At 41.8% G+C, this 144,179-nt stretch overlaps 2 protein-coding genes across 2 annotated transcripts; one reads left to right on the top strand and one right to left on the bottom strand.

The window, feature by feature from the left end:
• The first annotated feature begins 24,224 nt into the window (after window positions 1–24,224).
• Window positions 24,225–79,992, top strand: ggt5b (gamma-glutamyltransferase 5b). The gene is made up of 13 exons (XM_060909183.1): window positions 24,225–24,435; window positions 54,716–54,843; window positions 60,894–60,992; window positions 64,269–64,464; window positions 66,537–66,697; window positions 66,832–66,869; window positions 66,962–67,070; window positions 67,201–67,316; window positions 70,840–71,021; window positions 71,117–71,208; window positions 73,695–73,807; window positions 74,608–74,718; window positions 77,867–79,992. Exons 1-13 carry the CDS (start codon window positions 24,254–24,256, stop codon window positions 78,011–78,013), a joined length of 1,674 nt encoding a protein of 557 aa, XP_060765166.1. The 5' UTR covers window positions 24,225–24,253; the 3' UTR covers window positions 78,014–79,992.
• A 4,758-nt stretch (window positions 79,993–84,750) lies between these two features.
• ggt1b (gamma-glutamyltransferase 1b) lies at window positions 84,751–119,874 on the bottom strand. The gene is made up of 12 exons (XM_060908350.1): window positions 119,702–119,874; window positions 119,066–119,196; window positions 106,040–106,129; window positions 100,522–100,714; window positions 95,290–95,450; window positions 94,819–94,968; window positions 89,113–89,249; window positions 88,612–88,799; window positions 88,326–88,453; window positions 88,078–88,190; window positions 86,822–86,935; window positions 84,751–84,897 (listed from the first exon to the last, which is right to left on the bottom strand). Exons 1-12 carry the CDS (start codon window positions 119,872–119,874, stop codon window positions 84,751–84,753), a joined length of 1,725 nt encoding a protein of 574 aa, XP_060764333.1.
• Between the last annotated feature and the right edge of the window lie 24,305 nt (window positions 119,875–144,179).

Raw genomic sequence — 144,179 nt, forward strand, 5'->3', positions numbered from 1 at the left:
CGAGCTCCGGCGTCGGGTGTCTGTCCCAGTCTGTGTGCTCTATCAACCTCTATCGGGGTGGGGAAGTGAGCAGGACCCAGCAGATCACGCAAAAAGTTGGCAAAAAAGTCCACAGGGTTGTTACCCTCAGCTCTTTCTGGCAAGCCCACCACTTTTATATTCTGGCGCCGGGAGTGTGCCCCGAGGTCGATGATCTTGTGCTGGAGTAATTTGTGACTCTCCTCTAACTGCAGCCATTGTTGTTTTAGCTGAGTCAGCCTGACATCATGGTCACTGCTTGCCGCCTCCATAGTAGAAATCCGAGCATCGTGTTCGGTCAAGGTGGTCTGCATAACTTGCAGGGATGCCTCCAGGCTGTTGACTTGTTCATCCATCTTTTTACTCATGTCGTTTATAGCCACAAGGATGACGGATGTCTCAGCGTTTGCCTTAGCTGCTGACAGAGTTAGCTCTGGAGCATCATCCTTACCCTCAATACTAGCGCAAGCGTTGGCCTCTCACACTGGGTTTGCAGAGGGTGCTTTCTTGGCATTAGTCTGCTGTTTCTGTTCCCTTCTGGTAGCCATAAGTGCACAAATGAAAAGTGAGCATAATGCCCAACCTTCTAGTGGGTACAAGCAGTTGAGAAATGTTATATTGCTTGAATATTAAAGGTCCCATGGCATGAAATTTTCACTTTCTGAGGTTTTTTAACGTTAAAATGAGTTCCTCTGACCTTCTTAAGTCACCCCAGTGGCTAGAAATTTCATAATGTGTAAACCAAACTATGCCCAACATTTGAGAATGGCGCGTCAAAACGGCACGTTGATAAGCTCTTCCCTTTACTACGTCTGCAAGGGAGATGATCCCACGCCCCCCCTCTGGATTCCCACCCACTGTATGGATTGCCCGCCCAGTTGTAGTGAGGAGACCATAGAGGACACAACAACATGGCATCACCTAAGCGAGCGAAACATGGAAATTGCGCTGTACATGGATGTGACAACACAGAAAAGAGTCTGTTTTTACTGCCGACGGGAGAGCCCCTGAAGACGCAGTGGCTTAATTTTATTTACTTCAATAATATGCCGTCGAGTCTACCTAAGACGGTGTATGTTTGTCGGAAGCATTTTCCTGAGGAATGTTTCCACAACTTGGGACAGTACAGGGCAGGTTTTGCACATCAACTGTCACTGAAGCCTGGGTCCGTACCAAGCATCCCTGCCGCATCAGCAACAAACACCAAACAAGTAAGTGTATAACTGGTCGTTTTGCTGTGTTTTAAAATCGGTGTGTTAGCCTAGCAATGGCTACATTAGCTGTGCAGCTAACCGCTTCCTGCAGTTAGCCAGGTAATCTGCGCTACAAAACTAAAGGGCATGCAGCATGCCCTGTTAAACTGAGTTTAGTCTGGAAATTGACTGTAACTTATGAGCTTATGTTTGACTATTGCTCCGCAATGCATGTCTTCTGTTGGATAAGCGATATGTTGCTGTAGTTGTGCTTCTATCCTCTTTGGTTATGGAGTGCGTGTTCAAGCCTAGGGTATTATACATTTGTAAACTACCACTCCGAACACTCTCACTCTCTGTTCTCTGTGTCACATTGAGTTTACGAAAGGAGTCCGAGGGAGAACGGGGTTTTGTCTTAGCAGCGTGGCTACAGGCGCTGATAGCAGCGAGTATGTGTGTGCGCAGCTTGGTCAAGCCCCTCCCCCTCCCCCCATGGCCCGCCCCCACCCTCTACCCTTCCCCGCCTCCTGCTTCTCATTAGCAAAACGATGCACTGGGAAAAGCGCTGAAATGGGGCTTTCTCCCAGGAGGCTATATTTACGTGCCGAGGGTTCATTTCGAGAAAGGCTGCGGATATAACATCTGGAAGCCTCCACGAGCCTGTTTAAAGCATCAACAAACCACCATGCCATGGGACCTTTAATGTATCGGACGGGAGCTCTGAAAAAGTGCACCTACACCATAGTGTGTGCTCTAGCGCTCCCCCCGATGAGGGCCTTTCTGTGTGGAGTTTGCATGTTCTCCCCGTGTCTGCGTGGGTTTCCTCCTGGTGCTCTGGTTTCCCCCAAAGGTATGCAGTTTAGGTTAATTGGTGGCTCTAAAGTGAGTGTGAATGGTTGTTTGTCTCTAGGTGTCAGCCCTGTGATGACCTGGTGAATTGTCTAGGGCAGGGGTTTTCAAAGTGTGGGAGAGTCAGCCCCCCCTCGGAGAGCAAATAAACAACAGCGCCCCCCCCTTACAATTTTTGTTGTTGCTATACTTAATGTTCCATTCGTATTTTTAAAAAATGGTTGTTGTACACATTTTTATTTTTTTCTTTTTCACATTTTAAACATCTGTGCTTTTTAAAACATCTTGTTTTGCACATTTTAAACATCTCATAGCATCGTTAGCTAGCACCTCTTGGCAGACAACACACTGTGGCAGTGGAGCATCTTCAGATCCAGTCCATGAAAATCCAAACTTTAAATAATCGTGGTCATACTTCCTCCTTTTTTCAGTCCCCCCAGGATTCCGCGGGCCTTTTTTGTGATTGTTGCGGGCTAAAATGTCTGATGTTGCGGGGGGTTTTCCAAAAAATTGCGATGAAAGTTGGTGTTTTTTAGGTTTTTGTTGCGATTGCATTGCGGGAGGAAGTGAAAGTTGCGAGGAATTGTTGCGATTTTCTCTTTTTGTGATTAAAATTGAGTAATATGTTAAATATTAAGTTATTACTGAAAAACTATTGATTAAAAAACAAAGACACTGAGAAATGGTCCTATAAACAACTTTACCAATATAAAAGATTACCAGGACTACAAAAATGCAGAAAAATAGGCTTTACTTATCCAAATGCACCTGTTGGTTCAAAAGTTAAAGTGCATAGAACCTCACAGCACAACATGAAGTTACCTTAAAATATAATATAAATGCCTCAGCTTTCATGTAAGAAAAAAAAAACTATTAATACTAGTACTGTGTGCAGGCAGTCTCTCCTGAAGACTAAATTAAACAATAATTATAAACTAATAAAATAAATGGCTCAGGCTTCATAGAAGAAAAAAAAATTGAACAGAATCTCATAGTATGATGCTGAAGCTGCCTAAACAATGGAAAATAAAATACCATTTTGGCAAAAATGTTGGCATCCATTAATTTCTTGTATTAAGTAAAAAAAAAATAATGTAAAGTGCACACAGTCCTTCACTGTAAACATAACACACTTTCAGTAACAGAATTTAAGCCTATATAAACACTGACTCGCACATCATGCAATGTTGCCAGATACTGCTGACGTTTTCCAGTCCAAAATATGTTCAAAACCCGCCAAAATGCACTTGAAACCGCCCAATCTGGCAACACTGCCGCATGCTGCTTCTCTTGAACGTATACACGGAAGTAAGGCGGAAGGTAGTTTGTCGACGTCACCTCAAGATGACGACAACGATTGGTCAAATTTGCGGGAAAGTTGCGGTGATTGGATATAATTGCAACACCCCCCTGAATTCGCGGGGATTGGTTGAATTTGCATTGAAGTTGCAAATCGCAACATCCTGGAGGCTCTGGTTTTTTGCTTGGCCCAGACTCTGTCTCCTCACTCACTGTAGCTGTGGGTACTAAAAATCGATCCATTTTGTCTCTGGAAAAGGCTAGCTGAAGTTCGCTAAATGTCCGCAATAGTAACTTATTCTGGTTTATTTTTCCTCACGTTGCGCCCCCCCCCCCCCCCCCCGAAGAACTCTGGCGCCCCCTAGGGGAGGCACGCCCTGGTCTCGGGTGTACCATGCCTCTTGCCCATAGTCAGCTGGGATAGGCTCCAGCTTGCCTGTGACCATGTACAAGATAAGTGGCTACAGATGATGGATAGCCATGTTGAATTTTTGGGTAAAATTGTACTTCAAGTTATATACAAATATAAGAGATATTCTGCAAGACAGGGTCTGCTGAAACTGTTCTCTACAGTTTTGACTATTTCATTAATTTTACCAGGCTTGTAGTACTCGAGTCTAGGACTCGGACTCGAGTCCGACTCGTGACTTAATTTTAAGGACTCGTGACTTGATTTGGACCTGAGCACTGATGACTTGGACTCAGACTCGGACACGTGCATTAACTGCATTCAGACTCGTAAACTGGAGACGAAGACTCTGATTTTTTCTTTATTTTTTGTAACATGCCATAATAATTTGGCATAAGATATTTATATCTACATTTATTTTTGTACTAATTTCGTGCAAGTGTGTCACACCTGTGCCCCTTGGCACGTCAGCTAGACTCTCAGATGTGCTCCAGACAGCACATGCGCCAAGCAGACTCTCACGCATGTTGTAAACGACTCGCACTTGCACAGGATTAAGGTGCAATCAGCACGCCAATATAAAAACTATGAAAACACACATACTTTGCGAAGTATTGAGTTGCGTTGCTGACACGTTACTGAGCCTTATTTCCTTGTTTGATTTCCTGATCTGGCGGCACGGTGGTGTAGTGGTTAGCACTGTCGCCTCACAGCAAGAAGGTCCTGGGTTCGAGCCCCGGGGCCGGCGAGGGCCTTTCTGTGTGGAGTTTGCATGTTCTCCCCGTGTCCGCGTGGGTTTCCTCCGGGTGCTCCGGTTTCCCCCACAGTCCAAAGACATGCAGGTTAGGCTAACTGGTGACTCTAAATTGACCGTAGGTGTGAGTGTGAATGGTTGTCTGTGTCTGTGTGTCAGCCCTGTGATGACCTGGCGACTTGTCCAGGGTGTACCCCGCCTTTCGCCCGTAGTCAGCTGGGATAGGCTCCAGCTTGCCTGCGACCCTGTAGAAGGATAAAGCGGCTAGAGATAATGAGATGAGATGAGATTTCCTGATCCTTGATTTCCTGTTTCTTGTCTTTGATTCTGCCGAGTCTATGATAGCCTGTTTGTGCCTCACTCGACCTATTACCTATTTCATTATTTTACAATTTTTGCCTGCCGTTCTGGATTGTTCACCTGTCTTCACTTGTATTAATAAATGCACCTTCTGCACTTACATCCGTCTCCCTACCATTTCTGACAGAATACTTCACACTCCCTGACAAAGAGAAGCACATTCACTTATTCATACATCATATTCAGGAACAAACTAATGTTAATGGCACTGAAACAGCCACCGTCAAATGGTGCGGTTGGAGTCTTGTTCTCGGACTAGACTCGGATCAATAGTGGACTCGACTCGAAATTTTTTTTAATTACCTGGACTTGACTCAGACTTGAACACTGGGGACTCGAGACTGGACTCAGACTCAAGGTTTAGTGACTCGAGTACAACACTGATTTTTACACAACCATCAAATCAGTCAAAATGTGGTAATGCCTCACTTTCCAAACTTAGACATAAAAACAGTATGAAGTAAATAGCCTCCATCAGGCCCAACATTCTAAACATATATATTTCATATAAAATGTAAAGATGAATAGATGACAAGAAAATGATTCAACACAGAAAATATTGTAAAACCTTAGTTTAGAACAGGGGGTGACATGGTGGTGTAGTGGTTAGTGCTGTCGCCTCACAGCAAGAAGGTCCGGGTTCGAGCCCCGTGGCCGACGAGGGCCTTTCTGTGTGGAGTTTGCATGTTCTCCCTGTGTCTGCGTGGGTTTCCTCCGGGTGCTCCGGTTTCCCCCACAGTCCAAAGACATGCAGGTTAGGTTAACTGGTGACTCTAAATTGACCGTAGGTGTGAATGTGAGTGTGAATGGTTGTCTGTGTCTATGTGTCAGCCCTGTGATGACCTGGCGACTTGTCCAGGGTGTACCCCGCCTTTCGCCCGTAGTCAGCTGGGATAGGCTCCAGCTTGCCTGTGACCCTGTAGAACAGGATAAAGTGGCTAGAGATAATGAGATGAGATTAGAACAGCACTGTTAAGTTTTCATAAACTGCGAATAGGCTGAATCACTAGTTGTGTTTTATCTTCGATTAAAAAACATGTTTAATTCTGAGAAATGTGCCACATTTAAATGCCTTTAAAAGTGAATTAGAAACATATTAGATAAAAGTGTACAAGCAGCCAGTAAGTTGTATGCCTTCAGGCTTTGCCTTGTATATTTTCCTGGTGTTGCAATCAAGTACACATAAATGTCAGGAAACCCGATTCCTGCCCAAATATCAACATCCATGCACTACTGGGTCTTTAAAAGATTATAAGGATAATGTTTCAGTTCTGTTGACTTTAATTTAAGCAAATAGTCATTTGTTTTGCAATTTCCCTGACTAAGGCAGACATTTGCAGTAGTCTGTGACTGTGTCCAAAACTCTGTACTGGATAGTGTTCATACACTGAGCTTGGTGGAAAAGTAATAAATCGTATGCAGTATAAGATATAAAACTCTGGCAAAAAATTTCCAGTATACAGCCAGAACTCACTTCATCCCATAATTCAATGCAGTGATTTCACAGTAGTGAATTTCTAATCAGGTAGCACTTTTCTCGTCGATATTCATTTGCAAAAGCAGTACTCAAACTCGGGGCGGCACGGTGGTGTAGTGGTTAGCGCTGTTGCCTCACAGCAAGCAGGTCCGGGTTCGAGCCCCGTGGCCAACGAGGGCCTTTCTGTGCGGAGTTTGCATGTTCTCCCCGTGTCCGCGTGGGTTTCCTCCGGGTGCTCCGGTTTCCCCCACAGTCCAAAGACATGCAGGTTAGGTTAACTGGTGACTCTAAATTGACCGTAGGTGTGAATGTGAGTGTGAATGGTTGTCTGTGTCTATGTGTCAGCCCTGTGATGACACACAGACTTGTCTAGGGTGTACCCCGCCTTTCGCCCGTAGTCAGCTGGGATGGGCTCCAGCTTGCCTGCGACCCTGTAGAACAGGATAAAGCGGCTAGAGATAATGAGATGAGATGAGTACTCAAACTCAAGTTCCCAGTTCTCTGAGTGGAGATACACAGAAGAGGGGGCGGCATCATTCTAATGTGCTCTAATGACATAGAAAGTGGAGCAAAAATCCGAACAGCTTGTTGAAGCACATTTTCTGAAATACAGGTCAACAGAAACTGACTGCATTGTCTTATTTCAGGGTGGACGGGTGAGTAGGTACTCTAAATACCCAAATGTATATGCACATCATTAAAAAAAATGAGGGTTTTTTTTAATAATATGCCCCCTTTAATGGGTTCTTCCTTGGCCCACGCTACACCCTTCCACCAAGTTTCATGGAAATCGGGTCAGTAGGTTTTGTACAGTCCTGCTTCGAGTCAGACAAACAAACTGATACATTTTGATTTGTTTGTACAGAAGAAGGTTGAATTGATAAAGTATGAGTGATCTAGAAATATAAGTCCTATGCAACCTAGGAGATTCTGCCTCACGGATCCAGGAGCAACAGTCACTGACACACAGCAGTTCAGAGATGTTTTTCCATTTATTGAAAGACAAACATGAGTATATATCCGCATTCAAGAGTGTGATGTAGTGATATGACTGGAAAATGTAATACCAGGAAGCAGAGTTTCCTGAGTGTGATAGGGTACTTTCAATGGGTGATGGAAAATTACTCACCAAGATAGCATTACGAAAATCTGAGCAAAGTTGTGTTTCATTATTTTTAAGGGGTTTTTTTCTGTTATTGAACAAAGGGAGCTGGCAAGCTGGATGTGGTATGAGTAAGGCCTTTTATTGCTTTCCCTTTTTCCTTTTTCAAAGTGTTGGCACCAAAATGTTGTGGCCAATGATGGGGGTACAAGACCTTAAACATCTTTCTGAAAAGTGCAAATGGCCTGAAAGTAGCTCCAGTCATCTTGACAACTGTTTGAAGCTAAGTTTCTTTGGCAGGCTTAGCATTGCTGAACAGTTAGATGTAAGAAAGGCTGAAAGCACTGGCCTTGTTATCAGTGGAAAAGAGACTGGTGACTGAGATGACTGACTTTAACCAGAAAGTCATTGAGAAATTTGCAGGCCAGAAGGAAAGGAGAGCAAAATTTATGTTCAAGTAGTGCTTGTTTTTAAACCTAAATATTGGCAGCTTCTATGTACTCAATCTGGGGTGGGTTTCCCAAAAGTACCGTAGCACAAAAATAATTGTTAAATGGTAGAGCGAGCATCACAACGAACACTCTCTCTCCTAGGTAAGATGCTCTTAGCGTTAAGAGGCTTTTGGGAAACTCAGGCCTGATCAGTAAGGGTAGTATCTCACTAGGCTGCGACAGCCTGAGACTAGTTAGAGACACAACAATTGCGATAAAACATGCGAATTAGCGACAATTTTCACTTGGAATCACACTGAATTGATATTCGCATATTTTATCGCAGTTGTTGTGTCTCCAACTAGTCGTAGGCTGTCGCAGCCCAGTGAGATACACTCGCACTTCCTGTCTCATGGAAACTGACTTGAGAAGGGTTCATGATGGCTTTGCGACACCAGCGACGCATTTGTGGCTATTTTGAGAGAAATTTTGTCGCACGAATTTTTTGAACATGTTCAAAATTTCAGCGATGAAGGAGCGACACTTTGCGACTCATGCGAGGAAATTGAGAAGCCCCGCGAATGTTTCGAGACACTTTTCAAACTCTCTCGCGAATGACGTTCGCAATTTGTCGCAAGCTGTCGCAGCCCAGTGAGATACTGGCTTAAGCAGTACTCAAGCAAGAATTTACTTGGACTGGGGGTGCTGTGGGAGTGAGGTAGATGTAGGACGTGTTTCGCACAGGCTCCGCTGGAATGTGACTTTTTTTTACACTTTTATATTACACTTATTTGTTTTGCCGGCGTTAAAATCTATTATTGCAGCCTTTCACTTTATGCAAACTTTTTTCGCTTGTGGGCACTCGATGTTGGCAAGCTGTGGGAGAGGTGATGCTACTAAAGCAGGCCGCAGCAAGTCCCGGCTATCACCTCAACCACAATCCCCAGATCAGCCAGATGCTAATGCTACCTTGTTGTTGAACATGAGGGAGATGATGGATGAAATGCGCTCGGACATCCTCAGTAAGTTTGAAACCACCATCTCGGCAGCAGTTAAGAGAGATTGTGGCGGCTTTGGAGCCCTTTGAGAACAGACTCACTTCATACGGCGAAGCGATCACGGACCTTGAGCGCTCGGCGAATGCTAACGACAGGGAGCTATCCGACCTCCGAGCTAATGTTAGCAAGCTAACCACCACTGTTGACTCCCTGTCAAAGAAGTGTGAGGACCTGGAGAGTCCCTCAAGGTGGAATAATGTTTGTCTAGTGGGCCTGCCTGAGGGTACAGAGGGTCCTCGTCCCACCGAGTTCACGGCCCAGCTCCTACAAGACATACTCGGTCTTGACAATAAACCTATGCTGGCTCATCGCACTCTACGTGCCAAGCCTAAGGATGGCGAGCCCCCTCGTCCACTCATTATTCGGGTGAGCCTGTTTCAAGCCTGGAACCAAATTCCACACCGAGCCGGAGAAGCTTCCCGTCTTTCCTACATGGGCAGGAGGATCTCGATCTTCCCCGACTTCACCCCGGCGGTGGCTAAAAAGCAGGCCGCCTTTGCTGCAGTAAAAAAGGAGCTCCATTCCTGCCCGAACATCAGGTTTGGTCTTCTTTACCCGGCAATGCTACGCATCACTGCCCAGCAGACAGACCCACAGGTTTGAGGATCTGACATTGGCGCTGAACTTCATTGAAAAGAATATTAAAAAGGGGGTCACCCCGGACACTATTTAGCTGACATGTTAAATTGATGTTTTGCTGTTATTGCTGCTGGCCTTGAGGACTACATTTGCCCCTCACCAGGGTTGCCTTAGTTTCTTAATGTGTTCAGTGAGCTACAGTTCTGAGGTGACACTGATTTTGTTTTCTTGTTTACTCCTTGCATTCTTGATTCTCCCCAACTTGGCTTATGGTGGCTATTTGATTGGAATACAGGAATACCTCAGGTAAAAACTGTAGCACTGTAGGTGCCATTTTGATTTATCACAATTGATTGTGAGATGCTGCAAGTTTTTTTTTGTGTCTCTTTTCTTCACATTATTGTTCGATAAGATTGTTTTATGTATCGATTTAATAGTCAGCTTTAGCTACCCGGCTTAATTCTTAGTACATTTATTACAGTGTAATTTCATTGACGTAACTTCATGTCACATTTCCAACGCCTAAGTAGTTGTAGTTCATTAGGTGTTTGGTAGAGGCTTTCTTCAGAACTATAAGAAGTGTGACAGATTGGTTGCTCAAGGGGGTACTTTGCGCGCATCTCGTTTGGGGGGATGCTTCTGCTAAAGTTTGTGTGGGTGGGAAGGGAAAGGTATGTGTGTTATGTTTGTTTCTGTTTTTCTTTCTTTCTTTTTGCTTTACATCAGTCAAGTTTTTGCTTTCAAGTTTTGCTTCAGATCATCACTATTACATAATTCTATTTTTTATTTTTTTTATTTAACCCTTGTTTAACCAGGAAAGGTCCCATTGAGCCACAATGGCTCTTCTGCCAGGGAGACCTGGCCAAGAATAGCAGGCAGATATTAATACAAAGACAAAGACAAAAACAAGACACTAAATAAAACTAAAAAAAAAAAACATGGGACGTACACCAAATACACAACTGACAATGCAGCCAGGAATAATTAAAAACAAAAGACAAGAGAAAACAAGACGCACATAGAAGGTAAAAACAAAAACTGAACAGCAATAAAATGATAAAAAGTGAAAACATGGGCACCCTATTTAAAAGCAATGGCAGTGCTCTATAAAAGTTGATTGTAAAAGATTTTTAAAAACACTGACAGAGGGAAGTGTCTCTAGGTGAAGTGTACTCTGTAGTTCATTCCACATATATGATGCATAGTATGAAAATGATGTCTTGCCAAGTTCAGTTCTTATTGAGGGTACAGTCAATAGTAACTTATTTGTTGACCTTGTACTGTATACACTTGTGTGAAAAGAAAGCAGAGTCGAAATGTATTGAGGTAAGTTACCCAGTAACGCTTTTAAAATAAAAATAAGAAAGTGAAATTTCCTTCTAAGAGAAAGAGAAGACCATTGTACCATTTCATGCAACAAGCAATGATGAACTCTATTTCCAGTCCCTGTGATAAAACGCAAGGCAGAATTATATCCAGTTTTTTTAGCAGTACTAATGAGGAATGCATATAAATGATATCACCATAATCTAACACGGATAAGAAAGTACTCTCTACCAACCTTTTTCTTGCTTTGTAAGGAAAACACTTTCTTTGTCTAAAATAAAATCCTAATTTAGGCCTGAGTTTCTTTAAGAGGTTTTCAATATGTGTACTAAAAGACAATTTATCATCTAGTCATATTCCTCAGTATTTATAGGAAGAAACTTTTTCTAACTGCGTTCCATTTGTGGTAATAATAGAGCTATTACAGGGTGTGTGAGCGCGTGTGAAAACCATGAATTTAGTTTTTTTAGCATTTAGAACCAACCTAAGTCCCACAAGATGCGCAGCTTGTGAACAGGCAAGGCAGGCAACTGCTTGGGGCCCCCTGGCCCAGGGGCCCCCGAGAGTCAGGGCCCAAGGGCTTATTTATTTTGTTTTTTATTGTTTTTATTGTTCTTTACCATTGTATTTTCACATTTGGAATTTAAAAAACTTCGGTTTCATAAATTTTTCGTTGGTGTCAGATTATTTATAACAATTGGTGATGAACACTGGTCAGAAGGGCCCCCTGGAAATTTTTGCTTGGGGCCACAACAGACTCTAGAATCGCCTCTGATTCTATTGTTACCTAGCCATGATCCCATCTAATGTAACATCATCATCCAGTGGGTGTGACATTAGATTCACAAGTTTTAACTGCAAAGGGCTCAATAATCCTATAAAACAAAGTAAGATACTGCACCATCTTTACCATCTTGGGGCCCATGTAATTTTTTTGCAAGAGACTCACCTCAAGGTCTCAGACCACTCTAAATTGAGGAGGGGATGGGTAGGGCAGGCTTATCATTCCTCATTTCAAGGCAAATCTAGGGGTGCAGCTATCTTGTTACATAAATCTGTTCCCTTTCTGCATTCAAGTACTATCTCTGACCCTAACGGTAGATTTGTTATAGTTGCTGGTCAGATTCATAACACCCGGGTGGTCTTGGCTAATATTTATGCTCCCAGTTTTGACGATGATGCTTTCTTTAAACACCTTTTTCTAACTCTCCCTGATTTGCCATCACACCACTCAATACTAGGTGGAGACTTTAACTGCTGGCTTGACCCTCAGCTGGACCGTTCCTCCCTCAGAGCTTGTGCTCCATCGAAATCGGCTAAGGTAATCCAGTCCTTTATGGAAGAATTTGCTGTCACCGACGTCTGGCGCTTTTGTAACCCTTCTAAGAGAGAATATTCATTTTTCTCTCATGTCCATCACACTTTCACCCACATTGACTATTTTTTGGTTGATAATAGATTTCTCTCATCGGTATCTAATTGTAAATATGATGCCATTGTTATTTCTATGGATATTTTCTATGGATGCCCCTATTTCTATGGATATTTGCATTAAGAGCTTTAATACGCGTGTGCCATGGTGTCTTAATACACGCCTTCTTTTAAATGAGGATTTTGTTAACTTTGTCTCACAACAAATTGACTTCTTTGTGAGCTTGAATAAAACACCCGATGTTTCTGCCTCAGTACTTTGGGAGGCCTTAAAGGAATACATGGGGGGGGGGGGGGGGGATCTCCTACGCAGGATATTTGATGGTCAATTTCACTGGTAACAGTGACAGTAAAGGGTCCATTCATTTATTCATTCATATGAGAAGAAACTCAGGAGAGAGAAATTAACGAAGCTGACGCAATGCATATCTGAACTCGACAGGTTGTACGCTACTTACAAAATTCCAGAGCTATATAAAGAGCGCTTCTGTCTACAGTCAGAATTCGATGCCCTAACGATACACCGTACCACTGAACTTCTCCAACAAACGAGGTCCCAGTTCTATGAGCATGGAGATAAGGCTAGTAAATTGTTAGCACACCAATTACGTCAGGCATCAACATCTCACCATATCCCTCAAATTCAGACTAATTCGCGTATCACCACTGAACCCACGGAAATTAATAATGTGTTTAAGGAATTTTATATGTCTCTCTATTCATCTGATCAAGATACCACTCCTGATTTTGACAGTTTCTTTGAAAATTTGGACATTCCCTCACTCGATCAACCAGCTGCGGAAGAGTTAGAGAGGCCAATTACTATCGCTGAACTTAATACAGCTGCATCATCTCTGCAAAATGGGAAAAGCCCTGGGCCAGATGGCTTTCCTTCCGAATTTTTCAAAAAGTTTTGGCACAAGCTTGCCCCTTTGTTATTGGATATGTTCAATGAATCGTTTGAATCCGGCTGCCTTCCCTGAACTCTCAATCAAGCCTCCATTTCCCTTCTCCTAAAAAAAAGACAAGGACCTGTTAGCCTGCACCTCTTATCGTCCAATAAGTTTATTGAATGTTGATTTTACATTGTTATCCAAACTATTAGCATTATGTCTGGAATCCATCCTCCCTTCCATCATTTCCTTGGGCCAAACAGGGTTCATTCGAAATAGACACTCCTTCTCTAACCTTAGACATTTGTTCAATGCACTTTACAATGTCTCCTTTTCTGACACCCATGAAGCTATGATATCATTAGACGCCGAAAAGGCATTTGACAGAGTTGAGTGGGATTACCTCTTCTATGTCTTGGAGAAATTTGGTTTTAAGAATAGTTTTATTTCATGGATTAAGTTGCTTTATTCAGCCCCACAAGCTTCAATCAGGACGAATAATATCCAATCAGAATATTTTCACCTATATCGCTCTACTAGACAGGGTTGCCCTTTGAGCCCTCTATTATTCGCAATCGCTATTGAACCTCTCTCGATAGCCCTTTGGTCCAACCACCTTATTACAGGCATATTTAGAAATGATATTCAGCTGAGAGTTTCCCTTTATGCAGATGACCTACTTTTATATGTTTCCAACCTGCCTGTCTCAGTTCCCGCTGCTCTTGCCACTCTTCATTCATTTGGTCAATTTTCTGGATAGAAATTAAATTTAAACAAAAGCGAGATATTTCCCATTAACCCCACTGCTAAGAAGTCTCATCTCATTATCTCTAGCCGCTTTATCCTTCTACAGGGTCGCAGGCAAGCTGGAGCCTATCCCAGCTGACTACGGGCGAAAGGCGGGGTACACCCTGGACAAGTCGCCAGGTCATCACAGGGCTCTGCTAAGAAGTATCCCCTGGAAAACTTTTCCTTTAAAGTTGCTCAAGATAGTTTTGTATATCTTGGTATTCATGTTACGCACAAATTTGAAGACCTCTACAAAGCTAACTTTGCCCCCCTATTGACCCGAATCCAGAAAGACTTTGAACAATGGTCTCTGCTTAATATGTCTTTGATTGCACATGTCATCTCTGTTAAAATGAATGTACTCCCAAGACTCTCCTACCTGTTCCAGTGCGTACCACTCTTCCTCCCTCAGTCTTTTTTCCGTAAACTAGATAGCCTGATCTCTGAATTTACCTGGAACCAGAAGGTTCCTAGGCTGCGCAAACAATATTTGCAAAGGCCGAAGCCACTGGGAGGGCTGGCCCTGCCAAATTTTAGGTTCTATTATTGGGCCACCAATATCAGGATTCTTAAGCACTGGCTTCAATATGAGGCTTTTGATCCTCTCCCAGCATGGCTGGTTATGGAGGCAAGTTCAGCAAAACCAGTGACCTTGAAAGCCCTAGTGCACTCCCCTATCCACTCCTCCACTTTTCCCTACACCAAGAATGTGATTGTTAAGGCCTCACTTAGGATTTGGGTCCAGTTTAAGTGCCATTTTGGTCTACAGACATACTCTATTTATGCACCACTAGCGGCTAACCATGCTTTTCCTCCTTCCCTCATAGACAGTGTTTTCTTAAGGTGGACGAATCTTGGTATTCATAACTTCAAAGACCTGTACGTATATTGATAATGTTTTTGCTTCTTTTCAGCAACTTTTAGTTAAATTCTCACTTCCTAAGCAGCACTTCTTTAGATATTTACAAGTCCGCAGTTTTGTTCAGGGCACATTCCCTAGCTTTCCTAATTTACCATCTGACTCTGCTTTGGATGGCTTCCTGATGCCAATTCCTACTCTTAAAGGCTCTATCTCATATATCTATAATCAAATTAATCTTTTACGTTCAGAGCCCCTAGGCTTAATAAAGTCACTCTGAGAGGAGGACCTGGGGGTGGAGATATCAGAGGAAGTCTGGACAGAGATTTTGAGACGGGTATATAAATCTTCTATTTGCGCTAGATGCAGTCTTATTCAGTGTAAAGTTGTACACTGTACCTATTACACTAAGGCTCGACTGGCTAAAATTTATGATGGTGTAATTCCAATTTGTGATAGGTGTCAATATTCTCCTGCAAACATACATATGTTCTGGCATTGTCCATCTCTACATAATTATTGGGTTGAGATTTTTAATACCCTGTCAGAGGTAGTTGGGGAAAAAATAAAACCAGGTTCTCTGAGTGCACTGTTTGGGGTTGCCCCCCCTTCCCCTTCCAAGTCCAGAAAGGATGTATTTGCTTTTGCTACCTTGCTAGCCAGAAGATTAATTGTAATTAATTGGAAATCAACGATTCCACCCAGTCACGCCCACTGGATTAGAGACACCCTTTATTTTCTGAAGTTGGAGAAAATTAGACTGTCCTTGACAGGCTGCTCCAGTAAATTTGGGAAATTATGGGGCCCATTCTTTCAATTCGTTATGAGGACAGATCTTTCACTCGCCCCTGACCGACTGACACGACTGAAGCAGCTAAGAGAGGTGCCATTCATAGATTTACATAGAAGACTAGATTCCTCACCGCGTATTCCAGAACGTCCGCACAGGGCGGCCATCTTACCACAGACAAGGGGTATGAAGACTTACGCAAGCACAGCCCAGCCCAGCACTCACATTATGATTTACAGGAAATCAAAGTACTGACTTTGATGACAAGATGTGTGTGTCTGTGTGTTTTACAGTAATTGTAGATGTTTATATCGGTATGTTTAGTTTTATTTTAACTGCACATTGGAGCCTAGTCAAATGAAATTTCAATCTTCTGTGCTAACATATATTGACTTTGACATAATAATCAGCTTTGAATGTTCTTTTTGTAAATGTAAAGATATCTTTTTATCCTTGGAAGTATAACCACATGTGATTAATTAAATGCTTTTTTTGTCACAAACTACCGTGAGTCGCTGTCACTGTTTTATACTATTACTTACTCGGGCAGTGCATTTGTTATTATGCTATGATGTGAGTGCATTAGGTTTTTGAGGTGGATGAAGTATTTCTGAAGTTTCAGAAGTGAGTAAGCTGTTTATTTAACTTTAGCTTCCCCTACGGCCCTATCACATGTAAAAATATTTTCACTAAAAATTGGAAATAAATTGTATGGTTATTTGTCCTAAGGCCGCAGTTATCCATAAGTATGCAGTGTTAGGCTTCTCACAGCATAGGAATTTCAGCATGCATCCTGTCTTACAGTCTGTAGTATACTGAAATATTTTCGCCAAGCTATGCGTATTTTTTAAAAACATAAAATGATTATTCATCATTAATATCATAAATACATACTTCCGTTTGTTTTTTTTATATAACAAACCAAACCGTTTGAAATTTGAGGAAGTTACAGTCATCTGAAAAGTACATATCGCTACCAACACAATGTAATGGGTAAGCCAGCTGTCTGAGGTAAGATGGCTGCCATGTGCGGACGTTCGACTTCGTTGACGGGCAACGGGGACAAGGCATCTAGTCTTCTATGTAAATCTATGGTGCCATTACTCTGACTTGGGATGTCTGTTGCTATGTTTATTGCTGTTTACTGTTACCTGACTGATGTGCCTGTCCCTTTTTTTTGCTTTTTCCCCCCTTTTTTTTGTCTAAAAAAGAATGTATACTTAACTCTTTGTAAATGTTTCAGTACAATTGTATACGTCTGCAAAACCTAATAAACAAAGTTAAAAAAAATTACTTGGACTATATTATTGACACTTCACTCTTTATGTTACTTTAATTTGTGCATTTATACTTAATGTCTCGAGGCGAAGTGGCCAAGTGGTCGACCAGTAAGCGAACGGTCCCCGGTTCAAGCCTTGCCTCGGACGGTGATCTGGGGCTTGCCTCCTGTCCACCCAGCAGTGAATGGGGACCTGGTGGAAACACTGGGGAAGTTAAAGGATATGGGACATGGATTTTTACCTGGGCATAATTATGTATAAAGGACATAAGAAATGCCATCTAAATCACTGCAGGGCGTTAAAAATGTGAAAATCATCACATTATTCAAGTTTTTCTATACATCAGCGTAAAACAAGGATTCGTTAATGAGCTAGGTGGTCACGTGACCCGTGACATCACAAACACTTTCCAAGGAGCCAGCGCTTGGGAATCTAATGTAAACAGGTTACCGAAATGGACACCATCGACAGTGACATTCCCGATGTTTCACAGAGATGTGAAGTTAGACCCTATCAATTCGAACCGATAGCTGGAAATTCACATGAACATGGATCTTGTCTTTACTCTGATGGGTCAGATGATTCTGAGAGTGAGAGTTCATTCAATCCCCATGAAACTGAAAGCGGTCGGCTCGATAACACTTCCTGGTAAGTTAAAAACAATTCTGCTCAAAGGCTAATGATCTGTTGAAAGAAGTATTATTTTTGTATCATACATTGAAAGTTCACCATAGATCTAGCTAAAGTCCGTTGCAAGCTAGTTTTTTTTTTTTTGCTGATATTTTTCGAGATTGATTGAGATACAATGCTTCCAGAGTCCGAGATGAAAACATTCAAAATGGCGAAACGAGTCAGAATTATGATAATCAATAATTGATACACCCAAAATTATAATACTAATCCTTACCTCGGCTTTCAGTCACTTAGCGCAGAGGTCTTCAACAGGGGGGTCGCGAAATCGCACCGGATCACAAATATCAACAAAAATATTCCTGCCCTGTCCCCTGGCCTCCGTGCAGGGATGCAAACAACGCGCCTTTCGGCGGATGCCGCCTTTTTCACGGCTGAATCGCGCAGATCCGATTTTTTAAAAAAAATAGCGATGTTGGTTCATGGAGCATGAGGCATGAAGTGTAAGGATGAGAGAGAGGCGGTTTGGGTCAGGAAGCTGCGCGCATTTGTGCAGCCTGGCGCAGGTGTGCGCGGCTTCCCGATTTGAACTGGGTTTTTTTTCTCATCTTTATGCTTCCTGTTTCATGTTTCATGAATTAATATCGCTCAGTACCTGAGTATTAATGTTGAAAGAATCCTCAGTGAAATGGTCCGAATACAGTTTGTGGGAAACAGTAGGTGCAAAGTTTTTTTCAACAGGTGTTCTGTAAAGTTGTCCTACCAAGCCTACTGCGCATGCGCAGGTGAGCCCACACTTTCCTCAGCTTCGGGTCCTTGGGGAATGCAAAAAAACTTACTCCAGGGCATTTCCCATTGGAATTATTGCAACCATAAGCAGCACAATACACCATGATGTCCAATGTATGATGTCCAATGTACTTTAAAGACTATAAAAACAATTTTCTTGTCATCCACTTCTCCATTCATCTACCCGCTTGTGCTGTGCCCGAAAGTTTTTGTGACGTATGATCACGTGACAGCGGCTCTTCCGGTTGCAAAAAATGCATATCGGAAGTCGAGCAGAAATGCCATATAATCATCACGGATATAACGATTTTGCTGAATTTAATAGATGATTTTGTATTTGTTGATGCAATTAATTCATATTTTTAATGGAAAGAAACTGATAAAGCGTGCTTTTATGTTTCATGTCCCATATCCTTTAAAGGTGGCGAGGAAAGGACCTGGCCACCCTACCTCACCATGCCAATGGCCTAGACAGAGTGTGCTCTCTAACAGGCACTCCCCAACGTATGTACGAAAACGTATATGGGACTCTTTGACTTAATGTCTCTCACACTGTTAACTGCTTGTTGGCTGTAGAATGGGACTCCATGCATTCTGTATGCTGCTGTTGTAGTGTTTCTGGACAAAGCTTGGGCAACATTAGTGTCTTGCTTTTTAATTGGTTTGAAGGTGTATAATATTGGACCTTTTAATAAACATTGGTTTTGTAGATCATATTTAACGGCATACATTCTTTCCTCCTACCTTTTTTTGGCTTCTTGAAATAAAGGCTTTCCACATAATGTGAATATCTCTTTACACACACACACACACACACACACACACACACACACACACACACACACACACACACACACACACAAAACTCAACTAAAACTAACTCTTAAATCCTCAAAAATAAAAATCAACATAAAATTGCTTATGCACTCCTAAACTAGACTGAAATGAAAAACCAAACTGAAAGACTCAATCATAAAAACTAATGAAAATTTCAAAACTAAAATAACTCTGCCCCCAATACTACCCCCACCAATTTTTTTTGCCACCAGCCGCGACTAATAATATATACATATTGACTGAGTGGGAGGGCTGGACGGGAAAATATTTGGCTCAAGGTCATGTTATACAGACCAAATGCCCAAGAGCCAAATATTTTCCCATCCGGCCAGACCTAAATCAGTCAATTAGTATTTTATCATATGACCCTTTTTAACTAATACACACAGTGGAAAACAATGAACAATGGTGTGCGTAAATCTTATTGTTGTTGTCAAGGTAGCGTTGAATACTTCACGAAAAGCAAAACAAAGTGTCAGGTTCATAGTCTAAATTTCATTTTTTCTTTGCTTGTACTAGCAGTTATTGCCCGTAGGAGAGAGGAGACGTAGACTCACCCCTAATGGAAGTCTCCGGCAAGGACCCGTACAATCGAAACTCTCAGGTAAGTGGGGGAGGGGATTCCCCATCAAGGCTGTGCACAATGTGCTAGTGTGAGCATGTAGCCTATGGGAAATTAATAGTGTGTTGGATTAGCACTTACCCCATCCATCCATTATCTGTAGCTGCTTATCCTGTACAGGGTTGCAGGCAAGCTGGAGCCTATCCCAGCTGACTATGGGCGAGAGGCGGGGTACACCCTGTACAAGTTGCCAGATCATCGCAGGGTTGACACATAGAGACAAACAACCATTCACACTCACACCTACGGTCAAGTTAGAGCCACCAGTTAGCCTAAGCTGCATGTCTTTGGACTGTGGGGGAAGCCGAAGCACCCGGAGGAAACCCACGCAGACACAGGGAGAACATGCAAACTCCACACAGAAAGGCCCTCGTTGGCCACTGGGCTCGAACCCAGGACCTTCTTGCTGTGAGGCGACAGTGCTAACCACTATACTGCCGTACCACTCAGCACTAATCCTATCCATCCGTTATCTGTAGCTGCTTATCCTGTCCTACAGGGTCGCAGGCAAGCTGGAGCCTAGGCTGACTATGGATGAGAGGCGGGGTACACCCTGGACAAGTCGCCAGGTCATCGCAAGGCTGACACATAGAGACAAACAACCATTCACGCTCACATTCACACCTACGGTCAATTTAGAGCCACCAATTAGCCTAACCTGCATGCCTTTGGACTGTGGGGGAAATCAGAGCACCTGGAGGAAACCCACACAGACACGGGGAGAACTTGCAAACTCCCAGCCCTTGCCTACCACTGGGCTTGAACCCAGGACCTTCTTGCTGTGAGGTGACAGTGCTAACCACGACACCACCGTGCCACCCAACTCTAATCCCATCTTTTGGAAAATCGAAAATGTTGTCTTGTTGGGCGTCACCAATTCATGTGTAAAGTATAGAGTATGTGTGTCCACACTGTAAAATAAAATTAGTCAAGCCAACTTAAAAATGTAACGCAACCTGCTGCCAAAGGATTTTGAGTAAACTCAACTCCGGGCCAAATAGTTGTGCTGACTTGCTCTTTTAAGTCGACACCGATGAGTATTTTATGTTGACCTTACTTTATTTAGCAAGTTCAGTGCATTCAAATTGTGATGTTGAAATAAATTGAAATAATCATTTCAATTAACTTGGAAAAGCAAGTTGGCACAAAAAACATTATCCTAAATTATTCTTTTTTTGGGCCTTCTCCACCTTTATTGGATAGGACAGTGTAGAGACAGGAAATGAGCAGGAGAGATTAGGAAATGACCTTAGGTCAGAATCAAACCCAGGTCCCCAGATTTATGGTATGGGGCCTTATCCACCTGAGCCACAACACCCTAAAGTGTTCTTTTAAGTTCGCATAGAAGAGTATTTTATGTTGAGTTGACTTGCCTTTAGAAGTTCAGGCCAACAAATTGTTTAGTTGAAATAAATTGAAATAATAATGCCAATTAACTTAGAAGAGCAAGTTGGCACATCATGGTTCCAAGTTGAGTTTACTCAAAATCCTTTGGCAGCAGGTTGCGTTACATTTTTAAGTTGGCTTGACTATTTTTTTTACAATGATTTAGTGTGCATTACATTTTTTTAGTTAACACAAACCTCTCAACACTTAAGTTCTACTTCACTTTGCCTATTATTACACAAATAGAAACAAATACCGACATACAAGGAGGGAATTCCCTGGCCTCTGTTGAGGAAAGCTTAGTCTATTGAGGTTTTTCACCCACTTGACCAAGTCATGTGAGGCTGCCATTTTGGACGTCACAGCTCGAATCAGTTTGAATGCGAGGAAGGCGACAAACGAGAAACATAAAAGAAAAAGGAGCGAGATGCAGAAAACACCTTCACTATCCAGCGACGTAGGGCATTTACAGGGCGAGCAGAGGGAGAGGTATTTGCAAAAATTGAGGTTAGCAGGCTTAGAGAACGACGTTTACCTGCTTCCACCAGGATTGTTCACTGACAGCTAAGGTTTGTTCACATTTTCATTTACTTTCGGTCCTCAGGATAAACAAAATGTTATTAAATGTCATTGAAATAACTTCTTAGTCTGTTGAGACATGGCCCGTTATAAGTTTTTCCTTTACTGTATTTACTAGTTTACTGAGCTAGCGCGCTCCGGGGCAGGCTGGCTAGTGCGCTAGCCAGCCTGCCCCAGAGCGCGCTAGCTCAGTAAACTAGTAAATACAGTAAAGGAAAAACTTGAGACTGAAAGGTTTTAACAGTCATCCAAATGACTGAACGTAAACATTGCTACAGTAACATACTAGGTACTATGTTGACATTAGCTAGCTTGACGTTCAAAATGGTGGACACCGGGGCGTCATGTGACCCTGTGACGTCAGGTGAAAAACCTCAATACTCCTATACAACGTCTCGTGTCAGTTTCCATGGACTTCTCACTCCACCCGACCGTTGAAACTTTCGAACTTGTGAAGTGCGCATGCGCAGTGGCATCGGTTAAGGGGCGTCAATCAGCACTTGAATATATAAGTTCACTTTACTTAATTTTCCAATTCCTATGAACTTGTGGCGAAGGAAAGGCGTCTCAACTATTTTTTTTTAGTTACTTGAACAATTAGAAGGGAAATTTGTTCATTCAACTTAGAATCCTTTTTTCACTCAACAATTTTGCAAGTTAAATTTTTTACAGTGCAGCTGTGTTGATTTACATAGGTGAACAGACAGAGAGACAGACACCATTCCTTTAGTAGTATAGATATAGAAACTATATAGCAACCTGTCTAGCTCATTTAAGGGGATGACTGTTATCTCTCTTTCCTCTTTAACTTCAGCAAGAAATCTTTTGAAAACTTTCATGTCGGACTTTTTTTTTTACGGTGTTTTCTTGTTGTTGTCCTTGTATATACACAACAAATGAATTTCTTTGCTCGAAAGTACTTTTTTTCATTTTCTTCGACAATTTCAGCTTGTTCAAATAGATCAGTATCTGATAAATCATCTGGATAATAAAACTCTTTTAAAACAAATGTGTATTTCTGTTGTTGGCGTAAAACTTTGGAATTCTCAACAGAATGATTTAAAGTGTTGCACAGATATTTTTCAGTTTAAAAAAATGTATAAAGAGAGACAAATGAGACAATATGCACATGAAATTTAACTGGATGCTCATTTTATTTGTGATGAGCTCGTAAAATTTGACTTTTATGGGTTATTTTTTGTTTGATGTTGTTGGCATCGAATGTAGATGATCATTTTATTGTTTTGAGCTGATAAATTTCCACTTTTATTTGTTATTTTTTCGGGCGGCACGGTGGTGTAGTGGTTAGCACTGTTGCCTCACAGCAAGAAGGTCCTGGGTTCGAGCCCAGCAGTTGACAGGGGCCTTTCTGTGTGGAGTTTGCATGTTCTCCCCGTGTCCGTGTGGGTTTCTTCCAGGTGCTCTGGTTTCCCCCCCAGTCCAAAGACATGCAGGTTAGGTTAACTGGTGACTCTAAATTGACCGTAGGTGTGAATGGTTGTCTGTGTGTCGGCCCTGTGATGACCTGGCGACTTGTCCAGGGTGTACCCAGCCTCTTGCCCATAGTCAGTTGGGATAGGCTCCAGCTTGCCTGCGACCCTGTAGGACAGGATAAGCGGCTACAGATGGATGGATGGTTATTTTTTTCCTTTAAGTTGTTGGCATATGTAGCTGATGGTGTAGGTAACTGATATGCAGTGTAGGTAATTGGAATTTACAGACCATCTAAGATTCTTTATATTTTACTAAGGGGCAGACAAAAATAAGAATTATATTCTTCTTGCTGCTCCTTTCCAATCATGAAAAGAGTCACTCTGATCTATGTATCTTGAATTATGTTCTAATTCAATACTGTATATTGTGCATTTTCATGAAAGGAATAAATAAAAAAAAAAACTCAGTTTCACTATGCTCAGTTGTGTTGCTCATTTTTCAGAGTAAAAATTCAGAGCAAAATGAAAACTGCAGAAGTAAGGAAAACGGGTCCGGGCCACATAAGGCTTTTTTTTCCGGACCGGATTCAAAATCCCTATCTGTCTGGGCTGGATTGTTATTGGTCTGTGAAACTGGATTATCCTGTGATGCGTTATGATCCTATTATAACCTGTAGATTAGGGACACTGCTCCTTTCACTCTGTATATCTTATCTTACATTACATTATTAGTGTATATTACATAGTATAGTATAGAGTGTACATTATTTCACACTATAACTTTGAGCATAGTTGCGTGTAATTGCATCTAATCGTAAAGTTTATTATCCGTTTTAAACACTAAGCAAATTCTGCACGCGCTTTTCATCAGAATTGAACTTTATAATGACAAGTTTTAAAATGTCGGATGACTAATGTGTTTTTGCGCGCAGTCTCGCGCACAAGTGCGTGCATCACCTTTTGCGTCTCTTTCGGTTTCTTTGCTGGGGAAGGGGAGAGGCTTTAATCCCCCCCCCCTCCCTCCCCCCTTCACTTAAAACTCGCGGATTTCGGCTTGGGCTGCCTTTATTGCTGCGCGTCATGTCGAAGTCGAAGCCCAGATTCGCGTGCATCGTGTTTGCCTGTATCATTGGCACGGCTTCGCTAATCTGCGTGTGCGTCCTGCTGCTCATGCGGCGACGTTCATGCTGCGAGGAGGACGACGGGGTCTTCACGCACGCTTCAGTCGCGGCCGATTCTCAGACTTGTTCGGACATTGGAAGGTAGAAACATATCAAATAATAAATCATTTTATGGACATAATAATAATAATAATAATAATAATAATAATAATAATAATAATAATAATAATTACACTGGGGAACAATTTGAAAAAAAAATCTGTTGAGTTAGATTTTTATGCTGATTAAAACTAAAATTGGCATGCTGATTCCAAAATTGCAGTCAGGTTTTTTCTCCACAGCTTACCGTCCAGATAAGCAAAATTCCACTGTAGTAAGACTATTTGAAGGTTATGGAAGAATGTTATCAGGATAGATGGGATGTACATGGCTATTGTTGGAGCATCAAACGCAATAGTCCTCAAGTTGAACACTCCAGAAAGAGCTCATCTCATCTCATTATCTGTAGCCGCTTTATCCTGTTCTACAGGGTCGCAGGCAAGCTGGAGCCTATCCCAGCTGACTACGGGCGAAAGGCAGGGTACACCCTGGACAAGTCGCCAGGTCATCACAGGGTGACACATAGACACAGACAACCATTCACACTCACATTCACACCTACGGTCAATTTAGATTCACCAGTTAACCTAACCTGCATGTCTTTGGACTGTGGGGAGGAAACCCACGCGGACAACATGCAAACTCCACACAGAAAGGCCCTCGCCGGCCACGGGGCTCGAACCCGGACCTTCTTGCTGTGAAGCGACAGAGCTAACCACTACACCACCGTGCCGCCCCAGGTAGAAACATATTAAGTAATAATAATAATAATTACACTGGGGAACAATTTGAAAAAAAAAATCTGTTGAGTTAGATTTTTATGCTGATTAAAACTAAAATTGGCATGCTGATTCCAAAATTGCAGTCAGTTTTTTTCTAGCACGTCAAGTTTTTTCTCCACAGCTTACCGTCCAGATAAGCAAAATTCCACTGTAGTAAGACTATTTGAAGGTTATGGAAGAATGTTATCAGGATAGATGGGATGTATATATGATGGCTATTGTTGGAGCATCAAACGCAATAGTCCTCAAGTTGAACACTCCAGAAAGAGCTCATCTCATCTCATTATCTGTAGCCGCTTTATCCTGTTCTACAGGGTCGCAGGCAAGCTGGAGCCTATCCCAGCTGACTACGGGCGAAAGGCGGGGTACACCCTGGACAAGTCGCCAGGTCATCACAGGGTGACACATAGACACAGACAACCATTCACACTCACGGTCAATTTAGAGTCACCAGTTAACCTAACCTGCATGTCTTTGGACTGTGGGGAGGAAACCCACGCAGACAACATGCAAACTCCACACAAAAAGGCCCTCGCCGGCCACGGGGCTCGAACCCAGACCTTCTTGCTGTGAGGCGACAGCGCTAACCACTACACCACCGTGCCGCCCTCCAGAAAGAGCTATAAACGTAAATTTTTACCTTAACTACTTGCACAGGCGGCACGGTGGTTAGCACAGTCGCCTCACAGCAACAAGGTTCCGGGTTCGAACCCAGCAGCCGGTGAGGGCCTTTCTGTGTGGAGTTTGCATGTTCTCCCCGTGTCTGTGTGGGTTTCCTCCGGGTGCTCCGGTTTCCCCAAAAACATGCAGTTAGGTTAACATGGGGCGGCCTTGGGCTGAGGTGCCCTCGAGCAAGGTACCTGACCCCTGACTGCTCCCTGGGTGCTCTGGTGTGGCTGCCCACTGCTCTGAGTGTGTGCGTGTGTTCACTGCTTCAGATGGGTTAAATGCAGAGGATGAATTTCACTGTGCTTGAAGTGTGCATGTGACGAATGAAGGTTTCTTCTTCTTGCACACAATTATAATTACAGTAGCCATATCCTTTGTAAAAACATAATAGTGTTAAATAAACATTGCAGTCATGCCTGTTTCTTTCATATTTCATTGTATGTCAATATTTGTAAATTTTTATAAAACAAGCACATATCTGTTAAGTACAGTATTTTTCATATTTTTTAAGAAAACAGGGATCCTATAGTTCAAAAACTTGACGTGATAGAGAAAAACTGAGATCAGTTTTGGATTCCGCACCCAAAAATTAGTGAAAAACAGCTGTCAGACCTAACTCAACAAAAATTGTGTTCCCAGTGTTATAATTATTATTACATATTGAAGGCTACTGGGTTTTGCTGCAAAAATAGGAAGCAAATGCAACAAAGTGTCCAGAAGAACTGTGGCTTGTTCTGCAAGATGCTCAGTAAAACCTACAGCTCATTTCCTTATAAAACTGCATTCATTGTCCCTGAGACTACTGTTTGGGGAAGGGGGACAAGCAGGGTCATCACACCAAATATTGACTTTGTTTATTGCTATTTACTGCTGTTTATAGTATTTTTTAAATGAAGATTTCATTATTTTTGATGTGTGCATTTTGCACAGTACTGTAGTGGTTAGCACTGTTGCCTCACAGCAAGAAGGTCCTGGGTTCGAGCCCTGTGGCCGATGAGGGCCTTTCTGTGCGGAGTTTGCATGTTCTCCCCGTGTCCGTGTGGGTTTCCTCCGGGTGCCCCGGTTTCCCCTACAGTCCAAAGACATGCAGGTTAGGTTAACTGGTGACTCTAAATTGACCGTTGGTATGAATATGAGTGTGATTGGTTGTTTGTCTCTACGTGTCAGCCCTGCAATAACCTAACGACTTGTCCAGGGTGTACCCCGGCTCTCACCCATAGTCAGCTGGGATAGGCTCCAGCTTGCCTGTGACCCTGTAGAACAGGATAAGCGGCTACAGATAATGGTTGGATGGATGGATGCATAGCAGTGGTTCTCAAAGTGTGTGTGTGTTTTGTTTCAGTGCTGAAAAGTACAACATACTCTTAGCAAAGTTGTATATTTATTACTGAGGTCCGATAGTTATTAAGCAGCTTGACTGGCCACTTGAATTGAATTGTCAATTCATGCATCAATAACTTAAACTATTAATAATGTCATCTTGGACCTAATGTGTTCTGTTGGTGGAAATTTCAGGAATAATAACACAAAAAACCTACACATTTAAATAATAAGCCTAATATTTGAATAGCCAGATTATATCTGGAAGAGGTGGCAAAAAGTTTCAGAACCTCTGATTTATAGGCTTTCATAGTCTTATAATTATATCTTTTGGGGCTGTTTTTTTTTCTATTTTTTTTAAATTCGTCATCAAAATGCTCATTTAAAATAAAAGTTGAACTGAATTGAATTTTATCACCTGAACAACAAAGTTCACTTTTCGTGTTCATACACATTAAGCTGGAAAGAACACAACACAGTAGGTGATTTCAGTACTGGGGATTTTGCTTTTGGAAGGAATTTAACTCTTACAGTGCTGAGATATAGAGTAACACCAATTAACCTGTTTTAAAAAATATAGAAAGAAAGGTCCATAGGTCGAACAATTTCATCTCTTATTTTGATCATATCTCCCAACATAGGTATGAAGTGAAAGAACCAGTGATTTTACATTGTGTTTTGCTTCTAACTCTGTGTCTTGCATCATGTCAACATGAACCAGGGCTTACTTAAGTGACAAGTTTTTGACAAATGACAAAACGGCCCCCAGCCCTCTGTCCGACATCAGTCTACAGAACAGTAGGGAGAGAAAAGTCAGGAGAATGCAACACCAAGCTCCCACACACAACCGCTTTTACTTGGCAAAAGCCCGCTGGCACATGCTGTCAAAATGTATTAATGTGCTCATTTACTGTGCCCATGCTTCTTTATTCAGCAGTAGCTAGAGAGAGAACAGCAAAAATCAGGTCTTGAAAATGTGTTGTATTAGGGGGCTAGGCAATGATGAAAAATTTAAATGAAACCATCTTAAAACACTCATTCTTTCATCTTTAGTTAGAGCTTTATCGTAGGCTACGTTTACATTAGACCGTATCTGTCTCGTTTTCTTCGCGGATGCACTGTCCGTTTACATTAAACCGCCTGGAAACACCGGGAAACGGGAATCCGCCAGCGTCCACGTATTCAATCCAGATCGTGTCAGCTCCGGTGCTGTGTAAACATTCAGAATACGCGGATACGCTGTGCTGAGCTCTAGCTGGCGTCTCATTGGACAACGTCACTGTGACATCCACCTTCTTGATTCGCTGGCGTTGGTCATGTGACGCGACTGCTGAAAAACGGCGCGGACTTCCGCCTTGTATCACCTTTCATTAAAGAGTATAAAAGTATGAAAATACTGCAAATACTGATGCAAATACTGCCCATTGTGTAGTTATGATTGTCTTTAGGCTTGCCATCCTTCCACTTGCAAGTAGTAAGTGATATGCGCTGGGATCACACACACAGCGGCTCAGTCCCAAATCGTGGCTTGTGCACTTCACTCGCGCGCTGTGTGAGCTGCGCAGGGCCGGAGTGTGCACCCTCCAGAGGGCACTCGCTGTTCAGGGCGGAATGATTTGGAGCGCAGGATGCCTGCGGAGCCGAGCGTATCCGTGTATTGGCGTTGCTGTGTGCACGCAAATCGTGTATTGGTGTTGCTGTGTGCACACTAATCATTTTAAAAACGTTAATCTGATGATCCGCTGATACGGTCTAATGTAAACATGGGCTTAGTCAGAGTGGGAACGGATCCAGAGTCTATCCTGGAAACAATGGGGAAGTGGGGACACACCCTGAATGGTACATCAGGCCATCACATAGACTTCATAGCTGGGGGCCTTAAGCAAGTACTAGCAACCCCCCGCTCCCCCTGGTCAGGGTTATGACTGAAGACTGGTCTCGGCAGACTGCACAGAGGAGACCACCACTTGGTAGTTCAACAGGTAAGAAAGTGGACCCAGCAAAACATTTGTGGAGCGCGAACAGGGCACAGTGCAACACATAGAACACTGTTGGCCATCCACTGCATCCTGACCTACCGCCAGCCATCTTGATTCTGTCTTGCCCCTGGACTCTCACGAGAGAGTGAGGTAGACGGCTGCACAACTCTCCCTCACTCTAATCCAAGTCACGTGCAAGTCATGACTTCAAATTCAAGTCCTGTGGTGATGGGCAAGTGGCAAAGCAGCAGGTGTGGAAACACTGGAAGCTGTAGTCACAAACCTGCACACAGGTAGCCCAGGACATAGGGTCGCTCTCTGTTGGAACAAAGCCACAGTGGAGTTCGGCAGCACCCTGGTGTCTGAGCAGCCCTGTTTAGAATTCGCTCTGCTCACCTCCATGGAGGAAGGGGCTAGAAAAGGTGCACCAAACATAGCCTGCTTCACCTCACCCTGGCCAGCACACAGCGACTGGCAGGGAACCCCGCTCAGCAGTTGAAATACAACAAAAAGATAGTGAAGGTATTCAACCTTGGCACATGGAACGTCGACATGTGGGTGTACCTTCAAAGCCCGGATTGGCCTCATCAGTCACGTCTGGACCTACAACCATCACCCACCAAATTGAAGTCACAGTCATTTCTGACCCTGAAGGATGAACATCATATATTGATTCAAAGCCAAGTATGCTGATTTTCAGTTAAGACTAAATGAAATGGATTCTATTAAAAGTAATAATAAATTGATTTATGAATTATCATAATTGCAGTAAACAAGTAAAATACAGTAAAGACATTGAGGTTGCTTCCACTGAAATGTTGTTTTCTGCTAAATCACAGGCCTATTCAGAAAGTGTATTATTCCAAATCCAGCATGAGAGCGTTTCCACAACAGCTCCCTTACCGTGAGCTTCCAGCTGATATACAGCACAGAGTGTTCCTCCACCTGCTGGGGGCTAGTTCCATCCAATAGATCCCTGGTACAAAACAGCCCCTGGCCCTCTGTCCGACACATCAGAATAAATAGGAGAGAAAAGTCAGGAGAATGCAAGAGAGAGCCCACACAAAACTGTGTTTATGGACCAGATCTGGTGCTTCATTTTAGTGAGTTCAGTCAGTGGGCTGGTGAAATCCAAAAAATTAGGTACAATTCACTAATAACAGCTAGCCAGCCCCAAGAACTGCCTCACTGCCTTTTTGGTCTTGGGTCTCAAGCAGACGTCAACTGCTGTGATAACATGGATGAGTGCCTCTGCAACACTCAGATGTTGTGCAGAGGCAATGTTTTTGTATATATATCACACTGCATAATCCATCAGGACTAACACTAAGCAATATCTTCACATGTACCTTTTTAATGGCCCAACAGTGATCCATGCCAGTTCTTTCGAAGAGGACTTCGACTAAGGGTAATGGGCACAATGGTGCTTTTGGAGTGGCCAGTGGATTCACGAGCTGACATTTGCGAAATGCCATACACCACCTACGAACATCGCCATGAACGCCTGGCCAATAGAAACAGGTCATGAGACGCTTTAGTGTTTTATCCTCGTCCAAGTGCCTAGACATGGGATTATGATGAGCTGCATCCAACAGAAGTTCCCTATAACTCTTTGGTACCAACAACTGGGTTGTCCTGCATCATTCGAAATAACCTATTCTTAATAATTGAAAAATATGGGTGGGACACGCCTTTCGCCCGTAGTCAGCTGGGATAGGCTCCAGCTTGCCTGCGACCCTGTAGAACAGGATAAAGCGGCGAGAGATAATGAGATGAGATGAGTGGGACAGTGCAACATTATTCTGAAACTGCTGACAATCAATTACTTTTACTTGGCAGAAGGTGTGCTTCAGGGTCTCATTGTGCAACTGCTCCAAAGGAAAATCCCTGAGGGGAATTGCTGCAAAGGGTGGTGTGGCGGCAGTGGTGGTAGTGTGTGTGTGTGTGTGTGTGTGGGGGGGGGGGTGATGACAGAACTCTTCCCACACTCTGTGATGCAGAACTGAATTTGACGGACCATTCACCACCCCCCCAGCCAATGCTGCAGACATTCCACACTGTGCTTTTCTTCTGCAGAACCTGGCCAATTTGTCCCAGGAATTATTGGATGGGTGAGACGAGGACTACCTGCCACCTTTATGATTTTACCCCCAAAATTCAGTAATGACTGACATCAGCGGATACTCTTGAACATCCTGCCTGCTGCATACTGCCTACCATACTGCAGTCATTTGGAGCATCAAGTGCACATCCTCAGAAATTAAAGTTACGTGTCCACATTGTACAATACCAACATACATAGTGAGTGCATAGTGACAAGAACAACAAGACCAAGAAGTCTTTATCAATCATACGTACACTTAAGCACAGACTTAAAGACCTAGAGAACTGTACCCCCTTCCTCCTTGGATAATAATAGTACAAGTCCCAACAATGAAAACTTATAATTGAAACCCATATTTTAAATGTTGGGAACATTCAGAATTTGTCGAGTTTAAAATTCCTACCAAGGGAATCCTGGTACCAATGTCACCATTATTAGCTGGCTTTCGCATGATGGCAGGAGCGTGAGTGGTTTGATCTGCGGTTTTTCCACTTACGTCCACACAGTGTAGCTTTTGTCCGACTCTCTACTAGATTACTTTCATTTTGATGGAAACTTGCAACATAACACAACGTAGAAAGAGAGACAAATCGTTAAACTACAATCTATGACTGTTATGGAGAAGGGGAAGAGAAAAAAAAAGGGAAAGCGCCCGGAAAACGATGTATCGCTGCCGGGTGCGGCAACACAAATGCCATGGAGAGAGTGGTCCTGTTCCTTTTCCTGAAAGATAAAGGTAATCACTAATTAGTCAAGACTTTGCTACAATGAACTGCAAAGCATTTTATTTCCCCTGTAATACTACTAACTTGAGGAATGCATCTTCAACTTCCAGTCATCCAACCCCCCTCACGCATTTACTGGGTGGTCTACTGCCAGCGATAGACTATGCACGGCCACGGAAAAGTTGAACTGAAGACTGTCAGCTGTAGCTGTACTACACTGTAAAAAAAAAATTAGTCAAGCTAACTTAAAAATGTAACGCAACCTGCTGCCACAGGATTTTGAGTAAACTCAACTCCGGGCCAAATAGTTGTGCTGACTTGCTCTTTTAAGTCGACACAGATGAGTATTTTATGTTGACCTTACTTTATTTAGCAAGTTCAGTGCATTCAAATTGTGATGTTGAAATAAATTGAAATAATAATGCCAATTAACTTACAGTGGTGCTTGAAAGTTTGTGAACCCTTTAGAATTTTCTATATTTCTGCATAAATATGACCGAAAACATCATCAGATTTTCACACAAGTCCTAAAAGTAGATAAAGAGAACCCAGTTAAACAAATGAGACAAAAATATTATACTTGGTCATTTATTTATTGAAGAAAATGATCCAATATTACAGATCTGTGAGTGGCAAAAGTATGTGAACCTCTAGGATTAGCAGTTAATTTGAGGGTGAAATTAGAGTCAGGCGTTTTCAATCAATGGGATGACAATCAGGTGTGAGTGGGCACCCTTTTTTATTTAAACAACAGGGATCTATCAAAATCTGATCTTCACAACACATGCTTGTGGAAGTGGATCATGGCACAAACAAAGGAGATTTCTGAGCACCTCAGAAAAAGCGTTGTTGATGCTCATCAGCCTGGAAAAGGTTACAAAACCATCTCAAAAGAGTTTGGACTCCACCAATCCACAGTCAGACAGATTGTGTACAAATGGAGGAAATTCAAGACCATTGTTACCCTCCCCAGGAGTGGTCGAACAACAAAGATCACTCTAACACTCCAGCTGTTCTGTACGGAGGAACGGGCTAAAATTCCTCCAAGCCGGTGTGCAGGACTGATCAACAGTTACTGGAAACATTTAGTTGCAGTTATTGCTGCACAAGGGGGTCACACCAGATACTGAAAGCAAAGGTTCACATACTTTTGCCACTCACAGATATGTAATATTGGATTATTTTCCTCAATAAATAAATGACCAAGGATAATATTTTTGTCTCATTTGTTTAACTGGGTTCTCTTTATCTACTTTTAGGACTTGTGTGAAAATCTGATGATGTTCTCCGTCATATTTATGCAGAAATATAGAAAATTCTAAAGGGTTCACAAACTTTCAAGCACCACTGTACCTAAAGTACCAGTTACCTAAAGTATTGGCATTATTTACATTGAAGCATACACATGACAGAAAGGTTGTGAACTGCTGAATTGTAAGCTTTAGTATTACACCTTATAATAATAGTGTGAGTGTGTGTGTGAGAGAGAGTTTGTGTGTTATTTGTGGGTGTCTGTATGTGTAGAGACATTCTGAGCAGTAATGTAAAGGCATCAGTCTATCTGGCTGTCTTGAATTGAGATCCATTTGCATGCATTCTCTGAAACAGAGTGTTCTCACCATTGCCTGTAATGTAAGTTTGACTCACAACACATTTACTTTAACAATTCTACCATCATAACTGTGGAGTTTTGTCTGACATAAAAGTCAAAACTGAACTGAACTGAGTGTATTGCTCAGCTACCTGAAGTATTGGCATTATTTACATTTCATTATCTTAAATTACATTAGAATGTAGGGCTATTAGTTCTGTGTGAAGACTATGTATTAGAGAGAGTGAGAGTGTATTATTTGTGTGTATGTCTGTATTTGTGTGTCTGTGTGTGAGTGAGTTAGTCTGGTTAACACCAGACCATATCACAAGTGAAATCAGATCGGAACGATTGTGCAAAGCAGCATGGGATTTCCCAGGCTAGAGTGAGTGAGTGAGTGAGAGAGAAAGAGAGAGTTATGTGCGCTCTATAATGCGATGTGACTATTAGCCTACGTTAGGTTAGGTAGGCATATGTGATAGAGCGTAGACTACACCCTGCCTGTTTTATCCAAAACCCAACTTCCCCGGCCGACACTAGTATAGGCTACGTCACGTGACGCTGCGTTAGACACGGCAACGATAGAGATAGAGGCTGAGAGATTTCAGATGACATTAGACGAATGTGAATTTTATTGGGGGGAAATACAGATGACTTGTGGTTGTGGACGCTGCGTTTTACATTGATCACTGCTCGAATTCAGCATAGACCAATTTGAAATTTCTGAAAAAAATACCGAGGACATGACCTCGGTGTCCTCAATGGTAGTTACGGCCATGCTTAGAATCACCATGAAATACCATAGTAGATCCATGGTTACTACCATGGATAAACCATAGTAATACTATGGTTGGTTCATAGTACTGAGAATAACCATGAGATACCATGGTAGAATCATGGTTACTACGTAAAACCCATGGTAAAACCATAGTAAACCATGGTAGATTTTCATAAGGGACAAACAGAAACAAATACTGACATACAAGGAGGGAATTCCCTGGCCTCTGTTGAGGAAAGCTTAGTCTATACTCCTATACAACGTCTCGTGTCAGTTTCCACGGACTTCTCACTCCACCCGACCGTTGAAACTTTCGAACTTGTGAAGTGCGCATGCACAGTGGCATCGGTTAAGGGGCGTCAATCAGCACTTGAATATATAAGTTCACTTAACTTAATTTTCCAATTCCTATGAACTTGTGGCGAAGAAAAGGTGTCTCAACTATTTTTTTTAGTTACTTGAACAATTAGAAGGGAAATTTGTTCATTCAACTTAGAATCCTTTTTTCACTCAATTTTGCAAGTTACATTTTTTACAGTGTAGGCTAGCATATCATCTTAGTCTTTTTTAAAAGTCTATTCTAATTCCAACAACGTTTTGAAAAACTTACCATTCCATATTTGCAAGTCAGTCTTCATGATCGTCCTCGGGTTCATCATTGTCACTGTCTCCACTCTCATCGGACAGTTCTTGCTCGAATCGGTAGGGTTCGATACCTCTCTCTTCTTCCCTATCACTGGCCATTTCTTCTTCCTCTGTCAGTACATCGTCATCAACTTGAACTGATGAAAAACTACTAAAATGTAAAGTTTCTCCTTCACTAAATTCCTGCTCGCTCATGTTGTTGTTCGTGGCTGATCCACACCATGATGTCATGCGGCTCCCGTCTGCTTCTTCTGGGCAATTCTAAGGCCCACTTTACACGGGGACGGTATAAAACAAAAACGCAAAAGTCCGTTTTCGTTCTCACTTTTTTCCGCGTCTACACGACCGTTTTCAAGGAGGAAATCTGCGTCTATACGGTGACGCATAAATGTCTCCGCTATGTCTGCACGCATGCGCAACGTCTTCCGTCTTGTCTGATCTGCACATCTGCGCCGCTGTTCTGTCAAGTTATCCTACCAAGCCTACTACGCATGCGCGAAATCCAGGAGGGTAGGAAAATTCAGCAGTAGTTTTGTCCCACCGATCAGCTGGGCTGATAGAAAATCGGTGAGAATTTCACGCATTTGCCGATTTTTATGTTTTGTGCGTATTGGACGAGTCTTTGGCCGAGTCAAATAATTTGTAATGACTTGTTTTGAATAATAAAACGGTCTGTATGAGAACTTGCTAGGATAACTTTACAGAACACCGGTCCGGCTGAGGTACTGTAGTGCTCGAGGGAGGAGCAGGAGCAAACCGAAACTCTTTTAATCTGCCTTTATTAAGTAACACTCACTCTTGTTTCGGTGAAGAAGAGAAAAGGCAGTGTCCATCTCAGGAAAATAAACCCGTTCGGCTGCTAGTTTTGTTTTCAGTCTCGGGTTTATGGTTTCACGAGCGGCTTGAATAGGCGGCGCGCGCGTGTGTGTGTAACTTGGCGACACCAAACTGAGGAGCTCCAGCTGGGCGGGTGAGCAGGAAAACACATCTACTGCATTAAAACACAGAGCAGCTTGAAGGTCCGTTGGATCGATGTAATCAGACATGCTCTTACTTTTTTACTTACTTTCTTACTTCCCAGGCTGGCATGTGCAGTATATGACACATGTATGACGTAAACGCGTACCCGACGTGAGCAGATCCGAGCGGAGTTTCGCATTTTGGGTAGTTTAGACGGATACGCAACGGGGGCCGTTTTTAAACTTATCCACTTTGGAAGGCGTTTTCAATTTTATCCGTTTTTCAGCCTCGGAAACGCCGTCCTCGTGTAAACGAAAGGCACTTCTGATAAAATATTTAGTCGTTTTTACCCGACAGCGTCCTCGTGTAAACGGGCCCTGATAAAAGGGCTAAATTTATTTGACTTCTATCTGCAAATATATCCGCTACCATGTGGTTTAGAGAATAGTTGCCTCTGTCCAGGGACTAAATAAACCTCACTGAATTTAACTGGTATTCTGTTTTAGTGCAAAAAAATGCATTTCTCTAGGCCTTTAAGCACACAGTGAAATTCCTACTCTGCATTTAACCCATCTGAAGCCGTGAACACACACATGCAAGCAATGAGCACACACACATAGCAGTGGGCAGCTACGCTACAGTGCCTGGGGTAGGTGCCTTGCTGCAGGGTACGTCAGCCCAACCTTCAGGCCATGGCTGAACCTCATTGCATGTCTTTGGACTGTGGGGGAAACCAGAGCACCTGGAGGAAACCCATGCAGACACAGGGAGAACATGCAAACTCCACACAGAAAGGCCCCTGTCGCTCATTGGGCTTGAACCCAGAACCTTCTTGCTGTGAGATGACAGCGCTAACTACTACACCACGTGAGTGCCTTGTAATAGTAGCTTGTGATACTGTGTAGCTGATTAAACAAACTAGCATTGTGTCCCAAATTGCAAGTTTATGCACTGTTCTAAAGAATTATTGGGCACTAACACAAATCGCTTTATTTGTTATGGTTTGTGTTTGAATTTTATAAACCGCTCACGTAGCCTTCAAAGCTACCAAAAGTTTGTCATGCAGACCAAATTTCTGGATCTTCTTAACTACTTTTGAATGGAAGCTCCTGGTTCTTGATTTGAGACTCATCTCATGACAAGAAAAGAGACAGAGCTCATCAGTGTATTTCATATAGCTGTGCATGAAATCACTAAAAATTGTACAGTTTGTCTTGAAAGCCCAACAGACAAGGTGTTTTGGTTCCGATACATCTGATACATACCCAGATATATAAAGTACACAAGCTAAAATGTGAACAACACTGCTCACCAGGGGTGTAGTGGTAAAAAAAAGAGGTGGGTAAACTATAAATTTTGGGATTGGGGGACCACGACGTTGTAAGGGCCAATTCATAGTCGACGCAAGCATGACGCAAGGATGCTACGATGCGTATTGTATGAAACAACTTTTCTGACACATAGGAGTGTGTGTGTGTGTGTGTGTGTGTGTGTGTGCATGACAGTGCATGTGTGTGTGTGTGTGTGTGTATATGACAGAGTGTTTGTGAATGTGCATGTGTGTGTACTTGTGTGTGTGAGTGCATGTATGTATGTGTGTGACAAGGGTTCCCTGAGGTCTCTACTCTATATCATTCATAAAACAAGATACACAATAAGTATGTTTGAGATTTATTAAATCTTAATAAAGAGAAATATAATGTCAGTGTGAAAGAATGGCAAATTACACATACCAACAGTAGGCCATATGAAATCCATAAGCTGACAGATATATCACAGCAGTAGACCTTGCACTAGAAGAATGTTAACTTTTGTATGTGTGTGTATGAAAGTGTTTGTGTGTGTGTGTGTGTGTGTGTGTGTGAGTGTGAATGTGCATGTGTGTTTACTTGTGTGCATGTGTGAGTGAGTCCAAGCATTTGTGTGTGTGTGTGTGTGTGTGTGTGACACCAAGTAGAGTGGTGTTTATGAAATCTAAATAATCAATAAAGAGAGAAAAATAAAGACTGTGTGTAAGAATGGCAAATTACACATACTTTCAGTCCAGATGTGTGGATGGCATCTGATGCTTTCTGATACTGTCTCAGTTTCCTCTGCCTCCATTTCGTCTGTCTCTGCATCTTCTCTGTCTGATTCTCCTCCCTCATTTTCTTTTCCTTCTGTTCCGTCTATTTCTGTTTTTCTTCCCTCATTTTCTCCTCTCTCTGTTTCTCCCTCAGTTTCCTCTATCAAAGTTTCTCTTAAAGGCCTATCTGATTCTCCATCCATTTGCCTTCTCTCTTTTCCTCCCTTTTCTCCTCTTGTAGTTGATCCTGTTTCATCCTCTCTTTGCCCTATTTTCCTCCTCTCACTCTCTCCTCCTTCTGTCTCTCCTCCTGCTGTTTCTCCTGGCCCCGCAACACTGTCTGTCTCTCCACCACTATCTGTAAAATTAAATTAAAACGGCTAAGTACACCAATCATGTGGACAAGTATTTCTGCCCAATCTGAATGCTATAGCCTTCTTTAAAAAATAAACACACACACCCACACACCGAGAAGGGCGGGGAGGAGTGACTTGCCTAACGTTACTTTAGGCTAAGTTCTCTATATTATGTCCGTGACATGAAGCTAGCATGCTGTCATCATGACTTCGAGATTAACATGAAATGACAACTATTTGTCTTACAATGCGCTACAAATACTGAATTTATGTTGATATAATAATTACCAAAAACTTTAGACTGCACTAACAACGTCATTTGTCTGCCAGAAAGGTAGGCTAATTTGTTGGCACAAGTTAACAACCTAACGTTAGTTAGTGGCATGGTTCACAAACCAAAACGATGGGGAGTTTATCCTAAAAACGTGAAGTTCAGGATTCTTTTTGGACTCACTGTGTCGAGACGTTTTGCTGGTATCAGCTGGAAGGGTGATGCTCCGACGCTTCAGAAATCGCCTAATATCCATTTCTTCACACACGTAATCAGTGACTAATGAATCTTGCAGTCTGCTGGCTCCCGCAAGAGGGCGAGCGGTAGACAGACAATTACTACGCGTAGGCTACGCAGTGTTGATAAAACCCACAAGAACTTGTGCAGGATCTACTAGGTGTAGGCAATTGAAAAATAACGGAAAAGCTGTTTTAATATCTGTATAAAACAAGAGACATACGTGCGTAAACTGTATTTAGAGGTGGGTAAACTATGCTTGGACGTGCGTAAACTATATTTAGAGGTTCATAAACGCTATTTCCTAAAATCTGGAGGTGGGTAAACGGCGTTTATGTGCGTTTACGCACCACTACATCCCAGCTGCTCACGTTGTGTTGCTTCTACATGAGCCTAGACAATCTTGTATCAACTATCAACCCTCCAAAGGAGCACACTCAGGTAGTCAACAAAAGAAACTGTATAGTAATCCAAAAAATTGGAGTTGAGAATACAATTCAAGAGAATACAAGCCAAAAATAATGAAAACACAATAGAATATTGTTCAGCAACACTTTTCAAGGTGGCAGGGTGAAACAACTCATTAGCAGTAGTTAATATTCAGGTAAATGTGAACTCTGGTGGACAGGTGGAGTGTTTGGGGTTAACAGTCTGACCATTACCAATGATCCTTTGTCTTGTTACTATTAACACCACCATGTAAGCTGGGGCATACCCAAGTACCCACGCTGAATTTGGTTATTCTGTACTGAAGTCCCAAGCTAGGGCATATTGATCAAGCTAAAAAGGAGTGGACAAGTTTGAATTTACTAATCTTATCAGCGATTGTGGTGAAGGCTTCTAGCTTCATATTCACTTTGCTTGCACCCAACATAGGGGATCACATGGGGATAAGCCATGGCCTAATGGTTAGTGAAGCAACTTTGGGACCAAAAGGTTGCTGGTTTGATTCCCTGGACCATCAGGAATGGCTAAAGTGCCCTTGAACAAGGTCTCTAACCCCCAACTGCTCCTCAGATTGCTCTGGATCTACTTAAAGTATTAGCACACTTGGTTGTCTTTGGGTGTAGCTACTAAAAATGTACTTCTATCTTCACTAAGGATTAAAGTATTGGCACAGTCTTGCAAACGACAGTTTTTCTTTTTTTTATAAGATTTATTTATAAGTTTATCAAAAATCTTATAAATTTTTGCCAGCATTTCTCAGGAGAACCGCATTAATTTTACAGCATGGATAGCGATAACGATAGTCTTCACAGCGAAAGCGAGTTTTACTACCCTGAGGAAGAAGAAATAAAAGAAAACATTTCAGGAGAAAGCTAAAAACCTCTAACTGTTGCTAACGCCGAGCAAAAACATGGCTGAATCCTGAATGACTCAATTTTGTATAAATAGGGGACTACAAAGGTGGCAAAACTTAGTTTTTGTCCTGCCATGGAAGTGCACTTGTATAGAGATCTTGCAGTCACGTGACCGGAAAGTACACAACCGCCATCTTGTCGGTCAAAAACACCGCTGAATAGTGCTGCACTCGTGTACAGAATGGATCAATTTCAACCGACGGACTACATGGCTCATTTTTCTAATGAACAGATAACTAGATATATGTCTAAAATAAACGATCTACAGATTTGTGACCCTTATGGCTTTCCGGACGGAGTTTTCACGACCGGATTTTGAACTGCCAGCGGAATACCCAGACGTGTATGATTACCTCATTAACTTTCCCTCGCTGTTCAGTGGTGAAGCACTGCGTGCTTATAAATCTCTGGACAGTTATCTTTACAGAAATTCAGGATTTGTCAGCGACTCAGATGTGGCATCTTGTAAACAAGAATCCTCACTGGATGGGTAAGTCACTTAAGTATTGAGTATAGCACTGACCAGCCGATTATAGAATAGAATAAGGTAATTCCAAATCGTCCGTCTTGTTTACCTGGCGTTGGAGAGGTAGAGGCTTGGCAGTGGAGATTTGAGTGGCTGTTTTCTGAGCTTAGTCAACAGGCCGGCTCTGCCTGCAGCCTCGCTTTTGCTCCCGGCGCCGCCTCCTTCGCTTTGCTTCCGATAACAATCCACGGAGACCCCGCTGGTCTCGCTATCTCGTCCGGAATGTTTTTTTTTTTCTCATCCGGAATGTTGTGCATGCGATGGAAATCGCTACAAACCGTCATTTTCTGCTGGAAACCAATGTCCAGTAAGTCCATACGGTTGTAGTGGATATTGAAGTCCGGTACAGACGAACAACACGCAAAAATACACACAAAAAACATAAAAAATGTGCACAGGTAGGGAGAGCTTGTAGCCGCAGCCGTTGTAGTAGAATTGTATATAGTAGGGTTTTCCAGAAGAAAAGGTAGAAGTAAAAGCAGAAGTAGAACCAGAAGTAGAAGGCGGAATATGGCGTTTGACCGACACGATGGCGTCTGTCACAATCTGGATCGGCTGTGACGTCACATGCAAGTGCTCCATAATCAGAATCAGCAGTCTCAGAAGAGTTAACCATGCCGTGTTTTGAATCGGGCTGCCATTATTACCCAGGAGTGCAATACACACTCATAACAAACCCTTCACTCTCAATACACACAATTACAAGTGCACAATCTCAACAACAGTACTTCTGTTATCATCTGTGTGTAATCATGAGGTCACTGAGCAGCTTGAGGGTAAAAGCATAACAATAGCGAACACACCTAGATAGTCAAATACGCCCTCAGTAGACAAGGCAAAGCAAGGCAAGTTTATTTATATAGCACATTTCATACACAATGGCAGTTCAATGTGCTTTACAGAAGTAAAAACAAAAACAGTAAACAATAGAGAAATAAAATGACAAAATAATTTTATTTTTATTCTGAAACAATTAATTAAAAGAATTAAAAGAAAATAATAAGAATTAAACAATAGTAGAAATAAAATAATAAAATGAAGTAGTAGTTCAAATAGGAGGAGAAAAAAGAAACCAGCAGAATAGAATAAAGAATAAAATAGAATAAAGTTAAAGTAAATTTAAAACATGCAGAGAAAGTAAAGATTATAAAAAATGTAAAGAAGACAATATTAATTATTTAACAGAAAGCATCTGAAAACAGCTTGGTCTTTAACCTAGATTTGAAGCTGCCAACAGCAGGAGCATTTTTAATGTCCTCTGGCAGTTGGTTCCATAGCTGTACTGCATATTACAGACAAGAACTTCTTGTACTAACAAGAACAAGATGTGAACTGAGCAGCAGCTTTTGATTTTTTTTTTCTCTTGAAGGTTGGGAGATAATTAGAGACTAGTTCCATTAGTTCCAACTGTTAAAAAAAAAAAAAAAAAACCCTGCAGGTCTGGAGTTGAGGGACCTGTGAGATCACTGGATTTTAAAGTGACTTGATCAGCATTGGATAGGATTTTTTGTTTGTTTGTTTGTTTGTTTGTTTGTTTGTTTTTGAAGTAAAGGAGAAATGCCAATACATCAGTGGGAATATATACTTTACTGGCAACTACAGTGGACTAATTAAGAACAACACTAACTTTACTAATGCTCACAAGACTTCTGCTATGCAGCTACATATTTACACTGAACAAAAACAATCAGTGTGTATTTAGGACACTAAAGGATCAGGTGGCAAAGTGTATTCTAAAAGCTAAGTACAGTTCATAACGTTATGGTTGTTACAATATTTTATGTTGCATTTGCTCTTAAAAAGCAGGGCACACCAGCAGGTATAAGTGAAAGTGAATAGGGCTAATAAAATAGGACTAATGCCGCTTTTCCACTACAAACGCGGCTGAGTCGGGCTGAGCTGTGCCGTGCTGAATCGAGCTGAGTGGGGCTATTGGAGTTGCATTTCAACTACAACCGCGCTGAACCGTGCTGGCTGGAAGTGGGTGGACACATTGGGTGGAGTTAGCGAAAGTGGGTGGACGTCACGTGATGTCGTTAGGCGGCGCAAACAGTGACATCAGTGACCTTTTAAGTGGTAGTCTCACGACCCGGATAGTAAACAATAAACATGGAGGACATGGAGTCGTTAGTGTTGCTGGTCTTGGTGCTGTGGCTTGTTGTCACCGACAACGCCAACAGATACTGGCAAGAGCGTATAGATGAGGCGAGGCGCATAAGGCTTCAGAAATTCTCGTAATCCGTAATTCTTCTTCTTCCGGGTTTGCGGTGTTTACAGATCCCAGCGTGCTCGCGGGGCGTGTGTGGGCATGTGAGGACACTCCTCCTCACCAATCAGTGCACAGGGGAGTGTCTGCTCACGCCCCCAGCCTCACTCGACTCGGTTTGGCTCGCTTCAGCCCCACTCCAAAACCGTGCGAGTTTTGGGTGCTAAGCAGGGCTGAAGCGAGCTGAGTCGTGCTGTTCTGAGGTAGTCGAAACGCGAGCCGTGTCGGGCTGAAGTGAGCTGAAAAAGGGTAGTGGAAAAGGGCCATAATACTCTCAATTATTCAAAAAATGCTTGACGACTAAAATAGCTTTGGTGTTGAGTTGTTCAGACCTGTGTTCAGACTGTCAAAGAGATTTAATGGTTACTCACACTGTATGATTCCGTGAGATAAGCTGATTACCATGGCTCATTCCTACCTTTCATCTGGACACATCTGGCAAAACTTCAGATCTTGGTCAGTCACTACTGGTGGGAGGTTATGGCCAGTGATGTCCATTAATTTGCCTTGTCCTGCTCTCGCGGTATTTAGAGATGTTTCATAGGTGTGTATTTTCCGATTGATGACACTTTAATCTGCTTGACCTCCTTTGTGCCTTTGGTTTCTCCATGTATGATATTTGCCTTCCTCTTTTTAAAAAAAATTTTTCAATGTCGTTTTGCCCTTTTTACTCACCCAGTTTAGCAGTTTGTCTTATAGTATGCATCTCAGTCTATAGTTTGTCTCAGCCAGTGTGATTCAGAAATGCAGTTTGCATGATCCTCGACTAAAGGTTATGAGCATCCCGTATTTTGTAAGCTCTATTAGCATTGTAGCTCCAGTACAAATATAAAAAACTAAAACATGACACCAAACATGTCTTGGCTGACTGACTACACTTGGGGTAAAGGAGATATTGTGTACATTTCTTTTTGGCTTGACTGTTTATTTAAGTGGCAGAAAGTTATACAGTAATGAAATTAGGAAGACATGTCTGAAGTTGTTTTGGCATTATTGGGGTTAGTAACGCATGATCACATGCTTAGCATAACCCAATTCAGCCATGATTTCGCCAAGGAGAAACTTAAATTCCAGATTAGCAAAGGAACAATAGTCCGACTGTGCATTACAGAATTCCACTAACAGAGGTCACATGCTTTATCACCTTTCATTTATTTTTTATGTTCCATTTCCTGAATGTGGTGCCAATTGACATTGTGTTTCCTTGACTTTTGGTTAAAGTTTCTCTTGAGACCCATTATCACATTTCATTGTGCGCGCACACACACACACACACACACACACACACACACACACACACACACACACACAGGATGGAAAGGGTCTGAAACATCACCTCTCACCTACTATCAGAGGTATCCTAAAACTTATATCTTGCCAGTGTCAAGATTGACATGACATTAATCCTGAAATCCTCATACATTTTCAGGTTTCTTTTTCTTTTCTTATCTTTTTTTGTAATTAAAGAACAACCCATTCCCAAAAATGTTGGGATGATTTGCAAGCCATGGAACCCTATATTTCAGTGAAAATAGTGCGAAGACAGCATATCAAATGTTGAAACTGAGGAACTCTATTTTTTTTTCTTTTAAATATGTGCTTATTTTGAATTTTGTGCCAGCAACATTTTTAAAAAAAAGTTGGGACAGGGGCCACAAAAGACTGAACACCCCCCCAAACTAATGAGGTTAATTGCCAACATATTAATAACATGATTGGGTATAAAAAAAAGAGCATCCCAGAGAGGCGGAGTCTCTCAGAAGTAAAGATGGGGAGAGGTTCACTGCTCTATGAAAGACTGCATGGGCAAACAGTGCAACAATTTAAGAATAATGTTCCTCAGTGTAAAATTGCAAAGAATTTGGGGATCACATCACATCATCTATGGTCCATAATATCATTAAAAGATTCAGAGAATCTGGAGAAATCTCTGTATGCAAGAGACAAGGCTGAAAACTGATATTGGATGCCTGTGATCTTCAGGCCCTCAGGTGACACTGTATTAAAAGCAGACACATGTCTGTCGTAGAAATCATTGTATGGGCTCAGGAACACGTCAGAAAACCATCATCTGTGAAAACACTCCATTACTGCATCCACAAATACAAGTTAAAACCAGATATAAATTATATCCAGAAACACAGCCACGTTCTCTGGGCCTGAGCTCTTTTACAATGGACTGGGGCGAAATGTAAAATTGTCCCGAGGTCTGACAAATCTCATCTCATCTCATTATCTCTAGCCGCTTTATCCTTCTACAGGGTCGCAGGCAAGCTGGAGCCTATCCCAGCTGACTACGGGCGAAAGGCGGGGTACACCCTGGACAAGTCGCCAGGTCATCACAGGGCTGACACATAGACACAGACAACCATTCACACTCACATTCACACCTACGGTCAATTTTAGAGTCACCAGTTAACCTAACCTGCATGTCTTTGGACTGTGGGGGAAACCGGAGCAAACCTACGCGGACACGGGGAGAACATGCAAACTCCACACAGAAAGGCCCTCGCCGGCCCCGGGGCTCGAACCCAGGACCTTCTTGCTGTGAGGCGACAGCGCTAACCACTACACCACCGTGCCGCCCTCTGACAAATCAGAAGTAGAAATTATTTTTAGAAATCATGGACATCACATTCTCCGGGCTAAAGAGGAGAGGGACCATCCGGCTTGTTATCAGCTTCAACTGCGATGGTATGGGTGTGCATTAATGTATATGGGATGGGTAGCTGGCACATCTGGGAAGGTTCCATTAATGCTGAATGATACATACAGGGTTTGGAGCAACATGATGCCATCCAGACAACATGTTTTTCAGGGAAAGCCTTGCTTATTTCAGCAAGACAACACTAAACCACATTATGCACATACAAAAAGTATTACTACTGCATGGCTCTGTAGTAAAAAAAAAAAGTCCAGGTGCTAAACTGGCCTGCCTGCAGTCCAGAACTGTCACCCACTGGCACCATTTGTTGCATTATGAAGCGCAAAATATGACAAAGGAGAGCCCGAACTGTTGGCCAGTTGAAATCCTGTATCATCAGGCAAGAATGGAACACTTTCAAAACTACAGCAATTGGTCTCTTCAGTTCCCAAACATTTACAGAGTGTTAAAAGTAGAGGTGATGCAACACAGTGGTAAACATGCCCCTGTCCCAACTTTTTTGAAACATATTGCTGGCATGAAATTGAAAACGAGCATATATTTTTCAAGCAACAATAAAATTTCTCAGTTACAACATTTGGTATGTTGTCTATTATTTTCAATTAAATACATGGTTTTAATGATTTGCAAATCATCGCATTCTGTTTCTATTTTACACAACACCAAGTTTTTCAGAAATGGGGATATAGATTTTACACATTTTAAAGCCCCCTATCAACGCATTAGCTTCTGACTGTTGGCTGTATTTTCTGTGGCTGACCACTCACTACAAGATGAATTAATTTCTGTCATTTTTGTGTGACAATTTAATTTGGCTGAGACAATATTTGGTAGAGTTGATATCAAATCTACCGATGTACCAATCAGAATTAGCCATCTGCTCAGGACAGCTCCCCTTTTACCTCAACCTTAGAAAGTACAGCAACTACTTTTCTGCTCTCTCAGCTTCTTTCCTGATCATGAGCACAACTGCTTCTACAGATGTATGCAAAAGTCTTGGCACTCCTGGACAAATGGCATTTTGTTCATTTTTGGAATGAAAAAACACAACCCATGCAGCAAACAATAAAAAAAAATCCCTGCAAATATGAAAGCATAGTTACTTTATATTTGATTGACTAAAAAAAATAGAATAATAGAAAATAGTAATTGTGGCATGTGTGAAAGTATGGACGCTGTCAAGTCAGTATTTAGAAACACAACCTTTGACAGACTTTCCAGTTTGCAAACACTTTTTATAGTCAGGTAGGAGTCTATGTATTGCTGTTTAATGAATTTTCCTTGCAGAATGCTTTTATTTCTGATATGTTATTGGGCTGTCTTGCATGCGCAATATGTTTAAGCTCTACCTACATTTTTAAAGACGACTTTCAAGTCAAGGACTGTGAAGGTCATTCCAAAAGCTTCAGCTTGCATTTCTTGTCATTCATTGTGGAAGTATGAAGATGCTTGGGATCATTTCCCTGTTGTTGAAGCCATTTTCTGATATATTCCCACTGTTTCACTTTACTCTTCAGGTGAGTAAATATGTCTGAACATAGTGGTGATGCTTATATTTTTCAGGATACGTTTCTACTTGCTGTTTTTTTTTGTTTTTTTTTTATTTCTTCACCATGACCCGGACTGGAGAGCAGCTACTGTATATGTTTTATCTAGCTGGTTATGTGTGTGTGTGTGTGTGTGTGTATTTCTTAGAAATGTCATGTTTCTTCATGCAGAACCTGAAGGCAGGAATATCACGCTTGTTAGAAAAAAAATTCCTATTAGTCATTTATTCCGAATAAAAGATGTAGAGTGTAGTATTAAGTAGATTTTTAACTTAATATTATTGACATTTACTGAATTTTCTGGACAATAAGACTGGTCTTCTGGCTGGAGTTGTACTACTGTGAAAGAAAAGAAACAAAAGGAGGATTACTTTATTATGTGGGCTGTGTCTGTGTGTGTGTGTTATTGACCTCTGGGATATTTCACTGTGTCACCAGATCAGACTTGCTCTGCTCTATTATGAAAAACAAACTATAGTACACCTGGAACTGTCTGGCAAAGCGTGTGTATGCATGTGTCTGTGTGTTGCATTTTAACCATTTGATCATTAGCATTATTTCTGCAGGAAAAAAAAAACATTTGTTCAATATATAGCATCAATTTCAGTCTGTGTTCCAATAACACACTGTGAGGATGCAGGCACTTACAGATGTATGTGCAGTGGAAGACAGCTTTCGCAGAGTAAACCAAGCCAAAACAAGGGACTGGAATCATAGTCAGTAGGCTAGCATGGGTCGGGCGATTGGCAAACAACGTAACAAGGACAAGACAAAGAGCGAGAAAATGAGGAAGAGCTAGCGAGGGTCAATAGTCAGAAAAGCAGTCAGAAAGATACAAGGCTTGGTACAAACTGGGAAACTCAGGACAATACTTCGCAATGGTGTGAATGTGACTGGGGTTTATATGGAGGGACAGGTAATTGCGGAACTGCGAGCCAGCTGTGATTCAGTAGGTGGGAGATAGAGGACGCTGTGTGCACTGGGAGTTGTAGTCCGGGTTGTCCATGTTTGTAGTTTGCTCACTCTCAGCTGGTTGACTGACACACATACTTTCACTTACCCTCCCTTTCAATGTCCACTGCCATCTTAAGGGCTATTTAGTTACTATCTACTACTGCTATGTACACGTTGATATTGCCAAAGCTTCTGCAAACCTGGACATTGTAATAGGTTACCTAGTCTTAGGTAAGCTTTTAACAAATCTGGCTAGCTACAGGTAGTTAGATTGATACCTGTAACGGTAGCATTAAAGTGCATATCACGGGTAAATTCAGGAGCAAGATCAATGTAATTCTCCTGTTTTATATTAAACTTTGGTCAAATATCTGTCACATTCTGCATTTTGTGCAATTTTTTTTACCTTGCACAATACCAGAAAAATTCAGTTGAAATCAAGCCATTTGAGGTGAATTCGTCCGCCTCTGAAAAAACTTGCCATTTGGATTTCCTGGCAAACATTGATTTTCGTGACATCACGTGCGGGACGCCTCCCTCTGAATCCTACGTCAGCGCTGGTTTGTTTATGAGAAAACGACCTGGTAGTTTTCTGCAAATTTCTTCAACGTTATTATATAATTATTAAAATGGTTAACAGATGTATCGTAGGAGGGTGTAGCAACACCAATCATGATGGGATTAGTACTCATCGTTTTCCAAAAGACCGGACAATGAGAGAGAAACGGGAGCGCTTTGTGTGAGGCACACCCGGAAGCCGAGGACCAAAGCAGAGCCGAGAAAAAGACCAAGAAAATCGGCGATTCACAAGTCGACTGTTGCCAGGGTAAGAAATAAGAGAGACTATACTCTAAATGAGGTGTTCCTGTGTTTGTGTGGTACACGGATAATGTTATTTATTGACACACACAAAAGTAAACAACACGAAAGCGCTGGGCGATAATACACTTAGATTAGATAGAACTTTATTGATCTCTTTGGGAAGGTTCCCTCAGGGAAATTAAAAAGATACAGTCCACAGCCTGGTAAAAAGCAGCCAAAGAAAAGTCCAAAGTAGCATGTTTAAAGTCCTCAGAAATGATCACAAATGCCTCAGGGTGCTGTGTCTGCAGCCTTGCTGTGACAGAGTGAATCCCCTCACATGCAGCGTCTGCATCTGCCCTCGGAGGGATGTAAACACAGATGATGATGCTAGCAGCTCCAAGTCCGGGCGACATAAGACTATCTTTACGGAGAAATGTCCCGGGTTACACCAGCGGTTGTTCACGTAAATGATGAGTTCCCCACCTTTGCCTTTCCTGCATGCTTTAGTGTCTCTGTCGGCTCCCACAGCAGTGAATCCCTGCAGGTCCACGTTAGCATCTGGTACAAGGTGTGTTAGCCATGTCTCCGTAAAAATAAATAAGCTGCTCTCCTGGTAAATCCGCTGGTTGTTCAGTGCGGATAGCTCGTCGACCTTATTCGGCAGCGAGTTCACATTGTTTGTAGCGCCTCCGGTTGTCCGCTAGCCTAGCCTTTAGCTTAGCCCCGGCTTTGCAGCTCCTGGGTTTCTTCCTCAGCTTGGTCGGGATGGGGTGTCGTATCTCGGCTTGTCCCATTGTTTTCAGGGCCAGCAGCTCTTCTCTCGAATAAGCAAGAAAACTGGCTCCTGGTTGCATGTTAAAGTTAAAAATATCCATGGGATATGAAGAAAAACACACTATGTCTTCGTAAGAAGAACAGAAAAGTAAAAAGGTGGGAAAAAAGAGTTTTAAAGAGCTAAAAACTACAGCGCTACTGGAGAGGCAGCCGTCTCACACAGCGCCCAGGGTCACAATTTCTTTACAATTTACTTCACATGTATCATGGGATATGCATGTCAGGGCTTGAGATCTTGGGATCTGTCAAACACATTAAATGTATATACAACCCTACTTAGCCGATTCCATGTGTGTAGCTTATGAGATCTTTCTCCTCCAGTAGCCAGTACTCTTCTAAATGAAGAAATATATAAATACATAATAGTAATTAGAAAAAAATATGATTTGTGTAACAATAGATAGATGAGCATTGATACATGAATCCATGGGTTTAGAAGCTGAAGCTGAAGGTGACAATTCCATATTTCAGTGCAAAATCGCTAGCTGCTAAACTTGGTCTACACAGACTGTGCACTGAAACTGTGCAAGCTCTCGCAGCTGGCTGGCGCTTCCGCAGGTGACGTCACGAATCTGGCTCCAGACTCCCTTGGGATTTTTCCAGACATGTTTTGTTATTTTTTTTTCTGATGTAGACAGATGGCCTTGTGCAAAATTACCCTTCTGGATGAGTGTGTAAAGGGACATACTTTCATATATATATATTAAAAAAAAACTAAATTGGTCCAGGATATGCACTTTAAGGGTAGCTAGCACTGGATCACATGCTTAGCTGTGTCAGCCATAATCCATAAACTGTTTGTTTTTTTTTCCTTATTAACTTCCTTTGCTCCTTTGTGCTCCTTTGTTTCTAATGTCCCTGGGGTACATTTCATGTTTTTTTAGTTGTTTCTGAGGCATGTTTCTCTGTCCTAGTTCCTTTGCTTCGGCACTCTTGTGTTTCCTTATACATCCCTGATTCCAAAAAAGTTGGGACAAAGTACAAATTGTAAATAAAAATGGAATGCAATGATATGGAAGTTTCAAAATTCCATATTTTATTCAGAATAGAGCATAGATGACATAACAAATGTTTAAACTGAGAAAATGTATCATTTAAAGAGAAAAATTAGGTGATTTTAAATTTCATGACAACAACACATCTCAAAAAAGTTGGGACAAGGCCATGTTTACCACTGTGAGACATCCCCTTTTCTCTTTACAACAGTCTGTAAACGTCTGGGGACTGAGGAGACAAGTTGCTCAAGTTTAGGGATAGGAATGTTAACCCATTCTTGTCTAATGTAGGATTCTAGTTGCTCAACTGTCTTAGGTCTTTTTTGTCGTATCTTCTGTTTTATGATGCACCAAATGTTTTCTATGGGTGAAAGATCTGGACTGCAGGCTGGCCAGTTCAGTACCCGGACCCTTCTTCTACGCAGCCATGATGCTGTAATTGATGCAGTATGTGGTTTGGCATTGTCATGTTGGAAAATGCAGGGTCTTCCCTGAAAGAGACGTCGTCTGGATGGGAGCATATGTTGCTCTAGAACCTGGATATACCTTTCAGCATCGATGGTGTCTTTCCAGATGTGTAAGCTGCCCATGCCACATGCACTAATGCAACCCCATACCATCAGAGATGCAGGCTTCTGAACTGAGCGCTGATAACAACTTGGATCTTCCTTCTCCTCTTTAGTCTGAATGACACGGCGTCCCTGATTTCCATAAAGAACTTCAAATTTTGATTCGTCTGACCACAGAACAGTTTTCCACTTTGCCACAGTCCATTTTAAATGAGCCTTGGCCCAGAGAAGATGTCTGCGCTTCTGGATCGTGTTTAGATACGGCTTCTGCTTTGAACTATAGAGTTTTAGCTGGCAACGGCAGATGGCACGGTGAATTGTGTTCACAGATAATGTTCTCTGGAAATATTCCTGAGCCCATTTTGTGATTTCCAATACAGAAGCATGCCTGTATGTGATGCAGTGCCATCTAAGGGCCCGAAGATCATGGGCACCCAGTATGGTTTTCCAGCCTTGACCCTTACGCACAGAGATTCTTCCAGATTCTCTGAATCTTTTGATGATATTATGCACTGTAGATGATGATATGTTCAAACTCTTTGCAATTTTACACTGTCGAACTCCTTTCTGATATTGCTCCACTATTTGTCGGTGCAGAATTAGGGGGATTGGTGATCCTCTTCCCATCTTTACTTCTGAGAGCCGCTGTCACTCCAAGATGCTCTTTTTATACCCAGTCATGTTAATGACCTATTGCCAATTGACCTAATGAGTTGCAATTTGGTCCTCCAGGTGTTCCTTTTTTGTACCTTTAACTTTTCCAGCCTCTTATTGCCCCTGTCCCAACTTTTTTGAGATGTGTTGCTGTTATGAAATTTCAAATGAGCCAATATTTGGCATGAAATTTCAAAATGTCTCACTTTCGACATTTGATATGTTGTCTATGTTCTATTGTGATTACAATGTCAGTTTTTGAGATTTGTAAATTATTGCATTCCGTTTTTATTTACAATTTGTACTTTGTCCCAACTTTTTTGGAATCGGGGTTGTAAGTCATGTAAAACATCTGAGATGTTTCTCCACTCAGCTCCAAAGCAACATAACATACCCAGAGCAACCTGGGGAGCAGTTGAGGGTTAGATGCCTTGATCAAGGGCACTTCAGCCATTCCTGCTGGTCCAGGGAATCAAACCAGTGACCCTTTTGGTCCCAAAGCTGCTTCTCTAACAATTCTTCTCCAGGTTCTTTATGATTCTACAAAATAGTCAAGAGTTTGCTTAAAATCAATCAGTGTGTGAATCTTCAGTTTAGCCTGCTGGTGTGTAAAGTTGAGTTTGCAAGTGTTGAGATATTTTAACTGTATGATAGATAGTATATTACATACAGAATGTTTAGGAATGCATTTATCCTGATAGATACTATCAGAGCTGCCCTAACTGTTTTGAAATGTTTTGTAGAAATGGTTTATTTGCTAATGGGGTGTCACAGTGGTGTAGCGGATAGTGTTGCTGCCTCACAGCTCCAGGGTTCCTACTGAACCTGAGCTCAGGTTACTGTCTGTTCTCCCTGTGTTCTTGCCAGTTCCCTCCGACTACCCAAAACATTCTGGTAGGTGGACTGGCTATTCTGAATTGCCTGTAAGTGTAAATGAGTGTATGTACAGTGCCTTGTCATGGACTGGCAGCTTGTGTGTGATGTGTGTGGGTAGCACGGTGGTGTAGTGGTTAGCACTATCACCTCACAGCAAGTAGGTTCTGGGTTCAAGCCCAGCAGCCGACGAGGGCCTTTCTGTGTGGAGTTTGCATGTTCTCCCCGTGTCTGCGTGTTTCCTCCGGGTGCTCCAGTTTCCCCTACAGTTCAAAGACATGCAGTTAGGTTAATATGGGACAGCCTTGGGCTGAGGTGCCCTTGAGTGAGGAACCTAACTGCCAACTGCTCCCTGGGTGCTGTTAGCATGGCTGCCCACTGCTCTGTGTGTGTGTGTTCACTGCTTCAGATGGGTTAAATGCAGAGAGGAATTTCACAAGTGTGTGATGAATAAAGTTGTTCTTCTTCCCAATTCATGCTTGGCATTCCTGGGATGAGATCCACCACAACCCTGACTAGTATAACAAAAACTCATCAATTATTGAAATGTTCAGAAATGGTTAGTTTCAGCTAAAGATTTCAGCTACATATATAGAGATGTAGATAGTTTCGTCCCTGCTTTTGCAAGAAATCAGATTTCCACCCTTTTTGTTCAGCAGTGGTATTTTCCAGTTTCACAGAGTTGGCCACCTTTGCTCCTGTCTGAAGCTGTTTGCTCCTGTATCAAAAATATTGTTTTCTTCAAGCAGTGACCTATTGATTCTTATGTATTTGACGCCTGCTGAGACTTGACTTCTTCTGCTGTTATTAACTGCTTCCTTTCCCCCAAAATACTGATGTGCATCTTCTTCAATGTTACGTCTGTTTGCTTTTGTGTGTGTGTGTGTGTGGTGAATCTGAGTCTAAACAAGCTACTCTGTCTAAAAAATGTTGGCTGTTTGCTGGAATTTTCATGTTGTCTAAACATTTAATGTGAGTTACACAAGCATTTTGGTGGGTGAAGAAGGTTCTTGAACATCATAAATAGCTACGAGACTTAAGTAATCTCTTTAGAAAAACAATTTATCACAGCAGATTATATTCAATAAATAAAGCATAAGAGAATCCTCATGTCCTGAGGTTGCCGTTTCAGCATGTTAAGTCATGTTTAGCTGTTTTCATAAACATAGGTTTCTGTGGAGAAAAATGTGTAGCCTAAAACGATGGGTTTGTCTTAACTTTTCAGCAGTTTAGCGCTTTTTCCCTGTTAACTGCTTCAATACCTGTGATGACCTGGCGACTTGTCCAGGGTGTACCCCGCTTTTCGCCCGTAGTCAGCTGGGATAGGCTCCAGCTTGCCTGCGACCCTGTAGAACAGGATAAAGCGACTACAGATAATGAGATGAGATGAAACCTAAGGGAAATGTTGACATTCCTGACAGTTTGGTCTCATTTCTCCTGAAACTGTCTCTTTACTTTGTCCATATAAAAGAATCCATAATGATCTGCTAGTGAACTAAACTATTAGCCTCAGCCATTAGCTAACTTACATTTGAATCTATATTTTCCAGTTGCTTAGCAACAAATTTAGCCACTTAAATGGTAGCAGTATTGTGTGTTTGCCATGCATATACCACATTGGAACAGCTAGCAGTTTTCCTAATCCAGTAATTGAAGCTCAGTATTTTCTGGCATTATTGTTGCCCTCTTTGAGTATGAAAAGTTGTTAGGGGATACATACTGTAATGAACACTGTTCAGTATTACACTGAATAATTGTTCGAATAAAGTTTCTTTCTTTCTTTTTTTTAAAGGGATGTTCTGTTAGAAGGTGGCTCGGCAGTAGACGCTGCTATTTCTGCGCTGCTATGTACATCGTTAATTAATCCTCAGAGCATGGGACTTGGAGGAGGCTCCATCTTCACCATCATGGACAAAAACGGTATGTTTAATTACGGTTTTCAATGCATCCTCATTCACTTCACGTACTAGGTTTGGATCCTAATCAGAGCCAAAGGTGTGCTCTTTTTGTATCGTTGAAGATAAAGGCCTCACTAACTGCTCAGAGATTGCCAACTGTACTTAAGAGAGTAAGAAAGGGGAAGTGGAGGGGAAACAGCCAAGTGTTATTCAACCAATATGAGGCCCTATCCACACGGCAACGGATTCAGGTGAATCTGATAAAATTTTTTGTCGTTTCGGCCTGGCGTCCACACGGCACCGGCGTTTTGGGTGCCCCAAAACGATATTTTTTGAGAACGGTTTCCAGAGTGGAAAAATCTGGCAACGGCGCTGTTGCGAAGTCGTCTGGATGAGTAGAACGGATTTGTTTACGATGACATCACAACCATATAACTAGAACAAGCAGCACTCTCGCGCGCATCATTCGTAACAACAGCAACAATGGCGGACCACAGAGTAGTAGTAGTTTCAGTGCTGCAGTCGCTGCTAAGTTTATTCGCATTATTGAAGCAAAATTAAGCCATCTTCTTCTTCTTGTTGTGTGTTTGTTCCTGTGAGTGCTTCACGCCGGGTAGAAGAAGGGGTTTATGCGCATGCGTCCTACTTCTTCTATTGTTCTGGTGTCTCCGATGGGACTGTCTTACAGCGCACGTAGAGGTGTGGCATGTGTATTGCATCGTTTTCAGCAAGCATTGCGTTGCCATATGTACCTGATATTTTACTGATCCGTTGCCCATGTGGACGCGATATTTTTTTTTACCCGCTAAAAAAAAATCTCATTGCCATTGTCGTGTGGATGTAGCCTCAGTGTGTTTCCTGTGTCACTGACCTGGTACAGGAACTGTTATTGACTCTTTATGGCCCAACTTTGGAAAAAAATATATCTTTTAAAGCAAAAACGTTAATGGTTGTTACATTGCAGCACAAATGTTTTTGTTGGCCCAAAACTAGCTGAAACTAGATATCTAGATAAACTAGATATAACATTTTGTTTACTGTTACAGCATATTGATGAGACAGTGTGAACACACCCTTAGCAAAAAAAAGTTTATTCAAGTGTACAATGAGTATACTTTTTTACTAAAACTGAGGAAGTATACCAGAGCCTAATCTAGGGCGCGTAATACGCGATAATACGCGTTTTTTATCTGTCTGTCGCACATCCACTTTTTGGGCGCGAGAGTGATATCGCGTATCTATTCATTTTGTCGCGCATTTATAAGTAGAGAGCGTGTAGTCGCGTTTTACTGAATCTTGTGCGCATCAATTTGTCGGCACCAGCTAGCAAGCACTGCGGTAAATACAGCGTTGTTTACACACCAATCGGAAAATATTGGAAAGGACCGAAGTATTCCGAAGGGTTTATTTAGCGGGTAAAACAGTTTTGTGAACTATTACATCATTGGTCACTGAACCGGAAGACAGTGCGTCTCAACCAATCATGTGAAGTGTTTTAAAAATACCCAAAAGCACATGGCATATCGTTCTGTCTCATCCAAACATAACAGTCAGACCCTCCAGGATTTTGCGATTTGCATCATCAACGCAAATTCAACCAATACAGTATGAGTAAACTTTAAGAATACTTTAAGGAGTATATTTCCAGTATATAAGTAGTAAGCTACAAGTAATATGCCAAGCAAACTTAAAGTATAACAAGTAAACTAGTGAAATAACCAACGTTTATAAAAGTATACAGTACTTAAAGTATACAATAATAAACTAAAAATAGGGACTCGAAGTATAGAACTAGTACAATGGCAGTATATCGATATGTGTACTTGTGGAAAACTTTAAGCATACGAGAGGGATATACCAAGTACATTGATAGTATATAGATGAGTGTACTTGTATACTTTAAAGTGTACTTTTGCAAACTTAAAATGAACTTTAAAGTATACTTTTATAAACTTGAAATGTTCCAATTTAGTCCAAAAAAGTATTAAATTTGTATACTTTCTAGTACACTAAAAGTACATGGTCTGTAGTATACTTGCAATACTTATACTGAAGCATACTTAATAAAATGAACTTTAAGTATACTACTTTTTGCTAAGGGCACACACAGTCCCAGCCAAAAGTTTGGACACACCTTCTAATTGAATGTTTTTTCTTTATTTTTATTCATTAAGACATGAAGTGTCTTAAAGTAATGATGGGTGTCGTTTCTCTTTCCTTACTTGAGTGGTTCTTGACATAATATGGATTACTACAGTTGTGGAATAGGGCTATTTACTGTATTTTTATTATTTACTATTTAATCTCAAATGCATTAAGAAAGCAGTAAATTCCACTAATTAACTTGTGACAAGTCACACCTGTTAATTAAAAAGCAGTCAAGCTGAAGGTGGTGAAGATAACACAATCAGTGCAAAGTGTCATCAAGGTAAATGGTGGCTACCATGAATCTAAAATATGAAACATTTTGGGTTTAACACTTTTTTTTTGTTTACCACATAATTCCATATAATGTTTCATATGTTATTTCATAGTTATGATGTCTTCAGTATTGTTCAACAGTGTAGAAAATAGTCAAGATACAGAAAAACTTATGAATGAGTTGTCAAAATAAGTCATTAGAGTTGGTGAAATTTTCATGTCAGCATGAGAACTCAAGAAAGCATCATTTGCTCCAGCAGTGGGACCAGAGCCATGTAGAGCAGGGGTGTCCAAACTGATCCATAAAGGGCCATGTGGCTGCAGGTTTTCATTCCAGCCATGCAGCAGCACACCTGACTTGGCTCATTCAATCAACTGAACTGTCTTCACACAGTCAAATACTTGCAGCCACACCCACCCTTGTTTAAAGGGTGGGTGTGTCAGTTGATTGAATAAGCCAAATCAGGTGTGCTGCTGCATGGCTGGAATGAAAACCTGCAGCCACATGGCCCTTTATGGATCAGTTTGGACACCCCTGATGTTGAGCATCACGTCAAAAATGCTTGACACTCTCTCTCATATATGTATATATGAGCTGATATCCTAGTAGTAGAGTAGCCAATCAGAGCGTGTGATTGCTCATATCCAGTGAATGTAGATAGAATAACTGTGTTTATTTTTTTCGCAGTCCGGTTTCCATCAAATCCCGCTCTCTGATTGGCTGGCGAGCGGGTCCATATCCTACGGTACGGACCCCAGTTATGGACCTCTGGTGACTCGCTCGTTCACAACAACAACAAACATACAACCCCTGGCAAAAAGTATGGAATCACCAGTCTTGGATGAGCACTCATTCAGACGTTTTATTCTGTAGAACAAACTGAGATCACAAACATGATACAATAATAAAGTCATTCCAAAGTGCACCTTCTTGGCCTTCAGAAACACTAAAATAAACAAAGAAAATACATTGTGATAGTCAGCAAATGTTACTTTTATAGACCAAGCACAGGGGAAAAAATATGGAATCACTCAATTCTGAGGAAAAAAATATGGAATCACTCAATTTTCAGGTAGAAAGTAAGGACTCACCCAGTCAATTTCCTTTCCCTAAATTGACACCTGCCTCAGATTAGATCTGCTCGTTAGTCTGCAGTTAGAAACAGCGCAGTTATCACACCTTGGAGGGCTGCTGGACCAAGTGGATTGGCAAGAATCATGGCTCCAACAAGAGAGATGTCTCTTGAAACAAAAGAGAGGATTGTCAAACTTCTTAAAGAAGGTAACTCTTCACGCATGGTTGCCAAAGATGTGGGCTGTTCACAGTCAGCTGTATCTAAGATATGGACCAAGTACAAACAACATGGGAAGGTTTTTGAAGCCAAGCGTACTGGTAGACCAAGGAAGATATCAAAGCGTCAAGACAAAAAACTTAAGGCCATATGTCTTGAAAACCGAAAAAGTACAACAAAACAAATGAAGCATAAATGGGAGGAAGCTGGAGTCAATGTACAAGTATGTGACCGAACCGTGAGAAATCGCCTAAAGGAAATGGAATTTTCATATAGGAAAGCTAAAAGAAAACCATCATTGACACCTAAACAGAAAAGAACAAGACTACAATGGGCTAAGGAGAAGCAATCATGGACTGTGGATGACTGGATGAAAGTTATCTTCAGTGATGAATCACGAACCTGCATTGGACAAGGTGATGATGCTGGAACTTTTGTTTGGTGCCGTTCCAGTGAGATTTATGAAGAGGACTGCCTGAAGAAAACATCCAAATTTCCACAATCCTTGATGATATGGGGCTGCATGTCAGGCAAAGGCACTGGGGAGATGGCTGTGGTTACTTCTTCAATAAATGCACGTTTACATTGACATTTTGGACAGTTTTCTTATCCCTTCAATTGAAAAGATGTTCGGGAATGATGAAATAATTTTCCAAGATGACAATGCATCGTGCCATAGAGCAAAAACTGTGAAAGCATTCCTTGGTGAAAGACATGTCCAGTCAATGTCATGGCCTGCAAATAGTCCAGATCTCAATCCAATAGAAAACCTGTGGTGGAAATTGAAAAAAATGGTCCACGACAAGGCTCCGGCCTGCAAAGCTGATCTGGCAACTGCAATCAAAGAGAGTTGGCACCAGATTGATGAAGAATACTGTTTGTCACTCATCAAGTCCATGGCTAAGAGACTGCAAGCCGTTATAAAAGCCAGAGGTGGTGCAACTAAGTACTAGTGATGTGTTTTGAATGTTCTTTTGTTTGTCTGTTTTTCATGATTCCATATTTTTTTCCTCAGAATTGAGTGATTCCATATTTTTTCCCTGTGCTTGGTCTATAAAAGTAACATTTACTGACTTCCACAATGCTTTTTCTTCATTTCTTTTAGTGTTTCTGAAGGCCAAGAAGGTGCACTTTGGAATGACTTTATTATTGTATCATGTTTGTGATCTCAGTTTGTTCTACAGAATAAAACATGTGAATGAGTGCTCATTCAAGACTGGTGATTCCATACTTTTTGCCAGGGGTTGTAGTAGCAATTTTTGTCAACATTTATTTTCGCGTTTCTCAGGAGAATAGCATTAATTTTACAGCATGGATAGCGATAACGACAGTGTTCACAGCGAAAGCGAGTTTTACTACCCTGAGGAAGAAGAAATAAAAGAAAACATTTCAGGAGAAAGCTAAAAACCTCTAACTGTTGCTAACGCCGAGCAAAAACATGGCTGAATCCTGAATGACTCAATTTTGTATAAATAGGGGACTACATAGGCGGCAAAATGTAGTTTTTTTTTTCCTGCCATGGAAGTGCACTTGTATACCGAGGAGGAAGCCATTTGCATTACAGCCGTGAATGAGAATTCAAAATGGCGGTTCACCTCAGTTTTTCCTTTCGGGTGCTCTCGTTTTCTGCTAGAATTTGGGAAAGAAAAAAATTAATATATTATTTACCAGCTTAAGGTTGGTCCATATGGTGAAATACCGTGACCTTGGCCTTAAATACTGACCTTGGCCCAGAGGGCCTCGGTCAGTACTTTCAAGACCTCGGTCACGGTATTTCACCATACGGACCTCCCAGCTGGTAAATAACATATATATATTTATTCATCTTTTGATCTCAAACCCAAGTGTCTTCAGTATATAGCAAAATCAAAAGAATAGGCCTTGCCATTCCAATACTTTTGGAAGGGAATGTCTAAACCAGGGAGACACTGGTGCATTTGAGTGTAATAATAATAATAATGGGTGGCACGGTGGTTAGCACTGTTGCCTCACAGCAAGAAGTTTCTGGGTTTGAGCCCAGTGGCCGATGGGGGCCTTTTTGTGTGGAGTTTGCATGTTCTCATGTCTGCGTGGGTTTCCGCTGGGTGCTCCAGTTTCCCCCACAGTCCAAAGGCATGCAGGTAAGGCTAATTGGTGGCTCTAAATTGACTGTAGGTGTGAATGTGAGTGGTTGTTTGTCTCTATGTGTCAGCCCTGTGATGATTTGGGAACTTGTCCAGGGTGTACTCCGCCTCTCGCCCGTAGTCAGCTGGGATAGGCTCCAGCTTGCCCGCGACCCTGCACAGAATAAGCGGTTACGGATAATGGATGGATGGATGGATGGATGGATGGATAATAATAATTTTTTTTTCTTTTCTAGGTGATGTGATGGTGATCAACTCAAGAGAAATGGCCCCTAAAGATTTGACAGCAAACCTGCTGGACAAATGTCCTACTAAGTTCACATTTAATCCACCCGGTAAGTCAATCTGCATTCCATTACTAATTTTATCATTTTACTTAGAAGTGTGTTAATATACTGGTAACATACATTCACTGTTCATTTTATTAGGGAGACTGACCTGTACACCTTGTCTCTAAGCAGTTATGCAGTCAGCCATTCATGTGGCAGCAGCCAAAAGTCAGAGTCCTTCCCACACCATTCATGGCACGTTTGGCAGCATCAATCTCCGTTTCATAGCCCTCTTGCCTATATTATATAGCTAGGGTTGCAGTGGGGGGCTAGTCCTCTGGTAACCATGAGAGTTTGACTCCCCACTCACATCTGTATTGCAGCTTGCCTTGCCAGATGGCAGTAGGCATCATTTTTATGATGGTCTTTGGTATGACCTGACCATGAGTAGAACTCATGATCTCCCGATCGAGAGGCGGACACGCTAACCACTAGGTCACTCACCGGTATGCGGCAGCAGCACAATGCATAAAATCATGCAGATCATCAGGAGCTTCAGTTAATGTTCATATCAGACATCAGAATAGGGAAAAAAAGTGTCATCTGTTACTTTAACCATGGCGTATTTGTTGGTGCCATATGAGTTGGTTTGAGTATTTCAGAAACTGCTGATCTGAGTCCCCCCCCCCACACACAAATGTCTCTAGAGTTTACACAAAATGGTGCGATAAAAAATGTTGAGAGAGAGACAGTTTTGTTGGTGGAAATGTTTTCTTGATTAGAGTCCAGAGGAAACTGGCCAGATTGGTTTGAGCTGTCAGGAAGGATCTAATAATTCATAGCAACTCTTTACAACTGTAGTGAGCAGAAAAGTATCTCAGCATGCACAAAACATTGAACCTGGAGGTAGATGGGCTACAACAGCAAAAGTTCACATTGGGTTCCAGCCCTGTCAGCCAAGAACATGAATCTGAGGCTATCATGGGCAAAGGCTCACCTAAACTGGACAGCTCAAACTTTTTCTTCATTCTGATGTTTGATGTTAAAATTAACTGAAGCTCCTCACTTGTATCTGCCTGATTTTATGCACTGTGCTGCTGCCACATGATTGTCCGATCAGATAACCGTATAAATGAGTAGGTGTACAGGTGTTCCTATTAAAGTGGACAGTGAATGTATTAGGCATTTAAAAGGCCATTGTTAAGATCTTGCTCTAAAGAGATCTCCTGGGCTGATGGAACAAAACACTTAAAGCCTGCACACTACAGAGGGTCCGGTTTTACTTGTATTTTCACAGAGATACCGATACCTGATACCACCATATTTTAAATCCGTGCTCTACAGCCACTGAAAGCCACAAATGCTATCTAAACTAAACATACAACATATCGTATTCCTGGCAGCAGACCAAACCCACAGGACCATACAAGGAACATTGTTTATTTATCTATCCAGGGGCACCGCCAGAAATTTTGGGCCCCATGAAAGATTAGAATTTTGGGCCCCCCAACTTTGCCCACCCTCGTCACAATTGCACTATTGTCATTATTTGACTTTTGATAGCCCATAGACCTTGAGTTTGTAACTTTGTTATTACATTTTATGTATTAACCTACCAGGGACTAGATGAAAACTGGTCAGTGACTAATTCTGGTGCATTTACAATCACAAATGAAAATTCAAGATTTTGCCGCATGCCTTCTTGTGCTAGGACAATTGGTAGTGAAATGTGTGATGTGACTGCTAATAAATCATAGAAAAACTTTTCTACCCAGCATCAAAATACCTATGGAAATCCCATGGATTGTTATGTGTTAGGTAGAAAGCTGTGTGTACTGTTCTGCAAAAAGGGAATATGTTTGATCAATTACGTACGTATTTCTTCATATGTTGTAACTTCTATCCCTCTTTTATGTGTGCTGCGCTTTCTCCAGCTCCTCAATTTGAAACCAATGGTTTAGAACGTGTGAACATTCCACACACGTAACCATGTCAAACACTTGATTGGTGTCCGTTATTAGCAACACTTTAATCTAGCAAACTGTATATGGCGCTCGCTCATTAAAAACTTCAATCCTAAAGCATTTATGGGTTGTATTGCTGCTTACCTCCTTCTCCAAAGGGGGGTTCAGTGGTTTGGTAGGGCGGAGGTCCCCCTGAGGCTGAATCTGTGCATATTTAGGGCACCCCATTAGTTATGAAACTGGTTATTAGCACTAGTTATTAGCACCAGCATAACGTAATATTTCATCTTGTTTATCACACAAGTCAGTTCAGTTATTAAAATGGAAAAAATGTCACTGTACAAACTGTAAAAATGTTCTCTTGATAGGCTAATCCAACCACGTTCATACTGTTCATTTACCATTCGCTAATATTTTGAACACACATGTGAGCGATAGCTACCTTTCTTTGGGAAAAACTGAGTGACCAGTTGCCTGCCTCTCCGGTCCCTCTCAGCTTTCAGCTGCCTTTATTTACGTTTTTGACAGCCACTCTTCATATTTAGCGATCATAGACTGTACGCACTCCACTGCTGGCTGGCTGCTGCACCGCAACACAGCAGCAAGTAGCGTTGCACTGATCAGCACACAGATTTAACGCATCGCGCTTCTACCAGAACTGGACCGTACCATTTCGCAAAAGGGGGAGGGTTAAATGACAATATGTTGAAGAACTCAAGAAATAAACAACCTTGTTCAATTAGCTCATTTTACCAGATGGAATATTGCATTGTTGTTATTTCAAAAGTCTTATTAAAATCATACTATCAGCCCCTTAAAGGGCCCCATGGCAGTGCTGGGCCCCTAGAATTGTTCTAACCTTTCCCCCCCTGGCGGTGTCTGTCTGTCTGTCTGTCTGTCTATCTATTGTCTACACCACTTATCCATCAGGATTGTCAGTCAAGCTGCAAGAGGTGGGTAACATCCTGGGCAGGTTGCCAACCTATTGCAGGGCTAACACAGAAATAAACAATACTAGGCAATTTAGAGTAGCCAGTTAACCTAATCTGCATGTCTTTGGACTGTGGGAGGAAACCAGAGTCCCCAGAGTAAACCCATGCAGGTACCAGGAGAACATGTACTCCCTGCACAGAAAGGCCCCAGTTGGCCATGAGGTTCGAACCCTGAACCTTCTCGCTGTGAGGTGACAGTGCTAACAAATACACCACCATGTCACCCCTTGTTTATTCATTTCTGATATATTTGTTTCTATATGTAAAAATGGACAGAGAGTAATGCAGTGCCTGGATTAGATCTTCTCGAACTTCAGCCAATCAGAACAGACTACTGGACCTGTGTAAATAAATAATGGTGTGTGTGTGTGTGTGTGTGTGTGTAGGTCCAGAGTGGATTGGTGTTCCAGGTGAGCTGCGTGGTTATGCCGTTGCTCACTTAAAATTCGGTAAACTGCCATGGACTCGACTGTTCCAGCCCACCATCAAACTGGCCAGAGAAGGCTTTCCTTTTCCCAAGTACCTCGGCAAACTTTTCAGATACAAACCAGTAAAAACACTGGTTCAGAACACGTCACTGTGGTACTGACCCTTACACACGCTCTCTCACACACACAGAGTTTGCTGTAATTTTTCTAGCTCTTCTACTTTCTCCAACTCTAAACTGTGGGTGGTAGAAAAGGGCAACTGGACTTGCTTGAAGATTCTTGAAGACGTTTCACCTCTCATCCGAAAGGCTTCCTCAGTTCTGTCTGACTAATAGGGAGTATCAGATATTTCTCCTCTCATGGATCAGAATCAGAATTCTGATGACAAGCTTATCTAAGGTGTCGTTGAGGCATCATGTTGGTGTGGGTCACTGGAGGCTGGGTGTGAACGGCGAGTCATTAGGGTGATCAAAGGGCCATGGGATCACTGGTGTCCCCTATTGTGGCCAATTTATACATGGAGGAAGTGGAACATATAGCTTTGACCACTTTTGCAGGAGTTGCTCCCAGCCATTGGTTTAGATACGTGGATGATACCTGGGTTAAAATCAAAATCCATGAGGTGGAAGCTTTCTCGAAACATATCAATGCAGTGGATAGCAACACCAACTTCACTCGGGAGGATGTCAGTGGGAATAATCTAGCCTTCTTGGATTGTGATGTACACATTAGACAAGACAGAAGCCTTAGTATCGAGGTCTACTGGAAACCCCCACACACACAGACCAGTACCTACTTTTCGACTCGCCACCCACTGGAACATAAATTGGGGGTCATTAGGACCTTGCAACACAGGGCTCAGAACATTCCTACAATGATGGAGGGAAAAGAGGAGGAGCAGAATCATATCAAGAAAGCACTTCAGAATTGCGGTTATCCCAACTGGGCTTTCCTAAAGAGCATAAAAAAAGAACATAACGGACAAGGATGATAACAGGAACAAACGCAAGAACATTGTCATTCCCTACATTTCTGGTCTATCTGAGAAACTCAGAAGGATCTTCTACAAACACAACATTCCGGTACATTTCAGACCCAGTAACACCCTGAAGCAGAAACTGGTCCACCATAAGGACAGAATACCCAGACACAAACAGGACAACGTAGTGTATGCAATTCAGTGCAGTGAGGAATGCACTGACTCGTATATTGGGGAAACAAAACAACCGCTATACAGGCGCTTGGCTCAACACAGGAGAGCCAGTTCCTCAGGCCAGGACTCGGCTGTCTACATTCATCTTAACAACAAAGGACACTCATTTCAGGATTGTAATGTACGCATTTTAGCCAGAGAGGATTGTTGGTATGAGCGAGGAGTTAAAGAAGCCATTTTTGTCAACCTGGAACGGCCATCACTGAACAGAGGTGGGGGTCTAAGACATCATTTATCAACCATCTACAATGCGGTCTTGGGCACTCTTCCCAGACGGCTGGGTGTACGCCAGGACCCAGCTGTTTTCTGTGACTCACGGGAGGACAGAGAGGGTCAGCTTGCCATTGATCACCCTAACGGGCAATCCTTTGATCACCCTAATGACTTGCTGTTCATACCCAGCCTCCAGTGACCCACACCAACATGATGCCTCAACGACACCTTAGATGAGCTTGTCATCAGAATTCTGATTCTGATCCATGAGAGGAGAAATATCTGATACTCCCTATTAGTCAGACAGAACTGAGGAAGCCTTTCGGACAAGAGGTGAAACGTCTTCAAGAATCTTCAAGCAAGTCCAGTTGCCCTTTTCTACCACCCACAGTTTACTATGACCTGGATGATTGAGAATCTTCACAGACATGTTCTCCAACTCTAGTTGTTACTCCACTTTTCTGCTCATCTTAGTTCCATTGCTACCCTCATTTCCTAGCCCACCTAACTACCTTCTTTTTACTTGCCTTTCTAGTTTTCTGAGTTGCTCTGGTTTCTTGTACCTCTGTATCTGGTCTTATCTGTTGAACTGTGCACCTGTGCTTGAAGAATGATAGCTTTTTTCATGTTAAAATGGAAATGTGTGAATAAAGCAACTTCACTGACATCCATCTGTCTGACACATGTTAGAAAACTACATCAGCCTGCTATTGGAAAACACATACTTTTAGCTACTTAGCATTTATTCAGACATCTGATCTGTAGTGAATGTGATTTTTGTTTGTGTATTGTTTTTGTAGTCAATTATTTTGCCACAAGAATAAAACCATTCTCGGGCCAGGTGATACATTACGATACCCAAAACTTGCTGACACTCTGGAAACAATTGCACGAGAGGGGGCTGATGCTTTTTATAATGGCAAAATCGCACAAGACTTAATCCAAGATGTGAAGGCTGCAGGTATTTTACTGGATGTTGTGTGTGTGTGTGTGTGTGTGTGTGAGAGAGAGAGAGAGAGAGAGAGAGAAAGAGAGAGATTATGAGAGAGAGACTATGAGAATATTGAAATTAATTCATTTGTCTGTGTGTTTCAGGTGGATTATTGTCTTTAGAGGATCTAAGCTCTTTTGGCGTGAGAATGACTAGTGTTTTATTTGTGTGGTTTACTGGAGTTTAATTATATTCTTTGATGTGTGTTTTACGTGTGTTGTTTTGTGTTTTCAGGTGATAGTAAATAAAGCATTATCGGTTCCGTTGGGTGATTTAACAATGCATTTCCCTCCTCCACCATTTGGAGGCCCTCTCCTCAGCTTCATCCTCAACGTCATGCAGGGTTCGTTTAACTAAAATAATCAAAGAGGACATATGATGAAAAAATTTTTGAATAAAATATAAGTACAAAAAATGACCTGTGTAGCTCATGCAGAGAATGTGAAGTGTGTACAGTACGTGTTTGCTTGCAGGTTTTGGACTTTCTCCCTTGTCTGTGAAGGGTGAGGAGAGGAAACTGACACTTCATCGCTACATAGAAACACTAAAGTTTGCAAATGGACAGAAGAATATCAGAGACCAACAGAAAGTAAGCACATTTGTATAGAGGCTTTGCACGGTCATGTAACCCCCATAGCAACAGAAACTATGCTGCCATGACAGGGGGCACACTTGTATTGCTTCATTCAGACAAGTTAGTTGTTATTGGTCGGTATGGGATGGTTTTGCTGTGTTTTTGGATCTGCAAATCTCATCTCATCTCATTATCTCTAGCCGTTTTATCCTGTTCTACAGGGTCGCAGGCAAGCTGGAGCCTATCCCAGCTGACTACGGGCGAAAGGCGGGGTACACCCTGGACAAGTCGCCAGGTCATCGCAGGGCTGACACATAGACACAGACAACCATTCACACTCACATTCACACCTACGGTCAATTTAGAGTCACCAGTTAACCTAACCTGCATGTCTTTGGACTGTGGAGGAAACCGGAGCACCCGGAGGAAACCCACGCGGACACGGGGAGAACATGCAAACTCCACACAGAAAGGCCCTCGCCGGCCACGGGGCTTGAACCCAGACCTTCTTGCTGTGAGGCGACAGCGCTAACCGCTACACCACCGTGCCGCCCTGATCTGCAAATCATTTTGAACAAAACAAATATTAGATTTTTTAATTGACCAAAAGTAATTCATCATTAGGATGAACAATTAGAGAAATTTCTAAACATAGAATGGCAAATGGGGGGGGACACGGACATTTGGTGGGACTCGGTGTCAAATGGAGAACCCTATGGTATGCTCACTTCATTTCCACAAAGGTAAGAATTAAAAAAAAAAATTTATTTCACAACTGCAGCAAGGTGCTCATTCTTATACAGTGAACATGAGCCTCAACAAAGTGGCTCGGCACAGCCTAACTTTCACCGAGACTTAAAAAGTGTGTTTACATTCAGGGATCCTTCGGAGCATGTTGTGCATGCGCTTGGGACCCAGTCATTATGAGAAACACCTGATGCTGATTTGAGCACAATCAGCACGCACATATACGGACACAGAGGCTTTGTAAAGTATTATCATTATCAAAGAAACAAATATATTACATTTTTTAATTGACCAAAAGTAATTCATCATCAGGGAGAAAAATTAGAGAAATTTCTAAACGTAGAAGGGAAAATGGGGGAAAAAAACATTCGGTGGTACCTTCCTTTGGTGCACATTGTGCATGTGCTTGAGACCCAGTCGTTATGGGAAACACCTGATGCTGATTTGAGCACAATCAGCATGCGCATATAAGGACACTGTTTTCACAGAGACTTTGTGAAGTATTCTGTGAGGTATGCGGCGGTAGACGGGTCTAAGTGCAGGAAGAGCGTTTATTAGCAGGCATGATATTTACAAAAACAAAACCGAAAGTGGACTCAAACATAGCTAAAGACAAACATGACCGTGATAATGATAATACTTCACAAAGCCTCTGTGCCGATATATGCACATGCTGATTGCGCTCAAACCAGCATCAGGTGTTTCTTATAATGACTGGGTCCCAAGCGCACGCACAACACGCTCTGAAGGATCCCCGAATGTAAACGCACTTTTTAAGTCTCGGTGAAGGTTAGGCTGTGCCGAGCCACTGTGTTGAGGCTCATGTTCACTTCACAGTATAAGAACGAGCACCTTGCTGCAGTTGTGAAATAAATTTTTTTTAATTCTTACCTATGTGGAAATGAAGTGAGCATACTATAGGGTTTTTGACCTCTCTGTTCGACACCGAGTCCCGCTGAATGTTTTTTCCCCAATTTTTTCCTTTTCCCTTCTATGTTTAGAAATCTCTCTAGTCTTTTCCCCCAATGGTGAATTACTTTTGATAAATTAAAAAAAATCTGATGTCTTTGTTTCATTTAGAACGATTTGCACATCTAAAAATGCAGCAAAACCCTCTCATACCGACCAATAACAACTAACTCATCTGAATGAAGCACTACAAGCATGCCTCCTGTCATGGCGGCATAGTTGCCGTTGCAATGGGGGGGGGTCACGTGACAATGCAAAGCCTTTCTTAGGTAGTAGATTTTGTGTGTGTGTGTGTGTGTGTGTGTGTGTGTGTATGGACTCAGGAGAGGAATCTAAGGTGTCTGATTGCTGAGGACTTCTTTCTTTATCACACGGTTTTAAGGTTGAGCACAGAGTAAGCAGGAATGCCACAGTGTAGTCAGAGAGAGAGGGAGCAATTGTCAGACAAACCAGCTTTAGAATCTCATTCATGACATCAGAAGTCTCACAGACTATTTGTTCTTCAATAATTCTAAAGAAACAAAATCATTTACTGTTATTAATAGCAATTATATTCTTTTTTGTTTGGATTTGATAACAGCCTGTAATTAAATTGGTTGATATGGAAGAGAGGAAAATGATAGGCTGTTGTTTCCAATTTAAATTAAGAGTTTGAGACACATTAAATAATTGCAATTTACAAACAAGAATTTTAAAAACATCAATTTATTAATAAATGAAAGAGGACTGTGTTACTGAATTATTAAACATCTGTTTGAATATTGAATTCTGAGACAAGAAGGAGAAATCAATTCATGTTACTTTTTCTTAATAAAATTCAGTTAATTGTATTTGCTTTTCCAAAAGTAGATTATAATGTCATTATGTAGTTTTAATTAAAAATAGATGCAAGAATCACTTCTATTCTAAAAGTGTGCGCACAATTAAACTGTTATTGCTAGTATTGACCACTAGAGGGCCTTATGAGGCAAGGGGGGATTGTTTCCATTGTAGTGTCTCCACTATGAAAGAGCGACCTAAGATGGCATAGAGGCAGGCCTTTAGGGTTGTTTGACTTGGAAGTAGATGAACTTCACATTGATTAAAATTCTGTTTGTTATAACCTTGAGATGAACGCCCAGATGAATAAAAACATTGATTTGGTAATAAGTCCATTAACACTTAAACACTTTTCTCTAAGGGAAATCTTCCTTTGTCCGAGCACGTGTTGCAGAATGCTTCATTGTTTTGTTTGGCTAAATGTTCGTTGAAGTAAAGATGATTGCAGCATAAAATGCTAAGGTATTTAAAAAAAGTTTGAGTTGATTAGATGTCCATTTCATTAATAGGAACAAATCTTTCTTCGTGCATGAGTGTCCAGAGGAGGGCAGCTTGCGGTCAGTAGTGGTTGTAAATCATCATGTTCTAGAGGCCATCTGTTTGCAATGTGCCGTTCAGACTGGGTTTAACATCTTGTGAGTTACAGCATCTTCCCAGGGTTGTAAATTGCCTTGGTATAGATCATGAGACAGCAGGAATCTGTGCGGTGTTTGAAACAAAGGAGGTTGTATTTTTCCTTCCAAATCAGCAATTTGGACCCTCTGGGAGAGGGGTCTGTGTGATGAGATTTCCTGTGTTTCTGGCATATCTGAGGGACACGTAAATTTGCAGGCTAAAATGATATTGGGGCATGGCTAGGTTGTGATCCCACATCCTGTATGTAAGGTGCTCTACTGCATATATATTAACTGCCAAGTACTTTGTGACAAATAAATAATCCACTTGCACTTGCAGTCAATTGACTAGCAGCTAGTTATTTACAGCTAGCTATTTACTGTTTCAGACACACCATCTGATGGATTCAGGCTTTGCTGATCACATCAGGTCAATGATCAGCAGCAGTCGTACATATCCAGCATCTTACTACAATGTCACCCCATCCACTGATCGATTTGGGACAACGCATGTTTCCGTTCTAGCAAATGATGGCTCAGCTGTTTCTGTCACCAGCACCATCAATCACCTGTGCGTACTGCAGTTACACAACGTGTGTGTATCAGATGCTAATATTTGGTAGTGTTTACATAATTATGTGGGGTTTTTTTTACCTGTTTGCTCAGGTTTGGATCAAGCATCTATTCTCCTAAAACAGGGATCATACTGAACAACGAGCTGTCAGATTTCTGCGGAAGAGCCAATTCTATCTCTGCAGGTAAACTGCTTTCTAGCCAATAATAATAATAATAATAATAAATACAACCCTGATTCCAAAAAAGTTGGGATGCTGTGTGAAACGTGAATAAAAACAGTATGCAATGATTTGCAAATCCTTTTCCACCTATTTTCAGTTGAATACAATACAAAGGCAAGATGTTTAATGGTCAAATTAATAAACTTTGTTTCTTGTAAATATACAGTCAGTCATTCTGAATTTGATGCAAACCATTCCAAAAACATTGGGAAAGGGGCATGTTTACCACTGTGTTACATCACATTTTCTTTTACAATGCTCACTAAGCACTTGGAAGCTGAGGGAACAAATTTTTGACATTTTGAAAGTGAAATTCTTTCCCATTCTTGCTTGATATACGACTTCCGTTGTTCAACAGTCCGGGGTCCTGGTTATCATATTTTGTGATTCATAATGTGACATGTTCACTGGGAGGCAGGCAGACCAGTTTAGCACCCACACTCTTACCATGTGTTGTAACATGTTCAGAATGTGGCTTGGCATTGCCTTGCTGAAATGTACAGGGACGTCCCTGAAAAAGACATCATCTGGATGGCAGCATATGTTGCTCCAAAGCCTGTATGTACCTTTCAACATTAATGGTGCCTTTACAAATGTGCAAGTTACCCATGCCATGGGCACTAACACACACCCATCTCAGATGCTGCTACCATCTCAGAACTTTGTGCTTGTAATAATCTGGATGCTACTTTTCCTCTTTAGCCCAGAGGAAACAACATCCTTGATTTCCAAAAACAGTTTGAAATGTGGACTCCTCAGTCCACAGCACACTTTTCCACTTTGTGTCAGTTGACCTCAGATGAGCTCGGGCCCAGAGAATTCGGCTGTGTTTCTGGATGTTGCTGATGTATGGCTTTGCATGGTAGATACAGTGACGAATTGTGTTTGCCGACAGTGGTTTTCTGAAGTGTTCCCAAGATAATGTAGGAATATCCTTTAAACAACCATATTGGTTTTTATTGCAGTGTCGCCTGAGGGATCGAAGGTCGCAGGCGTTCAATGTTGGTCCTTGTCCCTTACATGCAGAGATTTCTGGATACTCTGAATCTTTTAATGATATTATGAACTGTTGTTGGTGAAATCCCGAAAGTCCTTGTAATTGTACATTAAGAAACATCGCTTTTAAACTATTGAACTATTTGCCGATGAAGTGCTTGTGAACGACTCATCTCATTCTCATCTCATTATCTCTAGCCGCTTTATCCTTCTACAGGGTCGCAGGCAAGCTGGAGCCTATCCCAGCTGACTACGGGCGAAAGGCGGGGTACACCCTGGACAAGTCACCAGATCATCACAGGGCTGACACATAGACACAGACAACCATTCACACTCACATTCACACCTACGGTCAATTTAGAGTCACCAGTTAACCTAACCTGCATGTCTTTGGACTGTGGGGGAAACCGGAGCACCCGGAGGAAACCCACGCGGACACGGGGAGAACATGCAAACTCCGCACAGAAAGGCCCTTGCCAGCCACGGGACTCGAACCCGGACCTTCTTGCTGTGAACCGACAGCGCTAACCACCACACCACCGTGCCGCCCTTGTGAATGACTCAACCTTCCAAATTACCAGTTAACCTGTTTACGTGTAGAATGTTCCAAACAGGTGTTTTTTTTTTTGTTTTTTTTTTAGCATTCCACAACTTTCCCACTCTTTTGTTGGCCCTGCCCCAAATTTTTTGGAACGGGTTGCAGGCGTCAAATTCAGACTGAGTGTATGTACACAAAAAAACAAAGTTTCAGTTTGAACATTAAATATCTTGTTTTTGTATTGTATTCAGTTGAATATTGGTCAAAAAGGATTTGCAAACCATTGCATTCTTTTATTTACATTTTACACGGCATTCCAACTTTTTTGAATTGGAGTTATAATAATAATAATAAAAAATAATTGTCATACACACACACTATAATTCTATTCCTGTTAACCCATCAAACTCCTTTTGTCTTTCATTTTCCTTTAATGGATCCATTGTTTCCTGTACCATTAACCCTCACTCCACTGTTTATATTTGTTCATGGTGTCATGTGGGATAAATATAAAGAAATCAGGGTATTTAACAGGATTATTATTTTTATTTAAATATATTTAATAATTAAAAATAAATACATTTATTTAAAATTAATTTAATTTTTTAGCTTAGTTTTTAATTTATATAATAGTTTATCAATTTAATTTATATTCATTAGCTTAATTTCTATCATATATAGTTTATGAATGTAATCAATACTCCTTACTTTAGTTCTTATCATATATAGTTTTTTATCATACTTGTTATATATTATTGCAGTTTTTTATGATACCAGATTGAATTGTGTGTAATTCTGAACAATTATGGAAATCATTTTGTACAGTTATTATAATTATTTGAAGTTTATTTATATTTATGAAATATTATTATTATTATTATTATTGCTTTAATTAATCTGTATGTTTGTGTAGGTGCTCAGCCCCCATCCTCAATGTCACCTGTTATTATCCACTCAAAGAACCGAGAGAAAGTTCTAGTCATTGGAGGATCCGGAGGTAGTCAGATTATCACTAGCATGGCCACGGTAAACTGTGTACACACACACACACACACACACACACACACACACGTAACCATCTCATCTCATCTCATTATCTGTAGCCGCTTTATCCTGTTCTACAGGGTCGCAGGCAAGCTGGAGCCTATCCCAGCTGACTACGGGTGAAAGGCGGGGTACACCCTGGACAAGTCACCAGGTCATCACAGGGCTGACACATAGACACAGACAACCATTCACACTCACATTTACAGTCAGTTTAGAGTCACCAGTTAACCTAACCTGCATGTCTTTGGACTGTGGGGGAAACCGGAGCACCCGGAGGAAACCCACGCGGACACGGGGAGAACATGCAAACTCCGCACAGAAAGGCCCTCGCTGGCCATGGGGCTCGAACCCGGACCTTCTTGCCGCGAGGCGACAGCGCTAACCACTACACCACCGTGCCGCCCCACACGTAACCAAGCTTTAGAAAAAAAAAAAAGATTTTGCCAACAGTTTTTCAGAAAAATCATGTTTATATTACAGAAAATGTTCAGGGCAGGTTTAGGAAAGAGATTGTGTGTTTTTTTGGAAAGTGCATGTGCAATTTAAAAACTACACATCCTCCAAAATTTACAAAGTTTCATAATTATATAATGTAAATTATGTAACTTGTGATTTCATTCATGATTAACTGGCAAGCCTCTTAAGACTGAGTAAATAAACTCATAAAGTTGCATCATGAGAGATAACTGATAAATATTCTAGAATTTTTATATGATTCTTTTCCCTTTATGATTATTCTTTGTTAATTTTTCTTCTTCTTTGTCTCACTTTTCACACAGGCAATAATGAACAAACTGTGGTTTGGGATGAACCTAAAGGATGCCATCAAAGACAAAGTGGTTGTTGTCAACTCAGATAATTCAGTGTTCTTAGAGAAGGGATTTGATGAGGTAGATATGACAAATTAGTTTCTGTTATCACTTACATTATAACAGCTATAAATAGTCAGTCATTCACTCAATAGCCTCTGCTCTTTCGCTCTCTTAAAGTTAATAAAACTGTCAGGATGCAGGCACTTACAAATGTAATTGCAGGGGAGAACAGAGAGCAAACAGTAACAAAGCCAAATCGTGAGACTAGAGTCGTGGTCAAAGGCAGGTGAGGGTTGGTCGATTGGCGAACAGGACAACGTAGGAAAGTTAAGAAGCATAAGCAAGGATAGCGAGAATCAAAACAACGATAGGCAGGCAGAGAGATAAAGGCTCAGTATGCACTAGAGAACACAGAACAATACTTCGCACTGAGTGTTTATGAGAGAGAGAGGTTTAAGTAGCGTGGTTAATGATCCTCAGCTGAGTTCAATACTCCGGTGACAGGGGGCGCTGTGGCTTATGGGCATTGTAGTATTAAGCGGCCATGTTTGTAGTTTGCTCAGCGTTGTTGTTCTCAATACTCTCACTGACAAAGATTGACTGCTACAAAGCACTGACAAAAAGTGTCCTTCCATAAACGAGCACTTTAATATAAACCTGTAATTTGAAGTATAGCTAGAAATACCGTCAGAGTTGTGCTGTTATGGAAAATTAATCAACACCTTCTGACCAGTCAGATTCAAGCATTCAGTGTGTAAACTGTAAGGCACACTGTGATATTTGTTTGATCACTGCATCCTAACTTCTCAGCTTAGTTATGCACTATGTGATACAATACAAACTACAAATATGGTTAAAAAATAAAGAAAATATTCACTTTCCATGCTCACTATCATGATTCACAATAAGATACTTAACTCTTTATCCCTTAAAGCAGTTGCTACAGCCACCCTTGTATATGTATATACTGTTCACCCTTAGAACATATTTACAAGAAAAAAAAAAGTCTAAAGACAAGGTTTTAGACAAGGTGTCATATGTCGTCATTATAGGATATACACGGGGTCGTCATTAAAGGGTAAAGAGTTAAACAACAACAAAGCCCCTATCCTGATTCTGCATCTCGAATCGGGTGGATACTGCTTAAAAATGCTGCCTACCTAGAGAGCCACCTCCTGAATATAACTGCACTAGAAATAACAAAATATTTGTGTCCAAAATATCTCATCTCATCTCATTATCTGTAGCCGCTTTATCCTGTTCTACAGGGTCGCAGGCAAGCTGGAGCCTATCCCAGCTGACTATGGGCGAAAGGCGGGGTACACCCTGGACAAGTCGCCAGGTCATCACAGGGCTGACACATAGACACAGACAACCATTCACACTCACATTCACACCTACGGTCAATTTAGAGTCACCAGTTAACCTAACCTGCATGTCTTTGGACTGTGGGGGAAACCGGAGCACCCGGAGGAAACCCACGCGGACACGGGGAGAACATGCAAACTCCACACAGAAAGGCCCTCGCCGGCCACGGGGCTCGAACCCGGACCTTCTTGCTGTGAGGCGACAGCGCTAACCACTACACCGCCGTGCCGCCCCTGTCCAAAATATCATATATTGAAATTTAGTAACACTTGCTTAGTTGTAACTGACTGCTTCACTAAATTCCCACTGAAAACAAGTCTGTTTTCATTCTTAACAAAAAAAAGGAAATATCTCGCAAATAAACAAATTGAGCTAAAAGTCGGTCTTTATGTCTGTCCCTTATAAAAAAAAAAAGCTACACGTTGAATTTGTTCTTAATGATATAACCACTAAAGTGATGAAAATTGATAGGACTATTTTTTGTCAGGGAGGCCGCCATAACTTCATCGTACGCGATGCCTTTTTCCGCAAGCACAGTGGAGGTGTACAAGTGCATGCTATACTAGACTATAGTATAATATTATGGTCTAGTGTGACTTCTTGGTCAATTTATTTGCATTTCTTGACAAAAGTTATGGCAATGCAGTATTAGAAAAGGACTCAAAATAAAGTAGTGGCTAGTTTGTTGCCTATTTATTTAAAAAATAAAATTATCTGCTTATCTTCCATCCGTTTGATGTGTGACACGGTGTGCTGTCGTGTTACCGGTGTTTTGTGGTGAAACAAAGTTGGGATCGCGTCCAACTTCAGTTGTCGTTTCTGCCTCGTGTCTCGCTTCTTCTCAGTGATTTTTTTTTTCATACAAGTACTCCACAAATCCACAATCTTCTGTAAAATGCTCACTGCACAATTTGCTGCTTTTTCCAGGAGTAAAGTTTTCTCACTTTACTTGATAAAGCCAAACGTCATGGTTCCTTCAAAGGATAACCATGATACCATGTCAGTCCCAGTGTTTTCTTGGGTCCCGAATCATGGTTTTTACACTTGTAGGCGGTGCATTTATCCATCTTTAAGAAGATATAGACGAAGACACGACTCCACAAACCGCTAGAATTATCATTCATTCATTCATTCATTATCTCTAGCCGCTTTATCCTGTTCTACAGGGTCGCAGGCAAGCTGGAGCCTATCCCAGCTGACTACGGGTGAAAGGCGGGGTACATCCTGGACAAGTCGCCAGGTCATCACAGGGCTGACACATAGACACAGACAACCATTCACACTCACATTCACACCTACGGTCAATTTAGAGTCACCAGTTAACCTAACCTGCATGTCTTTGGACTGTGGGGGAAACCGGAGCACCCGGAGGAAACCCACGCAGACACGGGGAGAACATGCAAACTCCGCACAGAAATGCCCTCGCCGGCCATGGGGCTCGAACCCGGACCTTCTTGCTGTGAGGCGACAGCACTAACCACTACACCACCGTGCCGCCCCCACTAGAATTATACTAATTAAAATGTAATACACAGACAAAATAATGCTTGAAAAAATAGACGGTAGCTGCATGCAATGGTGGATCCAGGATGAAATAAGGAAGACATGTGGAATCACGCAGCATCACCCTCATTTTCGTCTCCGAATACATTGATGTATCTGGCTAATCCAGTACGACTACACATGGGGAAATGGCCCAATGGACCGATGTTACAACTTTAACATGTTTTTTACGCTAAAGTCTGATTAATTTTTTTCGTCTAGAACATCTTGTATTAATGTATAATGATGACCTTTTATAACCCCGTAATTTCAAAATTTCCTGGTTAATCCCTTGAATGTTCTTTGTCTTTTACAGTCGATGAAGGCAGCCATACGGTATTTTCAACATAATATAACAAATGATACCCTTTCTTTTCACCATGTGAATGGCATAATGAAAGAGGATGGCTGCATCACTGCTTTCTCTGATGAAAGGAAAAATGGAAAAGCATCAGGTTACTGATCACACTGGAGCAACATCTCCTTCGAGACTCAACTCACATTTTAACTTACAGCTCTTTAATTTGACTGTAAAGGATCTAGATCATACCTTGTCCATATTATACTGTTATACTGTCAATGTCTGCCTACTACGTATTCCTTATAGTAGAGTGTTTAATGTAATGTAGCACTCTAATACAGAGAACTGAGTTTATATAGTATTTTACTGTAAAATAACATGACAAGGACATGTTACATGTATTTTCATTTAATCAGTGAATCTTAACTATCTAGTTGTAACGCACAAGACCCAAAACAGGTTTAAGGATCCATCTGCTGGAGGTAGATTAGGTGACAATCTAATATAAAGTTCAAAAATTAAGGTTATCAGGAGGGCATTTATCAAACACAATGTGCAAATCCAGGAAGCAAAGGTCAAAAGATAAAATGCAATGTGTACAAGGTTCAGAATGTACTCACACTAAGAGTTGGCAAGACTTTGCAATGGTTCTTAGATAGAGTTTGCTTTACACTGTGTAAACAGAAAGGTTTTGCTACGTAGTTTAGTACTAGGAGAGAGGGACCTTTCCTGGCAGGGCAAGGAGGTATAATGTCCTGGGTTTATGTCATACTAATACAGTAGGACAGTAACGCTAATAAAAATGACATATTACTGCATAGTACCTCAAATCACTGAGCATGCCAGTTATTGCCATAGGAACAACTGACAATTTTATAACACAAAATGGTCCCTCTAAGCCAGGGGTGTCCAAACTGATCCATAAAGGGCCGTGTGGCTGCAGGTTTTCATTCCAGCCATGCAGCAGCACACCTGATTTGGCTTATTCAATCAACTGACACACCCACCCTTTAAACAAGGGTGGGTGTGGCTGCAAGTATTTGACTGTGTGAAGACAGTTCAGTTGATTGAATGAGCCAAATCAGGTGTGCTGCTGCATGGCTGGAATGAAAACCTGCAGCCACATGGCCCTTTATGGATCAGTTTGGACACCCCTGCTCTAAGCCCCTCATTTCACCGAGTACGATCTGGAAAAACCGTGCGCAACTATGATCGCAGCTATGTTTTCCCGTAGTCACGGGCAAAATCCGTGCGACCTAAACCCATTATTTTCTGTGTACGCTCTATGTTCGATGTTATCTCGTTCGACCTTCGATGTGTATGCTCTGCCTGCATCCTATACGCTCTGTAGACGCTTTACATACACTCTACTTGCATCTATCCACTCGATCTGATGCGATCTTAACACGACCAAGGCTCGTTCTGTTCAACCAATCTGCGACATAGCGTCGATCTCTGCAATATATCCTCGCAAGTGCGCGACCTCGGCCGATCAAGGCTCAATCTTGGCCGATCTAGCTACGTACGAGTTGCAACGTACCCTCGATCAATATGATTTAGCCTGCGATATAAACATTCTAGCCTCGCTCTGTATGCTCAATTCTCTATCTTTTCTAGACAGATTCTCGCCTGAGCTATGCGCAAATTTGTCATGGTCGCCTGGATTTGTGTGCGACCCACTGTGACCGTATAAAAAGGCCCGGCGATCGGTGGCCGACCATCAGTTTTTGACCAGCCTCCGAAGGGACAACATGGACCCAATCGCTCTGCATCATGCTATTGCGCCCTATTTATATGACGTTCAGTAGGCGTAGCTTAATCGGATTAGGCGAAGATAGGTCGCAACTTAAGCGATGGTCGATCTTTATTGGTTGAAGTAGGTCGCACCTTAATCCTCTTTATGCGCCCTATTTATATGACATTCAGTACGCGTAGCTTTAATAGGATTAGGCGAAGGTAGGTCGCAACTTAAGCGATGGTCGATCTTTATTGGTTGAAGTACAGGGATGCAAACGGTGCGCCTTTTGGCGGATGCCGCCTTTTTCACGGCTGAATCGCGCAGATCCAATTTTTTTTTTAGGGGGGGCGTTGGAGTGTCTGATTATAATTTCATCAAAGTAAATTCTGTATATAAGCAAATGCCGTTACAGTCCATGAAACATAGGAAGTATAAGTATGAGAAGAAAACAGTAAATTAGAAAGCTGCGCACGTTTGCGCGAAAGCTGCGCAAACGTGCACAGCTTTCTGATTTACTGTTTTCTTCTCATACTTATACTTCCTATGTTTCATGGACTGTAACGGCATTTGCTTATTTAGTAATTTTAATACAGAATTTACTTTGAAATTATAATCAGACACTCCAACGCCCCCCCTAAAAAAAAAATTCGGATCTGCGCGATTCAGCCGTGAAAAAGGCGGCATCCACCAAAAGGCGCGCCGTTTGCATCCCTGGAAGTAGGTCGCACCTTAATCCTATTTAGAATCCAATCATGCCCATGGGAAGAATAGGGAGCGTACGGGTCTAGGGAAGGTCTGGGACAGGTTGCGCGGAGCGAGGCTTGATCGCAAAAGAGTGAAGCTAGATCGCACGGATCGAGTGAGTGTCGAGGACGGGCCGAGCAGCACAACCATGCGCGCAATCAGTTCTCACTCAAGAAGACTGAGCATCGCTCATCCCCGTTCTAGCCTCGATTGTCTCTCGACCAATGCATCCTTTCCTCGACCTTGTTCGCTATTTCGACGCTCTCTGTGCGACATTTAGGTCGAGGCTCAGTTTTTTGACATGTCAAAAATCCGAGCTACGATCTCTTTGTTGGGGAGACCATTCCTTGACTACGTGCAACCACGGAAGACCAACGCGTGACCAACCCTTGTTCAACCGTCGACTGCATACGACCTGCGGCGACCAAGCCACGCTCTGAGATCGCAGCTCGGTCTTCCGGGAAGATTTCTCAGTGAAATGACCCCCCTAAACTCCCTGCACTGTAGTGGTGATCTCACTCACAACTTTGGCACCTTTGCAAAATGAAAACCATTATGCCTTCTGATGGCCCTGTCCCTTCTGATACGAAAAATCAAGCACAAAAAGCAAGAATGTAGCAAGGAAATCCAGACTTTCCCAAAGAATAGTTCTGTTTGCAAAAAACTCCATTTTATTTGCTATTGAATTCTGTACAATAAATATATTCATACACACTACAGGATTTTTTTAAGGGGTGCCCTCTAGCTGTGGGCCCCTACAGTTGTCACAACATTTCCAGTCCACAAGCAATGGTTTGCATTCAGTGTTTAATTTCTCAGAGGTCTTAACAGATAGAGATCTTAATAGATATTAATAGAACACTACATCTGACTGTGACTTTCTTATTGCCAGTACATTACTACACTAGACAGATCTGATGTGAAGCAGAAAAAAATACCATCCACAAAAAATTCAAAATCACGGAGCAGATTCTGTTCAATTAACTATGAAAAGCTCAAAATACCTCACATAGAGCAGCAAATAAACCAAACTGAGCCAAATTATAGAGTATGCCTCAAGTGAATGTAAATGTGACCTTTAGACTGTTTTTCATGCAGGCTTATACTTTTGTATAATGTTTCTACACTGTTTTGTATACTTTTACATAATCATGACGTCACTGTTTAGTTTCTGGACTGATTTTTAAACTTCATTATTATATATAACAGTTATTCCACAAAATCGAGTCGTACATGAGCTGATAGCCAACTTGGCGCTATATGCCTTGTCGGCTATTATGTCGGTATGACGAGATTGAGTGGAATAACTGTTTTATTCGATCCACATTCACTGGATTTTGACAAATAGAGCATTTTTATTTTTCTTTTTTGCAAATTCGATAAATAAAAACTTTGTACAAAACATCCGACAAAATCATTTCCGCTTAGAATGTAAACAAACCGGCGAAATAACAGGAGCAATTTGTGAAAAATGCTATAATAATTCTTGAAAAATAATAGATATCTTCTTACCATCAAATACTTTTATTCCATATTTTGTTGCTTTATTTTGTATTTTTGGGGGTTTTGTTTTCGAGTAGAGTTTTTATTTCGTCCTCAGTTGGTTCAGTAACATGCGCCGCCATTTTCTTCTTCTTCTTTAGGGTTTTATGGCGGTTGGCAAACCAAATTAAAGGGGCCACCGACTGGGCTGGAGTGTGGAACAGGGGAGATTGGGGAGAAAAACTATATTCTTTTTGCTATTTTTATTTCTTTTAAATACTTGATAAAGTGATATATCTGACTTGATGCATGCTGCCATTTTGTTTTTCCCTACTCACAGTATATGAGCTGATAGCCTAGTACTAGAGTAGCCAATCAGAGCATGATTGTTCATATCCATTGAATGTGGATATATATATATATATATATATATATATATATATATATATATACACACACACAGTGGTGCTTGAAAGTATATATATATATATACACACACACAGTGGTGCTTGAAAGTTTGTGAACCCTTTAGAATTTTCTATATTTCTGCATAAAAATGACCTAAAACATCATCAGATTTTCACACAAGTCCTAAAAGTAGATAAAGAGAACCCAGTTAAAAAAATGAGACAAAAATATTATACTTGGTCATTTATTTATTGAGGAAAATGATCCAATATTACATATCTGTGAGTGGCAAAAGTATGTGAACCTTTGCTTTCAGTATCTGGTGTGACCCCCTTGTGCAGCAATAACTGCAACTAAACGTTTCTGGTAACTGTTGATCAGTCCTGCACACCGGCTTGGAGGAATTTTATCCCATTCCTCAATACAGAACAGCTTCAAATCTGGGATGTTGGTGGGTTTCCTCACATGAACTGCTTGCTTCAGGTCCTTCCACAACATTTCGGTTGGATTAAGGTCAGGACTTTGACTTGGCCATTCCAAAACATTAACTGTATTCTTGTTTAATCATTCTTTGGTAGAACGACTTGTGTGCTTAAGGTCATTGTCTTGCTGCATGACCCATCTTCTCTTGAGATTCAGTTCATGGACAGATGTCCTGACATTTTCCTTTAGAATTCACTGGTATAATTCAGAATTCATTGTTCCATCAATGATGGCAAGCCGTCCTGGCCCAGATGCAGCAAAACAGGCCCAAACCATGATACTACCACCACCATCTTTCACAGATGGGATATGGTTCTTATGCTGGAATGCAGTGTTTTCCTTTCTCCAAACATGAGGCTTCTCATTTCAACCAAAATGTTCTATTTTGGTCTCATCCTTCACAAAACATTTTTCCAATAGCTGTCTGGCTTGTCCATGTGATATTTAGCAAACTGCAGATGAGCAGCAATGTTCTTTTTGGAGAGCAGTGGCTTTCTCCTTGCAACCCTGCCATGCACACCATTGTTGTTCAGTGTTCTCCTGATGGTGGACTCATGAACATTAATATTAACCAACGTGAGAGAGGCCTTCAATTGCTTAGAAGTTACCCTGGGGTTCTTTGTGACCTCGCCGACTATTACACGCCTTGCTCTTGGAGTGATCTTTGTTGGTCTCCCACTCCTGGGGAGGGTAACAATGGTCTTAAATTTCCCGCATTTGTACACAATCTGTCTGACTGTGGATTGGTGGAGTCCAGACTCTTTAGAGATTGTTTTGTAACCTTTTCCAGCCTGATGAGCATCAACAATGCTGTTTCTGAGGTCCTCAGAAATCTCCTTTGTTCGTACTATTATACACTTCCACAAACATGTGTTGTGAAGATCAGACTTTGATAGATCCCTGTTCTTTAAATAAAACAGGGTGCCCACTCACACCTGATTGTCATCCCATCGATTGAAATCACCTGACTCTAATTTCACCTTCAAATTAACTATTAATCCTAGAGGTTCACATACTTTTGCCACTCACAGATATGTAATATTGGATCATTTTCCTCAATAAATAAATGACCAAGTATAATATTTTGTCTTATTTGTTTAACTGGGTTCTCTTTACCTATTTTTAGGACTTGTGTGACAATCTGATGATGTTTTAGGTCATATTTATGCAGAAATATAGAAAATTCTAAAGGGTTCACAAACTTTCAAGCACCACTGTATATATATATATATATATATATATATATATATATATATATATATATATATATATATAGGGGTTTCTTTTGGTATCTAGCAGGACTTGTATAGTCAAATGACAAGTTGTCCATTTTTGCATTAGTATGAATGTTAGCCTTGTTTTTTTTGTGTGTGTGTGTTGTTGTTTTTTTATAGTAGCCATGCAGTTATTGTTCTTTGCTGTCCCATGGAGTACATCAGTGCCAGACTTAAAATGGCAAGGAAATAAACATAATCAGAAAAAAAAAAAACAATATACAAAATTGCACCAGTAGTGAGTACTAAAATCTTTACAAACATTATGGATTGTATGGATTTTTTAATGTGACTTTTGGTTTATTGATCTTGGTTATATCTGTTGTGTGGCATACATGTGTGTTTTGGAACACTATATGGAACAATCTACAAATGTGTATTTACCCGCGTAATAAAATGACTACTTTTTGAAACCACGGTGTTTGGTGCCTCACACTATACATGTTTTGGTGCCTCTGCTTATACATACTTATAACAAGTCTATACTACAAGCAGAGCTATGATAAAAACTGAAAAAGAAGTAAATGTGTCTGAATCATTCAGGGTTAAGACTTGAATTTTAACTTAAATTGTTTAGTCACATACAAAGACATTATTCAGATGTCTGAAGTTAAACCTCTGTCTGCAATGCCACACCTATGGCTCTCCTTACACCAATAAAACTCCTTAAGGTCACATGACAGTTTGATCATTTTAATATCATTAATGCTATAAAGTCTAAACAGATGATAGGACACATCATGGCTAAACAGGAGGCAGAATGAGGCATGTCAATATCCTGCAGCGTATCCTCCCTTTCGAGGGTCGGATTCAGCGTATAGACGGTTTTCTTCTTGCAGGATCGCCTGAACCACAGCACCCATTGACGTCAAATTCTGCATCAGGTGATGTTTCTTGATAAGCCCCTCCATTACAGCCTGCATAAGAGACTGAATTAGCCACACTGCATATAATATTTACATAGACGCAAGAAAGGAGGGTAGTTTGAATGTAAGGTCATTTTGAATATAATTTTCTGTTTTCTTGTCTTTCACAATTCACCTGGAAATATACTCCCAACCAAACGTTTTTGGGCATACTGTATAATATAATTTTTCACATTTATTTAATTTTAAATACTCTTAATTTGAAATTCTAATTAAGGTGTAGTAGCAAACGAATCAATAAATGTTTCAAATCGCAGTTGAAGGCTTATCTCTTCCATGAACATTTCTCTTCCTCTCTTACTGCTTAGTCTTTTTTCCCTTCTCCTGCAAAGTGACCTTGGGATTGTGAAAGGCGCAACAGAAATTATTATTATTATTATGCAAAAGATAATTCACAGCAAGTTAAGAATAAACCTAGCAAGCCGGTATTCTTGGGATAGGTATTGAGCCACTTCCTGTGGCCTTGGGTACTGCATTCTTGTCACATATCTAGAACTTTGCGGATTATCCTTGCTGATCCCAGCAAAACTGACTTCTGCATAAGCTCAATGCCCTTAACCACTTCTAGCTCTTCCAATAATTTCTTTAAACTTCTTGGTAGGATTCCCAGGGCGCTAATTATAACTGGAACAATCCTGACATCTTTCAACTTCCAGACCCTCTTCAAGTCCCTTTTAAGGTTTTGGTACTTTTCGATCTTTTCCTTGTCTTTACTGTAGATTCTTGTGTCAAATGGGCATGCCACATCTATGATGCAACACTTTCTAGACTCCTTGTCAAGTACTACAATATCTGGTCAATTAACTTCGATTGGTTTGTCTGTTTGGATCTTAAAATCCCAAGTATCTTAGTCCTCTCTGATTCGAGTACCGGCTTGGGTATATTATTATTATTATTATTATTATTATTATTATTATTAAACGTGTAGTAAACTGAGAAATGTTTGAAATTACTTTTTATTGGAACAACCGAGATCTAATCTCATCAGAAAATCCATGTCGTTATCACTCTAATTAGGCACTTTAGGGACCACATATTTATGTTTTACAGTAGAACTATCTGAGTGTTCTGTCTATAGGTTTAACAGTTTTACACCCTGCTCCACCCCTCAAGTGCGCCTACCTTTATTATACATTATATGGCCAAATGTATGTGGACACCTGACCATTGCACCCATATGTGGGCCTTCTCCAAACTGTTGCCACAATTGTCTGGAATGTTTTTAGTATGTTGTAGCATTATGATTTCCCTTCAGTAGAGCTAACAGGCTTATCCCAAATCTGTTCCAATATGGCAATGCCCCTGTGCACAAAGCAAAGCCTATAAAGGCATGGTATCCTACTGAACAATTTTGGGATACTGATTGGAACGCTGATTTCAGGACAGGCTTTCTTGTGTGACATCAGTGCATGAGCTGACAGATGCTCTTGTGGCTAAATACACAAAGTCCCACAGATACGTTCCTGAATGCAGTAGAAATACTTCCCAGAAGAATGGAAGCTGTTATAGCAGTATAGAGGGGACCAACTCTATTAATGGCCATGGTTTTGGAATGGGATATTAAACAAGCACATATGAGTCTGATGACCCGGTGTCCACATACTTTTAGCCACACAGTGTAGCACTCATTTAGTCACATTAGGATTTGACAATGAGCACTTTCCACAAAGATTTCAGTTTCTTTATTTAAATGCTATTTTGTATAATTTGGTTGGTCTGTGGCAAATATAGAAATTACACCCTAATAAAAAGGCAGTATTTAAGATTTCATTCATATTCACCACTTCTAATTCAGATTAGAATATATATCCAGTGTCTTCTTTTTCAAATGTTCATTTCTACAGTGTAACTGTACAGACAAAAAAAAAATACAGCTCTGCATTAATGCTAGTAATTAATGGCTGTTTTCACTCACCACATCGAAGCCTGGCTCGATCAGAGTGATGTTTGGACTGAGCTGATTATGAACTCTGGGATTGGAAATGGCTTTCTTCAGATCGTAGTTGAAGAACAGTGATTTTAAAATGACCTAAAACACAATTCCGTTACTTTAACAAACAAACAAACACAATCAAAATCAATTAACTGCATAAGTCCTGACAAGCATTTACAGATCGCTTCTGTTCATTACTCTGTGTGAAGCGAGCGCAGGAGAGTCACACTGCTTCTTATTCCTCTTTTTCTTTTCTGAAATGTCTTTCATTCCTCATTTCTTTCATTCTTTCTTTCTTTGCTCAGTTCTTTCTTTCCTCTCATTTCTTTCTTTCTTTCTTTCTTTCTTTCTTTCTTTCTTCATTTCATTCTTTCTTTCTTTCTTTGCTCAGTTCTTTCTTTTCTTCCTCATTTCATTCATTCCTCTTTTCTTTATTTCTTCCTTTCCTCCTTTCTTTTTTACATTCCTCATTTCTTTCTTTCTTTCTTTCTTTCTTTCTTTCTTTCTTTCTTTCTTTCTTTCTTTCTTTCTTTCCTCTCCTCATTTCTTTCTTTCTTTCTTCTTTTCTTTCTTTCCTCATTTCTTTCTTTCTTTCCTTCCTCATTTCTTTCTTTCTTTCTTTCTTTCTTTCTTTCTTTGCTAGTTCTTTCTTTCTTTTCCTCATTTCTTTCTTTCTTCATTTCTTTATTTCCTTCCTCATTTCTTTCTTTCTTTATTTCATTCTTTCATTCTTTGCTCAGTTCTTTCTTTCTTTCTTTGCTCAGTTCTTTCTTTCCTTCCTCATTTCATTCTTTCTTTCTTTCTTTGCTCAGTTCTTTCTTTTCTTCCTCATTTCATTCATTCCTCTTTTCTTTATTTCTTCCTTTCCTCCTTTCTTTTTTACATTCCTCATTTCTTTCTTTCTTTCATTCTTTCTTTCTTTGCTCAGTTCTTTCTTTCTTTTCCTCATTTCTTTCTTTCTTCATTTCTTTATTTCCTTCCTCATTTCTTTCTTTCTTTATTTCATTCTTTCATTCTTTGCTCAGTTCTTTCTTTCTTTCTTTGCTCAGTTCTTTCTTTTCTTCCTCATTTCTCTTTCTTTCTTTCTTTCTTTCTTTCTTTCTTTCTTTCTTTCTTTCTTTCTTTCTTTCTCTTTCCTCATTTCTTTCCTTCTTTTTTCCTCATTTCTTTCTTTCCTCATTTCATTCTTTCTTTCTTCATTTCCTTCCTAATTTCTTTCTTTCTTTCTTACGACTTACCTCAGCAACTGCTGTTGTGATTTTTGTCCCTCCTGAAGCACCAACCACCAGTTTAAGTTTCTTATCTTTATCAAGCAGGATCGCAGGACACATAGATGACATGGGACGCTTATCTGGAAATAAAAATCATGTGCAACATAAGCAAAATACACTACATATGTTAACATCTCAAAAGCAAGATTTCATTAAATGTAAATGGATCATGTTTCTGAATTCCTCCAAAAATCTTACGAAGAAAGTTTACTAACGTGGTGCAATGAAGTTATTAGGTGACGGTGGAACACCGAATAAATTAGTTATCAGAGGAGAACTGAAATCATCCATCTCATTATTCAACAACACTCCTGTAGATGAGGACATGACTTTGGAGCCAAAACTATGGAAACAAAAAGGAGAAGACATCATTATTACAAACACAGATATTTTACATACACCTTTTCACCATAAGAATAAGAACATAAAACCAAATTGTTCTATCTTGACAGCTAGCTGGCTAGATAGTAAACAGTTAAAATGGTGCATTAGACCACTTACTACTGATTAATGGTGCTGGTGGCAGCGACTGCATTTCCATCTGCATCCACTACAGAAATATGAGATGTTCCATAATTTTCCGGAAGAAAATATTCAGGTTCATAATAACACTCATTATGTGTCGTGTCATCTGTGATTTTCTGCCGGATTGAATCTGCAAAGCTTTTCGATGTGATGTTCTGGATAAACTGGGAAAGTAATATGATAAAGCAGTATGTAAAATATATGAATATAACATTAGATTGAACAGAATAGGGTCAGGAAAATCTGAGGCAACTAAAGAGGACTCTTTCTGTATAATTTTACTCTTGGTGTTGTATATTATAGTTAATTATAGTTAAATTAAACATTTTATTCATTACTTAGCAGTGTCCAGGGTTTGTAATTTTTAGCAATAAAACTATTATTTTAAAATGCTCAAAATTATATTCTCTTTATCGTAGTTACACACAAGGCATTTTCAGGCATTGTAGCTCTTATTTGAATTTCATCAGAACTTACATCAGTGATGTTAAGAAATTTGGGGTCTCCCAGAACGCTGCGTTTAGCATATGCAAATTTGAAAGCCTCCACTATACGATGATATGTGAGAATTTTCTTCTCAGTGTTGGAAATGCTGTCTGCTGTAAAGTTATAACCTGCAGAGGGAAAGAGATTGTGATCAAAACACACAAACACTGACTGAGGGTGTGCATCTGGACTGGGATCATGTTGGACCCAACCAAAAGTCACCATGGCATGTGGTGTTTATTTTCATGCAGATGCATGGGGTCATATACTATGTATGTGCACAGAACTTTCATACAGTCATTACATATTTGTTGATATTGTTATATATTGGTCCAGAGTGTCCGTGGGAGTGGGCAGGATGATCAAAATTGAAATTAGACTTCCCATGAAAAGTCCCCAAAACAGTCTCTGTATGCTAGTGTATGTGATAGTCAGTATTTTTTTTTTTATTGGATTTCATCTACTCACTTTACACAGTACAATAATAAAAACAAAAGACAGAGACATACAATAAATAACTAACAAAACTTAAATATGCGCGTAGATGAGAGGCAAACTAACGGACTCGAGGTCCCATAAGGTAAGCCCCATTTACAAAACACAAAAGAAAAAAATAGTTGGTTTTTTTTTTTTTTTTTTTTTTCTTTTTTATCAGACATCTAATTTTTGGGTTTGTTTACCTGACATGTTTCGACGTACAACTTCCGTCTTCCTCAGAGTGTCACCGGATGTTAATTGGTGACGCATCTTTTATCAGCTGCTGTTTCTGAAGGCATGGCCTTCCTGTCTGGTTTGACAGGTCGGTCACGCCTTATACTGTCTGTTCGTCCCCTGCAAGATGTGACTCCAGGTATGGGAGAGCATGTATGCTCCCTCATCCCGGTTGATGGTCCTCGGGCTTCGCTTACGGATCTCTATGGCCTCCCTGATCCAGCGCTGATGTTTGTTATCTTCTGTGCGGATGACTCTGGCATTCCCCCAGTCCATAATGTGGTTTTCCCTTTTACAGTGATCTGTTATAGCTGACTTATAATTTTCCTGTTGTGCCTTTTCTTTTATTGTTCGGGTTTGTCTTGTAGCTGTCTCCTTTTCGCACTCTTTCTTATGTTCATGTTTTCTTGTGTTGAAACTCCTTCCTGTCTCCCCAATATAAGTTTTATTGCATAATTTACATGGAATCTCATATATGGTGTTGCATCTGTTGTCCGGATGTATTCTGTCTTTGGGATGCACCAGGATCTGACGGAGTGTTGTGTGTGGTTTGACAGGTGTGTCACTCTGAGGAAGACGGAAGTTGTACGTCGAAACATGTCAGGTAAACAAACCCAAAAATTAGATGTCTGATAAAAAAGAAAAAAAAAAAAACGAACTATATTTAATATAAGACATAATGAACGTAATCGAAAGATTAAGAATTAGTTACGGAGACGAAAGCATCAAGGAGTTTCGCCGCCTAGAGCGATTGACACGGAAACGGGCCCGCTACAGGAATCACCTGAGATTCAATCTGCGCTGCCGGGATGAGGAAGTCGTACCGGCCAGCCTGAACATCAAGAACCCGATTCCAACCAGAAACGCGGAAAAGGTGATCAGGAAAGTGCGGATGACTCTGGTAAAAGAACGGATACGGTGCACAACGGATAAACTAAATAATATCAACAGCGAACTACACAGAGAGACGGAAAATTTCAAACGCCGGTTTCCCCAAAACAAGAAAATGGAAATGGCAATACACGGACACTTGGCAGACATACACGAACAGGAATTCACAGGGACAAAAACCCGACAAATACGAAAACTGGACAAACTCATCGCACAGAAAAAGAAGGCAGAACCGGAGCACGCACACATCAACGACAAATGGATTTATAACATATCAAGGTACAAACTCTCACAAGCAGAACGCAGTATACTAGCAAAAGGACTCAACTACGCTGTCACACCGAACCATATACCACACGACGAATTCATTCTGGCAACTGAGTTAGCATGTGAGAAAATACAGGATCAGGGACAAAAAGCAGCACTAAGAAACACAATAGCTGGTATATTGAAAACGGCCAAACCACCTCCCAGTAACATCACAAAACAGGAAGCCAAAGCTATGAGAACATTAGCTAAAAATAAAGATATCACAATCCTCCCAGCAGATAAAGGCAGAACAACAGTGATTATGGACACTGATGAATATGAACGAAAAATGAATGAATTACTCAGTGACAACGCATTTGAAATATTAAAAAAAGACCCAACAGAAGACAAGAAAAAGAAACTTAAAGCACTACTAAAACCACTACTCGATGAAAATAAAATAGATAAGCAGGATTACAATCATTTAGTACCCACAGCCAATGTCATCCCCAGGATTTACGGTACACCAAAAATACACAAACCAGGAACACCATTACGCCCCATAGTAGATAGCATTGGTTCAGTCACATACAACTTATCAAAAGCACTCACCGAAATAATTAAACCATTACTAGGACTCACAGACCAACACTGCAAAAACTCAAAACATCTGGCAGAAGAACTAAAAAACATCAAAATACAGCAAGATGAAGTTTTCATTTCACATGATGTCATATCTCTTTTCACCAGAACACCCACGGAAGCCACCATACAGATAGTACAAGACAAATTAAAAACAGACAGGACGCTCAGGAAACGCACAAACCTCACCGTACAAGACATCACTCAGCTCCTTCAATTCATCGCCACATCCACATACTTTCAGTTCAGGAATACAATCTACAGACAGAAGGAAGGTTTTGCCATGGGAGACCCACTATCAGCCATCATGTGCGGCTTTTTCATGGAGGATCTGGAGCAGAAAGCACTCACTACAATACCAGCGGAATACAGACCAACACTCTGGAAACGGTATGTGGACGACATATTGGAAAAAGTAAAGAGGGGACACACTCAACAACTTACCGACCATCTCAATACTATAGACAATACAGGCAATATAAAATTCACACATGAAGAGGAAACGGAGCAGTCAATAGCATTTTTGGATTTAAAAATACAACACACAGAAGATGGGGACATCAAAATAAAAGTACACAGAAAACCCACACACACCGACCAATATTTAAACTGGACTTCCGAACACCCCATAATGCACAAAATATCCGTAGTTAGAACATTACATGAACGCACAGCAATAATTACAGATCCACAGGACAAAGAACAGGAGGAAAAACATATACAACACGCACTGAAGGCATGTCAATATCCACAATGGGCAATATCCAAAGGGGCGGAACAGGTTAAGAACAACAAAACACAGAAGAAAGAGAAAAAACAAACTAACAAACAAGAACACAGGGGAGTAGTTACATTACCATACATCAGGGGAATAACTGAACGCATTCAAAGAGTAATGAGGAAACACAATGTTAACACACCTGTCAAACCACACACAACACTCCGTCAGATCCTGGTGCATCCCAAAGACAAAATACATCCGGACAACAGATGCAACACCATATATGAGATTCCATGTAAATTATGCAATAAAACTTATATTGGGGAGACAGGAAGGAGTTTCAACACAAGAAAACATGAACATAAGAAAGAGTGCGAAAAGGAGACAGCTACAAGACAAACCCGAACAATAAAAGAAAAGGCACAACAGGAAAATTATAAGTCAGCTATAACAGATCACTGTAAAAGGGAAAACCACATTATGGACTGGGGGAATGCCAGAGTCATCCGCACAGAAGATAACAAACATCAGCGCTGGATCAGGGAGGCCATAGAGATCCGTAAGCGAAGCCCGAGGACCATCAACCGGGATGAGGGAGCATACATGCTCTCCCATACCTGGAGTCACATCTTGCAGGGGACGAACAGACAGTATAAGGCGTGACCGACCTGTCAAACCAGACAGGAAGGCCACGCCTTCAGAAACAGCAGCTGATAAAAGATGCGTCACCAATTAACATCCGGTGACACTCTGAGGAAGACGGAAGTTGTACGTCGAAACATGTCAGGTAAACAAACCCAAAAATTAGATGTCTGATAAAAAAGAAAAAAAAAAAAAAAAACGAACTATATTTAATATAAGACATAATGAACGTAATCGAAAGACAAAAGAAAAAAAACAAACAAAACACCCCCCCCAAAAAATTATATACACTACAAAAAATAGAACATAACAGCACGACTCATGCGCAGCAATTCATTCTATGTGTTGATCTGCAGTATGGGCATATGGTTTTCCAGGAGCGTACACGCTGGGGGTCAAAAACAGATTTTAATTTTTCAAGATAGTGAACTCTAACACGGTCTTTAAAAAGAAGTTAGTTTCCAGATTGTCTAATTGGGAGAGGGAGATTATTCCAGATTGGTACAATTCTGTTAAAATAGGAGTCTCTAAACAGTGAGGTGTGAAAAGGCATAGACTTGAGATTTAAATTTGTAGATGCACTTCTGGTTCGGCCGCTTGATAAGAGAAAATGGTTATTATTATGAAAACTCACTAGATTGTTTAGACATTTAAAGAAAAAAACTAAGATCTCTGCATTCTAACCAGTAAGAAATTGGCAGCATATTCAGCTTAAGTAAGCGCATTTTATAATCCGGCCTTAATTGATGGTAGGGATGGCACCCCAGGATGAAGTGGGTTGCGCGCCTCTGGACGCTCTCCAGTGACTTAAGATCAGTAATAGATGACTGGGGCGCCCAGACTTCACTAGCATAGCCAAGATTACTACGCACAAAACACAGGTAGAGCAGTTTCTTGGGGTCAGCCCCTATAAAACTATTACAATGACGACGCAAAAAACCAAGCATGCGATTAGCCTTTGCGACAATGATGGAAATGTGCAAGCTCCAAGTAAGCTTGCACGAGATTGTGACCCCAAGTTCCTTCTGGGAAGGCACAACTGTCAAGACATGACCTCCCAGGGTATAGGGACTGGCCGCAATAGACGGAATGTTGCTTTTGCGTTTTCTTGAAATTCTAAGACATTTGCACTTATCTACATTAAATGAGAGCCCCCAGAGCTCAGTCCATTTAAACATAGAACACAGGTCATGCTGCAACAATTCACAGTCATTAGCCGTCCTTACAACCCTGTAGCACTTGGCATCATCAGCATAAAGAGCCATTTTGGTGTTGGTGCTTATCACTTCGGGGAGATCGTTTATATAAAGAAGAAACAAGAACGGTGCTAGCAGGCTGCCTTGAGGAACCCCAGAGGTAACTCTCGCCCGTGGTGAAAAAGCCCCATCCAAGAGAACACGCTGAATTCTACAACCAAGGTAGTCCGCAAACCAGCTATGTAGAGAGCCCGTGATACCAAACAAGGAAAGTTTGTGAAGAAGGTGACCGTGAGGGACTGAGTCGAATGCTTTACTGAAATCGAGATAGAGCAGATCGATTTCCTGTCCAGCATCCAACGCCGTCCCTAATTCGTGCAAGACCCCAAGAAGCTGTGTTACACAAGATCTTCCTTCAATAAAACCATGTTGCAGCAACGATAACAGATCAATAAGCTCTGGGACCAATTTGCATAAAACACAACGTTCACAGAGCTTACTAATGATGGACAAAAGGGAGATCTGCCTATAGTTCAAAATGTCTGCTTTGTAATTGATCCTATGGATTCAATTGTTTTCATTATGAGTAAAGTTAATGTGTTTTTGAATCAAGTGGTTGCTTTTGCCAGAGAGATGTTTTCTCACCGTTCAGTATGGTGAGAATGAGGGTGAGAACAGGGCCACTGGATGGAGCATTTGGTACAAACATTGTAAATTCACCCACTGATGCGTTCAGAGGATTTTCATCTAAGACTGCAGTGTAATTCAGTAAGTCTTCCATAGTTATAATGCCACCTAAAACACACACACACACACACACACACACACACACACACACACACACACACACACACACACCATCAGATATGAATTTTCTCTTTTTATAAATTCCAAAAAGCAGATGGATGACAAAAAAAAAGGAAATTCAAATTAAAGGCTGGAGGTGTCAAGGTTTACAGGCTTGCTCATCAAGGATAAATAAATGTATTAGGGATAAAATTAGTTCATATGTTTCAAGTCTTTATTTTTCTATAAAGCTGCTTTGCGAACAATGTCTGTTGTTAAAAGTGCTATACAAATAAACTGATTTGATTTGACTACAGAAGAAAAGCCCACCTGCATGCCTAATGTCACTGACAAGGTTTTCTGCGATCGTCCCATTATAAAAAGCATCTGCCCCTTTCTCTGCAATCTGTTGATAAGTTTCCGCCAGTTTAGGGAAGGTGATTGTGTCATTTTCCTTTAAAATATCTCCATTTTTGTTACAGAACACGGAACTGTAACACAAAGCACAGAATTGTAATATTAAAGACAGAACTGAGCCACAAGACAAAGAACTAAATACAGGACTGAAACCAGAATTGCACAACTGAAGCAAAATAATGAAATTGAAAAATGAAACACAACTGAAATGCTTACACAAAATACATCAAAAAGTTAAACAGAAATAAACTAAAATGGAACTAAAAACACAAAACATGAAAACTGTAAAAAAAAAAAAAAAAAACCTAAACTGAAAAACACTTCAATTGCTTCCTTGAACTTATCTCAGAAGTGGAAAATCAAAGTTCAGAATGATGTGATTTTTGATCTCTAGTTACAAAGTGGGGAAAAACCCACCAACGCCTCCTTATTCATCTTTTGTGAACAACAAGTGAGCAATTTAACGGTCATAAATGATAACTTCTTCCTCAAAACAGCAAGCTGTAAAGTCAGTGATATAGATTTTACAAGTGAATATGTCTGTATATTGATTAATCTAAAGGAAATTACTTTCTACATACAGCATAACACATTTAAAGGTAATAGGTGCTACTTTGTTTAAAGGAATTCTAAGTTGAGGGTGCGTTATTAGTGTGCTTGGCAAAGGGAAGCACCCTATTGTTCTTCTTAAGTTTACTTATTCTGCCTTATTCCGACATGTTTTTTGGATCCACTACTCCTCCTAGGGCGTTCAAGGTAGAGACACTGTTCTAACTCTGAGACGTCTGGCCCGAAGTGGCATAGTGTGCTTGAATACAGCTTTTGGATCAACGCGCCCGTTCTCTTGTTCTTGTCGTTTTTCTTTTGTTTTTTTCCCATAGAGAATGAATAGGGCTCATGAATTGAATTGTCCTACTCAGACACATTCCATCGCAGATGCACCAAACCTCATGTGATACTTCAGGCCAACTCCCCCGACACATCCTTTTGCTCATCCCTTTTTCCTCCATAGGCTTGCATTGATTTTTGGCCCCATTGAAAATGAATGGTGTTTCAGGAGAAAAACTTTCACTCTCCAAACTTCAAGAAACTTCACTTGATGCCTCAGGTCAAGTCCCCACACAGATCCATCCCCTCATCTGAGACCTGCACTCGTCTTTTCCTTGGTTTTCACGCATCTTTTTTTTTACCTCCATAGGCTTCCATTGATTTTTGGCCCCATTCAAATGAATAGAGTTTTGCTCAGTAACACTTCACCACACATCCACCAAACTTCATATGGCATCTCAGGCCAAATCACCCATCACACACATGATATCAGTTCTGACTTGCACTCGTCTTTGTCTTGCCTTTCATCCGTCCGTTTTTTCTCCATTTTGCCGCTAATCAATGGAAGCTTGACTGAGTCATTCTTCCCTTCCCCTATAGGTGATGATGCATTTGGCAAGGATCTGCTCATTTTAGACTTTGACAGCAAATCAACTTCAACTCAAGCCACTCATTAGGAATACTTACACGCACACACGATAGCAATTAGCATATAAGCATTCACGTGTTACCATGCTAGCTGTTAGCATGTTACCCATTACGATATCATGCCTGCTGTTAGCTCGCGAGTTGTTAGCATGTTCACCATTAGCATGTTATCATGAGAGCTGTTAACATGTTAGGATTAGCATGGTAGCATGCAGAGTTCGCATGTTTGCTGTTAGCGAGTTCGCCTGAGCATGTTAGCATGCTAACTGTTAGCTAACATGTCACGCTCAGCGTGTTAGCATGCTAAAAGTTAACATGTTAGCCTGTTAGCTGTTAGCATGATAGCTGTCAGCATATTAGCCTTAAACTGTTAGAATTTTAACAAATAGCATGTTAATCATTAGGTGGCACGGTGGTGTAGTGGTTAGCGCTGTCACCTCACAACAAGAAGGTCCGGGTTCGAGCCCCGTGGCCGGTGAGGGCCTTTCTGTGTGGAGTTTGCATGTTCTCCCCGTGTCCGCGTGGGTTTCCTCTGGGTCCTCCGGTTTCCCCCACAGTCCAAAGACATGCAGGTTAGGTTAACTGGTGACTCTAAATTGACCATAGGTGTGAATGTGAGTGTGAATGGTTGTCTGTGTCTATGTGTCAGCCCTGTGATGACCTGGCGACTTGTCCAGGGTGTACCCTGCCTTTCGCCTGTAGTCAGCTGGGATAGGCTCCAGCTTGCCTGCGGCCCTGTAGAACAGGATAAAGCAGCTAGAGATGATGAGATGTTAATCATTAGCATGTTAGAATGCTAGCTGTTAGCATGTTATCCATCAGCATGTTAGCATTAACATGTTAACATGCTAGCTTTTAGCATGTTAGTATGCTGTTAGCACGTTAGTATGCTAACTGTTAGCATGTTAGTATGTTAACTGTTAGCATGCTAGTTGTTAGCATGTTGGCATTAGCATGTTGGCATGCTAGCTTTTAGCATGCTAGCATGATAGCTGTTCTGCTACAGCTCAGCAAGCACACTGCATTTTCTCTGCGGAAATGCAGTCTAGTTTTATTATTGTTTTTTGTTTTTCATAATTGGATGTCAGGAATTACAAGTCACAGCCTCTATTGTAGCATTTCGAGAGATTTACATGTCTATGTTAAATGCAAATAAAGTAATCTTCTTGTGAACACAACCCCACAGTTTCTAGTGAAGACTTGCAAATGCTACATATGTACCGTATGAGTTGTATGCCACTGACTGGCTGTTTGTTTGGTTTGGTGAGCACCATAAGCAGCTAAAGACAAGTTAACTCATAAGGCAAATGAAGATATTGCACAATCAAAGATGAAAGCGAATCAAAAGATTCATCCTCACCATTAAATGCAATTCGACACATTATGGCTGGCAATACTGGACATTTTTAAGTGGCAACAACTTCATTAGATTTTCTATAAGCTTTGTGACAGATTGGCGACCTGCCAAGGATGTACCCCAAAGTCAGCTGGGATTGGCTCCAGCATCCCCTGGCACCCTGATGGATAAATGGTATAGATAATGGATGGATGGATGGATGGATGGATTATATGGAATGAATGTTGTTTTATCATGCCCGTGAGTGAGTCTTATCTTCAGTAGAAAAAAAAAAATCAGCACCTTGAGTGATTTTTATCTTCAAAAATTAATGATATCAGCACTGTTTGTGAGTGCTGTTCATTACTGCGTGGAGTGCACTATTACAATATGCTGTGAACCCATGTGATTACTTTGATATGCTGTGTCCTCTAGTTCTAAAAGAAACCACACTGACATTTGTATAACCATGGTTCTATAACTAAGTGGATAACTGCCAGACCAGATTGGTTACTTGGGTTGAGGATAATGACTGGATGGACAAAACATAGTGGGGTCTTTTTTTGGGCTATCCATATGGGATCATGTTTACTTTCAAGGGTCATTGCCAAAGATTGCCAAAATGACTCATCATGTGAACTATATATGTCAGAAAGGTCATTATCAACTTAAGCGAATCAGGCAAATACGGAAATATTTGGACAAACCAGCCACAGAGAAAATTGTCCACGTGTTTGTGACTTCTAACATAGATTACTGCAATGCCCTGTTGTATGGGGCCCCAAAGTGTGTGATCAACAAACTACAAAAGCTGCAGAATTGTGCAGCCAGAGTTGTGTGTGGTGCCCAGAAGTACGATCACGTGACATCATTTTTGAAGGATCTCCATTGGCTGCCAGTTTCGTATCGTATCTTATTTAAGATTGCATTATTGACATACAAGTGTTTGAATGGGCTGGCACAGAATTACCTTAAAGACCTTATTGAGATCTATACTCCACAACGAACACTAAGATCCAGCAGCCAGGGCAACCTCAAGGTCCCCAAGTGTAGGACTCAGGTTGGGACCTGAGCCTTTACTCATGCAGCTCAACAAGTATGGAACTCCCTCCCCATTGTCATTAAATTCTATGATCTGGACTCTTTTAAGAAACATCTTAAAATCATACTATTTTAAACAAGCATTTTAAATTGTATATTTATACATATATACATATGTTTTTAATTTTATTATATTTGTTCTTTTATCATTTTTACTTCATTCCCTGTGTTATGTACGTGCATTGAGATTTTTATTTTCTGCACTGAATAAATAAACTGTTAAAGATCCGAGCGCACAGAAACTTCCAGTAGTTCTGAAGGATACCACCCCAGTGATTCTGTACAGAACTATAGATACATACAGTATGTAACCTTACAAACTGAAATACAAAAAAGAACTGAGACTCAAACCCAGAACTGAGACTTAAAACACAGAACTGAGATACGAACCACAGAACTGAAACACAAACCACAGACCTGTGATACAAAATGCAGAACTGAGACACAAAACACAAAATTAAGACACAAAACACAAAACTGAAACATAATAGCAGACCTAAAACAAAATAAAACAAAAAATTGAACTGAAATGCAAAACAGAACTGACACAAAACAGAATTGAGACAAAAAAAAACCAAACAAAACAGAAATGAAACACAAAACTGAAACTCAAAAAACATACATGAACATAAAACATGGAACTGAACTGGAAAATGAAGAACTGAAACATAGAAACAGACATGAAACATAATACAGTCCTGAGACACAAAACAAGGAACTGTAACAAAAAATACTGGCCTGAGACACAAAACATGAAAATAAGACATAAAATGCAGAACTGAAACACAAAACACAGACATAAAACATGGAACTGTGAGACAAAACGTTGAACCAAGACACAAAACACAGAACTGAGACACAAAACACAGAACTGAGACACAAATAATGGAACTGGGACACAAAACATTGAACCGAGACACAAATAACAGAACTGAAACACAGAACTGAGACACAAATAATGGAACTGAGACATAAAACGCAGAAAGGAAACTCAACACATGGAACTGTAATACAAAATGTAGAACCAAGACACAAATGCAGAGCTGAGACACAAAATACAGAACCTGTCAAATAATATACAGAACATGAAATTTCATTTCAAGCATGAAACAGACACACAGACAGAGGACACAGAACTGGAAAAAAAAAAAAAAAATATATATATATATATATATATATATATATATATATATATATATATATATATATGGTGAACATCAATAGATATTTACCTTAAAGCTTTGTCTCCGAGGATAATATTCCTTTTGCTGCGAATGGCTTTAGCGAGAGCTGTACCCACAGGAAATCCGTCCTTTGCGAGTTTGATGCTTGGTGTGAACAGTTCTTTCCAGGCCAGCTTGCCATGACGCTGATGAGCCAGTTCATATCCACGAATTTCTCCAGGAACAGCAATGGAAAGGCCACCTGAAAACAAGCAAACAAAAAACATTAACAATATGCACATTAAGAATCCTTTTACATCTACAATCCCGTCTCGTCTTCTTCCGCTTTATCCGGGACCAGGTCGCGGAGGCAGCAGTCTAAGCATGGAAGCCCAAACTTCCCTCTCCCCAGACACCTCGGTCAGCTCCTCGGGAAGAACACCGAGGCATTCCCAGGCCAGCCGAGAGACATAGTCCCTCCAGCGTGTTCTGGGTCTTCCCCGGGGCCTCCTCCCGGGGGGACATGCCTGGAACACCTCCCCAGGGAGGCGTCCAGGAGGCATCCGAAAAAGATGCCCGAGCCACCTTAGCTGGTTCCTCTCGATGTGGAGGAGCAGCGGCTCTACTCCGAGCTCCTCCCGAGTGACTGTGCTTCTCACCCTATCTCTAAGGGAGCGCCCAGCCACCCTGCGAAGGAAACTCATTTCGGCCGCTTGTATCCGCGATCTTGTTCTTTCGGTCATTACCCAAAGCTCATGACCATAGGTGAGAGTCGGAACATAGATCGACCGGTAAATTGAGAGCTTCGCCTTTTGGCTCAGCTCCTTCTTCACCACGACGGACCAGTAAAGCGACCGCATCACTGCGGAGGCTGCACCGATCCACCTGTCGATCTCACGCTCCATCCTTCCCTCACTCGTGAACAAGATCCCGAGATACTTAAACTCTTCCACTTGAGGCAGGACTTCTTCACCAACCTGGAGAGGGCAAGCCACCCTTTTCTGGTCGAGAACCATGGCCTCGGACTTGGAGGTGCTGATTCTCATCCCAGCCGCTTCACACTCGACTGCAAACCGCCCAAGTGCATGCTGGAGGTCCTGGCTTGAAGAAGCCAACAGGACAACATCATCCGCAAAAAGCAGAGATGAAATCCTGTGGTTCCCAAACAGGATTCCTTCCGGCCCCTGGCTGCGCCTAGAAATTCTGTCCATAAAAATTATGAACAGAACCGGTGACAAAGGGCAGCCCTGCCGGAGTCCAACATGCACTGGGAACAGGTCTGACTTACTGCCGGCAATGCGAACCAGACTCCTGCTCCGTTCGTACAGGGACCGGACAGCCCTTAGCAAAGAGCCCCGAACCCCATACTCCCGAAGCACCCCCCACAGAATACCACGGGGGACACGGTCGAATGCCTTCTCCAGATCCACAAAGCACATGTGGACTGGTTGGGCAAACTCCCATGAACCCTCGAGCACCCTATGAAGGGTATAGAGCTGGTCCAGTGTTCCGCGACCAGGACGAAAACCGCATTGTTCCTCCTGGATCCGAGGTTCGACTATTGGTCGAATTCTCCTCTCCAGTACCCTAGAGTAAACTTTCCCCGGGAGGCTGAGAAGTGTGATTCCCCTATAATTGGAGCACACTCTCCGATCCCCTTTCTTAAAAAGAGGGACCACCACCCCAGTCTGCCACTCCAGAGGCACTTTCCCCGACTGCCACGCGATGTTGCAGAGGCGTGTCAACCAAGACAGCCCCACAACATCCAGAGACTTGAGATACTCAGGGCGGATCTCATCCACCCCAGGTGCCTTGCCACCGAGGAGCTTGCAAACCACCTCAGTGACTTCGGCTTGGGTAATGGACAAGTCCACCTCTGAGTCATCAGCCTCAGTCTCCTCAATGGAAGACATGACGGTGGGATTGAGGAGATCCTCAAAGTATTCCTTCCACCGCCCGACAATGTCCCCAGTCGAGGTCAACAGCTCCCCACCCACACTGTAAACAGTGTTGGCAGAGTACTGCTTCCCCCTCCTGAGGCGCCGGATGGTTTGCCAGAATTTCTTCGAGGCCGACCGATAGTCCTTCTCCATGGCCTCCCCGAACTCCTCCCAGTTCCGAGTTTTTGCCTCCGCAACTGCCCGAGCTGCAGCACGCCTGGCCTGCCGATACCCGTCAGCTGCCTCAGGGGTCCCAGAGGTCAACATGGCCCGATAAGACTCCTTCTTCAGCTTGACAGCATCTCTTACTTCCGGTGTCCACCACCGGGTTCAGGGATTGCCGCCACGACAGGCACCAGAGACCTTGCGGCCACAGCTCTGAACAGCTGCGTCCACAATGGAGGTAGAGAACATGGTCCACTCAGACTCAATGTCCCCCGCCTCCCTCGGAAGCTGGGAAAAGCTCTCCCGGAGGTGGGAGTTAAAGACCTCCCCAACAGAGTGCTCAGCCAGACGTTCCCAACAGACCCTCACCATACGTTTGGGCCTGCCAGGTCTGTCCAGCTTCCTCCTCCACCAGCGGATCCAACTCACCACCAGGTGGTGATCAGTTGACAGCTCAGCCCCTCTCTTCACCCGAGTGTCCAAGACATAGGGCCGGAGATCAGATGAAACCACAACAAAGTCTATCATCGACCTCCGACCTAAGGTGTCCTGGTGCCACGTGCACTTATGGACACCCCTATGCTCGAACATGTTGTTTGTTATGGACAAACTGTGACTAGCACAGAAGTCCAATAACAAAACACCACTCGGGTTCAGCTCGGGGAGGCCGTTCCTCCCAACCACGCCCCTCCAGGTGTCACTGTCGTCACCCACGTGAGCATTGAAGTCCCCCAGTAACACAATGGAGTCCCCAGTCTGAGCACCCTTCAGTACCTCTCCCAGGGACTCCAAGAAGGCCGGATACTCTATACTGCTATTTGGCCCGTAGGCACAAACAACAGCAAGAGCCCTCTCCCCAATCCGAAGGTGCAGAGAGGCGACCCTCTCGTTCACTGGGGTAAACTCCAACACATGGCGGCTGAGCTGGGGAGCTATAAACAAGCCCACACCAGCCCACCGCCGCTCACCATGGGCGACTCCAGAGAAGTGGAGAGTCCAACCCCTCTTGAGGAGCTGGGTTCCAGAGCCCAAGCTGTGCGTGGAGGTGAGCCCGACTATCTCTAGCAGGTACCTCTCAACCTCCCGCACAAGCTCAGGCTCTTTCCTCCCCAGCGAAGTGACATTCCATGTCCCAACAGCTAGCCGCTGTGTCCGGGGATCAGGTCGCCGAGGCCCCTGCCTTCGACTGCCACCCAATCCACACTGCACCCGTCCCCTACTGCTACCTCTGTGGGTGGTGAACCCACAGGAGGTCAGGCCCACGTCACCTCTTGGGGCTGAGCCCGGCCGGGCCCCATGGGCAAAGGCCCGGCCACCAAGCGCTTGCATACGAGCCCCAACCCCAGGCCTGGCTCCAGGGTGGGGCCCCGGCTGTGCCATACCGGGCGACGTCACGGTCCTTGATGGTTTCTCCATAAGGGTTTTGGTGAACTGCTCTTGGTCTGGCCTGTCACCTAGGACCTGTCTGCCTTGGGAAACCCTGACAGGGGCATAATGCCCCCGACAACATAGCTCCTAGGATCATTCAGGCACACAAACCCCTCCACCACAATAAGGTGGCAGTTCTAGGAGGGGATCTACAATCCCAAATCAGAAAAAGTTGGAACGGTATGGAAAATGCAAATAAAAAAAGAAAGCAGTTATTTCTATATTTACTTTGAGTTCTATTTCATTCCAGAGAGGACAAACCCAAGATATTACATGCTTTGTCTGGTCGACTTCTTTTCATTTGTTAATATACATCCATTCCTGTATTTCAAGCCTGTAACTCATACCCAACAGAAGTTGGGACAGGGCTGGTAATGAGGTAAAACAAATAGTGATGCGTTTTGAAACAGGTGATGTCAACAAGTGATTGTAATCATGATTTGGCACAAAATCAGTATTCAGGAAAGGCCTAGTCTTTGAGGAGCAAAGATGGGTCAAGGATCTCCAGTTTGTCAACAAATGCATGAGAAAATCACTTAAATGTTTGACAACAATGTGCCTCAGAGATTCAAAGGGATTTGAATATCTCACCCTTTATGGTGCATAATATCATTAAACAATCCAAGAAATCTGGAAGAATTTGTGCGTAAAGGGCTCAAGCCTAAGCTGAACACCTGTGATCTCTGATCCCTCAAATGGCACTGCATCAAGAACTGTCATTCATCTATAGCTGATATAAACACATGGGCTCAGGATTATTTTGCCAAACCTTTGTCAAGCACGGCAATATGGAGTTACAGCTACAAATGCCAGTTAAAACTTTACTGTGCAAAAATAAAGCCTTATGTTAACTGTGTCCAGAAACACCGTTGACTTCTCTGGGCCCGGCAGCATCTGGGATGGATCATCAAACAGTGGAAACATGAACTGTGTTCAGTATTACCACTCATTTTTGGAAGAAATGGACACTGAGTGCTCCAGACCAATGATAAAAAGGACCATCCAGACAGTTACCAGCAACAAGTCAGGGTGTGTCATGGTATGGGGTTGTGTTAGTGCCCTTGGCAAAGGTAACTTGTACTCAGAGGCGGTTTTACCATAAGGTGAACCTAGGCAGTTGCCTAGACTCTGTACCAAAGCAGCCCCCTGAAGGGGCCCCCTCAGTCTGCCCCTCCATGGTGAACACCTCAAAAACAAGTACTATCTTATTTTGTTACTTTTGTTAAGTAACCGTACATTTTTATTTAAAAAAAAAAAAACACCAAAATCGCCTCAGAATGCCTGGAGGGTATAAGGTGGAGGGCCCCATGTTTGTATTTTGCCTAGGGCCCCCAAATGTCTAAATCCACCCCTGCTTGTACTTCTGTGATGGCAGCATTAATGCAGAAAAGTACATTGGGATTTTGGAGCAACAAATGCTGCCAACATGATAACTTTTCCAGGGAGATTTCAATAAGACAATGCAAAACCACATTCTGCACACATTACAAAGGCGTGGCTGTGGAAGAAGAGGGTGCCTGTCCCTTCTGTCCCCAAAAGAGAATGTGTGGAGAATTCTGAAATGAAAACTATGACAACGACAATCTCGTAGTGTTGCACACCTTAAGACCTGTTTGCAGGAAGAATGGGACAAAATAACACCTGAAATGCTTCATCACTTGATGTCTTCAGTCCCTAAACATCTTTTAAGTGTTGTGAGAAGGAACCATAACATGACAAAGTAGGTAAACACTTTACCCTCCCAACTTTTTTTTTAAATCTATTCAAGAATCAACACTGAAATAAGTGTTTATTTTGAAAAACAATAAAGTTAACGAGGTAAAACATCAAATAATATGCTGTTGGATTGTTTTGAGTGCAATATAGGACAAAGATGATTTACAAATCATTGTTTTCAGTTTTAATTTCAACATAATGTCGCAACTTTTCTGATTTGGGTTTGTATTATTATTATTATTATTATTATTATTGGCCGTCTCATACGACCCTTTGTTTTTATTAAACTTGCAGCCTGTCTGTTGGCTGGACCCCCTGATTATGTAACTAGCTAATACCTTTTTGAGAAAGATCAGCGTTGTTCCCGAACATGTCCCGAGAGGAGTTAGAGGGTGCTGTTTCACGAGCATCAATTGTTTCCACTCTTTCTATTAAAAAGAAACATCAGAAAGTGTTTTTAAAAAAGTTAAGTACACGAAAGGAACCTGTACTCAGTGACATGTGTATGGCAATCTGGGAAAACTCATCAAATGTGGCTGTGGCTGATTTCTGGAAAACTGAAAAATTCTGAAAAATCTAGTTTTGGCCAAAATTGACTATTTCTACCAATAACCTACTGTACGTTGACATTGCTACTTTAAATAAACATATTTGTACCATACTTGTGATCTCAGATGTTGCAAATTTTCAAAAAAACAAAACAAAAAAATTCTCAGGTATTCTCTGACACAACAATAACATGCTTCCCGGCTGCAGTACATTCTGGGAAATATAACTGAAAATCTCTTAGCATTTTATTATTTTATATTGTGTGACCAAGGAGGAAAGACTTTATCTCCTACAACTCTCGGATCAACCGCTTTAAAACTAATGGAGATTTGGGCAAATGAGAAGAATCATGAAAGTAACGGAAAACTACTCTCGCACAAAACATTATACATTTATAAACAGCTAAGACAAACAAAGGACACAGATAAACAAATCTGTGTGGGTTATACAGTGCTCAGCGTAAATGAGTACACCCCCTTTGAAAAGTAAAGTTTTAAACAATATCTCAATGAACACAACCAATTTCCAAAATGTTGACAAGACAAAGTTTAATATAACATCTGTTTAACTTATAACGTGAAAGTAATGTTAATAATATAACTTAGATTACACATTTTTCAGTTTTACTCAATTTAGGGTGGTGCAAAAATGAGTACACCCCACAACAAAAACTACTACATCTAGTACTTTGTATGGCCTCCATGATTTTTAATGACAGCACCAAGTCTTCTAGACATGGAATGAACAAGTTGGTGACATTTTGCAACATCAATCTTTTTCCATTCTTCGACCTCTTTTAGTGACTGGATGCTGGATGGAGAGTGATGCTCAACTTGTCTCTTCAGAATTCCCCAAAGAAAATAATTTCTTTACACCACAAAGGTGAAGGCTACAAGAAGATCATCAGTCAGGATACTGTAGCAAAAGTGGTACAAAAATTTAAGAAAGATGTGACTGCAACCATGGAAGTTAACACCTCGACAGGAGCGTCTTCTGATGAGAAGGGTTGAAGAAAATTGGCATGCAAGTTCATTACAGTTATCTAAAGAAGTAGAAAGCCAAACTGGGGTGACTATTTCCCGTGACACAATACGGTGTACGCTGCAGAGGAATGGCATGCATGGATGCCATCCACGAAAGAAGCCTCTCCTAAAGCCCAGGCACAAAAAAGCCCTCCTAGAGTTTGCCAGGGCCCATGCTGACAAAGATGAAGACTACTGGGACTCTATACTCTGGAGTGATGAGACCAAGATAAATGTTTTTGGAACTGATGGCTTCAAAACTGTATGGCGTCGCAAAGGTGAATGAATGAATGAATGAATTTATTTATTTCGAACATGTATAAAAAATGTATGTAACTATTTGTACATACAAAAGAAAGAAAATGAGAAATTAAAAAAATAAAATAACAAAGAGCTAAGACATTACAAAACACCGCACATTGTTCGAAAAAGGAGTGGGAAGAAATACAATACTTTTTTAATTTCCCACCCCTTTTTAACTACCTCAAAATCCTAACTACATTAATACACCTATATAAATATATACCATTGTAGCGGTTCAGTACTGGTGGGTGGAGTACAGAGGACGGCAGGACAGAGATCAGGTTCAAAATAGCGTTTATTGCTGCACTTTTCAGTTTAACAATTAACTCCAACAGCCACACACACACGACGGGTGTCTTGTTCAGGGATGAGCCCCTCTGCTCTCGCTCTCCCTCCTTAAATAGGGCGCGGTCACTGTGAAGACACACACAAACACAGGTTAATTGCCGTCAGGTGTAGTGATTCTGCCACTTACCTTCCCTGACTCCGCCCTCCTGTCACAGACCGGTGCTTGACCACGCCCCCGCTGCCACATACCCCCACCGCCCGACTCAGGCCGGGCGGCCGTCCGGCCTGCAGCCGACTCCCCCCCCCCGACGGGAGAGGAAGTCCGCCACGACCATCTGCGCTCCCGGCCTGTGGACCATCTTGAAATTGAAGGGTTGGAGTGCCCGATACCAACGGGTGATCCGTGCGTTGGCATCTTTCATGTGGTGGAGCCACTGGAGGGGTGCGTGGTCCGAACAGAGGGTGAAAGGGCACCCCAGCAGGTAGTAACGGAGGGCGAGGACTGCCCACTTGATTGCCAGACACTCTTTCTCGATCATGCTGTAGCGCCCCTCACGCACTGACAGCTTCCTGCTAATGTACAGGATGGGGCGGTCCTCCCCCTCCACCTCCTGGGACAAAACCGCCCCCAGCTCTCTGTCCGACGCATTGGTCTGTAACACAAAGGGGAGAGAAAAGTCAGGGGGGTGTAAAAGTGGCCCCCCACACAGTGCAGCCTTCACTTCAGAAAAAGCCCGCTGGCATTGCTCCGTCCACTGGACCGGATCTGGTGCCCCCTTTTTAGTGAGGTCAGTCAGCGGGCTGGTGACGTCCGAATAATTAGGGATAAACCTACGGTAATAGCCAGCCAGCCCCAGGAACTGTCTCACCCCCTTTTTGGTCTTGGGCCTTGGGCAGGCCGCAATCGCTGCCGTCTTATTAATTTGGGGATGCACCTGCCCATTGCCCAAGTGGAAGCCCAGATACCGTACTTCCACCCGCCCAATCGCACACTTCTTTGGGTTGGCTGTGAGCCCCGCTCGTCTCAGTGACCTAAGGATGGCCCTCAGATGTTCGAGGTGCCTCTGCCAGTCATTACTATAGATGATAATATCATCCAGATAGGCGGCCGCATAAGTGGCGTGAGGGCGGAGGACTCTGTCCATCAGCCGCTGAAACGTAGCAGGCGCCCCAAACAGCCCAAACGGAAGGGTGACGAATTGGTGTAACCCAAAAGGTGTGGAAAAGGCCGTTTTCTCTCGGGATAGTGGAGTCAAGGGGATCTGCCAATATCCCTTCGTCAAATCCAGCGTCGAATAAAAGCGAGCAGTGCCGAGTCGATCGAGCAACTCATCAATACGAGGCATCGGGTACGCATCGAATTTAGACACCGCGTTGACTTTTCTATAGTCCACACAGAACCGGACTGACCCGTTGGCCTTGGGTACCAAGACCACCGGGCTGCTCCAGTCACTGTGGGACTCCTCGATGATGCCCATTTCGATCATGGTCTCCAGTTCTTCCCGAACCACCTTTTTTTTGTGTTCGGGTAACCTGTAAGGGCGGCTATGCACTACTACCCCCGGGGGCATCTCTATGTGGTGCTCTATGAGGTTGGTGCGACCGGGCAGGGGTGAGAACACATCCAAAAACTCGGTCTGCAACTGGGCGACCTCCATGAGTTGGGTCGGGGAGAGGTGGTCTCCACAGAGGACCGGAGAGGTGCGTGATGCCAATGCCCTCTTTTGAACCTCCGGTCCCAGCTCTGCCTTCTCCGGAACCACCGACACCAACGCCACGGGGACCTCCTCATTCCAGAGTTTAAGCAGGTTGAGGTGGTAAATTTGTAGTGCCCCACCCCTGTCCGTTCGCCTCACCTCATAGTCGATGTCCCCGACTCGCCGTGTGACCTCAAAGGGCCCTTGCCACTTGGCGATCAATTTGGAGCTCGAAGTGGGCAACAGTACGAGTACTTTATCTCCCTGGGTGAACTCCCTAAGGCGCGTACCCTTGTTGTGCAGGTGGGCTTGCTGTTCCTGGGCCTGCTGCAAATTCTCCTGAGTTAGGTGGGTGAGCGTGTGGAGTTTTGTGCGCAGGTCCATAACGTATTGAATTTCGTTTTTGCTTTGTGAAGGTCCCTCCTCCCAATTTTCCCGCAGCACGTCTAGGATGCCGCGCGGTTTGTGCCCATATAATAATTCGAATGGGGAGAACCCCGTGGAGGCTTGGGGAACCTCTCGCACTGAGAACAACAAGGGTTCGAGCCACTTATCCCAATTACGTGCGTCCTCACTTACGAATTTTTTAATGATATTTTTGAGGGTGCGATTGAACCATTCCACTAAACCGTCCGTTTGTGGGTGATACACAATGGTGCGGATTGGCTTAATCCCCAACATACAGTTCGCATAGTGTCCGTGACATGAATGTAGTGCCTTGATCAGTCAGAATCTCTTTCGGGATTCCGACTTGGGAGATAACGCGGAAGAGTGCCTCTGCAATACCGCATGCTGAGATATTGCACAGAGGCACTGCTTCCGGGTATCGCCTTGCATAGTCTACCAGAACTAATATAAAGCGGTACCCTCGTGCTGACCGATCTAATGGCCCGACGAGATCCATCCCAATTCTCTCAAACGGGGTCTCGATCAATGGAAGAGGGCGCAAAGGCGCTTTTGGAATGGCCGCTGGATTTACTAACTGGCATTCGCGGCATGCCGTACACCACCTACGAACATCGCCGCGAATCCCCGGCCAATAGAATCGGGCCATTATTCGGGCTAGTGTCTTATCCTGCCCTAAGTGTCCAGCCATGGGATTAAAGTGAGCTGCCTGGAATACCAATTCCCAGCGGCTCTTCGGAATCAAAAGCTGCATGACTCGCTCTTTAGTTTGAGTGTCCTGCGTCACTCGGTATAACCTATCCTTCATAATTGCGAAGTAGGGGAAGGATGGGGTGGCGTTCGGCTGGAGCGTTTGACCATCGATTACTCTCACTTGGTCAAATGCATGTCGCAGAGTCTCTTCTCGCGATTGTTCTAATGGGAAATCCATGAGGGATTCCCCAATAGAGAGAGGAGGAGCCAGCGGCTCCTCACTCTGACGCAGAGATGACATAGACGGCTCTGTTAAAGCTGCTCCCACCAAAGCGACACCGGGACCTCCCCCTGTCAAATGGCAGGACCCACTCTTTACTAAGCGTGTCATTAACCCCCGAAATCCTGGCCAATCAGTCCCCAAAATTAAAAAGAGTGGGTAAGGCGAGGATTAACCGCCGCCTTCACTATAAATTTTTCCCCTCTGAAAAAGATGTGGACCGACACCAAAGGGTAGCTGTGAACATCCCCGTGCACACACAACACCTTCACCCCCTGTGCTCCCCCCAATGCCTCGTTTTGAACCAGGCTTTGGCGAATTGAGGTCTGATTACAACCCAAATCCACCAACGCCTGATATGTAGCCCCTTGGATACTCACCGGTATGTGATACGCTCCGGCCTGATCGAGGGCGGCCTCTGTCGCGTCGGGGATCCGAACCACTGCGCCCACTTCCATTGCCATGCACTGTTGTTGAAGGTGGCCCGGCTCCCCGCAGCACCATCAAACCGGCCTGGGCATTCCCTCTGCACCGGTGTTTTGGGGCTCACTCACCTGAGGGGGAGGAGAGACAGACACAGAAGGGAGAAACGGGAGGGCACCACGGGTGCAGCGGGCCGGCTGGGGTGGTGCCAGCCCCCGTCTCCGCGGTGGGGGAATGGGGCGAGGACGGGACACAGAAGGAGGGGGAGAGAGAGAGAGAGAAGAGGAGAGAAGAGTAGACGCCGTCTGCTGTCCTGCCGCCGGAACAGCCGCCAAATGATCCTCCGCCAGCTCGACTGCCTGATCCAGCGACGCCGGGCGGTGGCACTGGACCCACTCCGTGGTTCCTGCGGGTAAGCGAGCGATGAACTGTTCCAGCACCACCTGGTCGATGACTCCCTCGGCGTCACGGTTGTCGGCCCTCAGCCACCGCCAGCAGGCGTCCTGGAGCTGCTGGCCGAACGCGAACAGCCGACCGACTTCCTCCAAGCGCAGAGCGCGGAAGCACTGGCACTGTTGCTCTGGCATGCGCCCCACGCACTGGAGGACGGCCCGGCGGAGGTCCGCGTAGGCCAGCCGGTGGTCGGGGGGGAGCTGTAGCACGGCCAGCTGTGCCTCTCCCGTTAGGAGGGGAGGAGGCGCGCCACGCGCTGCTCCATCGGCCACCCCGAGGCTTCTGCGACCTATTCGAACAGCGTGATGAATGCCTCGGGGTCGTCCTGCGGGCCCATCTTGGTGACGGTGAGGGGAGACGGGCCCACGGCCGGAGCGCTGGTGGACCCCACTGACACGAGGAGGTGCCGGAACGCCTCGCGGTCTTCCTGCTGGGCCAGCACCAGGGCTTCGAAGCGCTGCTCTTGTTCCTTCCGGAGGGTGATGAGCGCCTGGTGCTGGCTTTGCTGGGCCGTGGCGAGGGCGTGGACCAGGTCGGCGAACGGGGAGGACTCCATGGGGCTGATCAGTTGGTGCTCCACTCTGGATCCCGGGTTTCGGCACCAATGTAGCGGTTCAGTACTGGTGGGTGGAGCACAGAGGACAGCAGGACAGAGATCAGGTTCAAAATAGTGTTTATTGCTGCACTTTTCAGTTTAACAATTAACTCCAACAGCCACACACACACGACGGGTGTCTTGTTCAGGGATGAGCCCCTCTGCTCTCACTCTCCCTCCTTAAATAGGGCGCGGTCACTGGGAAGACACACACAAACACAGGTTAATTGCCGTCAGGTGTAGTGATTCTGCCACTTACCTTCCCTGACTCCGCCCTCCTGTCACAGACCGGCGCTTGACCACGCCCCCGCTGCCACAACCATATATACACTTCATGAATATCGATATAAATATATAATTACAAAAATAAATATATACTACATACCATATATACGCTTCATAAATATCTATATAAATATATAACTACAAAAATACATATATACTATATACCATATATACACTTCATAAATATCTATAAATATATAATTACAAAAATAAATATATACTATATACATATCCCTATAAATATAAATATATAAACTATCCCCATAAATAAATATATACCATATATACCATATACTTTGTATACCATATATACCATATATAACAATCAACCCTATTCTATTTATAGATTTATCCCTCATCATCCTCCGTTAACATACTTCCTCTTCCATGTACTTGTTTAAAAATATATTTTGTACCTTTTTTTAACCCTTTGATGCAAAACATGGGTCAAAAGTGACCAGGCTGAGTTTTTATCTTCTATATCTTTGCAATAAATTAATTCCATCATCAATATTCAAGGTATTCCTCAATTAACTTGTTTTTGATCATCATACATCCTTATTTTATTTTTTCCTTTCCTACTTTTTGTATCACTACCCTTCTAATGCACAACATGGGTCAAAAACGACCTGCATTCATTTTCCAGGTTATTTCATGTATGGCTGAGTATTTCTATGATATACTTTTGAAATAAATTCATTTTGTCATTTACTTTTCCAAATATGCAGTAAATATCTTGGTTTTGTTTAGCACAAATCATCATTTTTATTTTTCCTTTCTTGAGTTATGAACAAGCACAGCTTTTGTAATTCTACATCAAGTTTACACACATGGGTCAGAAACAACCCACATGCATTTACTCCAGCGTTTGGTGGGAACTGTGAATTGTGTTTGTGTCAGACATTTCACAGCTCAGCACAGCGCCCTTTGCCCATCTCATACATGTAAGTAATGTTTTTTAATTGTTCTAACATTACCTTAGAAAAAAACTGATTATATTTAGGTTACCTTGAGAGTGAGTAGATTACTTGTCAGAAAGTTACAAGTAATTACTATTAGCTACCGAGCTGTTGACATATTCTACTTTAGTTAGCTAGTTTTATTGTAGTTGGCTTAGCTAACTACATAGTTAATAAATAAATAACTGGCCCCATTCACTGCTAAAGGAATTACTTGAAACAAATTATTATTATAGTATTAAGACATTTAATTTTAAATCACACTTGGATGACCCATGTGTAGTAATATAAAAAGTATTTTTGTTCATAAAGTAGGAAAGAAAAAATTAAATTAATGATTTGTGGTAAGGCGGCACGGTGGTGTAGTGGTTAGCGCTGTCGCCTCACAGCAAGAAGGTCCGGGTCCGAGCCCCATGGCCGGCGAGGGCCTTTCTGTGTGGAGTTTGCATGTTCTCCCCGTGTCCGCATGGGTTTCCTCCCGGTGCTCCGGTTTCCCCCACAGTCCAAAGACATGCAGGTTAGGTTAACTGGTGACTCTAAATTGACCGTAGGTGTGAATGTGAGTGTGAATGGTTGTCTGTGTCTATGTGTCAGCCCTGTGATGACCTGGCGACTTGTCCAGGGTGTACCCCGCCTTTCGCCCGTAGTCAGCTGGGATAGGCTCCAGCTTGCCTGCGACCCTGTAGAACAGGATAAAGCGGCTACAGATGAGATGAGATGAGATTTGTGGTAATTAAAAACAAGATATTTAAAGAATACTTGGAATATTCAATCATAAAATAAATTGATTTCAAAAGATAGAGCAAAGAAAAACTCAGTCAGCATGAAATAACCTGGAAAATGAATGTGGGTCATTTTTGACCCATGTTGTGCATTAGAAGGGGTGTGCATATGTTTTGCATCAAAGGGTTAAACAGATTTATATTTGCACTTTGTTTTATTTCTGTCTCCAGTCTGTTCCATAAAGTCACCCCACAGCTCGATACGCACATGCTTTTCATATTTGTTCGAACCTTTGTTTTTTTTAAAATTTAGGTCTCCACTTAGATTATATCCCCCCTCTCTCTCACTAAACATTCCTTGTATATTTTTTGGCAATAGATTATTTCTTGCTTTGTACATTATTTGTGCTGTTCTGAATTTGACCAGATCCATAAATTTCAACATGTGTGATTTTATGAATAGTGAGTTTGTGTGATCTCTGTATCCTGTTTTGTTTATTGTCCTTATTGCTCTTTTCTGTATTGTACATATCGGCTGCAGAGTGGTTTTGTAGGTGTTTCCCCAGACTTCGACACAGTAAGTCAGATATGGCAAAAATAACGAGTAATATAGAGTATGCAAAGATTTGCAATCAAGAATATGTTTTGTTTTCCACAGAATTGCCAAGCACTTTGCCAGTTTTGCTCATATGTATCCTACATGAGGTTTCCAGCAGACTTTATGATCCAAAATCACACCAAGAAATTTAATTTCCTGTGTGAGGTGAGGAATACAAAGAAAAATGCATGGTGCCTACAGTGAAACATGGTGGTGGCAGTGTCCTTATGTGGGGCTGCATGAGTGCTGCTGGTGTCGGGGAGCTGCATTTCATTGGTGGCATCATGAATTCACAGATGTATTGCTCTATACTGAAAGAGAAGATGCTACCATCACTCCGTGCCCTTGGTCATCGTGCACTTTTCCAACATAATCAAACACACATCTAAGGCCACTGTTGGATTTCTAAACAAGAACAGGGTGAAAGTGATTCAGTGGCCAAGTACAGTATGTCTCCTGATCTGAACCCCATCGAACACCTATGAGGAATTCTGAAGAGACAAGTTGAGCATCACTCTCCATCCAGGATCCAGTCACTAAAAGAGGTCATTGTTGAAGAATGGAAAAAGATTGATGTTGCAAAATGTCACCAACTTGTTCATTCCATGCCTAGAAGACTTGGTGCTGTCATTAAAAATCATGGAGGCCATACAAAGTACTAGATGTAGTAGTTTTTGTTGTGGGGTGTACTCATTTTTGCACCACCCTAATTTGAGTAAAACTGAAAAAATGTGTAATCTAAGTTATACTATTAACCTTACTTTCACGTTATAAGTTAAACAGATGTTCTATTAATCGCATGAGGCGATTAAACCTGTGCTAACCCCAAGGCGAGTCTGTCTGTCTTAAGCCTGCAGGCAGGTATGTTATGGGCTGTGGGATGATTGGAGTTTCATTGCTGGGGTTGTGAACACCGGTTTTAATTAGACAATTGTTTCAGATGTAGCACGTAACTGCAAGGAACCAGAGACGTAACCAGGCGTGGGCCTTCGCTGGTGGTGCCTTTGTATTGTTGCCATTGCCAGGTATGAACAGTTTCAGTTCTTTGTATGAACCTTAATCATAAGTCTGTGTTAGCCTTAATGATCTCTACTACTGAACCACTGTTACAGGTGCAAGTTCCACCGACGGGGGATTGTGTTGCAGTGTCTTGGGTAGGAAGCCCTAGTTGAGCTACGTAACGTTATCGTCGCACTATCGCGGAACAGGTACAAACTTTGGAAAGCCCATGCTATGGTGCATTTATAGCGCGTGGCTGTTGTATATTTATTGTGGCTATATCTGTTTCAGGAATAGCGGTGCCAGTAGTGTCAATAGTCACTGTTTTGTTTTGCTTGGTTTTGTTTTGTTTCATTTTTTTTAGTTGAATCCCTTTTGATATTTTTTATACTGAGTGTCCATCTCCACTATACGTAATCTACCCGGGTCCATTTAGACAGAACGTATTCCATATGGGAGATCATACATCTTGTTCATATGAGTCTATGGCCGAGTTGTAGTGGCTTAGTTGACAGTAGGTTTTTATAGCCTTCGTGTATCTGTTGGGGCTTGCCCCTGCGCTTAGGCCGGTAGGCCCATTATTCAAGCTTTATGTTACATTAGGGTATGTGAGCCTCATACTGGTCATTAGGGAGCTTCCTCACCCTGGATTGTTGTGTTTGTGGTTTGAGGTGATACTTTGCATACAGTTTGAACTGGTTTATGCTGTCCAATGGGTGTGTGTGTGTGTATGTGTGTTTTATATCTTTTGATTTGAATCCCTTTTTCCTTTGATATTGGTGTGAACTGAATTGGTGAGGTAGAACTCCTAGTGATCATCCTGTTAGTTGCTTACACTCTCTCCTGTGCACTTTAAGCCAAGTTGTAGGTGCCCTGCCAAACATATCATCAGAGCCTATTGCACACATTTCCTATTGTATTGTCTCTTCCGTGAGAAGAATATTTATCTCTACAGTTTTTAACTATTAAATTAATAAACTGTGAACCCCTTCTTTCCATCTCGTTGTAGAGATTGGCTACTTTTATATCCTATTGCAACAAAATAAATACACGGAGTGCAGAATTATTAGGCAAGTTGTATTTTTGAGGATTAGTTTTATTATTGAACAACAACTATGTTCTCAATCAAACAAAAAGACTCATAAATATCAAAGCTGAATATGTATGGAAGTTAGAGTGGGGTGTTTTTAGTTTTGGCCATTTTAGGAGAATATGTATGTGTTCAGGTAACTTTCACTGTGCAGAATTATTAGGCAACTTAATAAAAACCAAATATGTAGCCATTTCACTTATTTATTTTCACCAGGTACACTGATATGACAACTCCAGATTTGCAAATAAACATATCTGACATTCAAACACAAAACAAAAACAAATCAGTGACCAATATAGCCACCCTTCTTCATGAGGACGCTCAAAAGCCTTCCATCCATAGATTCTGTCAATTTCTTTATCTGTTCACGACCAACATTGTGTGCAGCAGCAACCACGGCCTCCCAGACGCTGTTCAGAGAGGTGTACTGTTTTCCCTCTTTGTAGACCTCACGTTTTATAATGGACCACAGGTTCTCTATGGGGTTTAGGTCAGGTGAACAAGGGGGCCATGTCATTATTTTTTTCACCTTTCAGACCTTTACTGGCTAGCCACACAGTGGAGTATTTGGACGCATGAGATGGCGCATTATCCTGCATGAAAATCATGTTCTTCTTGAAAGATGCTGACTTTTTCCTATACCACTGCTTGAAGAAGGTTTCTTCCAGGAACTGGCAGTAGGTCTGGGAGTTGAGTTTGAGTCCATCCTCAACTCGAAAAGGTCCAACAAGCTCATCTTTGATGATACCAGCCCATAGCAGTACTCCACCTCCACCTTGCTGGCGTCTGAGTCGGAGTGGAGCTCTGTGCCCATTACTGATCCAGCCACAGGCCCATCAAGAGTCACTCTCATCTCATCAGACCACAGCACCTTAGAAAAATCAGTCTTAAGATATTTCTTGGCCCAGTCTTGACGTTTTATCTTGTGTGCCTTACTCAGTGGTGGTTGTTTTTCAGCCTTCCTTACCTTGGCCATGTCCCTCAGTATTGCACACCTTGTACTCTTTGACACTCCAGGAATGTTGCAACTCTGGAATATGGCAGAACTGGATGCTAATGGCTGCTTGTTAGCTTCACGCTTGATTTTCCGCAGATCATGTGCAGTTATTTTGCGCCTTTTTTTTCCCCACACGCTTCTTTCGACTCTGTTGACTATTTGCAATGAAACGCTTGATTGTTTGGTGATCACGTTTCAACATCTTCGCAATTTCAAGAGTGCTGCATCCGTCTGCAAGACATCTCACAATTTTATACTTTTCAAAGTCTGTCAGATCTCTCTTCTGACCCATTTTGCCAGAGGAAAAGAGGTTGCCTAATAATTATGCACACCTGATATAGGGTGTTGATGTCATTAGACCACACCCCCTCTCATTACACAGATGCACAGCACCTGATATACTTAATTGGTAGTAGGCTTTCAAGCCTAAACAGCTTGGAGTGGGACAACATGCATTAAAAGGATGTTGTGGTCAAAATACTCACTTGCCTAATAATTCTGCACTCAGTGTATTTGTACTGTGTCAGTATTTATCGGTTTCCTGTGTGCCTTACCCTTGCTCTTGGTAACATAGGAGTTTGAGAGAGTGCATCACACTAGGTTTGAGGTCACATACTGTATACAACATTTATTGCACAAGGTGGCCCACTTTAGCTCGTCCCTTCTGGACTAGACGGGGCCGGAGTGAGCTACGCTGTCATTGACAGTCATTTTAATTAAAAGGATTCTGCACTTGCATCTACCTTCACTTCCCTTTTCATGGCAATCATTGATTTTCTTTTAGATTTGATTTTATAATTTAAGGTAATGCTGAAAGGAAAGACCATCCATGTTGTGCAATTTGTAGACCTCAAAGTTTTTGCAGATTTCAGTTTGCAGTTAAACTTTAACTTACTGTCTGACAGACATGTTAACATTCACTCTAGGGATGATTTAGTGGAAGTGTGTTGTGTAAGAGGATGGTCCAGTGGGAAAGGGGACTGTTTACTCTGTGTGTGTGTACCTGTCGAAGCATTATAAATGGTGAGGAACAGGCCTCCTCCAATCCCCGTACTGTGAGGATTCATCAAACCTATACATAACAGTCCAGCAATTGCTGCATCTACAGCAGAACCACCCTTGAGGAGAATTTCGCTGAAACACACACAGACACAGCTATTTGCTTCACTATTCATTTGATCAGATACAATATTTAGTTGCATTTTGTATGTTCAGTCACTGATTGTAGCTCAGCCATTAATATTAAAAAGCAGATATTATTGAGGTGATGTTTTCAGCACTGAGGAAAATGAAATGGACCACTTTTTCACTGGTCTTTTTCACTGGTCTTTTTCGACAACACCCAAGATACTATCAGAAAAGCATGCTGTAAATTATTCCAATATCAAGATCATTGTATTGCCCAGAAGTGCTGACCACAGGACTCTCAGTTTTATCACTTTTTGCAAGTGATAAAAGTGAGAACTTCAGGAACAATTCTTTGCTTAATACACTCATACCAGTGACACTACAATACTCTCATACCAGCAGCACAACACAATCCTCGCCTTGTGCACATTCTTGTGATATAGTGGATGAGAAAGAGACAGTAAATTCACATGACTTGCTATTATTTAATGTGCATGCATTTAACGCTCACCTGCCAACTTTAGAGCATGGTCCAGCATCTGCTGCAACAGCTGCATGTGTGTACCATGCCTCAGAGACTTCAGGTGAAAGATTTCTCTTATATCCAAAAAACACACCTAAAAATGTTGCAACTGCAACAATTAACAGCAACAACAAACTCAGCACCACTGACTTCTGCACCATCCTGATCCAAAATACCACCAGATGATTGTCGTAGAAGCTTGAAAAGTCTATTTAAATCTTAAATCTTAAAAAGAGCCACAAATCACCATCACGGACTCCTGCCTCAGTCCGAAATTTCTTACAAAAACATTTCTGACCTGAACCTCAACAAGTCTCTGAGCGCGCCAGTATCTCCTAGCTTAATGATGCTTACTAGCACTATACCAATAATCCCACTTGTACGTAAATGAGTTACAGTGAAATTAAACTTTAACTTGAGACTCTAAAGTGAGTATCTGAGTTATGGTGCTATTTATTACCCTTATAGGCCACTGAATCATCATAGGTTTCACCTTTGAATGCATCATAACTTTCACACATTGCAAAGCTAAACAAGATTCAATGTTCAACTGGATCGAGCAGGAGTTTTACAGACAGGTACACTAACTGTTAGAAGTATTGAAATGTATACATAATGTATATATACTTTATATATACAAACCATAAATACTTTGAATGATGGTCTAATGCTGATTTGTATAATGTTACATATGTTACAATGTTACATGTGTCGCTACTGTATTAAACGTACTTTCACGTCAACTACTGCACAGAGCTTTATAAATGATCTCCCAGAGTTATCAACTTTGATTGGGTCACTGTCAGCCCCTGCAGAACTTGATCAGGCAACTGAATGCTTAGAGTCAACATTCCGCCATACTTTAGATAATGTAGCTCCTCTAAAAAGGAAAATGGTCAGGGACAAAAAATTAGCACCCTGGTATAATGATGACACTCACGCATTAAAACAGACCACTCGAAAATTGGAACGTAAATGGCGTCAAACAAAATTGGTAGTGTTCAAATTAGCTTGGAAGGAGAGCTTCCTGAAGTATAGAAAAGCTCATAGTGCTGCGAGATCAACATATTTCTCCTCCCTAATAGAAGATAACAAAAATAATCCTAGCTTCCTATTTAATACTGTAGCAAAATTAACCAGGAATAAGTCCACTATCAACACATGCACACCTGCAGTATGTAGTAGCAATGACTTCATGAATTTTTTTAATGACAAAATTGAGAATATCCGACAAAAAATTCAAACTACTAATTTAAGGTTAGACAATGAAAGTGACCTTGTAGTTAACAATATAACTGTATCAGATCATCAGTTAGAATGTTTTACTCCCCTAAAAGAAACTGAATTACTCTCATTAATCTCTACATCAAAAGCCTCAACTTGCGTACTAGATCCCTTACCGACACATCTATTCAAACAGATAATGCCTGGAGTAATTGAACCGCTTCTAAAGATAATAAATTCTTCTCTTATGATTGGCTATGTACCCAAATCCTTTAAACTAGCAGTTATCAAACCCCTGATTAAAAAACCTGACCTTGATCCCTGTCAGCTGTCCAATTATCGGCCAATATCAAACCTCCCCTTTATCTCCAAGATCCTTGAAAAAGCTGTGGCACAGCAGTTATGCTCATATTTACATGGAATAACGTCCATGAAATGTATCAGTCAGGATTTAGACCTCATCATAGCACAGAGACAGCACTGGTTAAAGTAGTAAACGACCTACTGTTGGCGTCTGATCAGGGCTGTGTCTCGCTACTTGTGTTGTTTGACCTTAGTGCAGCATTTGATACCAGTGATCATTCCATTCTTCTGGATAGACTAGAAAATGTTGTGGGAGTTAAGGGAATGGCCCTCTCCTGGCTCAGGTCTTATCTAACTGATCGTTATCAGTATGTTGATATAAATGGTGATATTTCTAGACGTACCGAGGTAAAGTTTGGTGTTCCACAAGGTTCTGTCTTGGGTCCACTGCTTTTTTCTCTATATATGTTACCTCTGGGTGATATTATTCGTAAACATTGTATTAGTTTCCACTGTTATGCTGATGACACACAGTTGTATGTCTCTGCAAAACCTGATGAGAGACACCAGCTTAATAGAATTGAGGAATGTGTTAAGGACATTAGACACTGGATACTTATTAATTTCCTTCTGCTTAACTCTGACAAGACTGAAGTACTTGTGCTAGGACCACATACAGCTAGAAGTAAGTTTTCTGATTACACAGTAACTCTGGATGGCCTTTCTGTTTCTTCACGTGCAGCAGTAAAAGACCTCGGAGTGATTATTGACCCCAGTCTTTCATTCGAAACTCACATTGATAACATCACCCGGATAGCTTTCTTTCGTCTCAGAAATATTGCAAAGATAAGAAATTTAATGTCATTGCATGATGCAGAAAAACTAGTCCATGCTTTCGTTACCTCCAGGTTGGATTATTGTAATGCCTTACTGTCTGGATGTTCCAATAAGTGCATAAACAAGCTCCAGTTAGTTCAAAATGCAGCAGCAAGAGTCCTTACTAGAACTAGAAAATATTACCACATCACGCCTGTCTTATCCACACTGCATTGGCTCCCAATCAAATTTCGTATTGATTATAAAATACTACTATTGACCTTTAAAGCACTAAATGGTCTCGCACCACAGTACCTGAGTGAACTTCTGCTCCTCTATGACCCGCCACGCCTACTTAGATCAAAAGGTGCAGGCTATCTGCTGGTACCTCATATAGTGAAAGCTACATCAGGGGGCAGAGCCTTTTCTTACAAAGCCCCACTGTTATGGAACAGCCTTCCAAGTAATGTTCGGGAATCAGACACAGTCTCAGCATTTAAGTCTAGGCTGAAAACATATCTGTTTAGTCAAGCCTTTTGTTAATGGTGTTTATGAGGTAAAGGAGTAGATCTGGAGGGTCCTCAGACATAGAGTGTTTTGGTAAACTGGGATGTATGGATGCTGTCAGTCCCCACTCGCTTGCTCACTCGAGTTTGTTGACGGTGCAGTGGCTGGCTGCTTTATGTCCCGGGGCTCCCTCATGCCTGTGTTACCTTCTGGCTCTCTCCTTTTAGTTATGCTGTCATAGTTAGTTGCCAGAGTCCCTGCTTGTACTCGGTGCAATATGTATACTGTTCCTACTTATTCAGGTGACATTGGGCATACCTAACCACCTGTGTTTTCTTTCCCTCCCCCCCACCCCAAATCTGTCCCTCTGAGTTACATGGAGTCAACAGGAAATCTTTTGGTGGAGACAGTGGACACCTCGACTGGCTATCGTAGCCTGCAGGGAATCGGCCATCAGACATTCTGTCGCATGTCCCAGACCCGGTGAAATGTAACTGAATTGTCTTGGCCAGCCCTAAGGGTCCCATCTGCATCTCATCATTGCTGAGGAGTGTGCTCCCATCACCCAATCAAGCATCCAGCCAGAGCAGGTCATGATATATTTTACCATATTAACATGCCATTGTGTGTTATGCCTGATGTAAAGACTCTCGTCTCTGCGAGCCTACCACACAGATTTAATACTTGTCATTTTTAGGGCATACCTAACAACGTGTTTTCTTTCTCTCTCTCCCCCCCCCCATCTGTCCCTCTGAGTTACATGTTGATCCTGGGATTGAGATGCTGGCCTCTTCTGCCCCTCGGACCTGCTTGATCCATCCTGGTGCCCTGTGTCTGGTCGGAGTTTTATCGCCCCACTCCTGTGAAGGACGGCCGCATGAGGACAGTTGTGAGGGTTATACCTGTTAAAACTGTTAATATTATAGTCAGGCTGTCTGTTGTTGCCCAAATGAGGATGGGTTCCCTTTTGAGTCTGGTTCCTCTCGAGGTTTCTTCCTCATGTCGTCTGAGGGAGTTTTTCCTTGCCACCGTCACCACAGGCTTGCTCATTGGGGATAGACTAGGGATAAAATTAGCTCATGTTTTAAGTCGTTCAAATTCTGTAAAGCTGCTTTGCGACAATGTTTATTGTTAAAAGCGCTGTACAAATAAATTTGATTTGATTTGATTTGACATAATTAGGCCTAGAAATTCATATATTTTTTCACCAGCCAGCCGGACTAGTTACCTTCCAAAGTAACTAGCCAAACAGAAAATCAACTAGCCAAAATTTGTTCATGTATGAATTTTACTTCTGTCAAAAATAACGCAAAAGAGAGTAGTTACCATTGTTCATGACTAATGTGCATTTATTTCAAGACCCGAGTATTTTGATACTGTTGTTAAATACATAAATGAGAACAACACAGAGCACCATAATATAATATCAACAAATAATAATATACAGGAAAACTTGGCAACTTGGTGTATGAGTATTGAAAACAAATATACTTACTATCATGACTATAGCACCCAAAATATGTCCAGCATGCTTTCTTTATTTAACCATTTATGAGAGAGAAAGCATTAGGAGCTTCATATTGACTAGGAATCATCTCATCTCATCTCATTATCTCTAGCCGCTTTATCCTTCTACAGGGTCGCAGGCAAGCTGGAGCCTATCCCAGCTGACTACGGGCGAAAGGCGGGGTACACCCTGGACAAGTCGCCAGGTCATCACAGGGCTGACACATAGACAGAGACAACCATTCACACTCACACCTACGGTCAATTTAGAGTCACCAGTTAACCTAACCTGCATGTCTTTGGACTGTGGGGGAAACCGGAGCACCCGGAGGAAACCCACGCAGACATGGGGAGAACATGCAAACTCCACACAGAAAGGCCCTTGCCGGCCACTGGGCTCGAACCCGGACCTTCTTGCTGTGAGGTGACAGCGCTAATCACTACACCACCGTGCCGCCCCTGACTAGGAATCAACTTGAAAAAAATTAATTATTCCATAAAAATCGTATCGCAGCCAAGGCCTACCCTGCTCCCACGTTTGTTTATAAGTCCTTTGTCATTTCTCCTTCTCGTACGCTTTATCGGCGGCCTTTTTCTCCTCTTCAGACCGAGGTCGCTTTGTCCCCGTGTCTGACGGTTTCTGTACACTTTTCAGAAAATTCCACATCGCAACATAGCTTTGGTAGATGTAGATGTAAACAACAAAAAAAACACACATGTTTAAATGGGTGATAATGTGGCCACATCTATTGAATTTGATAACGTGATGTGGCAGCGGGGTCGTGGCCAAGCGTCGGTCTGTGAATAGAGGGCAGAGTCAGGGAAGGTAAGTGGTGGAATCATTGCGCCTAATGGGGATTAACCTATGTTTGTGTGTCTTCCCCAGTGACCGTGCCCTTTAAAAGGAGAGGAGAGCAGAGAAAGGGAGCTCTCCCCAACCAGAACACGTGTGTGTGTGTGCCCGCGGGGCTGGGAAGTGATTAAAGGCTGAAAAACTAGCAATAAATAGTTCATTGAGAACTCAGTTCTGGCCTGCCGTGCTTCTGTGCTCCACCCACCTGGTCCAATACTACACGTGATTACCGCGATATTCAAAGAGATGCGTTATATGCATGCACAATAGTGAAAAAAACGACAGCCTGACTCGTACACAATATGATTCGTAATTCTTCGGTATTTTTCGTCCTACCGATAAACACATTGATTAACACAGACACAGCACGTGCTTAATACGGTATGTGGCGGCCTTAGTTGACGGTGTGTCTGAATCTTCGCTTCATATACATTTTTTATTTTCAACTAGCCAGCCGGGCTGGCTAGTGACAGGAATTACCCGCCAAATGACAAATTAAGTCGCCTCGGGCAACCGGACCACCGCGAATTTCGAGCCATATATATGAGTACTGTGAAAAAGTGTCAGGCATATGTAAAGAAATGCTGTAAAAATGGCTTAAATAATTAAATGAAATGTTTCAACATTAAAAGAATCCTATAAACAGCAGGAAACCATAAGTGAAATTAAGTCAATATTTGGTGTGAGACAACCATCCATCCATTATCTGTAACTGCTTTTCCTGTTCAGGGTCACGGGCAAGCTGGAGCCTATCCCAGCTGACTATGGGCGAGAGGCAGAGTACACCCTGGACAAGTCACCAGATCATCGCAGGGCTGAAACAGAGACAAACAACCATTCACACTCACATTCACACCTATGGTCAATTTAGAACCACTGATTAACCTAACCTGCATGTCTTTGGACCTGTGGGGGAAACCGGAACACCTGGAGGAAACCCACACAGACACGGGGAGAACATGCAAACTCTACACAGAAAGGCCCCCACTGGCCACTGGGCTCAAACCAAGAACCTTCTTGCTGTGAGACAACAGTGCTCACCACTACACCATCGTGCCACCCGTGAGACAACCATTTGCCAAACAAAAAAATAGTAGTCTCAGGTACAGTGATTGCAGTTTTATAAGGAAATGAGCTGTAGGTTTTACTGAGCATCTTGCAGAACCAGCTACAGTTCTTCTGGACATTTTGACTGTCACACTTGCTTCTTAATTTTGCAGCAAACCCAGTAGCCTTCATTATGTTTTCTTTTTTAATCTGAAAAGTACTCTCTTATGTAATATGCTGCTCAGATACAAGCATATATATATTAGTCAGAAGTTTCGAAGTTGGATCTGAATGTCATGGCAATATTTGGGTTTTCAGTAACTTCTTTGAACTGTTCTTTTTCTGTGGCAGAATGATTGTACAGCATACATCTTTAATTAAAAAAAACACTAGAATTTGGTGCACAAATTTTAATTTTCTTTGGGTTTTCTGAAATCAACACAGGGTCAAAATTATACATACAAGGTCAGAAATTTACATACACCCACTTACATTATTAATTCAGAGGTGCTGAAACTTCCAAAATGTCTCTTATCTTGCCAAGGCCGAGGTCTATTAACTTCCTGTTAGTGATCATGATTGACTACAGCTGGTAGCTTCTTTGTGCCTTCATAAAAAAGGTTTGTTTACAGCACTCATTGGATTGACTAACACACAGTAAAATGGGAAAGTCCAAGGAGCTCAGTGCAGATCTGAGAAAGAGGATTGCAGATACAGTATACACAACTCCGGAATGTCTCTTGGAGCCATTTCTAAACAACTGCAAATTCTAAGGTTAGTTCAAACAATTGTATCCAAGTTATTGTGAGGTGTAGTCACTTTGCCAAGCCACTTTGCTTCAAGAAAACCCAAACTGTCACCCTCATCTGAAAGGAAATTGGTTTGGATGATCAGAAACAACCTGGGAACCACCATGGTACAGCCCTGCCATGAACTGGAAGCTGATGGATCACTGTCTACAGTTCAGATCACCATGGACTAAGAGGCTGCTATCCAAGAAATAACCCCCTGCTCCAAAATTGAAATCTTCAAGCTTAACTAAAATTTGAAGCTGACCACACGAACAAAGAAAAATCCTTCTGGAGGATAGCTGTATGGTCAGATGAGACAAAGATTGAGTTGTTTGGCCACAATGACCACCATGTACAGAGGGACACTGTACCAGCTGGTGGTGGTGGTAGGATCATCATGCTCTGGGGCTGTTTTGCCACCAGTGGAACTGGTTCATTGCACAAAGTGGATGCAATAATGAAGAAGGAGGACTACCTCAGAATTCTTTAGCAGAAACCATCAGAAACTTGAACACGACTTGGGACTTGGGAGCATGGGTGCCCCCATGGGGGGAAAGGTTAGAACAATTCTAGGGGCCCAGCACTGCCATGGGGCCCTTTAAGGGGCTGATAATATGCTTTTAATGATTTTAATAAGACTTTTGAAATAACAACGATGCAATATTCCATCTGGTAAAATGAGCTAATTGAACAAGGTTGTCTATTTCTTGAGTTCTTCAACATATTGTCATTTAACCCTCCCCCTTTTGCGAAATGGTACGGTCCAGTTCTGGTAGAAGCGCGATGCATTAAATCTGTGTGCTGATCAGTGCAACGCTACTTGCTGCTGTGTCGCGGTGCAGCAGCCAGCCAGCCAGCAGTGGAGTGCATACAGTCTATGATCGCTAAATATGAAGAGTGGCTGTCAAAAACGTAAAGAAAGGCAGCTGAAAGCTGAGAGGGACCGGAGAGGCAGGCAATTGGTCACTCAGTTTTTCCCAAAGAAAGGTAGCTATCGCTCACATGTGTGTTCAAAATATTAGCGAATGGTAAATGAACAGTATGAACGTGGTTGGATTAGCCTATCAAGAGAACACTTTTACAGTTTGTACAGTGACATTTTTTCCATTTTAATAACTGAACTGACTTGTGTGATAAACAAGATGAAATATTAAGTTATGCTGGTGCTAATAACTAGTGCTAATAACCAGTTTCATAACTAATGGGGTGCCCTAAATATGCACAGATTCAGCTTCATGGGGACCTCCGCCCTACCAAACCACTGAACCCCCCCTTTGGAGAAGGAGGTAAGCAGCAATACAACCCATAAATGCTTTAGGATTGAAGTTTTTAATGAGCGAGCGCCATATACAGTTTGCTAGATTATGGTTGGTTATGTTTATTTACAGTCAACTCAATAATAACTGCTGCATCATTCACCATTTTATTTCCTTTTTTCTTTTTATGTATGGGCTTTTATTGGCCTGAATTATGTCTGGGCTTATACTGCCATCTACTGGTCAAACAATATAAAAGTGTAAATTAGAAAACAAGGTCAAAAACTCCTGGTCCATGGAGGGGCAACCTAGGCTACGTTCACACTGCAGGCTGAAGTGACTCAAATCCGATCTTTTCGCCCATATGTGACCTGTATCCGATCTTTTATTGACAATATGAACGACACAGATCCGATTTTTTCAAATCCGACCCAGGCCGTTTGGATATGTGGTCCTAATTCCGATTCCTATCCGATCTTTTCATATGCGACTTCAGTCTGAACCGCCAGGTCGCATTCATCCGACTTACACATCATCAACAAGCCACAAACGTCACTATTCTGCACTGAAGTAGGCGGCGGGTCTCTCAAAAAAAGTTACAACAACATGGCGCATAATCACGGGCGCAGATAGAGGGTGGGACTCGTCCCACCCAGATTTAAATTCACCTCGTTTGGTCGCCCCCACTTATAGGGAGGAAAAAACGTCAATGCTGTCTTTCTTTGCATAAGGCAAACCTCACGGAAAAATCAAAAGACTAATTACCATTCGGTTTATTGAGGTGCACAGCAGTGTATACATAGTTGCAACAACTCACATAAAACAAAGACCGATATTCGGTTGGTTGAGCTGCGCAGACTGCACAGGTTGCGAGCTCGAGCTTGGTTGCTATAGTAACCCACAACAAGTTTGACAGGCATATCGGGGTTGGAGTTGGTTTGCTGGCAGCTTTGTCCCCCCAGTTCCAAAAACGTATCTGCGCCCCTGCGCATGACATCAATGCGAGGGACGCTTCGGGCTGTGAAGGTTCTGAATCTTCTCAATGGAAGGACGCAGAGGTTAGGGAGCTGATTTCAAGCTAGATTGGATGAGTCATACCGCAACCAGGCTATTTTACTTCCGTAAACACTGGCCATGCTCACTGCTTGTGACGTCGTCGTATCCTGCAATGCGCATGCGGAACACTTTTAGGTCGCTTTTCGTTCATACTGAGGATCACATACAAGTCACATATATTTGTTAATGTGAACGACCTCACAAAAAAATCGGATTTCACAAAAAAATCAGAATTGAGCATTAAGCCTTGCAGTGTGAACGTAGCGCAATAGACCCTTCCCGCATGACGTCACCGCGCCGCGAGATTTCGGTAGTCGCCATATTGGAAGACCAAGTACACATCTATGCAAGTACATACATACATAAAACAAACTACACCTGAAATGTAGCCAGGGCCGGTTCTGCCCTAATCTGGACCCGGGTGCAACATCGCGCAACCCCCCCCCCCCCCCCCCCAAAAAAAAAAAAACCCACACCAGTCTAAATCAGGACAACCAGTGTTCGAACTATGGGGGTACTCGGGGGATCCGAGATCCCCTGAAACAGACATGAGATCCCTTGAAAACATGATTTGGGAAATGTTGGGGGGTCTCTAAAATATTGGCAAAATGATGTTTACTGACATAGCAATCGTGTGTAACGGGAAGCATTTGCATATCCGAAGTGTTGTGTTTACATCAAAGATAAAATAAACCGATATGACAACGACTGCTGCTGCCAGGTTGGTTGTTGAGTAGCCTGACTGTTTTTTTTTCTTGCGTGTGGTATCATTGTTGACGCGAGGTTGTTTTTTGAACATGCCAATGCGGACACGATTTCCCCTGATGAGTTATGACTTCAGACGCGATGCGTGTGGAGTCCGCGTGATATGTGCGTAAGATAGGCTTCTCATGTGTTTGGAGATCCGTGCTCCGAGACAAGCGCAAGCACCCCACAGGGTAAAAAAGGGACCCCCCGAAAATATCAGCATAGTTCGAACACTGAGGACAACCATCACATAACTATAACTATAAACATTTTATATCAACTATTTTAACAAAATGGGCTATAATAAATAAGCCTGCAGGCAGCCACGGCAGGCTGCCTCAGAAAAGTAACCATTCAATGACAACTGAAAGCCTGCAGCCACGGTGGGCTGCCTCAGAAAAGTAACCATTTGTCCTACCTTAACTCGTTTTGCTTTTTCTGCCTCCTTTTTTGTATTTTCGACCCTGCGTTTATTTTCTTTCCTTTTCTGAAAACCCGATTTGGTCTTCCAATATGGCGCAGGGTTTGTTTACTTCCGGTTTCCGATGACGTCAGTGGGAAGGGTCTATAGTCTAAGGCCCTGTCCACACGGCAACGGATTCAGGTGACTCCGATACAATTGCTTATCGTTTAGGCCTGGCGTCCACATGGCACCGGCGTTTTGGGTGCCCAAAACGCAATCTTTTTGAGAACGGGTTCCAGAGTGGAAAGATCTGGCAACGTTGCCGTTGTGAAGTCGTCTGGATGAGTAGAACGGATTTGTTTACGATGATGTCACAACCACATGACTGTGAGTGCTTCACGCCGGGTAGAAGTGTAACGAACTCAATGCGAGTTGTCAACAAATCCTATAACTTGGTTCATGAAACGCGCTTACAAAATATTTTCACTGTGAATATTTATTGTGTAATGGTGCAAAGTGAGAGAGAGAGAGAGAGAGAGAGAGAGAGAAACTGCCCTTAGGGCAGAGTCAATCCCGCCAGCAAAAATAGGGAAAAAAAGGAGCGATCTCACCTCTTCAGATGTTGGTTTTAGTCCTACAATACATTCCTCAAAAAGGGCGTAGAAGAGCAAATTAATCCATCAACGTGTAGCATTCAATTTATTCCGGACCATTAAAGACACCGCCTTCCGCATAGAATCATACGTCATCCTCGCCGCCATATTGGATAGGTCAAAGCGGAGAATAAAGATTCATGTGCTGCCTTTAACTGTAGCAACAGTTTACTGTCCAAACGAGATCACATGGGATTACCTTTCACAGGTGAGAAACAACAAATTAATCCATCAACGTGTAGCATTCAATTTATTCCGGACCATTAAAGACGCCACCTTCCGCGTAGAATCATACGTTATCCTCGCCGCCATATTGGATAGGTCAAAGCGGAGAATAAAGATTAGCTGCGTTTAACTGTACCAACAGGTTTGCCGTCCAAACGAGATCACATGGGATTACCTTTCACAGGTGAGAAACAACAAATTAATCCATCAACGTGTAGCATTCAATTTATTCCGGACCATTAAAGACGCCACCTTCCGCGTAGAATCATACGTTATCCTCGCCGCCATATTGGATAGGTCAAAGCGGAGAATAAAGATTAGCTGCGTTTAACTGTACCAACAGGTTTGCCGTCCAAACGAGATCACATGGGATTACCTTTCACAGGTGAGACTGGAAAAATACTTTTCATTGTATTTGGTCATTATAATGTAATTTTACGAACAGATTTTCCTGACTTTGTGGCTAATATGAAGTCTCGCGCATAATAGTTTATGCGCATGCATCCTTACTTCTTCTATTGTTCTGGTGTCTCCGAAGGGACCGTCTTACAGCGCCCCTAGAGGTGTGGCATGTGTATTGCATCGTTTTCAGCAAGCGTTGCGTTGCCATATGGACCTGATATTTTACTGATCGTTGCCCATTTGGACGCGATATATTTTTAAATAACATCTCGTTGCCGTTGTCGTGTGGATGTAGCCTATGTTAATTTAAACAATGTAACATAACACTGTAAGGAAATCACAGTATGTAGATATCCATTTGCAGTTAAAGTCCAACTTATTGTCTGATAGGCATGTTATCATATGAGTGTTTTGGTGTGTGTGTGTCTGTACCTGTGTGAGCATTGTAGATAGTGAGGAGCAGGCCTCCTCCAATTCCTGTGTTGTGAGCATTTATCAAACCGACACACAATAGTCCAGCAATTGCCGCATCTACAGCAGAACCACCCTTGAGGAGAATGTCTCTGAAACACACACACATCTTTGCTACATTGGTCATTTCATCAGATACATACACCACATGGTTGCCTTTTGTTCAGTTATTAATTGTAGCTCAGCCATTAATATTAATAAGCAGATATTACTGAGGTTTTCAGCACTGAGGGAACAGAACTTAATTTTTTCACTGGCATTGGTCATCATGAAAAAAAAAAACACCCAAGATACTATCAGAAAAGAATCTTATGATACAAGTTATTTCAATATTAAGGCTAGCACTGCTGACCAGAAGAGTGCTGACACTTTTGGAAGTGACAAACATGACAACTTGAGGAACAATTCTTTGCATCATTACAATGTTAGTGTCACTGCTGTGCTGAGAATGATCCACCATCCAAACTATATCTAGTTAGTAGAGGTTCTATAGTGGCCCCTTTCTACTAATGGATGGAGTAGAAGCACATTATTAAACACTGATCAGCTACAGCAGGGGTCATCAAACTACTCCGGCCCGCCACCCCCCTTTGACCGGCCCCCAGCCCCTCTGCCTTTTTTTTTTTTTATTATTATTGCAATAAAACAACAACAATGACATTGACATGTGACAATAAGGTAAAACAAGAACAAATGACTAAAACAAGTACATAAAGACAAAGTAAATTACATTAATCAACTAAAAGGAAAAAAAGAGGAATATATATTAGAGAACGTTCAGAAGTCTTGTATTTTTCTTATTACGTACAAACTTAAGAAAGTTGAGAAGAGAGGTCATTTCTAGAATAAAAATATTAAAGAGAGGCTGATTCTTTTGCCATTTTTGTTTATGAATGAAAAACTTAGCCTGTAAAATATAAAAATTAACTAAAAATTCAAACAATAAATCAGTTGAGTTTTCATAGTAGAAGAAAATATCTTTAAGAGTGAAAACATAATGACCCTGCTGCGCAAAAAGATAGAAACTAAGGTCTGTTAGAAATTGTTTTACCATATTACAGTCAAAAAATACAACCCTGATTCCAAAAAAGTTGGGACAAAGTACAAATTGTAAATAAAAACGGAATGCAATGATGTGGAAGTTTCAAAATTCCATGTTTTATTCAGAATAGAACATAGATGACATATCAAATGTTTAAACTGAGAAAATGTATCATTTAAACAGAAAAATTAGGTGATTTTAAATTTCATGACAACAACACATCTCAAAAAAGTTGGGACAAGGCCATGTTTACCACTGTGAGACATCCCCTTTTCTCTTTACAACAGTCTGTAAACGTCTGGGGACTGAGGAGACAAGTTGCTCAAGTTTAGGGATAGGAATGTTAACCCATTCTTGTCTAATGTAGGATTCTAGTTGCTCAACTGTCTTAGGTCTTTTTTGTCGTATCTTCTGTTTTATGATGCACCAAATGTTTTCTATGGGTGAAAGATCTGGACTGCAGGCTGGCCAGTTCAGTACCCGGACCCTTCTTCTACACAGCCATGATACTGTAATTGATGCAGTATGTGGTTTGGCATTGTCATGTTGGAAAATGCAAGGTCTTCCCTGAAAGAGACGTCGTCTGGATGGGAGCATATGTTGCTCTAGAACCTGGATATACCTTTCAGCATTGATGGTGTCTTTCCAGATGTGTAAGCTGCCCATGCCACACGCACTAATGCAACCCCATACCATCAGAGATGCAGGCTTCTGAACTGAGCGGTGATAACAACTTGGGTCGTCCTTCTCCTCTTTAGTCCGAATGACACGGCGTCCCTGATTTCCATAAAGAACTTCAAATTTTGATTCGTCTGACCACAGAACAGTTTTCCACTTTGCCACAGTCCATTTTAAATGAGCCTTGGCCCAGAGAAGACGTCTGCGCTTCTGGATCATGTTTAGATACGGCTTCTTCTTTGAACTATAGAGTTTTATCTGGCAACGGCAGACGGCACGGTGAATTGTGTTCACAGATAATGATCTCTGGAAATATTCCTGAGCCCATTTTGTGATTTCCAATACAGAAGCATGCCTGTATGTGATGTAGTGCCGTCTAAGGGCCTGAAGATCACAGGCACCCAGTATGGTTTTCCGGCCTTGACTCTTACGCACAGAGATTCTTCCAGATTCTCTGAATCTTTTGATGATATTATGCACTGTAGATGATGATATGTTCAAACTCTGCAATTTTACACTGTCGAACTCCTTTCTGATATTGCTCCACTATTTGTCGGTGCAGAATTAGGAGGATTGGTGATCCTCTTCCCATCTTTACTTCTGAGAGCTGCTGCCACTCCAAGATGCTCTTTTTATACCCAGTCATGTTAATGACCTATTGCCAATTGACCTAATGAGTTGCAATTTGGTCCTCCAGCTGTTCCTTTTTTGTACCTTTAACTTTTCCAGCCTCTTATTGCCCCTGTCCCAACTTTTTTGAAATGTGTTGCTGTCATGAAATTTCAAATGAGCCAATATTTGGCATGAAATTTCAAAATGTCTCACTTTCGACATTTGATATGTTGTCTATGTTCTATTGTGAATACAATATCAGTTTTTGAGATTTGTAAATGATTGCATTCCGTTTTTATTTACAATTTGCACTTTGTCCCAACTTTTTTGGAATCGGGGTTGTAAATGTACAAGTGTTTCACCTTCTTTATCACAAAAAGAACAATTCAAACTTATGTCAGTGTATTTGGAAATATTTACATTTGTAGGGTAAATCTTGTGAAGAATCTTAAAATGAATTTCTTTTATTTTATTAGTGATACAATATTTGTGAGGTAGCAGCCAAGCCTTTTTCCAGTTGATATTATGAACTAAAGAGTTCCAAAAGAATTTCCCTCTAGGAGAAATTCTGTTCCTGAGTTGAATAGACTGACGCACATGTTTATTGTCACATTTTTTTATCAAATACAGTTGTGCTCATAAGTTTACATACCCTGGCAGAATCTATGATTCTTTGACCATTACAGAGAATATGAATGATAACACAAAAACATCTTTTCCACTCATGCTTAGTGGTTGGGTGAAACCATTTATTGTCAAATGACTGTGTTTTCTCTTTTTAAATCATAATGACAACAGAAACTACCCAAATGACCCTGATCAAAAGTTTACATACCCTGGTGATTTTGGCCTGATAACATGCACAGAAGTTGACACAAATGGGTTTGAATGGCTACTAAAGGTAGCATCCTCACCTGTGATCTGTTTGCTTGTAATCAGTGTGTGTGTGCATAAAAGCTGAGTGAGTTTCTGGGATCCAGACAGACTCTTGCATCTTTCATCCAACCACTGATGTTTCTGGATTCTGAGTCATGAGGAAAGCAAAAAATTGTCAACAGATCTACGGGAAAAGGTAGTTGAACTGTATAAAACAGGAAAGGGATACAAAAAGATATCCATGGAATTGATAATGCCAGTCAGCAGTGTTCAAACTGTGATTAACAAATGGAAAATCAGGGGCTCTGTTAAAACCAAACCACGGTCAGGTAGACCAACAAAAATTTATGCCAAACAGCACAGAGACAAGCCTCAAAACTTCTGGAACAAGGTCATTTGGAGTGATGAGACCAAAATTGAACTTTTTGGCCACAACCATAAACGTTACATTTGGAGAGGTGTCAACAAGGCCAATGATGAAAGGAACACCATTTCTACTGTAAAGCACGGAGGTGGATCACTGATGTTTTGGGGATGTGTGAGCTACAAAGGCACAGGAAACTTGGTCACAGTTGAAGGAAAGATGAATGTAGCATGTTATCAGCAAATACTGGAGGCAAATTTGCACTCATCAGCCCGGAAGCTGCGCATGGGACGTACTTGGACGTTCCGACATGACAACGATCCAAAACACAAGGCCAAGTCGACCTGTCATTGGCTACAGCAGAACAAAGTGAAGGTTCTGGAGTGGCCATCTCAGTCCCCTGACCTCAATATCATTGAGCTACTCTGGGGAGATCTCAAACGCGCAGTTCATGCAAGACAGCCCAGGAATTTACAGGAACTGGAGGCTTTTTGCCAAGAAGAATGGGCAGCTTTACCATCTGAGAAAATAAAGAGCCTCATCCACAACTACCACAAAAGACTTCAGGCTGTTATTGATGTTAGAGGGGGCAATACACGGTATTAAGAACTGGGGTATGTAAACTTTTGATCAAGGTCATTATGATTTAAAAATAGAAAACACAGTTGTTTATCAATAAATGGCTTCACCCAACCACTAACCATGAGTGGGGAAAAAAGTTTTTGTGTTATCATTCATATTCTCTGAAAAAAGGCCAAGAAAGCAAAAATTCTGCCAGGGTATGTAAACTTATGAGCACAACTGTATATTAATGCCGTTCAATACAATTTCTGAAGAAGGAGAAGGAGTATTAATAGGTAAATGATATGACAAGTGACTTTTTAAGAAGAGCTAATCCTTGAGGGATTGCTTTGATTACTGTGTTAAATTGACGAAAGGGTATAGGGAAGTAGTAACGTGACAAAAATTGCTCATATGTCAACAAAGTGCCAGAATTATCAAACAAAGAAATAACATCACATATACCATGTTCAAACCATTTAGGGTAAAATAAAGTTTTGTTTCTCACAGTAATGTCAGAATTGTTCCAGATAACGACTTTATGGGGGGAGAAGTTATGAACAAAGCACATTCTCCAGGCAAGTAGGCATTGCCTATGGAAATTAGAAAGTTTAATTGGTAATTTAGATGGGACAAAGTTGCACTTAAGAATAAAAGAGAGACCACCTAATTTATTGAATATGTGATTAGGGATAAAAAACCACAGTGAGTTAGGCTGTAAAAGGCATCTTCGAATCCATCCAATCCTGAAGGAATCAATTGTGTTAGAGAAGTCTAAGAAATCTAGACCTCCATTAGCTTTACAATCAGTCAGCACTTCCTTCTTCAATTTATGAGATTTATTTCTCCATATGAAATCCAGAAATATTTTGTTGATCTGTTTTATTGTTTTCTTTCAAAAATAGGGAAAGAGAGGGATAAACAAAATGAGAAAGACCATCTGCTTTAGACAGTAAAGTTCTTCCATATATACTTAGATCTCGTTGTAACCAGGAGTTAAAGATGTTCTTGGCTTTAATTATTTTTCCTGCAAAATTCAACTCCTCTCTATTCTTGGGGTCCTTAGTTATTTGTATTCCTAAATATTTAACTGTTTGCTTTACTGGGATGTTATTCATTATGGTGTTGTTGCAGTCATGTAGGGGTAATATTTCACATTTTGAAATATTCAACTTGAGACCTGATGCATTAGAAAATTGCTCTACAAGAGCCAGCACATGGGGAAGTTGTTCTTTATCTTGCAAAAATAAAATCGTGTCATCTGCCAGTTGCGATATTTTGATTACCCTCTGAAAAATGGATAGACCCTTTAAATCAGGGTCATTAACTATACTTAAAGCAAGAAGCTCTGTCACTAGAAGAAATAAAAAGGGAAAAAGAGGACACCCTTGCCTTATTCCACGCTCAACATTAAATCTTTGGGTAGTGTTATGGTTAACTATTACTGAACTGTTTATGTCATTATAAAGCGTCTGAATTATATTAATAAAGGGTTGACCAAATCCAAATAGCTTGAGAGATTGAAATATAAACTGATGCTCAATGGAGTCAAAGGCTTTGTAAAAGTCCATCAGTAGCATGAGAGCTTCAGAGTGTACCTCATCTGAATAATCTAACAGATCAAGTACCAATCTTATGTTATTCGTAATATGGCGATTTTTAATAAAACCTGATTGTGTCTCTGATATGATATCATCAAGGCCAGTCTAAAATCTCTTTGCAAAGACTAACGCTAAAATTTTATAGTCAATTGTTAACAGTGATATTGGGCGCCAATTCTCAACAGAATGTGCATCTTTCCCTGGTTTAGGGATTAGAGAAATTACACCTTGCTTCATAGTTGAAGTCATATGTCTCTGCTCAATGCATTCTTGAAACATACAAAATAATGGATTCTCAGGCCCTGTTTACATTATTTCGAATCAGCGGATCATCAGATTAACGTTTTTAAAACGATTCGGGTACACACACAAATAGCAGGAAGTGAAGTCCGCGCCGTTTTTCAGCAGTCGCGTCACATGACCAACGTGGCATGACCAACGCCAGCGAATCAGGAAGGTGGATGTCACAGTGACGTTGTCCAATGACGACGTCAGCTAGAGCTCAGCACTGCATATCCTCGTTCCTCAATGTTTACACAGCACCGGATAAGATACGTACTGGGTTGAATACGTGGGCCCTGGCGGATTCAAATTGTTCCGCCTGTGGAGTCGTTTCCCGGCGTTTTAATGTGCACAGACAGTGCATCCGCAACGAAAAGGATACGGTCTAATGTAAACACCACCTCAATGTGTTCCCAGAAATGAACATAGAATTCTACAGATAGCCCATCTATACCTGGGGCTTTGCCTTTCTTCATTGAAAGGAGAGCTTTCTTCATCTCAGCTTTAGTTATGCCAGAGTCACAAAGCAATACGAATTATCTACGGTTGGGATGTATTTCTCTATTTTTTTAATGAACACTTCCGCTGTACAACTATTAAATTTGGATGTATATAGTTCTTTATAGAAATTATAAATATGTTTTGAAATTAGAGTAGCATCATTACAGATTTTTCCATCAATATTAAGATAATTCAGCATTTTCCTTTGACCATTCCTTTTCTCCAAAGCAAAAAAATAACTGGAGTTTTTCTCCCCCTCTTCCAGACATTTGGCTTTAGAGTGCACAAAGGCACCTCTTGCTAGACCCCAGCCCCTCTGCCCCCCACCACTTGAACCGGCCCTATGAGGCAATCCCCAAAAGTGGTCATGGCCTATTTTTTTAAATTGCTTTTTGGCAAATAATAACACATCTGCATCTTGTATTTTGTTGATTTTATCAATTAAAATTGATATTTACTTATAAAATGAACTATTCATATTTTCCGAATTTTCGTCATATACTCGCGATCAAGCAGTGACAGGCAGCGCACGCGCAGAGAACTGTCAGTGTTCAGGACAGCAAAATGGCGAGCAGTCAGCGAAAAGCTGACAGAGAGTGCAGAGTTTTTAAAGAACAGTGGACCACCGATTATTTTTTCGTTCAGTGTAAGGACCGTGCAGTTTGTCTTGGATGTAAAGAAAGTGTGTCGGTTTTCAAAGAATATAATCTGCGTCGCCACTATGAAACCCGCCACAAAGAGTATGCTAGTTTGCGAGGGCAAACCAGAGAAGACAGGATTCGGAGGATGAAATGCGGACTGGCTGCACAACAGAATGTATTCCTTCACCAAACCCAGATAAACCAGGCTGCTGTCCGAGCTAGCTACAGTGGGGCAAAAAAGTATTTAGTCAGCCACCAATTGTGCAAGTTCTCCCACTTAAAAAGATGAAAGAGGCCTGTAATTTTCATCATAGGTACACTTCAACTATGAGAGACAGAATGGGGGGAAAAATCCAGGAAATCACATTGTAGGATTTTTTATTAATTAATTGGTAAATTCCTCGGTAAAATAAGTATTTGGTCACCTACAAACAAGCAAGATTTCTGGCTCTCACAGACCTGTAACAACTTCTTTAAGAGGCTCCTCTGTCCTCCACTCGTTACCTGTATTAATGGCACCTGTTTGAACTCGTTATCAGTATAAAAGACACCTGTCCACAACCTCAAACAGTCACACTCCAAACTCCACTATGGCCAAGACCAAAGAGTTGTCAAAGGACACCAGAAAAAAAAAATTGTAGACCTGCACCAGGCTGGGAAGACTGAATCTGCAATAGGTAAGCAGCTTGGTGTGAAGAAATAAACTGTGGGAGCAATTATTAGAAAATGGAAGACATACAAGACCACTGATAATCTCCCTCGATCTGGGGCTCCACGCAAGACCTCACCCCGTGGGGTCAAAATGATCACAAGAACGGTGAGCAAAAATCCCAGAACCACATGAGGGGACCTAGTGAATGACCTGCAGAGAGCTGGGACCAAAGTAACAAAGGCTACCATCAGTAACACACTACGCCGCCAGGGACTCAAATCCTGCAGTGCCAGACGTGTCCCTCTGCTTAAGCCAGTACATGTCCAGGCCCGTCTGAAGTTTGCTAGAGAGCATTTGGATGATCCAGAAGAGGATTGGGAGAATGTCATATGGTCAGATGAAACCAAAATAGAACTTTTTGGTAAAAACTCAACTTGTCGTGTTTGGAGGAGAAAGAATGCTGAGTTGCATCCAAAGAACACCATACCTATTGTGAAGCATGGGGGTGGAAACATCATGCTTTGGGGCTGTTTTTCTGCAAAGGGACCAGGACGACTGATCAGTGTAAAGGAAAGAAGGAATGGGGCCATGTATCGTGAGATTTTGAGTGAAAACCTCCTTCCATCAGCAAGGGCATTTAAGATGAAACGTGGCTGGGTCTTTCAGCATGACAATGATCCCAAACACACCTCCCGGGCAATGAAGGAGTGGCTTCGTAAGAAGCATTTCAAGGTCCTGGAGTGGCCTAGCCAGTCTCCAGATTTCAACCCCATAGAAAATCTTTGGAGGGAGTTGAAAGTCCGTGTTGCCCAGCGACAGCCCCAAAACATCACTGCTCTAGAGGAGATCTGCATGGAGGAATGGGCCAAAATACCAGCAACAGTGTGTGAAAACCTTGTGAAGACTTACAGAAAACGTTTGACCTCTGTCATTGCCAACAAAGGGTATATAACAAAGTATTGAGATGAACTTTTGTTATTGACCAAATACTTATTTTCCACCATAATTTGCAAATAAATTCTTTAAAAATCAGACAATGTGATTTTCTGGATTTTTTTTTCTCATTCTGTCTCTCATAGTTGAAGTGTACCTATGATGAAAATTACAGGCCTCTCTCATCTTTTTAAGTGGGAGAACTTGCACAATTGGTGACTGACTAAATACTTTTTTGCCCCACTGTATAAGGTAGCTCACCTACTAGCTACCCATGGAAAGCTGTTTACTGATGGAGACTTTGTTAAAGTATGCATGCTTGCTGTGGCCGAGGAGGTGTGTCCCAACAAGAAGGATGCGCTCAACGCGGTGAGTCTCTCCGCACCTACTATGACCAGGCGAACCGAAGATTTGGGGGACAACGTGTATGACCAGCTGAATGAGAAAGCATCAGAATTCGAGTTTTTTGCTTTGGCCATGGATGAGAGCAATGACGTGCAGGTCACAGCACAACTGCTGTGATCTGATCTATTGCTCATATTATTATAATTTAACTTTTTTTATGTATTTATTTTATAGGCCTATTTATTTGACCTTTATTAAGTGCTGCACACAATTATTATTAATATTATTAATAATATCAACAGGCCTACCTACAATTTATAATTTTCCACTCACCTTTGCCAGTGTCAATCACCTCAACTAGGCAGATGTTTCTTACCTTGACAGCTTTGATGTTATTTTTATTAGAAAATAAATAAATGGAATATCTGTGGTATTTCAAATTAAAACAAAGTGTGAAGACTCGATTACTACTTTTGCAAACCACTAGTAAAGATAAACAAATATGTGCCAGGAATCAAGTGTTGATATAGTGGTGTTGATATAGTAGTGTGGATATAGTAGTGGGTATATAGTAGTGGGTATATAGTAGTGGGGATATAGTAGTGTCGATATAGTAGTGTCCTGGCGACTTGTCCAGGGTGTACCCCGCCTTTCGCCCGTAGTCAGCTGGGATAGGCTCCAGCTTGCCTGCGACCCTGTAGAAGGATAAAGCGGCTTGAGATAATGAGATGAGATGAGATATAGTAGTGTGGATATAGTAGTGGGGATGGCTGTGCCAGGCTAGTAATCTCTACTACACAATGAGGCCTGCTGGTGGTCATATTTGTCTGGGTCATACAATTCTATGTTATATAGCTGACCCGACCCCAGCCCCCCATCACAGTCAGGAACGACAGTGTGGCCCCCAGAGAAAAAAGTTTGGTGACCCCTGAGCTACAGTCTACAAAATTCATGTCTACAAAGTATCCTCTAGGGTGTGTCTACATGATAAACTCATAAAAACATGAATAGTGTGTAAATTGGACAATCTGCTTCCCACAACACACTGCTCCTCTTGTTCCCTTCTTCTGCCATGGTGGATGAGAAAGTGTTGGAGTAAATTCACAGGACTTGTTAGGGTTAGCATGCGTTTTGCTCTCACCTGCCAACTTCAGAGCACAGCCTGGCGTCTGCTGCTACAGCGGCATGTGTGTACAATCCCTCAGTGAGGATAGGTGAATGTTTACTGCTATATTCAAAAAATAGACCAAAAAATGTCTCAACTGCAGCAATTAGCAGCAGCACCACCACCACCACTGAGTTCTACACCATCCTGATGCAAAATACCACTAGATGAATGAACTAGTAGCTTGAAAAGTCTGTTAAAATCTTAAATATTAAAAGGAACCACAAATCATCACTGTAGCAATAACCACACTTGTACTTTAATCTGTCACAGTTGCTTAAAGTTAATTAAAATTTAACTTGGGACTAGAAAATGAATACTTGAATGAATGCACTTTTTATTACAGTTACAGGCAACTGCATCTTCATAGGCTTTACCTTTGGGTAGTACAGTGCCTTGAAAAAGTATTCATACCCCTTGAACTTTTTCACATTTTTCCACCTTACAACCACGAATTTAAAAGTTTTTTATTGAGATTTTATGTGATAGACCAACACAGAGTAGCACATAATTGTGAAGTGAAACGAAAATGATAAATGGTCTTCAAAATTTTAAACAAATAAAAATCTGAAAAATGTGGTGTGCATTAGTATTCAGCTCCCTGCACTCTGATACCCCTAAATACAATCCAGTGCAATCAATTGCCTTCAGAAGTCATCTAATTAGTTAATAGAGTCCTACTGTGTGTAATTTACTCTCAGCATAAATACACTTGTTCTGTGAAGGCCTCAGTGGTTTGTTAGAGAACACTGAAGAACAAACAGCATCATGAAGACCAAAGAACTCACCAGACAGGTCAGGGATAAAGTTCTGGAGAAGTTTAAAGCAGGGTTAGGTTATTAAAAAAATAGGTTATATAAAAAAGCCACCTTTTGCTGCAATTACAGCTGCAAGTCTTTTGTGGTATGTCTCTACCAGCTTTGCACATTTACAGTAGACACTGAAATTTTTGCCCATTCTTCTTTGCAAAATAGCTCAAGCTCAGCCAGATTGGATGGAGAGCGTCTGTGAACAGCAATTTTCAAGTCTTGCCACAGATGCTCAATGGGATTTAGGTCTGGACTTTGACTGGGCCATTCTAACACATGAGTATTGTTTGATCTAAACCATTCCATTGTAGCTCTGGTTGTATGTTTAGGGTCATTGTCTTGCTGGAAGGTGAATCTCCTTCCCAGTCTCAAGTCTTTTGCAGCCTCCAACAGGTTTTCTTCCAGGATTGCCCTGTATTTAGCTCCATCCATCTTCCCATCAACTCTGACCAGCTTCCCTGTCCCTGCTGAAGAAAAGCATCCCCATAGCATGATGCTGCCACCACCATGTTTCACAGTGGGGATGGTGTGTGCAGGGTGATGAGCAGTGTTAGTTTTCCGCCACACATAGCGCTTTGCATTTAGGCCAAAAAGTTCAACTTTTGGTCTCATCTGACCAAAGCACCTTCTTCCACATGTTTGCTGTGTCCCCTACATGGCTTCTGGCAAACTGCAAACGGGACTTCTTATGCCTGTCTTTCAACAATGGCTTTCTTCTTGCCACTCTTCCAAAAAGGCCAGATTTGTGGAGTGTACGACTTATAGTTGTCCTGTGCTCAGATTCTCCCACCTGAGCTGTGGATTTCTGCAGTTCCTCCAGAGTGATCATGGGCCTCTTGGCTGCTTCTCTGACCAGTGCTCTCCTTGCTTGCTCTGTCAGTTTAGGTGGATGGCCATGTCTTGGTAGGTTTGCAGTTGTGCCATACTTTTTCCATTTTTGAATGATGGATTGAACAGTGTTTCTTGAGATGTTCAGAGCTTGGGATATTTTTTTATAACCTAACCCTGCTTTAAACTTCTCCAGAACTTTATCCCTGACCTGTCTGCTGTTCTTTGGTCTTCATGATGCTGTTTGTTCTTCAGTGTTCTCTAACAAACCACTGAGGCCTTCACAGAACAAGTGTATTTATGCTGAGAGTAAATT

Source organism: Neoarius graeffei, chromosome 25, assembly GCF_027579695.1.
Source record: "Neoarius graeffei isolate fNeoGra1 chromosome 25, fNeoGra1.pri, whole genome shotgun sequence".
NCBI lineage: Eukaryota > Metazoa > Chordata > Actinopteri > Siluriformes > Ariidae > Neoarius > Neoarius graeffei.

Bases quoted from the DNA above. Each gene is read 5' to 3' on its own strand.
- ggt5b (XM_060909183.1), top strand. From the start codon at position 24,254: ATGTCGAAGTCGAAGCCCAGATTCGCGTGCATCGTGTTTGCCTGTATC. The intron at 64,465-66,536 runs GTACTGACCCTT...TTGTTTTTGTAG, and splicing joins GTTCAGAACACGTCACTGTG to TCAATTATTTTGCCACAAGA. The intron at 71,209-73,694 runs GTAAACTGCTTT...ATGTTTGTGTAG, and splicing joins AGCCAATTCTATCTCTGCAG to GTGCTCAGCCCCCATCCTCA.
- ggt1b (XM_060908350.1), bottom strand. From the start codon at position 119,874: ATGGTGCAGAAGTCAGTGGTGCTGAGTTTGTTGTTGCTGTTAATTGTT. The intron at 106,130-119,065 runs GTACACACACAC...TCTTTTTAATAG, and splicing joins CATTTATAATGCTTCGACAG to AAAGAGTGGAAACAATTGAT. The intron at 95,451-100,521 runs GTAAATATCTAT...TTTGTGTTACAG, and splicing joins CTCGGAGACAAAGCTTTAAG to TTCCGTGTTCTGTAACAAAA.